Source organism: Hyperolius riggenbachi, chromosome 4 (assembly GCF_040937935.1).
Source record: "Hyperolius riggenbachi isolate aHypRig1 chromosome 4, aHypRig1.pri, whole genome shotgun sequence".
NCBI lineage: Eukaryota > Metazoa > Chordata > Amphibia > Anura > Hyperoliidae > Hyperolius > Hyperolius riggenbachi.
In genome coordinates, this window is record NC_090649.1 from 461,927,871 (window position 1) to 462,072,049 (window position 144,179).

The following is a 144,179-nucleotide window of genomic DNA, read 5'->3' on the forward strand; positions in this document are numbered from 1 at the left end:
TACCCGTCGCCGCAGCCGCCCCCCCCCCCCAGACCCCGTGCGCTGCCTGGCCAATCAGTGCTGTGGGGTGGATCGGATTCCCCTTTGACGTCACGACGTCGGTGACGTCATCCCGCCCCGTCGCCATGGCGACGGGGGAAGCCCTCCAAGAGATCCCGTTCTTTGAACGGGATCTCTTGATCTCCGAAGGCGATCGGAGGGGCTGGGGGGATGCCGCTCAGCAGCGGCTATCATGTAGCAAGACATTGTCTCGCTACATGAAAAAAAAAAAAAGGCATTTGCTGCCCCCTGGTGGATTTTAACAAACCGCCAGGGAGGTTAATGTTCTTTTTTCTTAAAAGTGGTTTGCGCCTTGGATATCTGCCATGCAGGCCGTTTTTGCCCAGTCTCTTTCTTATGGTGGAGTCGTGAACACTGACCTTAATTGAGGCAAGTGAGGCCTGCAGTTCTTTAGATGTTGTCCTGGGGTCTTTTGTGGCCTCCAGGATGAGTGTTCTCTGAACTCTTGGGGTAATTTTGGTCGGCTGGCCACTCCTGGGAAGGTTCATCACTGTTCCATGTTTTTGCCATTTGTGGATAATGGCTCTAACTGTGGTTCGCTGGAGTGCCAAAGCTTTAGAAATGGCTTTATAACCTTTACCAGACTGATAGATCTCAATTACTTTTGTTCTCATTTGTTCCTGAATTTCTTTGGATCTTGGCATGGTGTCTAGCTTTTGAGGTGCTTTTGGTCTACTTCTCTGGGTCAGATAGCTCCTATTTAAGTGATTTCTTGATTGAAACAGGTGTGGCAGTAATCAGGCCTGGGGGTGACTACAGAAATTGAACTCAGGTGTGATAAACCACAGCTAAGTTATTTTTTAACAAGGGGGGCAATCACTTTTTCACACAGGGCCATGTAGATTTGGAGTTTTTTTTTCTCACTAAATAATAAAAACCATCATTTAAAACTGCATTGTGTGTTCAATTATGTTATCTTTGACTAATAGTTAACGGTTTTTGATGAGCAGAAACATTTAAGTGTGAGAAACAAGCAAAAGAATAAGAAATCAGGAAGGGGGCAAATAGTTTTTCACATCACTGTATATGTTTTCAAGCTCGAGTATGTTACACTATTTTGTATGGTTCTGAACCATGCCTGAAGAAGAAACGTTAAGTTTGGAAAGCTTGCAGAAAAATCTTGTACAGTTAGTCTTTAACCTAAGGGGGACCGACGTAGTACGAATCTCCATCCAGCAGGTGGTGCTGCGGCTCTGACTGGATGCAGATTACGGAGCGCCCCTGCCACGATCGATCGCACCCGAGACGGGAGATTAAGCTGTCATATGACAGCTGACATTTCCCCTTAGTGATTAGGAGCCATCGTGCTTGGCTCCTGATCAAGTGATCACTACGATCACCGGGGGAAAAAAGAGGATCCACTCACCTTCCTGCCGTTCTCCCGGTGATCAGCGCTCTCCTCTGCTCTGGCCGACATCCCCGCTCACTCTGAGGTATTGTGTCCCGGCTTGATGACGTCATTGAGCCGCAACCCGGAACTGAGCGGCAGTACGAGCGGGGATGCCAGCCAGAGCGGAGGGTTCCACAGCAGCTCATCGCTAGAGCCTGGGAGGTGAGTAAAGGTTGCTGGCTACAGGGGGGACATCCGACTACAGGGAGTACACCATGCTCAGCTGACACCCCCCCCCCACCCCATGCAAAACCATCTGATCCTTAATGGGGGTTAGGTAGCCTGTCCCGAAGGGGTTAAGGGTATCATCTTAGCAACCTTTGTTATCAATTCAGGAAGAAAGAATGCGTCCACCTTCTGTCTTCAAAACAACCATCATTTATTGTTCCAGTGACATCCAAACTTACATCCATATGGATTGTGATGACAGGTTCTCCAAATGTTGCTGGCGCCCGGTACAGGTGTGGTGTGCTGAGGTGGGGGTTATGAGCAAAGAGCAGGCTAGCAACGGCCATTTTGTGTCTTGACAGACACTTGGCCACACTGCGTTCCACACAGGCAAGGCTAAGATATTTATGAATAAGACCTGGTCTTTAACCACTTCCCAACTGAGGGGTTTTACCCCCTGACCACCAGAGCAATTTTCACCTTTCAACGCTCCTTCCATTCATTCGTCTATAATTTTATCATTACTTATCGCAATGAAATGAACTATATCTTGTTTTTTGTTTTTTTCGCCACCAATTAGGCTTTCTTTAGGTGGGACATTATGCCAAGAATAATTTTATTCTAAATGTGTTTTAATGGGAAAATAGGAAAAAACGTGGGAAAAAATGTATTATTTTTCAGTTTTCGGCCTTTATAGTTTTTAAATAATGCAGGCTACTGTAATTAAAACCCATTAAATGTATATGCCTATTTATCCCGGTTATAAAACCGTTTAAATTATGTCCCTATCACAATGTTTGCCGCCATTATTTTAATTGGAAATAAAGGTGCATTTTTTCAGTTTTGCGTCCATCCATAATTACAAGCCCATAGTTTATAAAGTAACAGTGTTATACCCTCTTGACATAAATATTTAAAAAGTTCAGTCCCTAAGGTAACTATTTATGTATTTTTTTTAAATTGTAAATTTTTTATTTTTTTTTAATTACAAAAAAAAATAAAATTGGGCAGTGTGGGAGGTAAGGAGTTAATTTTTTGTGTAAAACAAGTTTATTTGTGTGTAAAAAATGGTTAGGGTGTAGTTTTACTATGTGGCCACAAGATGGCAACATTAACATTTTGTTTCATGCGACCTGCAAGCGTCCTTCCGGCCGCTTGCAGGAAGTAGAAAGAGGCTGGGACTTTGTTATTTTTTCACAATGATCGCGCTGCTCAGCCGAGTGGCAGTGGATCATTGCAGGGCTTAGATCAACGAACGGGAATAGATTTTCCCGTTCGTTGATCTCTGGGCGAGCGGGGCGGCGGCGTGTTTACTAGCGGCGGGCGGCGTGTTTACGAGCGGGAGCGCGGGCAGCGGCGGGAGCGCGGAAAGTACGGATTTCTCCGTCCCTGGGGGTTAAAGGATGGAAAAAGGGACGGAGAAATCCGTACGGGCGGGGGTAAAGTGGTTAATAATAATAATTGCAGTATTTGTATAGCGCTTTTCTCCTGTCGGACTCAAAGCGCTTGCGAGGCAGCCACTAGAGCGCACTCAGTAGGCAGTAGCAGTGTTAAGGAGACTTGCCCAAGAAACTCCTTACTGAAATAAGTGCTGGCTTATTGAACAGGCAGAGCCGAGATTTGAACCCAGGTCTCCTGTGTCAGAGGCAGAGCCCTTAACCATTACGCTACCCAGGCACTCAGTGCTTTTAATGGTGTTAGATAATTCTGTGTTCACATGCTTTTTTTACGTTTTAGCACCAGGCATTTAAAGCGGTGGGGATGCTGTACAGTGGCAGCACGCAGATTTAGGTACAGTCATTTTTCTTTGACCATTTGTTTCCTTAAGGCTACTTGCACACCAAGACGTTGCGTTAGGTGCTACGTTAAGGTCGCATAGCGTGCACCTAACGCAAGACCTGGTGCTCTTCGATGCGGACGTCAGAGTGAGCCGCGTTGTGCAGCTCACTCTGGCGTCCGTGATGCGTACTCTTGGACGCATGCGGCATCACGTGGTCCCGCCGGCCAATCGCTGCACAGAGCGGGTGCACCAGGAAGTAAACACTGCACGTCACAACGTGCAGTGAATATTAATTAGTCATGTGCCTGGCTGCTTCTCTCCGCTCCTCCCCAACATGACTGAGCATGTGCAAACAGTCTAACGTGGCTTTGTAACGCTATAGTATGCTGCACTTTCGGAAGAACGTGCAGCGTTACATGTAACGCAACGTGGGCAGTGTGAACAGCCCACTTGTGTTACATTGCTGGCGTTGGGGGAGCGTTACAGGCTGCACTAACGTGCGCCTGTAACGTCTTAGTGTGTAAGCAGCCTTAAAGAAAACCTGTACTGAAAATTAAAAGTCAAAATAAGCATACACAAGTCATACTTACCTTCCATGTAGTCTACTCCTCAGTCTTTCTCCTGTCCCGCATCCTGTTTGTTCACTGTGATCAAGGGAATTTTCCGTCCTCCATTTTGAAAATGACCATTACCCATAACAGCTTTCTGGTCAGCACACAGTTAAACTGTAACATCGCCCACTTGAGCCATAGGGAAACATGGACATTACCTGGTACATCAGTTTTCCTCTCAGCTATAACTGATAGCAACTGATATTTTACTGACAGCAATTGATATATTTCAGATCTGACAAAATATTGTCAGAACTGGAAGGGATTATTGTCAGAAGAAAATGGTGAGCTTTTGAGAGGAACTGATGGCAAGGTAACTATGTAATGTTCATTTGAAGTTACCTTATGTGTTTATTTTAAATATTTTTACTCAGTACAGGTTCTCTTTAAAGGAAACAACCTTGTGGCATAAATATGCCACAAGGTTACAAGGGACATTCCTTTACTTCTGTGGGCAACATGTGGGATTTTTTACGCGCACGCATAGAGTTGTGCGCGTTAGTATACATCACATGCACATTTAATGTTTTCTGTTCCCTCTGTGTACCCGTCAATGGCTTTCATTCATAAAAGTGTGTTCGGTAAAAAAAATCCGGGCAGGAAAATATCGCATTCAGTATTTTAAAAAAAATATTTTTTTTTTGGTATTTTAGACTTCTGTGTGCTCATTCATAAAAATGTTTACAGTTGCGCTAGCAGTGCTGTGATTTCCCAAACTAGGCTAGCGGTAGGCTGATGTAACATGAGAATCTGAGTTGATACATTTTCTCCAAGCAGAGACAGCCTTGCAATAAAAGAGGCAGCCCCAGCTTCCCTTTAGATGTGCATTTTTTTTAATTGCCTCTGTTTGCCCTGAATCTGCGCCGAATCTGTCTATTAGTCTTTCTAAACAATCTATTTAATAGCCACAGCTTAGAAGAACTTCAAGAAATGTTACACATGCAGGCTTTCTGATGTGAAATATATCTGAAAACAGGTACCCAAGAGGTTAAAAAACACAGCCTGGGTATTCTGGGATGCTTTTTTTGTTCTGCTCTCACTGCTGCTGCCTGCGAGGTCTGTCTCCAATAACTTACCCGTTATCCACATGCTTATTGCCTCTTCCAAGGGAGCTGTATTCTCTGTCCTGATACCGCCTGCTCTAATCTTTATGGAGTTGACATTTAGTGACATGTGTTAAGATAATCACCGCACAAGGCGGTAATTTATCGCTCTGCTCAGGAATGTCAGCTTTTCATGCGGCAATGGCTTTTATGAATGGACATTTTGCTAAATCGTGGTAAAGTCAGCTGTTTTCAGCATTACCGCATGCAGGAATGCTTTATGAATGATAGCCTATGTGGTTTCTGTCCATCTTCCGTGTGCTGCACTGTGTTCCAGCATCCCCATTGGCTCTATTGTGCACACTTGGTGCATCATTTCCGAGGGCGGGGCCTTACCACGATATGTCCCGGACATCTGCGCTTTGTCAGTGTGGAACGCAACGTAGCCAAGACGAGAAATGGCCGTCACTATCCCACACTTGTGCTCATAACCCCCACCTCAGCACACCACCCCTGTACCGGGCACCAGCAACATTTGGAGAGCCTGTCATCACAATCCATATGGATGTAAGTTTGGATGTCACTGGAACAATAAATGATGGTTGTTTTGAAGACGGAAGGTGCACGCATTCTTTCTTCCTTGATTTCTATTCATCTATACTTGCTGGCTTTCACACGTCTGGACATCCACATCACCAGGATTGACAGGTGTGGGTGAGAAGTATGGTATTATTTACCTCTTCAATGTTCGCAATGATTAAGTTGCAATAAGGGAGTGCCGCACATATTTTTCTGATCTTTTACAAAGTGTTGTTGTTATGTCTTTAGAAACATGTTTATATATAATGTTAAAGTTCTGCTTTAAAGGGGAACTAAAGTGAAAGTGATCTAATATGGCTGCCATATTTATTACTAGCCGACCCGCATCGCAGTATACGCCGCATCTTCGATCTATCTAATAGAGTACGTGCCTCAACCTTGAAGCAAGAAGAATAAAGGTGGGTACACACATCAGATAAAAGTCTTTGGAAAATCAAAGATCACAGACCAATTTTACCCCCTTCCATGTAGTATGAGAGCCAAACCTACACAGTCTATTCTATTGAGCTGAACTCCCCATCAGACAGAAATCTTTGCAAGATGCTGCCCACAAAGATGCTGTACACATGCAACAGATCAGTATCTGCAAAAGATCTGTTCCTGCAAAAAATCAGTACCGTCAAAATACATTCATAGTCTATATCTGCAGATCTCATACACACCTTGTTTAACGGACTTCATCTGCAGATCAGATCCACCAGGATGGATCTTTGGATCTGCAGATGATTGTCTGATCTGCAGATGAATATCCGTCAAACAAGGTGTGCATTATGCTGGGCATACATGGTATGTTTTCTACCGTGTAATCGAGCCGCTGGCTCGATTCCCACTCGTCCCCACGGGTGCTCGGATCGATTCCCGCTTGTCCCCGCGAGCGCTTTCTTATTTTCCACTCGTTTCTTCTTTTGTCCTGCCCGCCGGTATCAAGCGCAGAATCGATCCGGCAGGGTATCGGACACGGCTCGATTACATGGTAGAAAACATACCGTGTATGCCCAGCATGAGATCTGCAGATATCATAGACTATAAATGCATTTTTTTGCAGGAACAGATCTTTTGCAGATACTGATCTGTTGCATGTGTACAGCATCTGTGTGTGCAGCATCTTGCAAATTGTTTTATCTGATGGGGAGTTCAGCTCAATAGAATAAACTGTGTAGGTATGGCTCTCATACTACATGGAAGGGGATAACATTGGTCTGTGATCTTTCATTTTCCAAAGACTTTTATCTGATGTGTGTACCCACCTTTAGGCTTTCCATTAGAAAATGTATGCGTGCTCAAACACCAAGTTTAACCCTAGCAAGTCTGGCTTTCCAAATCTGGCCTAATTGGCTATTCATGAGGCAATGCTCATGCAAATATGCATTTGCTTTCGCATGCCAAACCATGCAGGGTCAAAAAACGAATACCACAAAGCGGTCCCCCTAGGGGAATTAGTTCATGCTACATTAGCACTATCCAGGAGCGCCACTGGGAGGCTTTCCAATACCCCCTTTTCATACAACCCGGAGGAACCACGGGGTCCCAGGCTCTCTCACTGCCTGACAACCACAGCGGCATCCCCCGGAGGGGGAGGCTAGGTGCCGCAGGCGCCCCTCCCCCCCAAGCATGGCCAGTGCCGGGGAGAGCCGTCCGCACCCACCTCCCAATATTAAAAACAGGCACTTACTTTAACATCCATTGCGTTCTGCTTCATGCGCACTAACTTGGGCCCCCCACATGAGAAAGGAGTGAAGCATGGGTCACCCCGAGCTTTAGAGCTCAGGGCTGGCTCATGTACAACACTCCAGGGGGGGGGGGGGGGGAACAGGCGCAGACAACTCACTGCAGGGCTCACACCACCGGAGCAAGCCATTCACAACCTGACTCCAAAGGATACAACTGCAAAAAATGCTTTCCATGCTCAAACACCAATTTTAACTCTAGCAAGTCTGGCTTTCCAAATCTGGCCTAATTTGTTATTCATGAGGCAATGCTCATGCAAATATGCATTTGCTTTTGCATGTCAAAAAACCAATACTGCAAAGCGGTCGCCCTGCGGGAATAAGTTCCTGCTACATTAGCACTATCCAGGAGCGCCATGGGGAGGATTCCCAATGCCACCCTTTTTATACAACCAGGGGGGACCGCGGGGTTCCAGGCTCTCGCACTGCCTGGGAACCACAGCAGCACCCCAGAGGGGGAGGCTGGGTGGCGCAGCCGATCCCCCTAAGCGTGGCCAGCGCCAGGGAGAGCCGTCCGCACCCACCTCCCAATATTAAAAACAGGCACTTACCTTAACATCCATTGCGTTCTGCTACATGCGCATTAATTTTCTCATGGAAAGCATTTTTTGCAGTTTGTATCCTTTGGAGGCAGGTGGTGGATGGCTTGCTCCGGTGGTGTGAGCCCTGGAGTTAGTTGTCTGCGCTTGTCCTCCCCCCCCCCCCCCCCCCGGAGTGTTGTATGAGAGCCAGCCCTGAGCGCTAAAGCTTGGGGTGACCCATGCTTCACTCCTTTCTCATGTGGTGCCCCCAAGTTAATGCGCATGTAGCAGAACGCAATGGACGTTAAGGTAAGTGCCTGTTTTTAATATTGGGAGGTGGGTGCGGACGGCTCTCCCCGGCGCTGACCACGCGTGGGGGGGGTCGCCTGCGCCACCCAGCCTCCCCCTCCAGGGTGCTGCTATGGTTCCCAGGCAGTGAGAGGTGCCCCGGTTGTATAAAAAGGGGGCATTGGGAATCCTCCCTGTGGCGCTCCTGGATAGTGCTAATGTAGCATGTAGCAGTGTTGCTTGCGAATTTTCACCTAAGTCATTTTCGCATCAAAAATCCCGTTTTCGGCGAATTTTCACGCAAATCTTCAAAAATATTTGCGTTTTCGAAAATTCATTGTATGCAGATGCTTATGCCCTTATGCAGAAAAATGTCCACAATAATCCGCATGGAAATTCAGTCTATGCAGACGTTTATACGGAAAAATGTCCACAATAATGCGCAAGAAACTTCTCTGAATGCAGATGCTAATGCCCTTATGCGGAAAATGCCCGCAATAATACGCAAGTAACGCGAAAATGACTGGCATTAGGCGAAAATTAACGTGAAAAAATTAGATGGAAAATTTGCCTGTCAAAACGAAATTAGGCGAAAATGCTGTAAAAATTTTCGCTCATCACTGGCATGCAGCAGGGCGACCGCTTTATTGGTTTTTTGACCCTGCATAGTTTGGAATGCAAAAGCAAATTTACGTGAGCATTGCCTCATGAATAGCCAATTAGGCCAGATTTGCAAAGCCAGACTTGCTAGGGTAGGCCTCTTTTCCACGAACAGTTGATAGGCAGTAAAATGCCTCTCAAACTCTTACAACTGCTCGCTGCTGCCTGGTAACTGCTTGCTGCTGCCTGGTAACTGCTTGCTGCTGCCTGGTAACTGCTTGCTGCTGCCTGGTAACTGCTTGCTGCTGCCTGGTAACTGCTTGCTGCTGCCTGGTAACTGCTTGCTGCTGCCTGGTAACTGCTTGCTGCTGCCTGGTAACTGCTTGCTGCTGCCTGGTAACTGCTTGCTGCTGCCTGGTAACTGCTTGTTGCTGCCTGGTAACTGCTTGTTGCTAATGAGGAAAAACAAAAGATGTGCAATCTTGCGCTAACGCAGGTGAGAGGTCAAAGTGGACCGCAGACTGATCACACACTGGCAGCTCCTCAAACACTCGGCTGTGAGCGGACTACTGGAAAAGGAAGCAAAAGACAGGAGGAGCGCTCCGTAGTGTGATACCGTTTAATAAAATGAAAACTGCGCAATAAAAGATACACTTACTAGATGTGTATGAACAGTAGGCATTTAAAATTGGCATATAGCCCAGAATAAAAAGGACATCCCCTCTTGGAAGCGAAACCTGAAGCTGCAGTGGCCAGCGGCAGCAAGGATCCAGATGGTAAATGGATGACAGGTGTCCCTTCGGGGTGACTGTGTGCAGGTTACGTCAAGACGCGTTTCGGCGTGTCCACGCCTTCGTCAGTTAACGTACCTGCATGCACACTATGCTCCTATTTATAACAGGAGTCAAGGGAATGGCTTCCCAGAGCAAATTGAGGTTAACGAGGGTGAGAGGGTAGGGGGCGGGGTTGCAAAGTGCAGCAAACAAAAACCCTATATTTTCCAGCCTCCTGACGGAAGCTCAACTCTAAATCACCAGGGCATAAAGCCCTGACGGCAAATAACTGATTGATTCAACTGCAACAGTATGAAGTGTTGCAAGGAAAAAAAAAAAAAAAAAAAACGTGGCCCCAGCATCCCTGTAGATGGGGGAAAAAAAAAAAAAAAAAAAACGTGGCCCCAGCATCCCTGTAGATGGGAAAAGCTGGAGCTGGAAACCGCGGCTTCCCTGGTGGCATGTTGACTCTCCAGGTGTGCTGGAGGGGAGGAAGGCGAGGGACATGACTGGTGGCCCCCAAGTGCAGGAATATTTACCTCACGGGCAGGGGCGTGGTCAGTAGCGCAAGTGGCAACAGAGGGCGTGGCCAGCGGTGCCCACATATGGTAGCCTTGGCCTTCCAATAGAGACAAGGGAGGGGTGTGTGGCCGACAACCCAAATGACAGCGGGGGGCGTGGCCAGCGGCGCCTATATATACAAGTACATGCCTCGGCATCTCTGTTGGCATGGGTATATTCTGTATGGGCTGAAAGGGGAGAGATGCAGAGCCCTGCCCGGGGGGCTGTGGCGCTGGATGTCATAAATGCAATTTTGGGCAGCACTGAGAGTGCTGCACATGAAACCCAGCAGCAAGACTGTATAGAAAACGCTGGCCACCGCAACAACAATGAGTCTTATGTACAATGCAATAAACAGTACATGAAAAACATATATACAAGATATATATATATATATATATATATATATATATATATATATATATATATATATATATATATATATATATATATATATATATATATATATATATGAGCGAAGGACCAATATAAATGAAAGTATAAACAAAAACAATAAACAAAAAAGTGTATGAGCACACAAGAAAGGCATTTGAGAACTAATAAACACAACATTACAATTAACGTTCTGTGGTTCGTTGATCTGAACCCCCCGGGCAGGGCTCTGCATCTCTCCCCTTTCAGCCCATACAGAATATACCCATGCCAACAGAGATGCCGAGGCATGTACTTGTATACATAGGCGCCGCTGGCCACGCCCCCCGCTGTCATTTGGGTTGTCGGCCACACCAGTGTTCTCCCCAGGCTCTTTTAGCCGGGTGCTCCACCCGGCTAGTTTTGGTGACCACCCGGCTGTCATTGGCTCACCTCCTCACCACCTCCTATGCTGTAAGCAGAGTTGCCCTGCATTTTCATCTCTACCCACCCGGCTGCTTTTTCATGCCACCCGGCTACTATTTCATGCCACCCGGCTGGAAAATAATTCTGGGGAGAACACTGCACACACCCCTCCCTTGTCTCTATTGGAAGGCCAAGGCTACCATATGTGGGCACCGCTGGCCACGCCCTCTGTTGCCACTTGCGCTACTGACCACGCCCCTGCCCGTGAGGTAAATATTCCTGCACTTGGGGGCCACCAGTCATGTCCCTCGCCTTCCTCCCCTCCAGCACACCTGGAGAGTCAACATGCCACCAGGGAAGCCGAGGTTTCCAGCTCCAGCTTTTCCCATCTACAGGGATGCTGGGGCCACGTTTTTTTTTTTTTCCTTGCAACACTTCATACTGTTGCAGTTGAATCAATCAGTTATTTGCCGTCAGGGCTTTATGCCCTGGTGATTTAGAGTTGAGCTTCCGTCAGGAGGCTGGAAAATATAGGGTTTTTGTTTGCTGCACTTTGCAACCCCGCCCCCTACCCTCTCACCCTCGTTAACCTCAATTTGCTCTGGGAAGCCATTCCCTTGACTCCTGTTATAAATAGGAGCATAGTGTGCATGCAGGTACGTTAACTGACGAAGGCGTGGACACGCCGAAACGCGTCTTGACGTAACCTGCACACAGTCACCCCGAAGGGACACCTGTCATCCATTTACCATCTGGATCCTTGCTGCCGCTGGCCACTGCAGCTTCAGGTTTCGCTTCCAAGAGGGGATGTCCTTTTTATTCTGGGCTATATGCCAATTTTAAATGCCTACTGTTCATACACATCTAGTAAGTGTATCTTTTATTGCGCAGTTTTCATTTTATTAAACGGTATCACACTACGGAGCGCTCCTCCTGTCTTTTGTTAACTGCTTGTTGCTGCCTGGTAACTGCTTGCTGAGCACACAGCTCAACAGTCCGTGGAAAAGAGGCCTTAAACTTGGTGTTTGAGCACGCATAAATTTTCTCATGCAAAGTACTTCTTCTTCTTGCTTGAAGGTTGAGGCACTTACTCTATTATATATATAGATTATTATTTATTTATAAAGCACCAACATATTCCGTGGTGCTGTACAATGTAAGAAAACAAACAAGGGATACATAATGATACAGACAATGATATACATCAAATATGAACACTTATACAAGATACAGCACTGCTGATTACAATTTGATTTAACATGACTAAAATGTATATATATCTCCTTTTAAACAATACCAGTTGCCTGGCTGTCCTGCTGATCTATTTGGCTAAAATAGTGTCTGAATCACACCAGAAACAAGCATGCAGCGAATCTGACAATAATGTCAGACACCCCTGATCTGCTGCATGCTTGTTCAGGGTCTGTGGCTAAAAGTATTAGAGTTAGAGTATCAGCAAGACAGCCAGGCAACTGGAAATAAATATGGCAGCCTCCACCTCTCAAATCACTTCTGTTGCCCTTTAACCAGTTGAGGACCACAGGCTTAACTGCCCCCCTTCCCCCCCCCCCCCCTATTGTGTCCATGCAGTTCTTTACAATTTGGTGCTGCGCAGTTTTAACGGTTAATTGTTCGGCCCTCCAACTTATCACACAAATTTACCACTTGCCGACCGCCCACAGCCGATGGGCGGCGGCAAAGTGGTGTGCAGAATGACCGCCTAACGCCCATCGGCGGCGGCTCGTTCTGCACTATCTGGCCGGGGCGCGCGCATCCGCCGGCAATAGGCTTCGCCCACCCGTGATGTCAACCCGCCGGCCAATTAGCAGCGCCGGCAGGTTAACCCCCGATCTGCAGCATAGAAAACGTATAATACGCTTTGTAATGTATACAAAGCGTATTATACAGGCTGCCTCCTGCCCTGGTGGTCCCAGTGATCGAGGGACCACCAGGGCAGGAGGCAGCCCCCTTAGTAAGCACACACACACACTGATCTGGCCCCCCCTGCCCTCTGATCACCCGCAGCACCCCTCAGACCCCCCTGCCCACCCCCATGTTTGCACCCAATCACCCCCCTAATCATCCATCAATCACTCCCTGTCACTATCTGTCAACGCTATTTTTTAGATTTGGTCCTAAACTGCCCTCTGTGGGCTCCTGATCACCCCCCCCCCCACACACACCTTCAGATCCTCCCCAGACCCCCCCCCCCCCTCCCCCCTGTGTACTGTATACATCTATTCTCCCCTGTAATCACCCACTGATCACTTGTCAATCACCCCGTCACTAACACCCATCAGATCAGACCCTAACCTGCCCCTTGCGGGCACCTGATTACCCGCCCGCACCCTCAGATCGCCCGCAGCCCGCTCTCCGAAGTGCTTTGTTTACATCTGTTCTTCCCTCTAATCACCCATCAATCACCCCCAGTCACTGCTACCCATCAGATCAGACCCTAATCTGCCCACACCCTCAAATAGCCCCCCAGACCCCCCTCTGATTAACTCGCCAGTGCATTGCTTGCATATATTCTCCCCTGTAATCACCTACTGATCACCTATCAATCACCCCGTCACTGCTACCCATCAGATCAGAACCTCATCTGCCCCTTGCGGGCATCCAATCACCCGCCCACACCCTCAGACCCCAGCCTTGATCAACTCGCCAGTGTATTTCTTGCATCTATTCTCTCCTCTAATCACACCCTGGTCATCTATCAATTACCCCGTCACTGCTACCCATCAGATCAGACCCTAAACTGCCCCCTGCGGGCACCCAAACACCCGCCCACACCCTCAGACACCGCCTGAACACCTCTCCAGTGCATTATTCACATCTGTTCTCCCCTCTAATCACCCATCAATCACCCCGTCACTGCTACCCATCAGATCAGACCCTCATCTGCCCCTTTGCGGGCACCCAATCACCCGCCCACACCAGATCGCCCTGAGACCCCCCCCCCCCCCTGATCACCTCCCCAGTGCATTGCTTGCATCTATTCCACCAACTAATCACACCTTGAGACGCCCATCAATCACCTCCTGTCACCCCCTAGCACACCTACCCATCAGATCAGGCCCTAATTTGCCCCATGTGGGTTCCTGATCGCTCAGCCAAACCCTCAGATCCCCCTCAGACCCCCCCTTCCGATCACCTCCCCAGTGCATTGATTGCATCTATTCTCCACTCTAATCACCCGAGACAACCATCAATCACCTCCTGTCACCCCCTAGCACTCCTATCCATCAGATCAGGCCCTAATCTGCCCCCTGCGGGCTTCTGATCACCCGGCTAAACCTTCACCCACCCCACCGCAGTGACAGAATTTTTTTGTTCTGATCACTGCTGGTCTCTATGACTTAATTGTGGCTGAGACCAACCGTTACGCCACACAATACGCAACCGCCAATCCAAGAAGCTACCATGCCCAGCCTTTTCGGTGGAGACCACTCCAAGTTTCCGAATGTAACATTTTTTGGGGCCTTCTCCTTAACATGGGTCTAGTCAAAAAGAATGTATTGCGGTCTTATTGGTCTACGCACCCAATACATTAAATGCCCATGTTCTCTGCTGCCATGTCACGATTTGAGAACATCCTGCGCTTCAGTGCCAATACAACCTGTCATCTAAGAGGCCACCCTGCTTATGACCGATTCCACAACTTTCGGCCCCTCATAGACCACCTGTCATCAAATTTGCAGATGCTTATACCCCTAAACAGGCATTTTGAGGCATTTGGTTTCCAGACTACTCCTCACGGTTTTGGGCCCCTAAAATGCCAGGGCAGTATACGAACCCCACCAAGTAACCCCATTTTAGAAAGAAGACACCCCAAGGTATTCCCTTAGGTGTATGATAAGTTCATAGAAGATTTTATTTTTTGTCACAAGTTAGTGGAAAATGACACTTTGTGAAAAAAAAAAAATCAATTTCCGCTAACTTGTGACAAAAAATAAAATCTTCTATGAACTCACCATACTCCTAACGGAGTACCTTGGGGTGTCGTCTTTCTAAAATGGGGTCACTTGTGGGGTTCCTATACTGTCCTGGCATTTTAGGGGCCCTAAAGCGTGAGGAGTAGTCTAGAAACCAAATGCCTGAAAATGACCTGTGAAATCCTAAAGGTACTCATAGGACGTTGGGCCCCTTAGCGCAGTTAGACTGCAAAAAAGTGTCACACGTGGTATCGCCGTACTCAGTAAAAGTAGTATAATGTGTTTCGGGGTGTATTTTTACACATGCCCATGCTGGGTGAGAGAAATTTCTCTGTAAATGGACAATTGTGTGTGAAAAAAATCTAATTTACAGAGATATTTCTCCCACCCAGCATGGGTATGTGTAAAAATACACCACAAAACACATTATACTACTTCTCCTGAGTACGGCAATACCACATGTGTGGCACTTTTTTACACCCTAAGTACGCTAAGGGGCCCAAAGTCCTATGAGCACTTTTAGGCTTTACAGGGGTGCTTACAATTTAGCACCCCCCCCAAAATGCCAGGACAGTAAACACACCCCACAAATGACCCCATTTTGGAAAGCAGACACCCCAAAGTATTCAGAGAGGGGCATGGTGAGTCCGTGGCAGATTTCATTTTTTTTTTGTCACAAGTTAGCAGAAATGGAAACTTTTTTTTTTTGCCAGTATCATTTTCCGCTAACTTGTGACAAAAAATAAAATCTTCTATGCCTCTTAGTGAATACTTTGGGATGTCTTCTTTCCAAAATGGGGTAATTTGGGGGGTATTTATACTATTCTGGAATTTTAGCACCTCATGAAACCTGACAAGTGCTCAGAAAAGTCAGAGATGCTTCAAAATGGGAAAATTCACTTTTTGCACCATAGTTTGTAAACGCTATAACTTCTACCCAAACCAATAAATATACACTGAATGGTTTTTTTTTTCTTTATCAAAGACATATAGCACAATAAATATGGACAAAAATGTATATAGAAATGTTACTTTATTTGAAAAATGTCAGCACAGAAAGTTAAAAAAAAAATGATTTTTTTGACAAAATTCATGTCTTTTTTGATGAATACAATAAAAACTAAAAATCGCAACAGCAATCAAATAGCACCAAAAGAAAGCTGTATTAGTGACAAGAAAAGGAGGTAACATTCATTTAAATAGTAGGTTGTATGACCGAGCAATACACAGGGCTGGAACCCACAAGAGCGTTTTTTTGAGCATTTTGGCAGCGCTGCGATACGCTAGCGTTTTGCCAAAACGCTCAGCTGATGTTAATGGATGGGGCAACTTCCACAGGAGCGTTTGCGTTTCCCAGAAACGCAAACGCAGGACATGCAGCATTTTGGGAGCGTTAGCGCTTCAATGTAAAGTATTGAAACGCTAGCAGAAACACTCAGCAAAACCTAAACTGAGCGGTTTTGCTAGCGTTTTGCGGTTCAGCACACTGTAACAAAATGAAAAATAATTCACAGGACCAATCAGGATAAAAACGCAAAACGCTACACAACCGCTGAGCAAAAAAATACAATGTTGCAAAACACGACCAAAAACGCGCATGAATCCGCTTGCAAACCGCTCAGACAAAACTCTAGCGGTTGCGTTTTGCGTTTGCTGATTTCAGTGGGTTCCAGGCCTGTAAGCTGCAGTGGTCTGAATAGAAAAAAAAGCTCTGGTCCTTAAAGGAGTTATCCGGGATGAATAAAGTAAATACTTATTACCGGGGGCTTCCTCCAGCCCCAAGCTCCCAGGACGTCCCTCACTGCAGCTCTCCCCGCAGCCGTTTGCCGGAGCTCCGACCCCGGCGATGACGTCAGAGCGACCTGGAGGTCGCTCTGTACTGCGCCTGCAGCGCTGTCAATCACCGCCACGTGGGCCAGAGCGGACTGCCCAGGCGCAGAACTACTGCACCTGCGCAGTCCGCTCCGGCCCACGTCATCGCCGGGGAACGGGTCGGAGCTCCGGCGAACGGCTGTGGCGAGGGACGTGCTGGGAGCTTGGGGCTGGAGGAAGCCCCCGGTAAGTAGTTTATTTACTTTATTTATCCCGGATAACTCCTTTAAGGGGTGAAAAGACTGCGGTCCTCGAGTGGTTAATTTTGCCTCCTTTTCTGCCCACCAACCGAGCTGTCAGTTGGTGGGACCGGATTGCTGCTGCGATTTTAAATTTTTTTAAATTTAAAATAAGCTATATTTTTTTTATATATTCTTCTCCGCCTCCCAAGATCCAATCAGCAAGATCACCTCACAAGTGAAAAGCAAGTCCATAAAACATAACATTTGTGTCCCCTCTAAATCATTAGCATTCCATTTATGATTTTTAATTACTATACAATAATATTGTGGAATTCTTTTTTTCCCCACAAGTGAAGTTAGAGGAAAAAATGTACTGTAATGCTGTCCTGAATACACTTTGCTATCCCCTTCTCTCCTCCTTAAAGAGGAGCTGTTAGGTATAGGGTCTCAGAGAAAATAAACACATATATCAGTAGCTAAAGATTGGCTGTACTTACATTACATATGCATTTCACTGTCCACGTTTGGATTTCACAGAATTTGTATATAGTATATGCAGAGATAGATGCTCCTGACAGCTCATGGCAGGCTCCATGTTTGTGAAGCCAAATGTGTCGTCATGTCCTGCCTGCTTCTGATCACAGATAAGCTCGTTCTTGAACAACACGGTGTGCAGTGAATATTAATGAGCCATGTGGCTAGGAACAATAGCTGACTCCTGCAGTGTAGTCTGCCCGGAGATTTATCAGTGCTACGCTCTGGACTGATTACACAAGCTGCTGTACCGTCTCATTAGCAGCCGAGGGGAGGGCCCCAGAATGCTTTGCAGTTTAGCTGCGGCTTGCGTCTTTATGGGTCTATAACAGACATTAAGATAAGCACACATCAAAGGTAACTGAAATGTTTATCTTCACTAATGGCTTTTGAGCTTCCTTCTAAACTGTTTAACACAGGAGAATAGAGGTTTAAATTAGCTTCTGCAGCCTGACAGTTACTCTTTAACGTGGGATTTCCAGCCATATAATCAAATTTCTATTACCCACTGCTCTGTTTATTATGTAGTCTACATCCTGACCCTGCAATGCAAGCATTCAATTATAACCATAAGTGTGTATGCTGTAATGAGTCTTATCTCAGTCAGCCTAACTCATTGCAGAGGGCAGGGAAGCTAAAACAAAAGCCTTATTATTTTCCCTTCTTTACCTCCCACATTCCTGCTCCTTGCTGATTGGCTGAGGGCAGTTCAGTGTGACACTGGGATCAGAAGGGAAATAGAAGATAAATCACCTCACCCCTCTGCAGAAGCTGCTAAAATCCACTATGTTCTGCTCATATGTTTACCAAACTAGATATCACCATTTCAGGCATAGAAGAAAATTATATTCAAAATGGCTTCAGACAGAGGCAGTAAAGATGGAAATTGCCTGGAACAGTTTTCTCTTTATTTACTATATAGAATTAATTTAAATTAAAATGTGGACAGTACAAAACATATATTACAGAAGAAGAACAAGTCTTTGGTTTATGTGTTTTTTTCCTGGGACAGTATGGTTGACCCTTGTGCTTTAACCACTTGCCGACCGCACGCTTATACCGCGCGTCGGCAAAGTGGCAGCTGCAGGACCAGCGACGCAGTACTGCGTCGCCAGCTGCAGGCTGATTAATCAGGAAGCAGCCGCTCGCGCGAGCGGCTGCTTCCTGTCAATTCACGGCGGGGGGCTCCGTGAATAGCTTGCGGGCCGCCGATGGCGGCTCGCAGGCTAAATGTAAACACAAGCGGAAACACAAGCAGCAGCACCGTAAGGCAGATCGGCGATCCCCGGCCAATCAGCGGCCGGGGATCGCCGCCATGTGACAGGGGACGTCCTGTCACTGGCTGCACAGGACGGATAGCGTCCTGTGCAGCCCGGATCACCGGGGAGGGGACAGGTAGGAGAGGGAGGGGGGAATTTCGCCGCGGAGGGGGGCTTTGAGGTGCCCCCCCGCTAAATGCCTGCAGGCAGGAGCGATCAGACCCCCCCTGCACATCATCCCCATAGGGGGGAAAAAAGGGGGGCGATCTGATCGCTCTGTGTGCCCTCTGATCTGTGCTGGGGGCTGCAGAGCCCACCCAGCACAGATCCCATCAAACAGCGCTGGTCCTTAAGGGGGGGTAAAGGGTGGGTCCTCAAGTGGTTAAAGGACAATTGAAGCAAGAGGGATATGGAAGCTGCCATATTTATTTATAAGAAATACCAGTTGCCTGGCTATCCTGCTGATCCTCTAATAATACTTTTAGCCAGAGATCCTAAACAAGCATATGCAGATCAGCTGTTTCTGACATTATTGTTAGATCTGACTGGATAAGCCGCATGCTTGTTTCTGGTGTTATCCAGACACTACAGTGTTCTCCCCAGGATCAATCAGCCGGGCGGAGCGCCCAGGTAAAATAAATTACCGCCCGGCTGATGAAACCACCGTCACTGCGAGCTGCGCTCTTCGATCACAAGTGCCCGGCTGTCAGGACACGCTTCTTCACCTCTGCGCACGAGATCTCGTCTTCCCGGCAAGCTCGTGCACTGTTTGGCTCAGCACATGGTAGCTGCCGACTGTCACAGCAGAAGCTCATGACTAAGCTGTGCGGGGACGTGCTGGGTAGAGAACGGCTGAACATGTTAATTTATATTCACGAAGTTCAGTGCATTAAGCGGGACGAGTAGTGTGGTGGGCTGTGATTCGTAGCACAGGGGAGAAAGTGCTGGAGTCATAGCAGAGCTGATTTTGGGACGGAGCAGTGTGGTGGGCTCTGTGTGATTTATAGCAGAGAGGAGGATCGCGTGCAGGTCATGGTGAGGAATGGAATGCTGTCTGTGGCGTGAAGCCGCAGTGTTAACTGCAGCCATAACGTAGTGAGAGCCATTGGAAGCAGCTCTGTTGTTCTATATGTGTGCTTGTAAGAGGAGTCCTGTGCCTCAAGACTGCAATCCTTCATACATTAATCTGCCCTGAACTCCGATGGTCTGTTCTGTTCTGCCTATGCATGCTGGGAAGGAGCTGATATATATATATATATATATATATATATATATATAAAATATCTATTTTTTTTTTCTTTCTCTCCTATCCTAGCCTTAGATTTCCCTGTCCACCAGCACCTCCCCATCAGCATCACACGGTGTGAGACCCCCTCCATATCACCCAAAGGGAGATGCTCCCTTGTCTATTAGCAGCAGCCAGTATTTACCCCCAGTCCACTAGCATCACACAGTGTGAGGCATCAGTATGAACACCTCACCCACATCAGCTGCACCCAGGGTGAGATCTCCCTACCCAGCTGATAGCTTTCAGTGGGACTACCTCCACATGCTGTAGCACTCAGCACAATCTTCTCCCATGCCTAGTTCAGGGTGGTCGAAACACCCCACCTGACACATTGTGATCCTCTACACCCCCCCCCCCCCCAAGCCTGACCCTCCTTCTCCACCCAACGTGACCTTACTTCCCCACCCGGCTACTTTTTCATGCCACCCGGCTGGAAAAATTTTCTGGGGAGAACACTGCACTACTGCAGCCAAATAGATCAGCAGGACAGCCAGGCAACTGGTTGGTATTGTTTAAAAAGCAGTAGGATCAGCCATACTATGCCAGGGGAAAAAACACATATATAAGTAGATAAATACTTGTTCTACTTACATAACACATGTATTGTACTGTCCATGTTTTGATGTCAATGTATTTTATGTAGTAAATTAAGAGAGTTATGTTCCTGAAGGGAACCATGTCTTTTTCCTACAGTGTGAGGCTAAATCCTGATGTCATTTCTTGCCTTAACTTTTTTCTTTTCTCCTCCAATCGCTGAGTCACCTCAGCCTTGCTTGTAAACACAAGTGAGCAGAGGATCATGTTTCAGATAGGCAGCTAGGTAGGGAAATAAAGGAAAGAGAAGGAATATATTACGGTATAGATAAAAAGAACCCCCAGCATGCAACTGTTTGGCACTGACTATTAAAGGGCCAGTGCTCCCAACGTATGTGATAACTCCAAACCATAACAGCAGAAAAAGTTTTGAATGCAGGATTAGCATTCCTTTATTACTTAAAGAGAACCCGAGGTGAAGTTCTAACAATACAATCCACATACAGAGGCTGGGTCTGCCTATAGAGCCCAGCCTCTGTTGTTATTTCAATCCCCCTTGTACTCTGTAATCCATCATAAATCACAGCCGCGCTGTGCGGGCTGTTTCTCTCTCTTTTCTGTCAGTCTGCCGCTCCCCCCACCTCCTGCAGAGCTCCGGTCCCCGCCCGCGTTCCTTCCCTCGCCGCTGATTGGAGGGAAGGGATGAGGGCGGGGATCTGAGCTCTGCAGGAGGCAGGGGAAGCGGCAGACTGACAGTAAAGAGAGAAACACAGCCCGCACAGCGCGGCTGTAATTTATGATGGATTACAAAGCGCAGGGGGGATTGAAATAGCAACAGAGGCTGGGCTCTATAGGCAGACCTAGCCTCTGTATGCTGCTAGCATTGTGAGAACCCCGCCTTGGGTTCTCTTTAACCTCCCTGGCGGTCTATTAGGAACCGCCAGGGGGCAGCGCTACACTATTTTTTAAATATTTTTTTTTTTATATCATGTAGCGAGCCTAGGGCTCGCTACATGATAGCCGCTGTACAGCGGCATCTCCCCGCCTGCTTCGATCGCCTCAGGCGATTTCTGTTTAGGAAATCCCGTTCAAAGAACGGGATTTCCTGAAGGGCTTCCCCGTCGCCATGGCGGGATGACGTCACTGACGTCATGACGTCTAAGGGAGTCCCGATCCACCCCTCAGCACTGTCTGGCACTGATCGGCCTGGCAGCGCATGGGGGCGGCGCGGCGAACAGCGGCGATCGAGCGTAGAGCGGCGGCGATCGGAATGCACACGCAGCTAGCAAAGTGCTAGCTGCCTGTTGCAAAAAAAAGAAAGTAAATCGGCCCAGCAGGGCCTGAGAAATCCTCCTGCGCGGCAAACCTCGAGCTCAGCTCGGGCTTACCGCCAGGGAGGTTAATACACTCAGACCAGCTGCTGTTGAAATTTGATTTATATGGCGACAATTCCGCTTTAAGGGGAAATAAATATGGCAGCTTTAAAGGGAACCAGAGAGAAAAATAGAAAAAGCTTTTATACATACCTGGGGCTTCTTCCAGCCCCATAAGCCTGGATCGCTCCCACGCCGCCATCTTCCGCTTCCTCTATCGCCGGTACCGGGTCCCGTCACTTCCGGCGGACACGGCCAATTGTCCACATCACAGGGGCTCCCTCCATACCCGTACGCATGCGGCTGCGCAGTATGCAGCCTCACACGTACGTATATGGAGGGAGCCCCCTGTGATGCGGACAATTGGCCGCGTCTGCCGACCGACTGGCGGAAAAGACGGGACCTGGTACCGGCGGGTCCAGGCAGCGGAGGACGGCGACGTGGGAGCGATCCGTGGGTATGGGGCTGGAGGAAGCCCCAGGTATGTATAAAAGCTTTCCCCCAACGTCTCTGGTTCCCTTTAAAGAGAACCCGAGGTGAGTTCTAAGAATGTTATCAGCACACAGAGGGCTGGGTCTGCATATACTGCCCAGCCTCTGTTGCCATACCGATTCCCCCTAAACCCCCCACCTGCGCTTTGCTATGCCCCTATAAACCAAACGCCACGCTGTCGACACACAGCGTGTTGCAGCCGGCTGTTTACCTCTGCATCTGTCACGCTTGCCGCTCGCCCCGCCTCCATAGCTCCGGTCCCCACCGCATCCCTTCCCTCCAATCAGTGGGGAGGGAAGGGTCGCGGACCGGAGCTATGGAGAAGGGGAGCGGCGAGACTGACAGATGCAGAGGTAAACAGCTGGCTGCGACACGCTGTGCGTCGACAGCTCGGCATTTGATTTATGAGGGCATAGCAGGGCACAGGGGGGCCTGTGGGGGGGGAACTGTATAGCAACAGAGGCTGGGCAGTATTTGCAGATCCAGCCCTCTGTGTGCTGATAGCATTCTTAGAACCCACCTCGGGTTCTCTTTAACCACCTTAGCGGTATGGACGAGCTCAGCTCGTCCATTACCGCCAGAGGGTGCCGCTCAGGCCCTGCTGGGCCGATTTTGATCAAATAAAGAGCAGCACACGCAGCCGGCACTTTGCCAGCCGCGTGTGCTGCCCGATCGCCGCCGATCTGCGGCGATCCGCCGCGAGCGGCGGCGAAAGAGGGTGCCTCCAGCCGCCTAAGCCCTGCGCAGCCGGAACAAATAGTTCCGGCCAGCGCTAAGGGCTGGATCAGAGGCGGCTGACCTCAGGACGTCGGCTGACGTCACTCCGCTCGTCGCCATGGCGACAGGAGAAGCCAAACAAGGAAGGCTGCTCATTGCGGCCTTCCGTGTTACTTTTGGCCGGCGGAGGCGATCAGAAGAACGCCTCCGGAGTGCCATCTAGTGGCCTTTCATGCAGCCAACTTTCAGTTGGCTGCATGAAATAGTTTTTTTTTTTATTTAAAAAAAACCCTCATGCAGCCGCCCTGGCGATCTTATCAGAACGCCAGGGTGGTTAAAGGACATACGAAGTGAAAAACTAATGAGAAAAACAATTGTATCCATCCTCCATCTAAAAATTACTTTTTTAGATATCCCAGTTTTATTTTATATTTAAATCTAGTTTTTACTGTTTCATTGTCTCTACTCAATGACACCTTCATTGAAGTATGCTAGAGCTCAAATCTATGAATTATTGACCCTATCTGTGTCCTGCTCTCAGAAGCCATTTACTGACAGAAAAGTATTTTATGGTTGTAATTACTGATCAGTGAGGGTTATGCTATAGTCTGACTCTGTGCGGCCCAGCCAGAAACTGTCACTTGCATACCTGATTTTTAACTCTTTCAGGTAGAGAAAGAAAAAAGGAACACAGCCTAGTTATTTGTGTGCTAGGCACTGTACATACACATGTCTAATGTCACCTCGATTGCCCTTTAATGTTCTTTTCACTACAGTTGTCCTTTAAAGCAGACCTGAATGCAGAACTTCCTCTCTGCTCTAAAAGATATGCAACGGCATAATCTTTAAAAAAAAATATTATAACTGTACAAATCCTGCAAAAAAATTGCAGTGTGTCTACTTCCTGATTTCATGGAAGCAGAAATGTTGATAACATCCAGTGTACAAATTAGCTGCTCTGCCATGGCGGAAAAGATTCCTGAGCTGACACAGCTCAGGGATCAAATTACATAGACGGGCTAAACTTTCTACAGGGTACATTTCTCAATGTTTTCCTTCTGTCCTGTGCAAGGGATCAGGTCCACTTTAAAGCTGACAAGTCCATAGGAGATTTTTTTTGTTTAACCTTTAGAGAATCGCACGTTTACCCCCCCCCCCCCCAGCGACCAGGTGATTTTTCACAATTCAGCACTGCGCAGCTTTAACAGTTTATTGCACGGCCATACCACTTAGCGCCCAAATGATACCTCCTTTTCTTCCCACTAATAGAGCTTCTTTTTGGTGAGATCCTATTGCTGCTGCAATGTTTATTTTTTCCCAATTAAACATGATCTAAAAAACAACAACCAAAAAAAAACCCCTTACTTATGTTCTCCCCTTCCCCCTTAAATTGGTCCTAGACTGCGATTCATACACTGTTTACTCCACATTACATAGGCATTAGCCTATGAGAGGGATTAGATTGTGAGCCAATCAGAGGGACAGTTAAGTGACAAGACTGCCCCCGGTACAGCTCTGCGCTAGATCACAGCACTGTACGAATTAATTTATTTTCTATTTTACAGCTTACCAGATCTGATAGCAGCTGGCAGGCTGTTGACAGATCCCAGCTGTTTACAGCAGCAGGGAACAGGCGCGCAAGCGAGAGCTCATTCCCGCCTCCAGGACTTTGACGCCAATCGGTGCTATGGCGGTCCTGGAGGTGCCACTCTCCCACTGCCCATCGGCGTGAGACAGTCGGGAGGTCGTTAACACAACAGGGGCATAAAAGTCGCTTCTGGAAGTGAAATTATATTCATTCCACATACCAGTGTTTTCAGCAGCAGAACGTCTGTATAGGCAATCAAAACATGTTATAAGCAAGTGATAAGCAGCATTCATAGACTATCTGCAATAACATACAACTGGGTGATCGTTTTCGGACAACCTGAAGTTTGCACTCTCTCTGAGCTCACTGAGGTATCCTATTTTATTCAGTGATACTGAAGCTAAAAGAAAAAAAGTCAGATACTTACCTATGGTAAGGCAAGGCTCTGGATTCTACAGCCTTCCCTGCCTCCTCTTGTTCCCCGTACTCCTGTGCTGCGCCCCCCCCCCCCCCCCCCCCCCGTTCTGCATATCTGACCCTTCGGGAACCCTCGGAAGCCCTCATGTCCCCAAGTGCTTCTGAAGATGGAGGGCTCCATATTGCATGGAGTTGCTCGTCTTCAGGAGCACTTGGGGACGTGAGTGCTACCAGAAGACTTCCAGAGTGGCAGAACCTTACAGGGGGACAGCGCTGGAATGAGGTAATGGAGAAGGCACAGGGTAGGCTCAATAAGATCCAGAAGCTTCCCTCTCCATAGATAAATATGACTTTTTTGTACTACAGATTTGCTTTTTAAGTCATAAAAGAAAAAAAAAAAACAGACACCTCGTCAGTGGGAAGCCTCTGGATAGTCCACAGCCTTCCCACATCGTTATACACTGTACTGTTCCAGCGCTGGGTCTCTGTAAACATAGTCGTCCCAACGGGTCAAATACATTTCTTCAGTGTGCGAGCGTCTCCATGCTGCGCAGGCCCGGTACAATGAAGATGCTCAAGTATGTTTTTTTTTCCTTGATGCACAAGCACCTTCGTTCTACTAGGCCTGCACCATGGCCACACTCACACTCTGAAAACAGGGACAAAGCATTTTAACAGTACTGTGTATGAAGATACGATTTATATCTTTTTATGCCTTTATAACTGCTATAAAGCAAACTCATGACAGAGTGTTTAGTCAGAAATTTAGGCAACATCAAAAGATGGCACCCAAATTACATAAAAACAGGGAAATTCGGCCACCAGTCATAGCTTGCGCAAGAATTGCATCTTACCCCGAGTCAATAGCGACCTCGATGGGTAATAGAAATTAATTCAGGATGAGATGTTTTTCTCCTTACACCCCAATTTCCCGGTGCATTAATTACACGAACACAGGGAAGGTGACCTCTGAATGGCCCTGACATTTCTCAGATCCTCTCTGAGCTCACCGTTTCAGCACAGGACTCTCTTTGGGCCGCACTCCTGGCTACGGGCACATACGGACTTGGCATGTACAAGTAAAGTCTATGCATGACCTGTGGAACAAAGCCACTTGTGCACTACTTTCTTCCTCCATGCACAAGTGCTTCCTTCTAATGGGCATATGCAGATCTTACTTCTGCACACCCAATCCAGATGTACTCATCCACTGCAGGAATGTGGCCACAAGAAACCTATTCAAAAAGCTTTTGTCGAATAGACTTAGAGGGATTCAGTGCTGGAGCGGTGAGCTACAGGAGGATCCACGGTTTCCCACTACGGAGGTGAATTTGCTTCAAGTACACTTTAATCATATATACAATGATCATATTGACCAATGTGTGTTGTACTCATGTACACTTTAAATCAATATCTTGGCGGCCACATTTGTCAAGGATAATAAAGGCTATTATTGTAAGAGCCTTGATGTAGTCGGCCCTTTCGGGGTAAGTATATATTCTAAGTGATAGATCACTGTGATCCTTGTCAATATAGCGCTCTACGTGGTCTACACAGCTGATGTGGGTGATCATTAAGGGCAAGTCCCCTTCCACATTGCACAACTGGCAGGTGTACTTGTATGATGTAGAGTCCAACTGCTCCTCCACTATGTACTCCAGGCCCAGGAGAGGATCTTTCTTCATATGGTTGTTCAGGAAGTATTGCAGCCTGCCCAGTTCCTTCAACTCTTTGGGTGAAGTTTTACTCAGTAACTCCTTGTGTTTACTCCCCACAACATGGTTCCAAAGATCCACAGGTGAGGGAAACACCATATCACAAAGCCTGCATTGGCGGCAATTATATAATCCTTCTCCGTCATGCAGGAAAGGCCCACTTGCTTCATTCACATCCTCGGGGAGTGATTTTCTGGCCTCCTCTGTGGGCCGTGGTCTGGCCTCCTCTGTGGGCGATTTTCTGGCCTCCTCCGTGGGCCGTGGTCTGGCCTCCTCCGTGGGCCGTGGTCTGATCAGCATTGCTGGGCCATTACCTCCACTCTGTTTCCTTTGCATTTCTTTGCGCCCATACACCTTCTGGATAGTGAAGGCTTTATCTCTCAGCTCTCTGAGGGAGAAGGCTTTAATGGGGCGTTTGCTGTCGATCAAAAGGAAGGCCGGGTGATGCTTCACTATGTAGCACTGCATGTGCTCCCTAGAGAAGATGTGACTGAGGCCCATGTACAGATCGCCCTTCACATCACACAACTGGCAGGTGTACCCATAGTTATCAGGCTCAAGCTGCTCCTCCACTACGTACTCCAGGCCCACGACGGGTTCCTCCTTTAGGTAGATGTCCAGGATGTACTGCATCCTGGCCTGTTTTTTCACTTCTCTGGGTGCAATTTTCCATAGCATTGTTCGGTGTCTACGTCCTAAGATGTGCTGGAAAAAAATTAAGGTTGGAGATCTAAACACATTGCAGATGTGACAGTAACCTGGCCGCTTATTCACCAGTATTGGTAAGACCTGCTTCTGCTTGGATGGGCTATTACCTTCACTCTGTTTCCTTTGCATTTCTTTGCGCCCATACTCCTTCTGGATAGCTAAGGCTGTATCTCTCAGCTCTCTGATGTAGAGGGCTTCAATGGGCTGGTTGCTGTTATTTACAAAGAGGGACGGATGATGCTTCTCTATGTAGCGCTCCATGTGCCACTTAGACATGATGTGGATGAAGGTCGTGTACGGGTCGCCCCCCTGGTGACAGAGCTGGCAGGTGTACCTGTAGTTTTCAGGCTCCAGCTGCTCCTCCATGATGTACTCCAGGCCCAGGATTGGCTCCTTCTTCATGTGGGTGTCCAGGAAGTACTGCAGCCTGGCCAACTCCTTCGCCTGCTGGGGGGCGAAATGGGACAGCATCCTTCTGTGTCTCTCTACTTTCATGACGTGGAAAGCCATCTGCACAGGAGAGCTGAAGTCCGCGCAGCACAGACCGCACCGATAAGTGGTTGGGCTGTGACTCTCCGTCATCGCTACTGCTGGGCTGGCAGTGCAGGATTGACGACAGCGCGCGCTCGCGACCCGCTCTTTTATTTTTCAGGCGTGTCGGGGGCGAGCACAGAGGGAGAGTGGGAAGCGCCGCCCAGTTTACAGACGGGAGCCTAGAAGCAGGATGTGACGTCACCCGCGCTGTACTAACGGACTGGCTGAGCAGCAGAGACTGGAGTGTAGTAGCAGTTCGTGACGTCAGCTGCGCTATAGCACTAGCGAGCGATGGACTAGTTGCGTACAGGGTGAGGGAAGGGAGCGTAGTAGTGATGGGAATTCCGGTGTGCCGTCTGAAAAAGCTATCCGTCCGAAATAGCTACATTCAGCACTGCGCATGCGCACATCCATTAGTTCCTCATAGGAGCGGGGAGGGTCGTCTGAAATAGCTACTTTTCTGCCGAAACTAGCAAGCCTAGCGCAGAACTGTTGCTAAATAAAAAGTGGCTACTAGAGATGGGAAGTTCGGATCTTTTCAATGATCCGGATGATTCGAATCGGATCATTGAAGAGATCCGGATCTTTGATCCGAATCTCGGATCATTTTACTACCGAAGCATTCGGGGGTGAAATGAACAGCAGGACAGGTCTGTGGACAGGAGACGGAGAGGGAGTGGACACACAGAGAAGGGGAGAAGATGGACAGAGGGCAGGGAGTGGACAGAGAAGGGAGGAGGGACGAGCAGAGAGCAGAAATGTTTGCACGTAATACCCACATGCTGAAGTCATATGCTTTACATATATTTCACCTATATGTTCATCTGTACACTTTGAAAGAAAAGGTCGCACAGTGAAAGAAAGCATTCCCAGAAGATAAGTGCAGCTGTTTAGTGCCGAGTGCAGGAGGATTATATTGCCTTTCAATCACAGTGTCTGCAAAGTTACTGAGCTGTGCTGAGCCAAAAGTTTCCAATGTGATCACTGTGCACAACTACGGAACAGACAGCCTATAAGGAGCAGCACATTGCAGCCAGTATGTGTGCTCTACACATATCTGGCAGTGGCACCCATGTCCCCTATCTCTCATCTACCTGTCTCCCTGCAAGGCTGGCTCCCATCCAACAGAGCGATCCCTGCTTCCAGGGCCCCGCTGCCCGCTGAGAGGGGGCGTGTCGCTCCTGGCCCCGCCCCTTTTGCGATCCGAATAGTTCATTTTGATGATTCGGATGATCGACTCATAAAATAGATTCGGATCAAAGATCCGAATCGTTCATGATCCGGACAACACTAGTGGCTACGAGCCGCTGTGCAGGCTTGCAGAGATCTCATCTCCCTTGCTTTATTACACAGCTGCGCTACTCGCAGGGCAGCTGATATTCCCTCACTCAGGATGACGTGCTTCTCCCTGCTTCCTCCTGAAGACTGCAATATCTGTCCTCCTCGTAATGGAATGCACAGCAGAGCGGTGTATAATATCTCTGGCATACACCTCGTCTAGTGCTGTGCATCCCTCTTCCCGAGTACTGCTCTCTCTGCTTTCATCAGAGCTCCTCTGGTATCCGTTACATTTGTGCAGCTCCTGACTGACTTGTCATGTGACAAACTCGGGAACCACAGTACACTGGGCAGCTCTGATGAAAGTGCAGGAGAGGAGCAATGCACAGCGCTGGACAAGGTGCAATGTAATTATAAATTGCTTTGCTGTGCATTACAATACACTAGAAAATTGAATACTTACCTTCCGTAATTTTCTTTTCTTGTATAAACAATGGCGGCATACTCATGGGGGGGTTTGGCCACGCCCCCTGACCCCTATAGGACAGACTTCTCTATAAGTATAATGAATCGCCCCCCCCCTCCGCCATTCTTTGTATAAATCAGTCCTCGAATGGACAGAAGGGTGGGATTCGTATGCCGCCATTGTTTATACAAGAAAAGAAAATTACAAAAGGTAAGTATTCAATTTTCTAGTTTCTTGCATAAACATGGCGGCATACTCATGGGATGTACCAAATTAAACACAAGGGAGGGTAATAATGATTGCAATAAACACACTAATTTATTTACAATTTGCCGACAATACAGCTTTCCCAAATGATAAAGATAATGAAGCAGGGTCAATACAGTAATGTGACATAAATGTATTCACTGAGGACCAGCTGGCCGCCTTACAAATTGTGTCCATAGAGACTTTAGAGAAACAAGCATATGAGGCTGCCATTCCTCGTGTTGAATGAGCCTTTATCTCCTGGGGTATTGGTAGACCCCTTAGTTGGTAGCTTCTTTGAATCACTTTCACCAACCAGGCAGAGAGAGTCCTTGCCGTGACTTTTTTACCTTTGTTAACCCCCTGGTAATTTATAAACAAATGATCAGAAGATCTAAATGGTGCTGTGATTGTTAAGTATGCCTTTAATGCTCTACCTACATCCAGTGGGTGACTATCTCCCTCAACCGTAAATGTAGGAAGTGTTAATTCTTGATTGATGTGGAAGCTTGAAGCCACTTTCGGAACCTATGAAAGAACTGGTCTCAGCACTACCCTGTCTGGAAAAAATTCTAGCAATCCTTCTGAACAGCCGAGAGCTTGAATATCGGACACCCTTTTAGCAGATGAAATTGCTGTTAGGAACAATGTTTTTAAAGTTGTGTCCTGTAAAGAGGCTGTTTCCACCGGGTGAAAAGGAGAAGAAGACAATGCCTCTAATACTATGCATAAGTCCCATTTGGGAAAAAACGGTGTTCTTGGTGGACGAATTTTCATCACTGCTTTTAAGAATTGTATTATTAATGGATGATATGCCCATTTTAAACCCGTTAAAGCAGACAGTGCTGAAACTTGTACTCGTAGTGCTGAGAGGCTTAACGATTTTTCCACTCCTGTTTGAAGAAAGTCCAGTATGTTCCCTACAGATGGGGATAGCTTATCAAAGTTATATTTTGTTGCATGGTCATGAAATTTCTCCCAGATTTTATAGTATGTCCGATTTGTTGAAGGTTTCCTAGCCTTGAGGAGTGTTTCTACAACTTTATTTGAACAACCTTGTTCTAAATATGCTTGCCTTTCAGTAGCCAGGCTGTCAAATGTAGTGACTCCACCTCTGGGTATAGAAGGTTTTCCTGGTACAGAAGGTCGTGTCTGAGTGGTAGAGGCATCAGACCTCAGTATCAGCGGCTACCAGTTAGAGCAGGTGCACTGATCTCAGTGAACACCACGCTGTAAATGCGGAAGTGATGTCACTTCCGCATATCAGTGCGGTGTCCGCTAGGTCCCAGCGCCCGCATAGTGGTCGCCGGCTGGTCGGAGGTCTGAAGCTGGGCTGCTCCTGCTTGACAGCGGGGACAGCCGGGGGGGTGTAAAATCCCCAATGTGTGCTCCCTTGGGAACCTAGCGCCCGGGTGCACTTGTCCTACCCCGCCCCCCCACCAAGCTACGCGTCTGGTCTAGGGGCCTGGTGGATGCTACCCCCACCAAATCTAACTAAAAAAGTCAGGTGACCATCAGCAGTGCACAAAAATGGGCGCTAGTCTACTTTAGGGGACCCAGCAGGAAACCTCATAGGGAAATCTAGCCAATGTGATTGGGTGGACGGCATGCTCTTGAATTTATAGGTTGTAATAAACTACACCCACCCTGTTCAGCCATTCACAATGCTTTGTGCGGTAAAGGATGCTGTGATTGGAGAACTGTTCCCTATGAGGTTACCTGCTGGGTCCCCTAAAGTAGACTAGCGCCCAAAAAAGTGCTATCTTGTCTAGGGCCCTATTTCATCTTAATCCTTTTCTGTGCTACTCTGCATGTGGGTGGGGGCTATAAGACGAATAAGTGTGGAAAGTTTGGTTGGTTTTGGCCCCGCCCAATTCTCTGAATTTTAATCCCAGTCCCCCAGTGAGCAACTGTACCAAGTTTGGGGACCCTGCTATTAACCGTCTAAGAGCGGCAGCAGTTTTAAATTTTCCCATTTAAATAAATGGCTGAAATTTGATTGGCTGGCTGTTGTAGACTCCGCCCAATTTTTGTAAATTTTGGGTGCAATCACCTAGTGACCCACGGTGCCAAGTTTGGGAACTCTGGCTTTAATACTGTGAGAATTTCAGCGGTTTAAAATTGCCCATTGAAGTCAATAGGGAAAATCTGATTGGTTGATTATGGCTCCACCCACTTTTGGGGGTCCCCAAAATGTGACAAAATGTTTCAGCTTCACTCCATGACCAAATGACCCAAGTTTGGTGAATGTAACTTCAAATTTTCATTGGCCGCTGGTAGCTCCGCCCACTTTAGGGGGACCCCCCAAATTACATATTTTTATTTGTGGTTACACTTACAATATGAGATCCGAGTTTGGAGAGTGTAGCTTCAAAACTATACGAGTGGCAGCGATTTAAAATGTTTCCCTGTCAAAGTCAACACGGAAAACTAGGTCTTCTGGGGTCCGCCGCAGGGGCCCGGAGGGTGGGATCGCTTATTAAAGCACAAGCAATATACTTCGCTACAGGACGAATAAGTGTAGAAAGTTTGGCGCTTGTACCCCTAAAACTGTGGGAGGCGTAGCGTATAGAAAATGGGGGGCGCTAATAATAAGAATATTAATATTAATAATGAGCTGAACTAGAAGAACAATCTATTGGCTATTTCATAGCCAACATAATAATTATCATTACATAAATAAGACCTGTAACCTATCACTCAAAATCAAACAATATATTATGCAACATATACACAGGGTTTGTTTTTTGCCATTGTAGCTAATTCAGATAATGTAGCTTTTCCTGACACACTGTGCTGTCTGATTTAGCTACATGTAGCTAAATCAGACGATGTAGCTAAATCAGACACCACACCGGCTCTTCTCGGAGAAACGGCTCTTCTGAATCGGCTCCCATTAAAGAGCCGTCTCTTACGGCTCTGAATCGGCTCTTCATTAAATATCCCTAGACACCACTCAGAATCGGAGTAAAAGCCCCGTCCCCGTCTCCATGACAACTCCAGACTGCTTCTCTGACTAGGGCAATCCCTCCTGCTACTGCTCTGCTATGCCCCATACACTCCTACAAGCTGCAAGAGGAGGACTACATCTCCCAGCATGCCTCAGCGCCCTTTATTACACAGAAAATCAGAGCTGTGTGGGGCGGCTAAGGCATCGGCTCTTTCAAAACCGAGAACCGTCTCTTGTCGTTCGCAGCAAAGAGCCGGCGAACGACCCATCACTAGAGCGTAGAAGGACGTAGATGGAGGAAGTGACGGCAGCTGCGCTGTAGCGGTTTTGCATGCAGAGTGTGCCTCTTGTTCTTTGCCTCTCCTCAGGAGCTGGCTGGCCATTACGTCATGAAGGACCACAAAGACGTGTTTTACCCACAAGGAGTTCCTGCAATTGGCAAGGGTGAAGAAGGTTCTAGCAGAGCCGGTGTTGTGTCTGATTGCGCTGCCTGTTCATTTGCACTGCCCCGCATGCGCAGTAGGAGACTGAGCGGCCACAAGAAGGTTCTAGCAGAGCCGGTGTTGTGTCTGATTGCGCTGCCTGTTCATTTGCGCTGCCCCGCATGCGCAGTAGGAGACTGAGCGGCCACAGTTCCTAATTATGCTGCTGGTGGTAAAATACTAACTATCTCCGCTTCCTTACATCCTCCACTCCCAAAATTTACAGGGTAGGGAGAGGATCCCCCGAACTATCTCTATGCCAAATTGCAGCCCCCGAGCCCCACTGGTTCCCGAGATAGGTTTCTCTAATCTATCTCCTGAACTAGCCGGGCTCAGAGGCTGCAATTTGGCATGCGGGGCGGGGCAAATTAACAGGCAACACGTCATCAGAACGAGACAATTTAAAGTGCATGCCCGTTTTCCTGCTGCTGAATTGTTTATAAACGCTGTGGCCCCCTACCGCCACTGTTATCATCATAATACCCTCCTACTGCCCTCCCTGATATCCAGTCCAGCAGCAGGCAAATTACTACCTGATCTCGCTTTTAATGCAGTAAACTATACAGTATACAGTTTTCGTAAGTGATTTCAAGCTGCAGCGTTGGAGGATGACGTAGCACACACGTTGTACAGCCGCATGCGTAGAACCAACAAAGCTGCCCAATCTGCAGGGCTGCCCATTCTGCCACTACACCGAGACAAGGTCTTTCAGCACCCAAGGCTGAGGCACCAAAGTGCGCCCCCCCATCCCTCCCACCCCGGCCATCACACACTGATTGCTATTAGACTAAGAGTGCCCCCCCAACCCCTTAATCTCTAGTTATCTGGCTTGCAGTCACTGCCATGTATCCCCTTTTCTTATTTCTCTCTGCTTCAAACAATGGGCTTGATTAACAAAGCGGCGCTAAGTGTTAGCGCCGCTGTGAAAAGCTTCTTAGTACCCCATAAGTAGCTCTGCGCGCACTAACGGCCACACAGAGCTTCTTCGCGCACAGCCCTGCTCAGTGCACACGCAGCGCGGCTTGCCGGTATTAGTGCGGGGTGCGACGATAATGTCGCACCCGCTGCCTCTTAAACACGGCGCATCGGGTGCCCACTGAAGCAGCGCATCAATGCGCCATTTGGGGGGCACCCGATGCTCCGTTTTTGTTGCACCTGGGACGTTTAAGAGGCAGCGGGTGCGACGTTATCGTCGCACTGCGCAGTAATACCGGCAAGCCGTGCTGCGCGCGCACTGAGCGGAACTGACAGTGATGTGTGGGCGCAAACTACTTAGTGCCGTGGTTTGCGCCCACTAAGTGAATAGGGCTTAGCGCCAGTTAGTGAATCAAGCCCAATAGGGGAATGATAGCTGAGTGGGTTGGGCGCCCCCTGCTACACTGCGCCCTGAGGCCTCTCACCTCTGCCTGGCCCTGGACACCTATATGGAGGAGAAGGAGGTGGTCCTGAGCCTGGAGTGCATGGTGGAGGAGAGAGTGAGCCCTGTATTATACAAGTACACCTGCCAGCTGTGCAATGTAGAGGACAACCTGTATAAAGCCATCCTCCACGTCACTGACTGTGGGCACATAGCGCACTACATTGAAAGTCACTACAGGGCCTTAATGATCCAAAATAAATTTGGGTGCAGGAAAGTCCTGCAGAAATTGGCAGGTCTAAAAGCATACCTGAAACACGGAGATAGATTACCTGGGGTTTCCTCCAGCCTGATCGCTCCCACGCTTCTTTCCTCCGCTGCTTGCAGCCTCCACTAATTGCCCTGGAAAGTCCTCCGGTCTGGGGCATACTGTGCAGGCGCAGTTGGGCTGTGCACGCGCCCCCGTCATGCTCTCGTTGCTAGGAGTATTCTGCGCCATAGAACTGCATTGGCGCAGAACGCTCCTGGCCATGAGGTTGAGACAAGGGAGCATGCACAGCCCGACTGCGCTAACTGGACAATTTACCAAGGCCAGCTTCAAAGGCTGCAGGCACCAGAGGATGGCGGTGTGGGAGTGATCAGCTCGGAAGGGGGCTGGAGGAAGCCCCAAGAATGTATAAATCTTTTTATGTCCCCTGTCTTAGGTACACTTTAATGCCTTGAACCAAAGACAACGACGACACTCGAAGGCCACAAAGCCGTGCACTGAGATACGTGACAAAAAAGCATCCTTTCTTACACGATGGACATGATGTTAGACTTATCCATTCTTGCGATCTCTGCAAAATATCGTTACTCAAGCCTGTGGACCTTTTAACCTATGTCCTAGGAAAAAAGCACAAGCAGCAAAGGCAAGTGCTGGCTGCCTCACCTGAGCTGGTGGAGGAAGAGGGCCCACTGCAGCATTTCCTAGACAACCACATGAAGGAGAGTATCCTCTTGTGGGACTGGAATACGTGGAGCAGCTGGACTCTACATCATCAAGTCCGCAAGAATTGCACACCACTGTCGAGGTGCTAGATTTGTAGTAATATGCAAAGAACATCCAGGAAATCCGCACACTCAAAATGAACCAAGTTCAATAATTTAATTCAGATAAAGTGACACATGCCATTCCATAAAACACCGACGATTCGTTTCGGGGCCCCGTGGGGTCCCCTTTGTCAAGGTAACAAACACAGAATGGTGACAATGTGATTAACAACCAAACACCTTATAAGCAGTACTTCACATCCTAACCCCTCCCCCAACTAATTCAAACTCCCCATTGCAGTAACCAATTAGCATATGTAAACAACTCCTATATAGAGCACATAAACATGACACAAGGGATCAGACATGTCCCTGTCATAGGTGGATGAAATTACCTGTCTGCCAGATCCTCATGCCCTTGCACGATCTGCCATGCCATCAGAGTCAAGCCATCGGCGTGCCAACGCGGCCGTTAGGGCGGAAGTCCCGCCTCTCCGTATGCTGGGAGATTGCCCAGCTAAGGCTCCCATTGGCCACCAGTGACGTCGCTCAAGGCCAGGAAAAACTCCTCCCCTGTTGTCATCGCCGGTGTCATGGGAGCGCCGTCTACGTGCGCTCGCTCTGCGCTGGGATAGGATGGTCCTATGTATCAGACCATCCAATCCGCTTGTGCAACCCGTTGTCAAGGCAACATGTACACACGGTGACAGCCTGCCTGAAACGGGATCCGTAAAATAGCCAAGCGGGCACATGGCACATAGCAAGTGCACACCGGGGTCTCGATAGTACCCCGGGTGCACCCCGCACGGCCATATGCACGCACTCACGCGCACCTGCCCATACGCAAAGTCGAGCAGCGTGCACGTGAAAAGGCACCCAGCCTGCTACGGTTTAGAAGCAGAGGGTTGCATACAATAATGACAGAGCAATACATTAGGCACACTGATGTTGTGTCCTAACTCAGAGGACATGGGATCCGAGCTGCATAGGGAAAAGGCAAAAAACAAATATTACCCCTTGTCTAGCCTGCATACAGGGAATGAACTAGGGTACAGTACACCTCAGTGAGGATGGGGAAGAAAAGCAGTACTACTTACATACCACCCGAGTAAATAGAGATATAACGTGACACCGTGGGAACAGATAAGACAGGATACCAGATTACCACCAGAATAGGTAGAAGAAAACCCTGCAAGTAAAAAATACATACATATTATATACAAAACAGAGCAGTTAGTACCACTTCAGCATAAATCACTATACTTTATCTATCAGACAAAAAACAGGTAAGACCATTATGACTATTTAAACCTGCAGGTACAACGGTGTTTAACCACTTGAGGACCCACCCTTTACCCCCCTTAAGGACCAGCGCTGGTTTGAGTGATCTGTGCTGGGTGGGCTCTGCAGCCCCCAGCACAGATCAGGGTGCAGGCAGGGAGATCAGATTGCCCCCCTTTTTTCCCCCCTATGGGGATGATGTGCTGGGGGGGTCTGATCTCTCCTGCCTGCTGTGGGTGGCGGGGGGGGCACCTCAAAGCCCCCCTCCGCGGCGAAATCCTCCCCCTCCCTCTCCTACCTGGCCCCCTCCTGGAGATCCGGCTGCACAGGACGCTATCCGTCCTGTGCAGCCAGTGACAGGCTGTCTCCTGTCACATGGCGGCGATCCCCGGCCGCTGATTGGCCGGGGATCGCCGATCTGCCTTACGGCGCTGCTGCGTAGCAGCGCCGTACAAATGTAAACAAAGCGGATTATTTCCGCTTGTGTTTACATCTAGCCTGCGAGCCGCCATCGGCGGCCCGCAGGCTATTCACGGAGCCCCCCGCCGTGATTTGACAGGAAGCAGCCGCTCGTACGAGCGGCTGCTTCCTGATTAATTAGGCTGCAGCTGGCGACGCAGTACTGCGTCGCTGGTCCTGCAGCTGCCACTTTGCCGACGCACGTTATGAGTGTGCGGTCGGCAAGTGGTTAATGTGTAAATCCAAAATGCCTCTCTCTGTAAGAGTAGGCGTTTTCTATTACCACCTCTCCTGGGTGGTTGAACCCACTCAATGACCATACCTCTAAGGGTATGTACCTGATGTTGTTGCTCAATGAAATGCAGCGCTACAGGCTTTGTGACATCCGGGGTCTCTCCCTTCTCGACGGCCCTGTACATTGTGCGAATATCGCTACGGTGTCTTTGAAACCGTTTTTTAAAAGGTCCTGTGGTTTTGCCAACGTACGCCATCCCGCACGGGCACTTAAGCATGTAAACAACATGATTAGTGTCACAGTTGACATAATCCCTGATAGCATACTTCTTCCCACTATGTGGGTGGGTAAACGCGCTTCCCGTAATGAGTGAGTTACATATGTTACACTTGTAACACCCAGTGCGTTCCGAGAATTTAAACGGTTTCTGCATATACTTCTGCCAGGGATCTGCCTGGACCAGAGTACTGCGAATGTTTTTACAATTTTTATACGCAAAAAGGGGTTTCTCTTTGACCACAGAAGTGAGTTTTTTGTCAGCCTGTAGAATCACATGGTTCCTCAGTACTGAACTCTTGATTTGTTTGGCTAAGGGCCCAAATGTTTGTACCAGTGGTATGCCCTCATGTTTCGTGTTCGGTCTGGAGTGTCGAATCTCTCCCATGCCTTGCTGAGAGCATCAGCAAGTATGGTTTCAGAGTACCCTCGTTCAGAGAACCTGCACCGCATAGATTCAATTTGTTTATCCCGCTCCTCATCAGTATTGCAAATCCTCAGAACCCGAAGGAACTGAGAGATTGGCAATGAGTTGATAAGGTGCGGGGGATGATAACTCTCTGCCCGCAACAAACTGTTGCGGTCCGTGGGCTTTTGGTACAAAGTGGTGGAAAAACCTCCCTCCCCCCTACAGACCCTGACATCTAGGAAAGTGATACTGTCCCTTGAAATTTCCGGATTAAACACAATACCTTCTGCGACACTAGGGATAAAATAAATTCCTGCAGTTTATCAGTATCCCCTTCCCAAATCACAAATACGTCATCTATGAATCTAAGCCACAATTTGACGCTTTCTTTATATAAGTGATTGGGATAAATCATCGTCTCTTCCAAGAAACCCATGAATAAATTTGCAAATGCGGGAGCGGCCGAACTTCCCATTGCCGTTCCCTTAACCTGTTCAAACCATTCATTCTCAAAACGGAAGAAATTATTAGTTAGTACAGTTTCTAAACATTGATTCATGAATTCAATGGGAGTTTGATCATTCTCGGACTTGGATAAAAAATAGTTGACAGCCTTTAACCCCATATCAATCGGGATGCTAGTGTATAGTGCCGAGATGTCCATCGAACACATGGTCACAGAATCAATGTCCCCCTGGAAATTGTTCAGCTTACTCAAAAAGTCATCCGTGTCTTTGAGGTATGCTGGCAATCTCTTAACTAATGGTTGCAGGTGGTAGTCTACATACCTCGCCATGGGTTGCGTGGCTGAATCAGATCCAGAAATGATGGGTCTGTATTTAAGAGGAGACATACCTTTATGTATTTTGGGCAATCCATATATCACAGGGGTTTGGGGGTATTCACACGTGAGATATCCTCTTGTTTCAGGCGTGATCCAACCTTTCTGGTAGCCCATCTCCACAAGTTTGTTGATCTTGGCAACCACTGTGTCGGTGGGATTTCCTACCACTCTCCTGTAACTTGTAGTATCACTCAACATCTCATTCATCGCTCCCCGATATTCACTGTAATCCAATACAACAATGGCACCTCCCTTGTCCGCTGGCTTGATTATGATGGTGTGATCTTTTTTCAGGTTATCCAATGCCGCTCTTTCACCTGCCGTTAGATTATATCTAGGGCGAATAGTATCAGCATCTTTCATGACTTCATATTTGATGGTCTGCGTAAAGGTTTCGATAGATGGAAATTGACCTGATGGAATAAAATTGCTCTTAAGCTTAAATGGGCATTCCAACACTTCCCTGGTGGTCCTTGGATATTTGGAAAAATGCTGTTTCAACTTCATGTTGCGCTCAAACCTAAACATGTTAATTTCAAAGTCAAATTTATTGAAATTAGTGTAAGGACAAAACGAGAGACCTCTGGATAATACGTTTATTTCCTCTGCAGACAGTGCTTTCTGTGACAAGTTCACTACCGGTGTTTCTGTTGCCTGGTCTGTACTGGAGAGAGTGCGCCTGGCCTTGCTTTTCCTGCCCCTCCTGGGTCTCCTCCTGCGGCTCCCTCCTGAAAAGGGTGCTGGGACTTTTGCACTGGACCCTGGGCGCTATCGCTGTCCGACGTGGGGTTCTCACTCCCAATGTCGCTCTCCTTGCCTTTAGGCTTCTGTGGCCTAGGCTTCCTCGGGTGACCTGGTTTCCTTGGAAATCTTGGTGGAAAGCGTGGATAACCACCTTCTCTAATACCGCTAAGCCAAGGATATACACGTCCTTCCTGATAGTCCTGATTAACTAATTTGAACTTGTCTCTTTTATACTGCCGTTGTTGTTCTATATATTTTTCAATATCTATATCAAGCTGGGCGAGGTCTTTCTGCAGTTTGGTTTCCTTACCGGTCTTTAATTTATGTTGTATATGTACGGTAATTTTCCCAATGTCCTTATTGGTTCCCGCCAGTAGGACCTTGACTTCCTCTATGACCATAAGCATATAGTTTAAAGAATGCTGAGTGGATAATGCACACCACCGTTCGCAAAACTCGCGTTTGTGGCGACTGATGGTAGGTTGTATTTGCAACCTGAATCCTTTTGGGATCTTTTTCAATTTGTAATATTGAGACAATGTTTGGCCATGCAGCTCAAGATCTGCTTTACGTTTTCTTAACCGTCTTAGTTCTTTCAAAAGATCTGCTGTAGTATCACCCCCAAAGGCAGTGTCAGTATCTGCAAAGAGAATGGAGTCAATCTCTGCTTGTGAGTAGGTGAATGGTTCAAACGATCCTGTTCCCTGATCCATCTGAAGGCCGGACAGTATGTGCACTTCAAAATATGCCTTGTGTTACCCTGTTTATACGTTACCACGGTCCAATCGCAACCCGGTATTTTCTCTCAGTCTCTGTTAAATCCAACAGGTTAGTGAGATCATCGTCACAAGGATGTGCTGCTTATGGTGACCGTCCTTCCCAATGTCCTTCCAGGGATGTATGCTGAAGAAACCAACGTCCCTCATTCACAGAGACGTCGGACTGAAGACATGTCCATGTCCTGTGGTGTTGCCAAGTTGGTGTCACTGTTAGCTCTCAATGTGGGTGCTAATTCATATAAAAGTAAATCCACAAGTCCGCAAGAATTGCACACCACTGTCGAGGTGCTGGATTTGTAGTAATATGCAAAGAACATCCAGGAAATCCGCACACTCAAAATGAACCAAGTTCAATAATTTAATTCAGATAAAGTGACACATGCCATTCCATAAAACACCGACGATTCGTTTCGGGGCCCCGTGGGGTCCCCTTTGTCAAGGTAACAAACACAGAAAGAGATTCGACGGGGACTCCAGACCGAACACGAAACATGAGGGCATACCACTGGTACAAACATTTGGGCCCTTAGCCAAACAAATCAAGAGTTCAGTACTGAGGAACCATGTGATTCTACAGGCTGACAAAAAACTCACTTCTGTGGTCAAAGAGAAACCCCTTTTTGCGTATAAAAATTGTAAAAACATTCGCAGTACTCTGGTCCAGGCAGATCCCTGGCAGAAGTATATGCAGAAACCGTTTAAATTCTCGGAACGCACTGGGTGTTACAAGTGTAACATATGTAACTCACTCATTACGGGAAGCGCGTTTACCCACCCACATAGTGGGAAGAAGTATGCTATCAGGGATTATGTCAACTGTGACACTAATCATGTTGTTTACATGCTTAAGTGCCCGTGCGGGATGGCGTACGTTGGCAAAACCACAGGACCTTTTAAAAAACGGTTTCAAAGACACCGTAGCGATATTCGCACAATGTACAGGGCCGTCGAGAAGGGAGAGACCCCGGATGTCACAAAGCCTGTAGCGCTGCATTTCATTGAGCAACAACATCAGGTACATACCCTTAGAGGTATGGTCATTGAGTGGGTTCAACCACCCAGGAGAGGTGGTAATAGAAAACGCCTACTCTTACAGAGAGAGGCATTTTGGATTTACACATTAAACACCGTTGTACCTGCAGGTTTAAATAGTCATAATGGTCTTACCTGTTTTTTGTCTGATAGATAAAGTATAGTGATTTATGCTGAAGTGGTACTAACTGCTCTGTTTTGTATATAATATGTATGTATTTTTTACTTGCAGGGTTTTCTTCTACCTATTCTGGTGGTAATCTGGTATCCTGTCTTATCTGTTCCCACGGTGTCACGTTATATCTCTATTTACTCGGGTGGTATGTAAGTAGTACTGCTTTTCTTCCCCATCCTCACTGAGGTGTACTGTACCCTAGTTCATTCCCTGTATGCAGGCTAGACAAGGGGTAATATTTGTTTTTTGCCTTTTCCCTATGCAGCTCGGATCCCATGTCCTCTGAGTTAGGACACAACATCAGTGTGCCTAATGTATTGCTCTGTCATTATTGTATGCAACCCTCTGCTTCTAAACCGTAGCAGGCTGGGTGCCTTTTCACGTGCACGCTGCTCGACTTTGCGTATGGGCAGGTGCGCGTGAGTGCGTGCATATGGCCGTGCGGGGTGCACCCGGGGTACTATCGAGACCCCGGTGTGCACTTGCTATGTGCCATGTGCCCGCTTGGCTATTTTACGGATCCCGTTTCAGGCAGGCTGTCACCGTGTGTACATGTTGCCTTGACAACGGGTTGCACAAGCGGATTGGATGGTCTGATACATAGGACCATCCTATCCCAGCGCAGAGCGAGCGCACGTAGACGGCGCTCCCATGACACCGGCGATGACGACAGGGGAGGAGTTTTTCCTGGCCTTGAGCGACGTCGCTGGTGGCCAATGGGAGCCTTAGCTGGGCAATCTCCCAGCATACGGAGAGGCGGGACTTCCGCCCTAACGGCCGCGTTGGCACGCCGATGGCTTGACTCTGATGGCATGGCAGATCGTGCAAGGGCATGAGGAACTGGCAGACAGGTAATTTCATCCACCTATGACAGGGACATGTCTGATCCCTTGTGTCATGTTTATGTGCTCTATATAGGAGTTGTTTACATATGCTAATTGGTTACTGCAATGGGGAGTTTGAATTAGTTGGGGGAGGGGTTAGGATGTGAAGTACTGCTTATAAGGTGTTTGGTTGTTAATCACATTGTCACCATTCTGTGTTTGTTACCTTGACAAAGGGGACCCCACGGGGCCCCGAAACGAATCGTCGGTGTTTTATGGAATGGCATGTGTCACTTTATCTGAATTAAATTATTGGACTCTACATCATATCTGCCAACTGTGCAATGTGAAAGGTCTCCATACATTTATGGTGGACCATGTAGAGCGCTATATTGAGAAGCATAAGGATTTGTCGCTCAAAGTGTACTTCTATCCCCAAAGCGTTGAATACATTGAAGCACTGACAGACATGGCTTTTACAATCAATACAGAATATGGCTGTTTAAATATATTCAGGTTAAAAGTAGAGATGTCACAGATCCAGCCAAAATGACCACTCTGTCCCCTGAGGAGAGAGGTTGTGTGAGAGAGAGGTTGTGTGAAATCCTACATTTGATGAAACCATAAATGTAACTGCCGGGTATATAAAGGAAATATCAGGCAAATAAAAAAAAACGAAAAACAGATTTAGTTACCCAGGTCTTCCTCCAGCCCCTGGAAGCTTATGTGTGCCTCGCCGCAGCTCCGCTCTCAGCGAGTCGCTCGGGGTCCCCTCTGTAGCAGCCACCAACTCCATTGTCGTCAACGGGAGTATGACCGTGAGCGGCGCGCTTGCACAGTAGCTGCGGACCTCGCTGGGTCAGAGGCTGCTAAGGAAGAGACCATCCTGATATTTATTTTAAATAAACTTAGTGGGACTTTATGGGGGGCAACCAATATTGCACTCTTGTACCAAGGCTTACACTAGCCTTTAAGAAACCAGAGACGTACAGCAAGGAAGATTTAATACTTACTCGAGGCTTCTTCCAGCCCCATAAGCACGTCTGAGTCGCTCGCCGTCCTCCCGCAGCCTGCCGTTCAGCCGCAATCAGCCCCTGTAACTGGTTCAATTGCATCAGTCAGGTTTTCTGCACATGTGTAGAAGACCCCTACACAACGGAGAAGAATGCAAATTGCCTGGCTGCCCCCCTGATTCTCTGCCTCGAATGGTGCCTTTACATCTAGCGATGATGGGCAGATTGACCAAGAGACCAATCTCTCTCTGATGGAATCTGATCAGTGAGAGATCTGTTGCCTGCCCATACACCACAGCATAAAATCTTTTGGAAATAAGCTTCATGAGGCTACCTCCCCAAAATGTTATATGTGCCCTCCCCCTTGTCCACCCACTCAGCTGCATTAAGAGGATGAAATCCGAATGAAAGTCATTTGGATTTCATCTGTTGCTCATCGCTGCCTCTGCATTGTCCAGAGGCTTCTCGGACTGTCCAGGGTGTCTACCGGCACTGGGTCCCACTAAGCATGTCTGACAAGCTTGTTAAATATGCTCTCATGGTTGCACTACCATATCAAGCATGAGCTGCTCCATACTACTCTCCTGCCTAGCTTTGTCCTCCATGCATGAGCAGTCTTCCTTCTGCTGGGTGGGCACAGACCATACTCGTTCATGCCCAGTGCAAATAAGCTTGTACTGGGATGGCAGCGTGGGGGAAAGAAAAGGGTCCCAGGCAGCAGTGATGGGCTTGAGGAGGGTCTGGGAAGCCTTAGAGATCAGCGCTGCACTGGTGAGTCTGATAGAGTGTAAGATAGTGGACCAGTGCCTGGTGCTGTATATGAAATTCACGTCCACCACCCCAAACTTTCACTCACCATGCTTCAAATCATAAGTTTACGTCACATGTTGAAAAACACAGTAAAAGCATGAAAATAAATCATCTTATTGTAATTTGAAAGAGTCTTTTCAATTCCCACATGTAAAATGTGTCAGTGATCTACAGGGGTTGAAAAAAAAGGGGAAACAGCTTGAAAATCAACAAAATATATTTTAATATGGTGTAGGTCCACCTTTTGCAGCAATTGCAGCCTCAATTCTCCAAGGTATTGATTCATACAAATTGTGAATTGCTTCCAAAGGAATTTTAGCGCATTCTTCAGTTAAAACACCCTCTAGTTCTTTTAGAGACGATGGCGGCGGAAATCGACTTCTTACTTGAATCTCTAATAACGACCATAAATGCTCAATAATGTTGAGGTCTGGGGATTGTGGTGGCCAGATGTGATGCTCAACTTCATTAGAATGTTCCTCGTGCCATTCTTTAACAATTCTAGCTGTATGGATTGGGGCATTATCATCTTGAAAGATGGCATTCCCCTCCGGAAACAGTTCTTGAACCATAGGATGAACTTTGTTGCCGAAAATTCCTAAATAGTCTCGGCTGTTAATTCTTCCATGAAGGGAAATCATCGGCCCAGCTGATTTCCAAGAAGTAGCAGCCCAGATCATCATAGAACCCGAGCCATGTTTTACGGTTGGGAGAAGGCAGTCTGGATGAAATGCTTCTTTCGGCTGTCTCCAAAAGTACTCTCTGCCAGAGGTTGGAAATAAGCTAAACAATAATTCGTCAGAGAAAATCACATTTTTCCACTGCTCGAGGGACCAATTCTGGTGGTTTCTACACCACTCTAAACGCTTTGAAACATTTGTCTTTGAGAGCAGAGGTTTTCTAATTGCGGTTCTTCCGTGGAATCCAGATTTGTGCAGCTCCCGATGAACAGTTTTTGTGGAAACTGGGTTCTGTAGGTGTTCATTCAGCTCTGCAGTGATTTTAGGAGCTGTGGTCTTGCGAGCTTTTCTAACAATTCGATTTAGAGTCCAACGGTCTCTCTCAGACAACTTCGACTTTCAGACACAACTGTGCTTTGCGGAGGACGTTTTTCCGTCTCTTTCAAAGGCAGTGATTACTTTTGAGACAGTACCTCTTGAAATGTCAAGCATTCGGGCAGTTTATGTTACAGTAGCGCCTGCCATACGAGCACCAACAATTTGGCCTCTTTGAAAGTCTGAGAGATCTGCCATTTTTATAAATTATAACCAACTTTTGATTAAATATCTGTAAAAAACAATTTTAAATAAACATATCAAATAACAAAAATAATAAACACAAAAATTAACATGTCACGTTTTGATTGCTTAAAACATGTTCAAAGATTATGATGCCAAAATGTTAGGTGTTTCCATTATTTTGTCCAACCCCTGTACTGTTCTTCCTCCCAATCCAGACTGCTCAAATTGACGATAGGCAAACTTTCATTGTGCATTATTCTCAAACTCTAAACAATGACACTTTGGCCTCGATTCATAAAAGTGCTGTCGGGAAGGTAACGTCGAGCGGGGAAACACCGCTGTCGGCATTTCCGCCTTCAGGGTGGTAATTCATAAAAATGTTGCTAGTTGTGATAGGCGTGCGGAGATATTCCGCTGTAGGCAGGCGTTAGGCTGTCAGGAGACGTGCGGAAACAGGGGAAGCAGGCGGAATCCCTCCGTGCGGTGTTTTCTCTGCAGCTGCTTGGGAGGTCTGTCCCATTCACTGCACTGTATTCCGCATGCTTCTCGCCACATCAGAGGTAGCGGTAATACCCGTCCGCATACCGCTACCTCTAATCTTTATGAATTGACATTTGTTACTTTTGCTATGATAATCACTGCGCAAGGCGGTGATTTATCACTCTGCTCGCGAATGTCGGCTTCATGCGGAAAAAGCCTTTATGAATACAGATTTTGCTGTGTGGTCGGTAAAGTGAGCAGTTTTCAGCATTTCCGAATGCGGGAATGCTTTATGAATTGAGGCCTTTGTTAAAAGCCCTCACAATGCATCCATTGGTGGTGCCTAACCTTAAAGGGTACCTAAATCGGGGAAAGATTTTTTACCCTGGGGCATCTACCAGCCCCCTGCAGCCGTCCTGCGCTATCACTGAGGGATGCTCCAGTCCCCTATAGTACCCCTCTTTCTGCTAGGCGGGTTGATGGCCACTGCACATGCCTGGCCACACACGTCCATGATCACATTCCCATTGACGGGAGCAGTCTGTACAAATTTCCCTACACTGCATGCGCAGAGCGCTCTCATTCACGGGTGTGCAATCAGGAGGCGCAGGCCGGGACTGTGCATCCAGAAGAAAAAGGGGTGCTGCGGTGGACTGGAGGGTCGCTAAGTGACGGAGCAGGCGCAGTGAGGCTGGTATAAGCCTCACGTAAATTCTTTTTTTTCCAAACTAGGTTTCACTTTAATCTCTTCCCCCCCCCCCCCCCAGTGCCTGGCCTTAATCCCTAAGGCCCCTCCACTCCAACTGAATGCTAAAGACCCTGCCGCAAAGATGCGATTAGCAGCAACTTATGGATATTCAGGCACTTAATAAAATAGTGGCTGCCGGGTTTACCCATGGTTCACATTGTGCCCGGTATTTATAGCTGCAATTTACATAGCAGATAGCCCAAGTGCCCTCTTTTATTGGGGCCTCTGCGCACCTAAATTTTTCGATCAGTGCTGCTAATTGCTGCTTTAAATATTGACGCCCTGTAGCAGCATCCTTTTTTCTTTACCACTGCTAGGTTAAAGGATACCGGAGCTGAAACAAATAGGAGAAACAAGGGGAGGAAGAATGTAGCTGCCCTGTTTGGCACTGCTCCCCTGTTTTCCTCTGTTATTTCTTACTTACTTGGCCCCCTGCAGCCTCTTCTGGGTCTCCGGATTCAGGCATCCCTGCGCTGGCCTGGCTGTGTGCATCCTACAGCATGCGGCCAGGAGCACTCTGTGCATGCTGACCACCCACTCTGCTGTCTCTATGATGGCAGAGCTCTGTGAGCTGGTCAGGAGCTGAATTCATTGCCTCCTGACCCCTCTGATCAAGGTGAGCCAATGAGAGTGGCAGGGTCAGGAGCCAATGAGATCAGCTCCTGATCGGCTCACAGAGCTCTGCTGTCATACCAGAGTGAGTGAACTGTGCTGGGGAGAGAGCGGCGCGATCGGCAGAAGCGACAAGAGAGGTGAGAGCGCGCAGCAGCAGCAGTGAGTGAAATCTACGCCCTGACAGGAATAACAGCCTCCAAACTGGGCGTAGATTTCAATCACTGTCCTCCAAAAGTGGTTAAGCATATAGGGCTTGATTGACTAAAACGTGTTAGGTAAAAATTTCATGTGAGGTAAATTACCTCATGCAGCAAAACAACATTTTTTGAGTATTCACTAAGATTTTTACACAGGTGGTAATAGTTTGGTAAATTAGCAAACGACTTCCTGACAATTCACATAGATTTTTACTTCATGCAGCATTTCATTCGGCATCTTAAAGGAACACTATTGCGAAAATCATTAAATTTAAAATCAGGGTTGTGGAGTCGGGGCAATTTTAAGCACCCGGAGTCGTTGATTTCATAAACTGAGGAGTCGGATGATTTTTGTAAAAAATCCACAGCCGTGTTAAGTATTAGACTAAGGAGTCGGAGCCATTTTGGGTATCCGGAGTCGTGGTTTCATAAACTGAGGAATCAGAGTTGGAAGATTTTTGTACCGACTCCACAACCCTGTTCAAAATACATGTAAACACCTACAAATAAGAAGTACATTCCTTCCTAAGTAAAATGAGCCTTTTCTCCTATGTTGCTGTCATTTGCCTTAAGTAGTAAAAATCTGACATTACCAACAGGTTTTCGACTAGCCCATCTCCTCATGGGTAATTCTCAGGGTATAGATTGATTCAAATGCACTTAGTGAATGGCAGTTGCTATGGCCAACGGCCAAAAAGGTGTGCAGTGAGGCTGGCCAGCATCATTTTAAAACTCCTTTTCAGGGAATGTCTTCATAAAGAATAAAAGCCTTGCTGAAAATCCCCCATGAGGAGATAGGCTAGTTAAAGGGAAGGTCCAGGAAGATTTAAAAACAAAAATCTACTTACCTGGAGCTTCCTCCAGCCCCCGGCAGCAGTCTTGTGCCCTCGGCGCAGCTACGGTCCCCGCCAGTTGCCGGGGTCCCCTCCAGTACAAATGTCTCCTGCGCTTCAGCATGAGGACCATGCAGTCGCTCTAAGCTGAAGCGCAAGTAGATGTCATCCTATCGAGGTCGGCATCTGTACTGGAGGGGACCGGGTGCCACCGGAGCTGTGGCAAGGGCACAGGTCGGCTGGAGAAATTTGAGGGGGTGATAGCGCGGCGGTGGGGAGGGGACACAGAGGCATGTCCTGCAGCAGGGAACATACCTATGTGTCACATCTGCCCACCCCCTCACCTCAGGTACACTTTAAAGTATCTTGTGGTATATAATCCAAAATCTAAAAGAATCAGGAGGTATTTGATGGATTAAATTGCAATGCATGGAAAATAGAAGCCAGATTTGATACAGAAAGCATTCTTTATTATACAGACAAGTAAAAAGCAAGTCTAGACTGCATAAAATTAACATAACATTTGTATCAGCTCTAAATCATTAGCATACTATTAACCACTCCCTTCCGCCGTCAATCTAGAGCTTTCGGTTCCCTCAGGGCTTTGCCCGAACCCACCGAACGGGTCGCATCCATTCCACCACTAAGATGGCCGCCGCCTTGATCTGCGGCTGCGCAGTAGGCTTTGCCGCGAGTGCGACTGCACAGCCTTTAGAACGCCTCCAGCCGCGCCCGACGTACGCTTCAGGAGGATGCCGGGAAGCACTACGCGGCTGGAGGCGGGCTAAAGGCTGCGCAGTCGCACTCACGGCAAAGCGTACTGCGCAGCCGCGGATCAAGGCGGCGGCCATCTTAGTGGTGGAATGGATGCGACCCGTTCGGTGGGGGCAAAGCCCTGAAGGAACCGAAAGCTCTAGATTGACGGCGGAAGGGAGCGGAGGACGAGCAGGGCGTCCTCCGTGGATTCTGATAATAAAAAGGTAAAGTGTCATTTTAGTCATTTTGGCCTCGGAAGTCCTTTAAGGGGAAAAAAAAAAATAACTATATTACTGTCCTGAATAGTTTCAACTTTTCTCTTCCATTTGTATCCCCTTCTGTCTTCTTCTTTAAGCGTGATTGTCAGCCATAAAATCAAATTCCTACTACCCAGTTCCCTGTGTTTATTATGTAGTCTACAACCTGAACCTGCATTGCAAGCATTCAAAAATAAACATAAATGTGTCTGCTGTAATTAATCTCAGTCAGCCTGGCTCTTTTCTGGTACATTACCAGGGAGAGAGAAGCTAAAGGGGAAGAAAAAAAAAAAGGGTCTTGATATTTTCCCTTCTTCCCCTCCCACATTCCTGCTCCTTGCTGATTGACTGAGGGCAGTTCAGTGTGACACAAGGCTCAAAAGGGAAACAGAAGATAAACCACCTCATCCTTCTGCAAAAGCCACTGAAATTCGATCTATGTTCTGTATGTTCTATGTACGCAACATCATAATAAACTTTAAAGTTCAACATTTTTGTTACAGCTGATACAAATCCTGCAATATATCTGTAGTGTGTCTACTTCCTGCTTTCATGAAAGCAGAAATATTGTTAACATCCTGTGTTTACAAATTAGCTGCTCTGCCATGGCAAAGGAGATTTCTGAGCTGACACAGCTGAGAGATCAAATTACAATGGTGATTAGACGCAGGGGGAATTAGACAGTAATCTCTCTAAGTACATACAGGGTACATTTCTCTATGTTTTCATTCTGCCCTGTGCAAGGTCCACTTTAAAGCTGACACAAGCCCGCAGGAAATTTTTTCTTGTTTAGCACAGCAGGGGCGTAAAAAAGGATTCTGGAAGTGTAAACTCATTCCACAAACCAGTGTTTTCAGCAGCAGAACATTGTGTTTTGAGCAATCAAAACATGTTATAAGCAAGTGAAAAACAGCATTCATAGACTACTTGCAATAACATACAACTGGGTGATCGTTTTTGAACCACCTGAAGTTTGCACTCTCTCTCTGAGCTCACTAACGTATCCCCTTTTATTCAGTGATCCTGAAGCTAAAAGAAAAAGGTCAGATACTTACTGTACCTATGGAAAGGGAAGGCTCTGGATTCTCTAGCCTCCCTTGCTCCCCATATTCCTGCGCAGTCCCCCCATTTTGTGTATTCGACCCTTTGGAGACCCCCGTAAGCCCTTAGCAGTACTTGTGTCCCTGGGTGCTCCCGAAGACTGGCGGCTCCATATTGCACGAGCGTGCACTAGGGCTGAATGATCTAACGTCTGTAGACCGAAATCGCGATTTAGGACAAGACGATCATGTGATCGTCAAAGCTGCATTTTTTAATTTTTTTTTTTTAAGGAAAATGATCCTGGCGCTCCCATCAGGAATCTCGTGTGTTTTTTTAAAAATGCATGAGATGCATGTCCATCTGCCCAGTGATTGTTCTCAGCTGCCCCCCCCCCACTTTGCATGGCCGGGGGGGGGGGGGGGGGTACGATCACCGGGCAACTGGCCATGGACAATGCAGGTTTGTAAATGCTACTGTACATTGTGAATTTAGTGCTACAGCTTGATTTGAAGAAGATAGTGCCACCTGTCTTCAGGAGCACTTGGGGACGTGAATGCTACCCAAAGTGTTTTGAAGGCTCCCAGAGTGGCCGAACTTTACTGAGTGACAGTGCTAAAAGAATCATGAGGTATTTGATAGATTAAATTGCAGTGCATGGAAAATAGAAGGCAGATTTGATACAGAAAGCATTCTTTATTATACAGACAAGTAAAAAGCAAGTCCAGACTGCATAAAATTAACATAACATTTGTATCAGCTCTAAATCATTAGCATACTATTAACCATTTTTAATTACTACACAATAATATTGTGGATTTCTGTTTTTCAACACGTGAAGTTAAAGGACTTCCGAGGCCAAAATTACTAAAATGACACTTTACCTTTTTATCAGAATCCACGGAGGACGCCCTGCTCATCCTCCGCTCCCTTCCGCCGTCAATCTAGAGCTTTCGGTTCCCCCAGGGCTTTGCCCGATCCCACCGAACGGGTCGCATCCATTCCACCACTAAGATGGCCGCCGCCTTGATCCGCGGCTGCGCAGTACGCTTTGCCGCGAGTGCGACTGCACAGCCTTTAGAACGCCTCCAGCCGTGCCCGACGTACGCTTCAGGAGGATGCCGGGAAGCACTACGCGGCTGGAGGCGGGCTAAAGGCTGTGCAGTCGCACTCGCGGCAAAGCGTACTGCGCAGCCGCGGATCAAGGCGGCGGCCATCTTAGTGGTGGAATGGATGTGACCCATTCGGTGGGGTCGGGCAAAGCCCTGAAGGAACCGAAAGCTCTAGATTGACGGCAGAAGGGAGCGGAGGACGAGCAGAGCGTCCTCCGTGGATTCTGATAATAAAAAGGTAAAGTGTCATTTTAGTCATTTGGGCCTCGGAAGTCCTTTAAGGGGAAAAAAATTAACTATATTACTGTCCTGAATAGTTTCAACTTTTCTCTACCATGTGTATCCCCTTCTGTCTTTTTCTTTAAGCGTGATTGTCAGCCATAAAAGCAAATTCCTACTACCCAGCTCTCTGTGTTTATTATGTAGTCTACAACCTGAACCTGCATTGCAAGCATTCAAAAATAAACATAAATGTGTCTGCTGTAATGAGTCTTATCTCAGTCAGCCTGGCTCTTTTCTGGTACATTGCCAGGGAGAGAGAAACTAAAGGGGGGGGGGGGGGGGGGGGGGGAAGTCTCGATATTTTCCCTTCTTCCCCTCCCACATTCCTGCTCCTTGCTGATTGACTGAGGGCAGTTCAGTGTGACACAAGGCTCAAAAGGGAAACAGAAGATAAACCACCTCATCCTTCTGCAGAAGCCACTGAAATCCGATCTATGTTCTGCTCACATGTTTACAAAGTAAACTAGATATCTGCATTTCAGGCAGAGGAGGGGGGGGGGGGGGGGGAGTAAAAGGAGGAAATGACATCAGGAATGGCTTCAGTCAGAGGCAGTAAATATGATGACTGCCTAAACAGTGTTGTCTTTATTTACTGTATAAAATTAAATGAAATCAAAATGTGGACAGTACATGTTATGCAAGAACAAGAAGTAATTTTCTACATATACAGTATGTGTGTTTTTTTACTGGGACAGTATGGCTGACCCTCGTGTTTTAAAGGACAGCTGAAGCAAGAGGGATATGGTGGCTGCCATATTTATTCAAAAGCAATGCCAGTTGCCCGGCCATCCTGCTGATCCTCTGCCTCTAAAGCCCCATCTACACCATACAATTTTTTTGTGCGATTCCATGCAATTCAATTCAATCCGACATGCCTGATTGGGATTTGATTCATTTTGCCATTGTTCTGCAATGGCAAAATAAATTGAATCGAATCCTGATTGGACATGTTGGATTGAATTGAATCAATGAATCGAATCGCACAAAAAAAAATTGTATGGTGTAGATGGGGCTTAATATATTTAGCCATAGACCCTGAACAAGCATATGCAAATCAGGTGTTTGACATTATTGGCAGATCTGACTGGATTAGCTGCATGCTTGTTTCTGGTGTTATTCAGGCACAACTGCAGCCAAATAGATCAGCAGGATTGCCAGGCAACTGGTATTGTTCAATAGGAAATACATATGGTAGCCTCCAGGTTCTAATAACTACAGTTGTCCTTTAAAGCGGACCAGAACTCAGAACTTCCTCTCTGCTCTAAACGATACGCAACATCATAATGAACTTTAAAGTTCAACATTTTTGTTACAGCTGATACAAAACAAATCCTGCAATAAATCTGTAGTGTGTCTACTTCCTGCTTTCATGAAAGCAGAAATATTGTTAACATCCTGTGTTTACAAATTAGCTGCTCTGCCATGGCAAAGGAGATTTCTGAGCTGACACAGCTGAGAGATCAAATTACAATGGTGATTAGACGCAGGGGGAATTAGACAGTAATCTCTCTAAGTACATACAGGGTACATTTCTCTATGTTTTCATTCTGCCCTGTGCAAGGTCCACTTTAAAGCTGACACAAGCCCGCAGGAAATTTTTTCTTGTTTAGCACAGCAGGGGCGTAAAAAAGGATTCTGGAAGTGTAAACTCATTCCACAAACCAGTGTTTTCAGCAGCAGAACATTGTGTTTTGAGCAATCAAAACATGTTATAAGCAAGTGAAAAACAGCATTCATAGACTATTTGCAATAACATACAACTGGGTGATCGTTTTTGAACCACCTGAAGTTTGCACTCTCTCTCTGAGCTCACTAACGTATCCCCTTTTATTCAGTGATCCTGAAGCTAAAAGAAAAAGGTCAGATACTTACTGTACCTATGGAAAGGGAAGGCTCTGGATTCTCTAGCCTCCCTTGCTCCCCATATTCCTGCGTAGTCCCCCCATTTTGTGTATTCGACCCTTTGGAGACCCCCGTAAGCCCTTAGCAGTACTTGTGTCCCTGGGTGCTCCCGAAGACTGGCGGCTCCATATTGCACGAGCGTGCACTAGGGCTGAATGATCTAACGTTTGTAGACCGAAATCGCGATTTAGGACAAGACGATCATGTGATCGTCAAAGCTGCATTTTTTAATTTTTTTTTTTAAGGAAAATGATCCTGGCGCTCCCATCAGGAATCTTGTGTGTTTTTTTAAAAATGCATGAGATGCATGTCCATCTGCCCAGTGATTGTTCTCAGCTGCCCCCCCCCCACTTTGCATGGCCGGGGGGGGGGGGGGGGGGGGGTACGATCACCGGGCAACTGGCCATGGACAATGCAGGTTTGTAAATGCTACTGTACATTGTGAATTTAGTGCTACAGCTTGATTTGAAGAAGATAGTGCCACCTGTCTTCAGGAGCACTTGGGGACGTGAATGCTACCCAAAGTGTTTTGAAGGCTCCCAGAGTGGCCGAACTTTACTGAGTGACAGTGCTAGAATGAGGTTAACGGGGAAGGTTTAATAAGATCCATTGATAAGCAGGACTTTTGTACTACCGGTTTGCTTTTTAAGTCAGAAAAGAACACAGATACTTACCTTATCAGTAGGAAGCCTTTGGATAATCCACAGCCTTCCCATTTCTTTATACACTGTACTGTTCCAGCGCTGGGTCTCTGTAAACGTATTCATCCCAGCAGGTCAAATACATGTCTTCATAAGCGAGCGTGTCCATATTGCACAGGCAAGAGTACAGTTCACGCAGGCCCGATACAACGAACATGCTCAAGTACTGATTTTTTCTTTCACTCACAAGCGTCTTCGTTCTACTAGGCCTGCACCATGGCCACACTCACACTCTGAAGGACCAAGCTTTGAACATTGCTGTGTATGAAGATACACGTTATATCTATTGGTACATGGAAACAAGCACCACTACAAATTTGGATAAATAATGAGGCCTAGGTGTGCTATGAGCTATATGAATGGCATAAAACTCAAAGGGAAAAGAATAGCCTTACAAGCACCACACTATACCAAAATACAAAAATCAGTAAACAAGTCATCTTTATTGTAACATCATAAAATTAAAAACATGTATAAAAACAAGACCATGGGTCTGGGGTCCCAAAGGATAAGACCCATGGTCTTGTTTTTATACATGTTTTTAATTTTATGATGTTACAATAAAGATGACTTGTTTACTGATTTTTGTATTTTGGTATAGTGTGGTGCTTGTAAGGCTATTCTTTTCCCTTTGAGTTTGATACACGTTATATCTATCTATTTTTATGACTTCAGAATTGCTATTAAGCAAACCCATGATTGGCAGTGGGGAAAGGTGCCACCATAATTTGAATTACGGTTATAGCAGCGCCCAGTTAGTAATTAAGGCACCATCAAAATTACGATAAAACAGCCAGCCATAGCTAGCAGCTGAATTACATCATACCACTGGGTCAATGAGGGTCTGGAGAGGCAATAGTAATTAATGTACCTGGGACTTTTGCAGGAGCAGGGTGAGCCAATTTTAGGCTTTACTCTGCGGCCAAATTTTCCCGGCCCCTTAATTACATTAACACAGGGAAGAGGGCCTTTTCAATGGCTCAAACGTTTCTCAGATCCTTTCTGAACTCAGTTTCAGCACAGAACCCTCTTCAGGCTGCGCTCCTGGCTATGTACATGCACAGATGGATTTGGCATGTACAAGTAAAGTCTATGCATGACCAGTAGAACAAAGCCACTTGTGCACTACTTTCTACCTCCATGCACAAGCATATCCTTCGACAATTATATGCAGATCTTACTTGTGCACGACCAATCTAGATATACTCATTCCCGTGGGAATGCGGCCACAGGAAACCCATTCAACAAGCTTGTGTCGAATAGGTTTAGAAAGGGCCAGCACTGGAGCAGTGCACTACAGGAGGATCCGGGAAGGCTCTGGACTATTCTGAGGTTACCCACTACTGAGGTAAGTATTCAATTTTGTGTATTTTTTAACCTCATTTACACTGTAATACAATGTCTTGACGGCCACATTTGTCAAGGATAATAAAGGCTATTTTTGTAAGAGCCTTGATGTAGTCAGCCCTTTCAGGGTAAGTATATATTCTAAGTGAGAGATCACTGTGATCCTTGTCAATGTATCGCTCTACGTGATCTACATAACTGATGTGGGTGATCATTTGGGGCAAGTCCCCTTCCACATTGCACAACTGGCAAGTGTACTTGTATGATGTAGAGTCCAACTGCTCCTCCACTATGTACTCCAGGCCCAGGAGAGGGTCTTTCTTCATGTGGTTGTTCAGGAAATATTGCAGTCTGTCCAGTTCCTTCAAGTCTTTGGGTGAAGCTTTACTCAGTATCTCCTTGTGTTTACTCCCCACAACATGTTTCCAAAGATCCACAGGTGAGAGAAACACTGCATTGCAAAGTCTGCATGGGCGGCAATTATCTAATCCTTCACCATCGTGCAAGAAAGGCCCACTTTCTTCATTCACATCCTCAGGGGGCAATGGTCTGGCCTCCTCTGTAGCGGATGGTCTGGCTACCACTGTAGGCAATGATCTGGCCTCCTCTGTCATTAATGAGCCTCTGACAAAAGTACCTTCGGTCTGAATGCGTTTACAGCCGTATGTCCTATGGATGGTTAAGGCAATCTCCATGACCATTCTGGCATATACTTCATCATTAAGACATGGTAGTCTTAATGGCAGCATCCCGCCGTGATGCTTACCAATATAGCGCACCACGTGGTCCTTTCCAATGACATGATAAAGCGACTGATACAAGTCAGCCTCCACATTGCACAGACTGCAGGTGTACCTGTACGATCCAGAGTCTTGCCTCTCCACTACGTACTCCAGGCCCACGAAGGGACACTCCTTTAGGTAGTTGTCCAGGATGTACTGCATCCTGGCCAGTTTGTTCACGTCTCCAGGTGCAACCTTCCTTAGCAATGTTCGGTGTTTATTTCCAAAGATGTGAGCGAAAAAATTTGAGAATGAACCACAAAACACATTGCAGGTAGTACAAATACAGTTCAAATGATTCTTTAACAGTATTGGTGAGGCCTGCTGCTGCTCAGATGAGGCCTGCTGCTGCTGCTTAGGTGAGGCCTGCTGCTGCTGCTGCTTAGGTGAGGCCTGCTGCTTAGGTGCGGCCTGCTGCTGCTTGGCTGGGCGATTACCTGCACTCTGTTTCCTTTGCATTTCTTTGCGCCCATACTCCTTCTGGATATTTAGGGCTCTGGCTCTCAGCTCTCTAAGGGAGGGGGCTGCAATGGGGTGGCTGCCGTTATTCACAAGGAGGAGCGGATGATGCTTCTCTATGTAGCTCTCCATGTGCTCCTTAGACATGATGTGGACGAAGGCCTTGTACGGGTCGCACTCCCGGTGACAGAGCTGGCAGGTGTAGCTGTATTTTTCAGGCTCCAGCTGCTCCTCCACGATGTACTCCAGGCCCAGGATTGGCTCCTCCTTCATGTGGGTGTCCAGGAAGTACTGCAGCCTGGCCAACTCCTTCACCTGCTCGGGGGCGACATGGGACAGCCTCCTTCTGTGCTTCTCTACTCTCAGGACGTGGAAAGCCATCAACAGAGGAGAGCTGAAGTCCACGCGGCACATATCGCACCGAAACGTGTTTGCACCGTAGCAATCCGCCATCGCTATTACTGGCAGTGCAGGAATGACGTCACCGCGCGCTCGCGACCCGCTCTTTTGTCAGGCGGGTCTTAGAGCGAGCAAAGAATGTGTGTAGGAAGCACCGCCCAGTTCCCAGGCGGGAGCGTAGACGCAGGAGGTGACGTCGGCTGCGCTTTAGCAGCGGGATTGGCTATGCAATGACTGGAGGCGTGACGTCAGCTGCGCAATGGACTGTTTGCGAAGTGTGAGGAAAGGGAACGTAGAAAGAGGAAGTGACATCAGCTGCGCTGTAGCAATGGACTGTAGTTATAGGAATTCCGGTGTAATGTCTGATTGTGCTGCCCGGAAGCTCCCTTCCACACTGAGTAGCGCGCACGCCCAGTGTGAAGTTAATGATGCTGCTGGAGGTATAATACTAAATATCTCCGTTCCCACACCTCTTACACTCCTCAAATTTTCAGGGTAGGGAGGGGACTCCCAGAACGACCTCTATGCCAAATTGCAGCCCCCGAGACCTGCTGGTTCAGGAGATAGATTACAGAAACCTATCTCAGGAACCAGCGGGTCTCGGGGGCTGCAATTTGGCATAGAGGAAGTTCGGGGGGTCCCCTCCCTACCCTGAAAATTTGGGGAGTGTAAGAGGTGTGGGAGCGGAGATATTTAGTATTTTACCTCCAGCAGCATCATTCAATAGGAACTGTGGCCGCACTGTCTCCTACTGCGCATGCGGGGCAGCGCAAATCCACAGGCAGCGTAATCAGACACAACACCGATGTAATGTCAGAATGGGCAGCCCGGAAGCAGCCTTCCTCACTGAGTATCACGCATGCTCAGTGGGAAGTTAGACAATTATTTACCTGAAATATCTCCGCTTCTGCACCACGTACACACCCGAAATTTTCAGGGTAGAGAGGGGACCCCCAGATCTAGCTGTGTCGAATTGCAGCCCCCGAGCCTAGTTCCAGAGATAGGTTTGCTGCAATCAGTCTCGGGAACCAGCGGGGCTCGGGGGCTGCAATTTCGGCACAGAGCTAGATCTGGGGGTCCCCTCCCTACCCTGAAAATTTCAGGAGTGTACGTGGTGTGAAAGCGGAGATATTTAGGACGTTTTACGTGGCTGCGTAATTTAATGGGACACAGGCTCCTACTGCGCATGCGGGGCTGCCCAATCTGCTTGGCTGCCCATTCTGACACTACACCGGCTCTTTTAAGAGCATCGGCTCTTCTGGCGCGGCTCCCATTAAAGAGCCGGCTCGTATGGTTCTAAAACGGCTCTTAAAGGTCTCCCAAGGCCAAAATGACAAAAATCACTCTTTACCTTTATCATTGCAGAATCTATGGAGGACGCCATCCGCACCCTCTGCTCCGTTCCACCGTCAATCCATTCTTTTTAGTGCCCCCAGGTCTGGTCCCGACCCCACCGAATGGGTCGCATCGTCATTCCATTCAAAAGTTGGCCGCTGAGTTGAGCCGCGGCTGCGCAGTACGCTTGGCCGCGAGTGTGACTATGCAGCCTTTAGCCCTCCTCCAGCCGCGTACTGGGTCCCGGCATCCTCCTGAGCGTACGTCGGGCGCACTCACATCACTGTGCCCGACGTACACGCAGGAGGACCCAGTACAAGGCTGGAGGAGGGTTAAGGGCTGCGCAGTCGCACTCACAGCCAAGCGTACTGCGCAGCCGCGGCTCGAATCGGCGGCCATCTTTTGAATGGAATGACGATGCGACCCATTCGATGGGGTCGGGACCAGACCTGGGGGCACTAAAAAGAATGGATTGATGGCAGAACGGAGCGGATGGCGTCCTCCATAGATTCTGTAATGCTAAAGGTAAAGAGTGATTTTTGTCATTTTGGCCTCGGAAGTCCTTTAACCTCCTTGGCGTTGAATTTCCCCAGGATTTCCGTGCAAAAAGTTATAAAATTAATTTTTATAACTTTTTTTTCCTGTAACTTGCCAAAATGTGTCAAGCAAGGGTCTAGTATACAGTGCAGGGGAGTATTGATGTGTATGCGTGTTTATACTGTTCACAACAGGGCCACTCTTGCGTGGGGCAAGAGGGGGCATCACCCCCTTAAATAATTACTCTGCCCCCTCAAATGGGGTGGCAGGGGAGAGAGAAGCGGAGAGAGAAGAGGGAGCGATGGGGAAGGGGGGTTGTCTCCCTCCCCCCTTCCCTCACCTTGGGGCTCCTCCTCTCTCTCACTTTCCCCTCTAGATATCAATGGCTGGCAGCAGCGGTAGAACACTTCCTCGCTTCCCAGCGAGTCTAGACCAGAGTAGCGGCACACAGATCTCTCGCTCTCCCGCGCTGGGAAGCGAGGAAGTGTTCTACCGCTGCTGCCAGCCACTGATTTCTAGAGGGGAAAGTGAGAAAGAGAGGGGGAGCCCCAAAGTGAGGGAAGGGGGGGGGGAGACTGCCCCCCTTCCCCATCGCTGTGACCACCGCTCCTTCTTCTCTCTCATACTCCGCTGCCACCCCACCTAGGGTTGGGGACATCATACACCTGGCTATACTGTGGACATCACATGGTAAGTCCTGACCACATCTACTGGGGACACCTATAAACCTGGCGACATATACACCTGGCTACATATACTGGGGACATATACACCTGGCTACATATACTGGGCACATATACACCTGGCTACATATACTGGGCACATATACACCCGTCTGTCCTTATGTGCATTTACTGGTGAAAGGCTGTCTGTCATTACATGCATTTACTGGTGAAAGGCTGTCTCTTATGTGCATTTAGTGGTGAAACGCTGTCTGTCATTACATGCATTTACTGGTGAAAGGCTGTCTGTCATTACGTGCATTTACTGGTGAAAGGCTGTCTGTCATTACATGCATTTACTGGTGAAAGGCTGTCTGTCATTACGTGCATTTACTGGTGAAACACTGTCTCTCATTACATGCATTTACTGGTGAAACACGGTCTCTCATTACATGCATTTACTGGGGGAACGCTGCCTGTCATTACATGCATTTACTGGGGAAAAAGCTGTCTGTCATTATGTGCATTTACTTCATTTTTTTTTTATGTAACTTCATTAGCTGGTATAACTTGATTACAGTTAGCCCCGCCCACATGCCATTATGACCACGCCCATTTTCACCACATTCCCCGTTCATGATGCCCCCTACCCATTTTTTGACTGCCCCCTCATATGTGCCTGTCTAGAATCGGCCCTGGTTCACAGCATGTTTTGTATGGACGGATATATTTGTCAATACTGCTAGGAAAGTTAAGTTAATATCATTAGATGCCACTTAGATACGGAAGAAAAGCCCCGCCCCATCTTTATGACAACTCCAGGCTGCTTCTCTGAGTGGGGCAATCCCTCCTGCTGCTGCTCTGCCCCATACACCCCTACAAGCTATAGGAGGAGGACTACATCTCCCGGCATGCCTCAGCGCCCTTTACAGAGCAGAGCTGTGTGGGGTGGCTGAGGCATCGTCTCCTCTGATTCGCGTCAAAGAATCGGCTTTTAGAGCCGGCTCGTTTGCGAATGACCCATCACTAATGGACTGGTTGCGTAGAGTGAGAAGGATGAGAATGTAGAAGCATGAAATGAAGCTGCGCTGTAGCAATGGACTGGTTGCGTAGAGTGAGAAGGATGGGAGTGTAGAAGCATTAACCTTCCTGGCGGTAACCCCAAACTTAGTTCGGGGTAAGCCGCGCAGGAGGTTTTCTCCGGCCCTGCTGGGCCGATTTTCTTAATTTTTTCTTTGCTGGACGCAGCTAGCACTTTGCTAGCTGCGCCAGCACACTGATCGCCGCCACCCCGCGCCCGATCGCCGCTATACGTTGCAGCGCGGGCCCCCCCCCAGACCCCGTGCGCTGCCTGGCCAATCAGTGCCAGGCAGCGCCGAGGGGTGGATCGGGACTCCCAATGACGTCACGACGTCGCTGACGTCGGTGACGTCATCCCGCCCCGTCGCCATGGCGACGGGGGAAGCCCTCCAGGAAATCCCGTTCTTTGAACGGGATTTCCTGATCGGAGATCGCCGAAGGCGATCGAAGAGGGCGGGGGGATGCCGCTGAGCAGCGGCTATCATGTAGCGAGCCCTGGGCTCGCTACATGATATAAGAAAAAAAAAAAAACTGCCGCGCTGCCTCCTGGTGGAATTTTTCATACCGCCAGGAGGGTTAAATGATGACGTAAGCTGCGCTGTAGCAATGGACTGGTTTGCGGTGTGCCTTGTGCGCTTTCCCTCTCCTCACGAGCTGGCTGGCCATTTCTTCATGAAGGGCCACAGAGGGCAGTTTTACCCTCAAGGAGTTCCTGGAATTGGTCAGGTTGCAGAATTTCCTGGACACCTACATGAAGGAGGAGCCAGTCCTGGGCCTGCAGTGCGTAGTGGAGGAGATACTGAGCCCTGTATCATACAAGTACACCTGCCAACTGTGCAATGTGGATGGAAACCTGTTTAAATCCGTCCTCGACGTCACTGACTGTGAGCACATACCATGCTAAGGGCAGTTCAGTTTCTAGACTACATTGCACCCAGACGAGGGTGTAAAAATCACTAAGTATAGGTGCCTGCAGTATCGGTTAGCCAGATATAGGTCCCTCCCAGTATAGGTTGCCAGGCATAGTTGCCCCCAGTATAGGTAGCTAGGCATAGGTGCTCTCAGCATAGGTAGCCAGAAATAGGTGCACCCAGTATAGGTGGATAGGCATAGGTGCTTCCAGAAAAGGTAGCTAGGCATAGGTGAACCCTGGATAGGTTGCGAAAAATACATGCTCCCAGGATAGGTAGCCAGGAATAGGTGCACTCAGTATAAGTAGCCAGGATTAGGTTCTCCCAGTATTGGTAGCCAGGAATAGGTGCTCTCAGTTCAGGTAGCTAGGAATTGGTGCTCCCAGTATAGGTAGCTAGGCATAGGTGTTCCCAGTATAGGTAGCTAGGCATAGGTGTTCTCAGTATAGGTAGCAAGAAATAGGTGCTCCCAGTATAAGTGGCCAGAGTGTAGGTAGCTGGGCATAGGTGCACGCAGTATAGCCAGGCATAGGTGCTCCCAGTATAAGTAACTACGCGAAAAGGAAAAGGCCGGCACCATCTATTTCTTCTGCTCTTTTATTGCTTAAAGCATGAATACATTCCAGCAAATAATTGCAACGTTTCAAGGCTGCACGCCTCTTTGTCAAGCTTAGCTGGGAATTACAATAATTGTGTGCACATGCTAGGTATTTATACTAGTCATGGTTGGCAGCAGCCAATAGATTCAAAATGTCTACACACCAATCATAATGGTCCTATACTCACGGACCTGATGGGGAACTGCTAGCCTGATAGGACGCAGAGTCCTAGAACATCCCATCTAGTTTGCCCCTCCTCGCCATACGACCCAGATCCTCCTTTGTCCGCCTCTCATTGCAGTGACGCCATCTCCTCCGCGCACGGCGGACCTGATGGGAGCCCTGCATATCGTCACGCCGTGGGCGGCGCCAAGCAGCGCCGCATCAGCGTGTGGAGGCGGATACTGTGGGGACGTCAGCGGCTCAAGCGCCGCCCGACGTCTCCAGATGGAAGCAAGGAGGACCCGAGTCGCCGGCCAATCAGGGCAACCCCATACGTATGCGGCATAACCGCCGCTTAGGATGTATACTAATGCTACTCAACCGCAGCATAGTCGCAACACATGGCTAATCTGCATAAATCAACATTATAGATGCGGCCATCCACAAAGCAGTAGATACACATAAAGATAGATGATCATGATAGAGGAAAGAGAGGGGAGGAAAACAAAAGGGAAAAAGGGGGGGGGAAAAAGAAAAATCAAGGAGAAGAAAAGAAAAAGAGGGGGGGGTGGGGGAAGGAACAGGAAAAAAGGCAACATAGATAACATGGTGGAACACCACCCATTCAGGGTACTACCCCAAGACACCAGACATGTATATATATTAACACAGATCCATATGTTTCCTTAGAACCAATCCATATCTTATATATTTCAAAGGCTGGGCACAATGGGGCTATCTATAGGAAGGGCAACAGATCTAATTCTCTGTTGAGTCCCCTCGGCTCCATTGTGTCCAGCCTTTTAATCCAATATGCCTCTCTCCAGAGCAACTTTCTTATACGGTCACCCCCTCTCCTCAACGGCGTCACTTGCTCTAAAACCATAAATCTGAGCTGACTAACATGATGACCTGCTTGTACAAAATGATATGCCACTGCCTGATCTAATAGTCGTTCTCTGATAGCATGTTTATGGGATGACAGTCGTTTCTTTAATTTCTGGGTGGTCTGACCAATATATAATAAGCCACATGGGCATTTCAAAGCATAGACTACATAGTCTGAGTCACATGTATGCCATCCCTTAATAGTAATTTTTGTGCCCTGGTGGGGATGCAGTAAATAGGGGCCCTTAATAACTGAACTGCAGTGGACACAATTGAGGCAGGGGAAAGTCCCCTTCCTGTTGGTGCGTGCCGATCCAACATCTCTGCTGAGATCGGCGCGCACCAACCGGTCTCTGAGCGTAGGTGGTCTTTTGTACGATATTAATGGGGGGTTCTTGAACTGCTCTATGTCAGGGAAGCTATCAGTCAATAGATGCCAATGTCATCTTATGATCCTAGATATACCCTGGCTATGTGTATTAAACTTAGTGACAAAAGGAATGCGATTATGTATCTGTTGTCTATTTCTCTGTCCCTCACGTGATCCTAAGGCTCTAGTACGTGCTTTACAAAGAACATCTGTCGGGTAACCACGATCCTCAAATTTATGCTGCATCTCATCAAGTCTCCTCACCCACACCTCCTCATCCTCAACAATGTGCTGTATCCTTGGAACTGGCTAATCGGTACCGAACCTCTAGTAGCCCTCGGATGAAAACTCCCAAAATAAAGAAGGGAGTTGACATCCGTGGGCTTCACATAGAGGTCGGTACACAACTTGTCTCCACACCGGAAAATCATTGTGTCTAAAAAGCTCACCTCTACCTCAGAGGAATGAATGGTAAGTCGAATATGTGGACACTTGCTCATTAACTCATCAACAAAGGTCACCAGGGTCGAATGTGGCCCCGCCCACACGCAAAAAACATCATCTATATATCTATGCCATTGTTTGGCGTATTTCTTAAATAATTCGCTGGTGTACACGAACATTTCTTCGTATACCCCCATAAAGATGTTTGCGTAGGACGGGGCCACATTCGACCCCATAGCTGTGCCTCTGACCTGTAAATAAAAAATTTCATCAAAACGGAAGTAGTTAAACTGCAAAACAATTTTCAACAGATCACAAACAAATTTGATCTGTGGGCCTGTGAAGTCTGATACGGTTTCAAGTATATATTGTACAGTCTCTACACCCCCATCGTGTGGGATAGAGGTGTAGAGGCTCTCCACATCCAAGGTGACCAACAGACAGGGTCCCCCTAGGGGTTCCATATTACGAACAATATTTAAGAACATCCGAGTGTCTCTTAGGTAGGACTTGAGCCCTACTACATAGGGCCTCAAGATTTGGTCTAGATATTTAGCCACTGGGGAAAACACTGACTCTACCCCTGCCACTATCGGGCGGCCAGGGAGCCCCATTGTGCCCAGCCTTTGAAATATATAAGATATGGATTGGTTCTAAGGAAACATATGGATCTGTGTTAATATATATACATGTCTGGTGTCTTGGGGTAGTACCCTGAATGGGTGGTGTTCCACCATGTTATCTATGTTGCCTTTTTTCCTGTTCCTTCCCCCCCCCCCCTCTTTTTCTTTTCTTCTCCTTGATTTTTCTTTTTTTCCTCCCCTTTTTCCCTTTTGTTTTCCTCCCCTCTCTTTCCTCTATCATGATCATCTATCTTTATGTGTATCTACTGCTTTGTGGATGGCCGCATCTATAATGTTGATTTATGCAGATTAGCCATGTGTTGCGACTATGCTGCGGTTGAGTAGCATTAGTATACATCCTAAGCGGCGGTTATGCCGCATACGTATGGGGTTGCCCTGATTGGCCGGCGACTCGGGTCCTCCTTGCTTCCATCTGGAGACGTCGGGCGGCGCTTGCGCCGCTGACATCCCCACAGTATCCGCCTCCACACGCTGATGCGGCGCTGCTTGGCGCCGCCCACGGCGTGACGATATGCAGGGCTCCCATCAGGTCCGCCGTGCGCGGAGGAGATGGCGTCACTGCAATGAGAGGCGGACAAAGGAGGATCTGGGTCGTATGTCGAGGAGGGGCAAACTAGATGGGATGTTCTAGGACTCTGCGTCCTATCAGGCTAGCAGTTCCCCATCAGGTCCGTGAGTATAGGACCATTATGATTGGTGTGTAGACATTTTGAATCTATTGGCTGCTGCCAACCATGACTAGTATAAATACCTAGCATGTGCACACAATTATTGTAATTCCCAGCTAAGCTTGACAAAGAGGCGTGCAGCCTTGAAACGTTGCAATTATTTGCTGGAATGTATTCATGCTTTAAGCAATAAAAGAGCAGAAGAAATAGATGGTGCCGGCCTTTTCCTTTTCGCATTGCTGATTGATCCGGAGTGCTGTTGGATCGTTGGCCGGGCACGTCGATTTGAAGTTACATACAGTGGGTGCAGTCACATTACTACCAACCCAGTATAAGTAACTAGGCAGCAGCGGGTGAGACTAGGTATAACAATTAACAACAACTTGCCTTCCACAAACCCACACTTCCTCAACCTTCTTCCCTCCCAGGCGTCTTTCACAACGTTGGTAACTGCACCTCCTGTGAAGACGTGGTTACGTCATCACAGGCATGGTTACCAACGCGACAGACACCTGGGAGGAAAAAGATTGAGGAAGCATGGATGGCGGAAGGCTAGTTGTTAAGCACTATGCCCACTGACGCTGTGCCCCCCTCCCTGCCACGGCGCCCAGGGCGGTCACCTGGTCTGCCTGGCTGTGGAAACGGACCTGAGTGTGCTACATTTACAGCCACCAGAGATTGCTAGCATTTTCAGCTGATCAGTATCTGGAGGAAAGCTGCTATGTCAAAGACCTGAGAGCACAGGTTTTCATTAACCCGTGCAATAAGGCCATGCAGAAACCGAAGGGTCTTAAAGGGAACCCGAGATGGGCATTCAAATGAAAGAAAAAAATGCTTCCTGATTCGGTGGGCTGGGCAGATCAGGTAGCTGCAATCCCCGCTTCAGTGTCCTACAATACACTACTATTTTTGTGACCCCCTGGGATCACGACGCTGGAAGAGCTGCACTGTGTCTCACATTGCGTGCAAGGAGATGAGGAAGCGGCCAGGGAGAAACAGAGCTGCCCAATGGCAGCTGCCTGCAGGAATGCCCACAGTGGGCATTTGAGCAGGGAATACCTCTCCTCCCTTACCCTTTGAGAATTAATGCCAATTTTTTTTTTTTGGGTGGGGGGTAGTGTGGAGGTGGGGGGGCAGAGAGCAGGGGAGACAGAGGCATGTCATGCAGCAGGGGCACGCCTCTGTGTCCCATCTGCCGCACCAACTCAAGTACACTTTAAAGAGAACTAGAGATGAAGCACCCTCTTGTATTTTATCTTATAAATCAGTGGGAACATGACAATAAACACCTAATCTGCTCTTTGTTTCATTGTTCTCTGTTTAATCTGACTGTTATCACCTCTGATAAGAATCCCCGACTGAGCACTCAGTCTGGCTTTGCTACGGAAAGATTATAGCTGAGTCTGTCTTCTTTGGTGTCTTTTCAAGCCCAAGCCTGCCCCCTTGTGGCTCTGCTATAATGACTCAGCTATAATTATTCCCTGCAAAGCCAGACTGAATGCTCAGTCTGGGATTCTTATCACAGCTGATAACAGACACTTTTAGCAGTGAGGATGAAACAGAGAGCATGGTAAGTGTTTTCTCTAATGTTCTTACTGGTAAAATACACAAGGGTGTATTTTTTACCAAAAAAAATTGCCTAGGGGTAACTCTGGACTCTGAGCTCTCCTTTAAACCACATATTAACACTTTAACTACCTCCTGCTACTTCAATCTCAAAAACATTTCCAGAATCCGTCCCTTCCTTTCACAAGAAGCAACTAAAATGCTTGTGCATGCCCTAATCATCTCCCGTCTTGACCACTGCAACACACTACTCTGTGGTCTACCATAAAGTAGACTGGCACCTCTCTAATCACTACTAAAGTCTGCGGCCTGTCTCATCCACCTCTCTTCTAGATCCTCTGAGGCAGCCCCTTTCTGCCAATCCCTCCATTGGCTACCAGTTGCCCAAAGGATCCAGTTTAAACTTCTCACACTTGCATACAAAGCTCTATACAAGCTATCGCCTCCATACATTTCCTCTTTAATCTTCAGATACCTCCCCGCCCGGACCCTCCGTTCCTCACAGGAGACCCTTTTGTCCTCCAGCCTAGTCACCTCCTCTCACTCTCGCATCCAAGACTTCTCACGGGCAGTACCTCTCCTTTGGAACTCTCTCCCTCAGCCGGTTCGTCATGCCACAAGTCTGGAAACCTTCAAATGTACTCTGAAAACACACCTGTTCAGACAAGCCTATAATTTTCTATAGGCAGCACTGAAGGCACACTGGCTCACCCACTAATCCTTGTGTTTCCTTCCCTTTTGTTTCCTCCCCACTACCCTCTAGATTGTAAGCCCGCAAGGGCGGGGACCTCCTCCTAGTGTTTCTCAAACTGCTGTTATTTTAACATATGTACATGTACCAACTACATATCAACTATGTATGTATCTGTATTTATTCTATTCAATGTCATGACTGTACAGTGTCTTGTATTTCTTATGTTATTTTTTGTACTATGCACAGCGCTACGGAAGATGTTGGCGCTATATAAATAAAAAATAATAATAATAATAAAAAATAATAAAGGGTGCTTCGTCTCTAGTTCCCTTTATTGCCTTGAGCTGAGGGCCACCTCGCCACTCGTAGGCCACAGCGACACTCGCTAAGAAATGTGGCAAAAAAGGCAGACCACTTGCTGAGATTAGAGATGGCCCAAACTTCCGATTTTCGGTTCGCGAACTTCCGCAAAAGGTTCGGTTCGCGCAAACTTCCGTGAACCGCAATAGACTTCAATGGGGATGCGAAATTTGAAAACTAGAAAAAATTATGCTGCCCAGAAAATTGATGGAAAAAATGTTTCAAGGGGTCCTACACCTGGAGGGGGGCATGGCGGAGTGGGATACATGGCCAAAAGTCCCGGGGAAAAATCCGGATTGGACGCAAAGCAGCGTTTTAAGGGCAGAAATCACATTGAATGCTAAATTGCAGGCCTAAAGTGCTTTAAAACATCTTGCATGTGTATACATCAATCAGGGAGTGTAATTAGAGTACTGCTTCACACTGACACACCAAACTCACTGTGTAACGCACCACAAACAGCTGTTTGTGTAGTGACGGCCATGCTGGACTGGTGAGCTCCATGGCGAGAGTGCAGGTCGTGGCGGTTTTCAAGCCCATATGGTAGTTAAGCATAGGTAGGTGTCCCAGTTGTTAGCTTGGCATAGGTAGGAGTCCCAGTATAGGTAGGTAGGCATAGGTAGGTGCTTTAGTATAGGTAGGTAGGCATAGGTAGGTGCCACAACAGTTAGCTAGGCATAGGTAGGAGTCCCAGTATAGGTAGGTAGGCCTAGGTAGGTGTCCCAGTATAGGTAGGTAGGCATAGGTAGGTGCCCCAATAGTTAGCTAGGCATAGGTAGGAGTCCCAGTATAGGTAGGTAGGCCTAGGTAGGTGCCCCAGTATAGGTAGGTAGGTGCCCCAGGATAGGTAGATGGATAGGCATAGGTAGGTGCCCCAACAGTTAGCTAGGCATAGGTAGGAGTCCTATTATAGGTAGGTAGGCCTAGGTAGGTGCCCCAGTATAGGTAGGTAGGCATAGGTGGGTGTCCCTGTATAGGTAGGTAGGTGCCCCAGTAGTTAGGTAGGTGTCCCAGTATAGGCCTGGCTGGCACGGTAATAGCAATTACCAAGGTCCAGCTGCAACAGATAGGGCTGAATAATGCAGTGTCAGTGGGCAACACACACAAAAAAAAACACATCAGAAGAACATTAGCTGTCAAAAGAGCTGTTGAGGGGTGCTTTTTTAGCAATAACAATCAGCCAGGAGCAAGCTAACAAGCCTACAAGAGCCTAACTAAGCTTTCCCTACAAGAGTCTGCCAGCAGCTGTCCCTTCACTAATTACTGCAGGCACAGGAGTGAGTGTAATGGCCGGCTGTGCCTGCTTTTTATAAGGGGGGAGTGGCTCCAGGAGTGAGTGTAGCCTAATTGGCTACAATGTGCCTGCTGACTGTGATGTAGAAGGTCAAAGTTGACACTAATGGTGCATTATGGGGGCGAACCGAACTTCCACAAAAGTTCACGGATGTCCGCGAACGCGAACCACCGGAAGTTCGCCGGCAAACCGTCCGGGCCATCTCTAGTTAAAGGGACTCCGAGCAGTGCAGAAACTATGGAAAGATGCATATCATTTTAAAGCTCTCTTTCTCCTCTTTCCAATGATATATAAACCGTCGCCCTACGCCTTTTAGTTTTCGCTATTTTCGCGATTGAAATTGCAGCGGCCAGTGTCAGCAGCTCCATTCAGCAGAATGGAGCTGCTGACTTTAGGAAAAAGTCGCCCTGTGTAATACAATGTAACTATGGAAAGATGGGTATCATTTTAAAGCTCTCTTTCTCCTCTTTCTGGCGACACCTAAATCATCGCCCTATGCCTTTTAGTTTTCTCTATCTTCGCGATTGAAATCGCGGCCGCGGCAATTTCAATCGCAAAAATAGCGAAAACTAAAAGGTGTAGGGCGACGGTTTATATATCATTGGAAAGAGGAGAAAGAGAGCTTTAAAATGATATGCATCTTTCCATAGTTTCTGCACTGCTCGGAGTCCCTTTAAGATATGTGACAAAACAGGCAGCCTTTTTTACACATTTTATTTTTGCGATCTCTACAAAATATTTTACTCAATCCTGTGGACCTTTTAATTCACGTCCTAAGAACCAGAGACAACGACGACACTCAAAGGCCACAAAGCCATGCACTGAGATACGTGACAAAAAAAATGCCTTTTTTTTTACACAATGGACATAATGTTAGACTTAGCTATGCTTGCGATCTCTGAAAAATATTGTTACTCAAGCCTGTGAACCTTTTAACCCATGTCTTAGAAAAAAAGCACCAGCAATAAAGGCAAGTGCTGGCTGCCTCACCTGAGCTAGTGGAAGAAGAGAGCCCACTGCAGTATTTCCTAGACAACCACATAAAGGAGTATTCTCCTGTGGGAGAGTAATACGTGGAGCAGCTGAGCTGTATACCTGCCAGCTGTGCAATGTGAATGGTCCCTATACATTTATGGTGGACCATATCACCTTTGTGGAACATGTAGTGCACTATATAGAGCAGGGGTCTCAAACTCAATTTACCTGGGGGCCGCAGGAGGCAAAGTCAGGATGAGGCTGGGCCTTCACAGAGAGGGGCGGGGAGAGGCGGCGATCCGTGCGGCGAGTGACATCAGGAGGGGCAGAGCTGAAGCTGAAAAGCTCTGCCCCTTCCAGGAAATGTCGGCGGATTGCCCCCCGGGCTATTTGGGGGCTCTGCAGCCCTCGTTTAGAGGCGGATTACTTGGGAGCACTGAAGCGAACTATAAGGAAGCTTTTGCCGGCGAGGGCCACAAAATATTGTATCGAGGGCCGCAAATGGCCCGCGGGCCGCGAGTTTGAGACCCCTGTATAGAGTATAGTAGAGTGAAAGATAGTGTGGACCAGTGCCCAGTGCTGTGTATGAAATTTACATGCACTACCCTATGGCCACCTCAAACTTTCACTCGCCAGGCTTCAAGTCATAAAAGTTTACATCAGATGTTGAAAAACAGTAAAAGCATGAAAATGAATCCTCTTATTGGCTATCATTCATAAAGCATTCCCGCATGCGGAAATGCTAAAAACAGCCGACTTTACCGAGCACTGAGCAAAATGTGTATTCATAAAGGCTGTTTCCGCATGCGAAGCTGACTTTTCCGAGCAGAGCGATAAATCACCGCATTCTGCAGTGATTCTATGCGGAAATGTAACAAAATGTTAATTCATAAAAACGAACGCAGGCGGTATGCGGACGGGGATTACCGCTTCCCTGGATGTAGCGATAGGCATGCGTAGTACATGTAAGGGCCCGTTTCCACTATCGCGGTTTCCGCCGCGATTCCGCAGAGTTTCCCCGCACATGAATTGCACGGGGAAACTCTGCCATAGGGGAAAACGGCGGCGCGGCCGAATCGCTTGCGGGAGCGATTCGGCCGGAACCCCCCGCAGAATTTGCGGCGGAGGCTGCGCATCCCATAGCCGTGCATGGCACGGCTCATGAAATTCACCTGCGATCCCGCCCACCCGCTCAGTGCTGGCGTGCGTCTGCGAGACTAGTGGAAACGAGCCCTAAGTGAATGGGACAGACCTCCCAAGCAGCATCAGAGAGAACACCGCATGGAGGGACTCGGCCAGCTTCTCCTGTTTCCGAAAGCCTACCGCCAGCCTACAGCGGGATATCTCCGCACTGCTATCGCAACAGGCAACATTTTTATGAATGACCACCCAGAAGGCTGAAATACCGACAGCCGTATTTTCCCGCACGGATTTTAGTTACCGACAACACTTTTATGAATGATAGCCATTGTAATTTGAAATTTCCACATGTAAAATGTGCCAGTGACCTACTGTTCTTCTTCATAATCCAGACTCCTCAAAGTGACGATAGGCAAACTTTCTTTGTGCATTATTCTCAAACTTTTAACAAATGACACTGTGTTAAAAGCCCTCACAATGCGTCCATGTAACAATGGCACCTGTAAAAAAATGCGCCCTCCTGGTGATGCTTAACATTAATCCCCCTCCCCCCCTCCCCCCAGGGACAGTTTTGGCGCCTAAAGGTCAGGTTTTGGCGCCTAAACTGCCATTCATTTTGCCGCCTTTTTAAGAATTCAACAAACTGCTCCTGGGGCAAGATACCCGCTTGCCCCGCCCCCTAGATCCATCCCTGCCCCCCCCCCCTTCCCCTGGATCCCTGCCACAAAGATGCTATTAGCTACAATGTATGGATATTCAGGCGCCCAATAAAATACTGGGTGCTGGTTCTACCCATAGTGCACATTGTGTCTGCTATTTATAGTTGCAATTTGCATAGCAGTTAGCCCCAGTGCCCACTATTTTATCGGGTCTTTGGAGCACCTACATTTCCAGTCATTGCTGCTGATCGCTACTTTTAACCACTTAAAAGACAACTGAAGTGAGAGGGATATGGAAGCTGCCATATTTATTTCCATCTAAGCAATGCCAGTTGCCAGGCCCTCCTGCTGATCCTCTGCCTCTAATACTATTAGCCATAGCCCCTGAACAAGCATGCAGCAGATCAGGTGTTTCTGACATTAATGTCAGATCTGACTAGACTAGCTGCATGCTTGTTTCTGGTGTTATTCAGATACTACTGCAGAGAAATAGACCAGCAGGATAGCCAGGCAACTGGTATTGATTAAAAGGAAATAAATATGGCAGCCCCCTTTAAAGAGGAACTCCGGTGTAATAAAAAAGTGCTTCATGTTTACAATAATTATGTATAAATGATTTAGTCAGTGTTTGCCCATTGTAAAATCTTTTAAATCCCTGATTCACATTCTGACATTTATTACATGGTGACATTTTTACTGCTGGCAGGTGATGTCGCTGCTGCATGCTTTTTTGGCAGTTGGAAACAGCAGTAAACAGCTATTTCCCACAATGCAACAGGGTTCACAGAAAGGAAACTGCCAGAAGTACCAAGGTCCTCAGAGTTTCTTGTGGGAGGGGTTTCACCACAATATCAGTCATACAGCGCCCCCTGATGGTCTTTGTGAAAAGGAATAGATTTCTCATGTAAAAGGGGGTATCAATTACTGATTGGGATAAAGTTCAATTCTTGGTCAGAGTTTCTCTTTAAGGACCGCGGTGTTAAACCCCGCTAGTGACCAGGCCATTTTTTACAATTCAAACCACTGCAGCCATAACTGTTTATTGCTCAGTCATACAACTTACTACCCAAACGAATTTGACCTCCTTTTCTTACCACTAATACAGCTTTCTTTTGGTGCTATTTGATTGCTGCTGCGATTTTTAGTTTTTATTAGATTCATCAAAAAAAGACAGGAATTTTGTCATAAAAAATTAAATTTTTAACTTTCTGTGGTAACATCATTCAAATAAAGTAAAATTTCTACATACATTTTTGTCCAAATTTATTGTGCTACGTCTTTGATACAAAAAAAATAAATCCCAATAAGTGTATATTTATTGGTTTGGGTAAAAGTTATAGTGTTTACAAACTATGGTACAAAAAAGTGAATTTGCCATGTTTGAAGCAGTGTTGGCTTATCTAAGCACCTGCCATGTTTCTTGAGGTGCTAGAATTCCAGGATAGTATAAATACCCCCCAAATTGCACTATTTTGGAGAGAAGACACCCAAAGTATTCACTGAGGGGCAATGGTGAGTTCATAGAAGATTTTTTTTTTGTCACAAGTTAGCAGAATATGACACTTTGTGACAAAAAAAATAAAAAGTGTTTCCATTTCTGCTAACTTGTGACAAAAAAAAAAAAAGAAAGAATCTGCCACGGACTCACCATGCCCCTCAGTGAATATCATGGGGCGTCTTCTTTCCAATATTGGGTCACTTGTGGGGTCCGCGTAGTGCCCTGGCATTTGGGGGGGGGGCTAAATTGTGAGCACCCCTGTAAAGCCTAAAGGTGCTCATTGGACTTTGGGCCCCTTTGCGCAGCTAGGCAGCAAAAAAAGTGTCACACGTGGTATCACCGTACTCCGGAGAAGTAGTATAATGTGTTTTGGGGTGTATTTTTACACATACCCATCCTGTGTGTGAGTTATTTTTCCCACCCAGAATGGGTATGTGTGGAAAGACACCACAAAACACATTTCACTACTTCTCCTCAGTACGCCGATACCACATGTGATGCGTTTTGCAAAGGGGCCCAAAGTCCAAAGAGCTCCTTTAGGCTTTACAGGGGTGCTCACAATTTAGCCCCCCCCCCCTAAAAAAAATGCAAGGACGGTAAACACACCCCACAAATGACCCCATTTTGGAAAGAAGGTATTCCATGAGGTGCATAGTGAGTTCATAGAAAATTTTATTTTTTGTCACAAGTTAGCAGAAAATGACTTTTTGTGAGAAAAAACTAAATTCATTTCTGCTAACTTGTGACAAAAAATAAAAATCGATGAACTCACCATGCCCCTCAGCGAATACCTTGGGGTGTCTTCTTTCCAAAATGGGGTCATTTGTGTGGCCTGTCCTGGCATTTTAGGGTTTCTGCAGTCATTACATGTATGGCCAGTATTAGGAGTTTTGCTATACTCCTTATATTGGGCATACGAGTAATGCCCAATAAAGTTTTTCTATACAGTAAAAAGTGATTTTAATGTTTCAATAAAGAGCTTTTTCTACGTTCGGAAGTGCCAGCCTTCAACACTTTTTACTGTATGGATTGGATCTAAAGGTGTGAGGATCCTTTGAAACTTTGGCACCCATATCCCTGTTTTTTGAGTGCCACTCTTTTTACCAGTGTCTTTTTTTTCTATAAAACGAAAAATGAACGGCAAAGATTTGCTCATTCGCATTGATCAATGTCGATGAACAAATAACTGCCGAAAAATTTGAAAAAAAAGGAGGGGCAAGGAGTCTGCCAGGACATAGGAGCCCCGCCCAAACTGTTCCAAACCCACTCTGCTCGTATGCCCTGGCAAACCCGATTTCTCTATTCACATTGATCGATGTGGATGAAAACTAAACATTAGCTTACCTGGTAATTTAATTTTAAGTAACCCTCCAGGACAGGTATACATCGAGATTTGGCCCCTCCCAGGAAACAGGAAACATCCACAAGCCTCTCTATAAATACAAAACTTTTGTCAGGTATCCGGCAGTATTACAATAAAGAAACATTCCAACAGGTCTCAACTACCTGACACCTAAACATACATATCCGTGTACACATATATATTTATTAATACATATACACATATCATACATTATTATACGGAAGATGGGGTGGGTTACCCCACCTGTCCTGGAGGGTTACTTAAAATTAAATTACCAGGTAAGCTAATGTTTAGTTTTTTCCATTAACCCTCCAGGACAGGTATACATCGAGATGATACTCAAGTAATCACTAACCTTAGGGTAGGCTGACCGCCCCTAAGACTTTTCTTCCAAAGTCTTGGTCTGACGAAGATATCTTATCCAATCTGTAATGCCGCATAAACGTTCCCAAATTCCTCCACGTTGCTGCCTTACAGATCTCCAGAGGGGAAGCACCAGCTCTGAAGGCCCAACTTGTTGCTGTCCCTCTAGTAGAATGAGCTTTAAGATCCTTTGGAGGAGTAGTTTCCATAACTTTATAAGCTTCTATAATACACAGCTTAATCCAATTAGCTATTGTTCTCTTCGAGGCTTTTTGACCTACTAATTTTCCCGTGAAATTTACAAACAGGGTTTCAGTCTTTCTCAAGCTCTCCACTCTCTCCAAATAATCTATAAGAACTTGTCTTACATCCAGTAAATGTCTCTGTCTTTCCATATCATTTGTTGGATTGGGAAAAAAAGATGGTAGTATAATCTCTTGAGATCGGTAGAAAATATCTCCAACTTTTGGAATAAATTCTGAACTAGTTCTGAGAACCACTCTATCATTATAGAAAATGCAATAGGGTTCCCTACATGATAAGGCTTCGAGTTCACTCACTCTCCTTGCCGAGGTAACTGCTACTAAAAAAATAGTTTTAAAAGTCAATAAACGTAAATTCAAACTAGCAGCACAGTCGAAAGGGGGCCTTGTCAAGGCCTTCAAAACTAAAGATAAATCCCACTTAGGGAATGGTTTAACAGCAATTGGTCTATTCCTTTCTATTGATTTTACAAACCGAGCAATCAAAGGATGAATAGCCAACTGTCTGTCCAAAAAGACGGAAAGTGCTGCAATCTGTACCTTAATAGTGCTTAAGGCCAGTTTCTTGTCTACTCCACTCTGGAGAAATTCCAACACTGTAGCTACTTCATTTGATTTGAACCCTGATTGTTCTTTCCATAAATTGTAAGTTTTCCAGTATTTCAGGTATATCGCTCTAGTGTTCTTTTTTCGACTTTTAATTAAAGTATCTACCACTTTATCTGATAGGCCATAACTTTTTAGTATTCGTTCTTCAGTAACCAGGCTGTTAGTTTCCACCTGTTGATGTCTGGCACAACCTGGTTCTGAATGCATATTAAGTTGTCTAGGACAGGAAGTAATATCGGCTCTGCCACTTTCAATTTCAGTAGCAGAGGATACCACGACCTTCGTGGCCAATTTGGAGCAATAAGTATTACAGTCGTTTTGGATGCTGCAATTTTTCTCAATACCAATGGTAACAGATTCAGAGGAGGGAACGCAAAAGCAAGACTGAAGTCCCATATCTGTGAAAGAGCATCCACTGCTGTTGGATTGTCTCTGGCGTTCAGGGAAAAAATTGTCTGCACTTTGTATTTTCCCTGTTCGCAAATAGATCTATTACAGGAGTACCCCATACTGATGTTATCCATTGATATACTTCCGGGTTCAACTGCCACTCCGCATTCGATAGTTGTTTTCGGCTCAATAGATCTGCTAGCACATTCATCGATCCTTTTAAATGAATCGCTGTAATTGATAATAGAGTCTTTTCTGCTATGTCCAGTATCTCCAGTGCCAGAGTCAACAACTTGTGGGACCTTGTTCCTCCCTGGCGGTTTATATATGCCACTACAGTGGAGTTGTCTGTCCTTATTTGTAGATGTTTGTACGCTATCACATGTTGAGATGCTATTATAGCTAACTTTACCGCCATCAATTCTCTGTAATTTGAGGACTGACTTTCCATATGCTGTTGCCAAAGTCCCTGTGTTTTGAAACCCTGCACGAGCTTCCCATCCCAAAAGACTTGCATCTGTCGTCAGGATTACTTGTGTTGGGAAATGCCAAGGCCTGCCCTGAGATAATGTGTGTGGAACCGTCCACCAGTGTAGACTGTCTTTCACTGCCACTGGAATCTGTACTAATTGATCTAAAGATTCGATCGTCTTGCACCAATTTTTTAGTACCCAACTCTGTAGTATTCGTGCGTGTTTCATTGCCCACTGTCAGCCCCGTTTCTTGCCCCGTGCGGAGCGTGCCGCCGCCCAGGGCGCTGTTGGGAGGGGGGCGCTATAATGGAGGGGGGAGCCGGAGCCGCGGGGAGGGCAGCCCGACCTCTCCCTCCCTCTCCTCTCCCGGGCGCCCTCCGTGCTCCCCCCTCAGATGCAGAGTTCGTGAGCAGCAGGGAAGCGCTGTTTACAACTCACCGGCTGCCTGGCTCCAAGCGCTGCTCTCTCACCGCTGGTCTCCTCTCTCTCTCTGTATACGTACTGATACACGCTGCTTCCTGTAGCCGGAAGCAGCGTGTATCAGTATGTATACAGAGAGAGGAGACCAGCGGCGAGAGAGCAGCGCTTGGAGCCAGGCAGCCAGTGAGTTGTAAACAGCGCTTCCCTGCTGCTCACGAACTCTGCATCTGAGGGGGGAGCACGGAGGGCGCCCGGGAGAGGAGAGGGAGGGAGAGGTCGGGCTGCCCTCCCTGCGGCTCCCCCCTCCATTATTGGGGGCATCTACCTATCTAACCTATTCTGGGGGCACCTACCTAATCTAACCTACGCTGGGGGGCAGCTGCTAATCTAACCTACGCTGGGGGGCACCTACCTATCTAACCTACACTGGGGGGCACCTACCTAATCTAACCTACACTGGGGGGCAGCTACCTATCTAACCTATACTGGGGGCAGCTACCTAATCTAACCTACGCTGGGGGGCAGCTACCTATCTAACCTATACTGGGGGCAGCTACCTAATCTAACCTACGCTGGGAGGCAGCTACCTATCTAACCTACACTGGGGGGCACCTACCTAATCTAACCTACGCTGGGGGGCAGCTACCTATCTAACCTACACTGGGGGGCAGCTACCTATCTAACCTACACTGGGGGGCAGCTACCTAATATAACCAACACTGGGGGGCAGCTACCTATCTAACCTACACTGGGGGGCAGCTACCTAATCTAACCTATACTGGGGGGCAGCTACCTATCTAACCTATACTGGGGGGCACCTACCTAACCTATACTGGGGGGCACCTACCTAACCTATACTGGGGGGGCAGCTACCTTATCTAACCTATACTGGGGGGCAGCTACCTAATCTAACCTATTCTGGGGGGCACCTGTCTAATCTAGCCTATACTAGGGGGCACCTACCTAATCTAACCTATACTGAGAGGCACCTACCTATCTAACCTAGGGGGGGGGGGGGCGCAAATTTTACACCCTCGCCCTGGGTGCATTTTAGCCTAGAAACTGCACTGCCCACTGTACTGCTGGCGCTACTGAGTTCAGAAGCCCTAGAAGCCTCATTGCATCCCGTATAGAGATGACTTTTAATGCTCTGAAGCTCTCTACTTGCTGAACTACTTTCGCCACTTTTTGCTCCGGTAGGAACATCTTCTGTTCTATTGAGTTTATCAAGAACCCTAGAAAGAGAATGCTTTGAGTGGGTTCTAATTGTGATTTCTCCAGGCTCAAAATCCACCCCGCTTGCTGTAATTCTTTCACTACTACTTCCCTGTGGAGTAATAACGTCTGTCTATAATCAACAGATCGTCCAGATAAGGCACTATCATAATTCCTTTTTTGTGGAAATGTGAGATTAATTCGGCTATCACTTTGGTGAAAATTCTTGGAGCGGACTTGATGCCAAAGGGGAGGCAACGGAACTGGTAATGGGTCACGAAGGAACCTTCCTTCACCGCAAATCTTAGAAACTTTTGGGATTTTAATTCGATCGGAACATGCCAATAGGCGTCCTTGAGATCGATACTGAGCATGAAACAGTTGGCTGTCAGAAGATTCCTCAGGGAGTAAATTGACTCCATTCTGAATTTCTGATGCTTTATGAAGGGATTCAACGGTTTGAGATTTAGGATTAGCCGAAAATTGCCCGACGGTTTCCTCACTAGGAAGATCTTTGAGTAAAATCCCCTTCCCTGCTCCATGATTGGCACCAGAGTGACTACCTTCCTTGTTAACATATCTTGTAGAATGGAAGATATGGCCTTCTGCTCTTCGCTTGATCTTAGCTGTTTTGTCATAATAAACTTTGTTGGAGGTTTTTGTTGGAATACAATATGGTATCCCAACTCGATCAAATTGAGAATGAATGGACTGGTTGCAAATTTTTGCCACTGTGGGAAAAAGGAACTCAACCTTCCTCCCACAGCTTTCTCGTTGTCACTGCTGTCTTTTTGCAGAGGAGTCGGAACTACCAAACAGGGCGTTTGGCCTGTTCTGCTCCCCAGAGAAAGACCAGGGTTTGCGTCTATTTTGGGGTTTCTTCTTATTTTCTTGCCGATTTTTGCGAAAAACCTTTTCCCCTGCCTAAATTGTCTCTTCTTAGGAAATCCTTTCTTTTTATCTGAAGTTCTTTCCAAAACTTCATCTAACTCTGGCCCGAACAATAAATCACCTGAGAAAGGGATGGTACATAATTTGTTCTTAGAGATATTACTACCCTCCCAGGTTTTAATCCAAATATTCCTCCTGGCAACATTAGCCAAGGCGGCAGCCCTTGCAGTCAAACGAATAGATTCCGTTGCTGCATCAATAATGAAATTTATCGCTTTGAACATTACAGTAAAGGAATTTAAAATTGTATCCTTACTCGACCCCATTTTAATGTGACGCATTACTTGATGCATCCATAAATCCAGGGTGCGCCCTACACAAGTAGTAGCAGCGGCAGGGCGGAAATTTGCACAAATGGCCGACCAGGTTTTCTTCAAGGCAAATTCAGCTTTCTTGTCTGATTGGTCCTTAAGAAAACCTAGATCTTCAAAAGATAATTCATTTTCTTTCTGGACTTGAGAAAAAGCTGCATCCAATTTAGGACATTTATCCCATTGTTTGCAGTCTTCCTCGGCAAAAGGGAACCTTCTTTTAAAACCTCTAGATAGAAAAACTTTTCTATCCGGGTTCTTCCACTGGCTATTAATCAATTGTTTAGTTGATGCATGCACTGGAAAAACCATTGGCTTCTCTCCTTCCATGCCTGCATATAATGCATCATGCGTAGACACTGAAGAAGGAGCGTCATCTTTCAGACCTAGAGAATCATAAATTGCCTTTAACAATTCCTCTGTCTCATTGGCAGAAAATCTGAATTTAGACGGTTTATCCTGATCTTTTTCTGATAATTCCTCCTCAGAATCACATTCGGAGATATCATCCGAATATTCCTCTGGCTCAGAATCCGGCAACACAGGACGATCTGTCTTAGTGGTTGCCTTCTTATGTGTTGTCGTAAGAGGAGATAATGTTTCTGTAGGTTTATCCGGCACTACAGGTAATGTCGTTTGATCTATAGGATAGCTAGCAGTAACAGTAGGTGGTTGAACAATGACCACAGGAGGTTGTATGACTGACTGCGGCACAGTAGCAGCTGAAGGTACTGTCCCAGACCCAGCGGGCACTTGTGCAGTTATAACAGGCGGAGGATTAGCAACCGATTGAGCTGCCATAGACTCCCTGAAAACTTTCATCGACTCAGACATTTCTTTGCGGACCATTTTGAGAAAATCTTTATAAGCCACAGCAGACTCTTCATTCAAAACCCTAGTCGCACATTGCTGACATAACAACTTATTCCATGAGCCTGGCAGCTTCACGTTACAAGAGGGACAGCGTTTTTTTGGCCTAGCAGTATCTGATGCTTCTGTAGCAGTCGCTGTAGCAGATGGCACAGAAGATGAGGCTGCAGTGGTCTGTAATATAACAACACAAAACAGACATACTATTAACTGCCATGCAGTTATGACCACATACCAATCCACCACCATGTGATATACTTCTTACCAGAAGCTATCCACAAATCCCCCAAATCACAGCCAGTATAGTGAGCCAATCCCTACAGCCTTCACACAAACAACAGTTTTCCATGTGAAATCAAGGTGATACCTTAGTCTCAGGCTTAGGATCATGCGTCCTGGCGTCCTCCTGGGGAATCTGCCCCATGCTTGCACCAGACGCCGGCTGTGACTCCATCTTGCGTCCTGCACGAGTGCAGAGACGCGGGGAATGCTGCGCACTCTTCACTCCGGCGGGCGGAAGTGACGTCAACACGGAAACGGAAGTACGCATTCCGCCATTTTGGATTCTGGCACGCTGCGCTTTCTCAGCCTCCGCTTCTTCGCAGCGTGCCAACGCCATTCCAGCCGGCGGCGCCTGCCATCTAGAAGCTGACACAGTCCTCTCTCTCCCCAGACCATCCACGGAGGCTATAGAGTGAGGTAAGCGGACAACCTTAGATAACACCTGCCTAGTGATCCTTCCATGTCTCCGCAGCACCAACAGTCCCTAGCCACCCAGGCTCTCCAGGACAGCAGCGCTAGGTATAGAGAGACCTGTCCCTGGAACAGGAAACATCCATACTGCCGGATACCTGACAAAAGTTTTGTATTTATAGAGAGGCTTGTGGATGTTTCCTGTTTCCTGGGAGGGGCCAAATCTCGATGTATACCTGTCCTGGAGGGTTAATGGAAAAAAAAAGTTGCCAATTTTGATACAAAGTGCTTGCCAAAGCATAGGCACTCCAACACCGCCCCTCAGCTCATATGCCTCGGCAGACGTATCTTACTGCGGAGGAGAAATCTCGTCCTGCATTGTGTGTAATCTGACAGATGCGTAATGCCTATCTAGCAAATGGGAGTATACTTGTTAAGTCAAAAAGCTGTGATTGCTCAGTTTTGATTGAAAAATAACAAAACTGATCTTTAGAGCGCCGCAGCTATTGTGTTGTGTTTTTGCAGTGATTAGTAAAAAAAAATTCGGTCACTGCAATGGGGTGGGCTGAACGCAAGTGCAGGAGAACGATCAGGCCTGATCGTGAAAACGCAGCAGTGGATCCTACACTAAGGTGACTCTAATGTACTGATATACAGTAGATCTGACTGCGATCAGTACTGATCACTTACAGATACTATATAGTACCAATGCTGATTAGTGACAGCGATGACACTAATCAGCGACTAATTAGTGACTGCGGTGTAGTAGGCTGGGCGCTAACTGACGCTAACTACCTAACAAAGGGGCCTAGCTAACTCACTGGCCTGTTAACGCTAGTGATACTAAAACAGTGACATTTTTCACTGATGCCTGTTTTTAGATCACTAGGATAGTGACAGGGGAGTGATCAGAAGGCAATCAGATACATTCGGAGGCAATAAGATCGAAATCAGATAGCATTGATTACAATCAAATGCAATCAGAGGCAATCAAATGCAATCATAAGCAATCGAACGCAATCAAAAACAGACAGAGGTCAATCAAAGTGAAAACAGGCAATCAGATGGCAATCAACAGTGCACAGACAATCAGACACCAATCAGAGCTGATTACAGGTGATCAGATGTCAATCACTGCAACTGTCAGATGCCAAACAATGTAAAACAGCAGTCAATCAGTGGTGATCAGCAGGCAATCAGATGCCAATCAGAGTGAAATAACAGGCGTTCAGCTGTCAATCACTGCAGCTGTCAGATGCCAAACAATGTAAACAGCAGGCAATCACTGGGCAATCAGAGACGATCAGATGCCAGAGTGAAAACAGGTGGTCAGATGTCAATCAACAGTGCACAGATGATCAGATGTCACTCAGACCTCAATTAGAGCTGATTAAAGGCGACCAGATATCAATCAGACCTCAGTCAGACGCCACAACAATGTGACAGGGGCCAGTGAGGGGTTATTAGCGGGCAATCGGGCAATGTGCGGTGATCTGGGTGTCAAACTTACAAAAGGGCTGCCGTCCTCTCTGGTGGTCGATCTGGGGACACTGTGATCAAAACAACGTGTATTATACATTTCAATTGGTGCATTTGAAAGATTGGCGCCCACCGGCGCTGCTAATTGGCCAGCAGGCAGAAATAACAGGGGGGTGGAGTAAAGTGCTGGTGATGCGCGCGCAATCCCAACCTACAGTCACTCTGGCAATTCATGCCAATCGGCATGGAGTGGTCCTGTGCCTGCCGCGGTGCTCACGCCAATCATTGTGGAGCAGTCATTAGCAGGTTAACATTGGTGCCAGGCATGCGCAGAAGAGCCCACTGAGGCAGATTACCAGGGTTGAATGCAGCGGAACAGAGGCACTCAGGAGAACGGCGAGGCATACATTGGTGCTCATGGGGCTGGATGAAGCCTCAGGTAAGTATACAATCTTTTCATTTTGCTGTCACAGGATTACTTTAAGGCTGCCATACCTTTCTGCATAGTCCGTGCCTCCTACTGCCACTGCTGGTCCACGTATGCCGCTGTTAAATGTTCCAACTTCAATGTCGAAGCTATCCAGGCAGGAAGAGCTGAGCTCTTCACTATGTCCTGCCATGTTGCCACCCCTTTCCTATGTAAGGACGCATGTGCACGCTCCTGGCATGTCCTGTCTCACAGTGCAGAGCGAGCCGGTGCAGTGCAATAATTTCCATGATTTATTTCCATTTAGAAATTGGCTCTTTTTATCAATATGGTCGTGACCCCAGAAGTAGTTTCAGGGTAGCGGCTATACTGGGAAGAAAGAGCAGATTTATAAATGAAAAAAAAAAACCCACATGAAAACGGCGGCGGGGAGCGGCGAAACGAACACCAATAAGGTCAGGGGGGTCACACTGAGTAGATAGGTATGCCCAGTTGTGGGTGGTCCGGTATAAGTCATGGAGAGAATCCAAAGACGTAACAACAAAAGTTGCTTAGATGATACCTTTCATGACTAACTGTACAAGATTTTTATGCAAACTTTTGAAACTTGACGTTTCTTCTTCAGGCATGTTTCAGAAGTGGATCAGAATCATACAAAGAAGTGTCACATATTCAAGCTTATACAGTGATGTGAAAAACTATTTGCCCCCTTCCTGATTTCTTATTCTTTTGCATGTTTGTCACAATTAAATGTTTCTGCTCATCAAAAACCGTTAACTATTAGTCAAAGATAACATAATTGAACACAAAATGCAGTTTTAAATGAAGTTTTTTATTATTTAGTAAGAAAAAAAACTCAAAACCTACATGGCCCTGTGTGAAAAAGAAATTGCCCCCTGAACCTAATAACTGGTTGGGCCACCCTTAGCAGCAATGACTGCAATCAAGCATTTGCGATAACTTGCAACGAGTCTTTTACAGTACTCTGGAGGAATTTTGGCACTCTCATCTTTGCAGAATTGTAAATCAGCTTTATTTGAGGGTTTTCTAGCATGAACTGCCTTTTTAAGGTCATGCCACAACATCTCAATAGGATTCAGGTCAGGACTTTGACTAGGCCACTCCAAAGTCTTCATTTTGTTTTTCTTCAGCCATTCAGAGGTGGATTTGCTGGTGTGTTTTGGGTCATTGTCCTGCTGCAGCACCCAAGATCGCTTCAGCTTGAGTTGACGAACAGATGGCCGGACATTCTCCTTCAGGATTTTTTGGTAGACAGTAGAATTCATGGTTCCATTTATCACAGAAAGCCTTCCAGGTTCTGAAGCAGCAAAACAACCCCAGACCATCACACTACCACCACCATATTTTACTGTTGGTATGATGTTCTTTTGCTAAAATGCTGTGTTATTTCTACGCCAGATGTAACGGGACACGCACCTTCCAAAAAGTTCAACTTTTGTCTAGTCGGTCCACAAGGTATTTTCCCAAAAGTCTTGGCAATCATTGAGATGTTTTTTTAGCAAAATTGAGACGAGCCTTAACCTCCCTGGCGGTAAGCCCGAGCTGAGCTCGGGCTATGCCGCCGGGAGGCACCGCTCAGGCCCCGCTGGGCCGATTTGCATAATTTTTTTTTGTTACACGCAGCTAGCACTTTGCTAGCTGCGTGTAACCTCCGATCGCCGCCGCTACCCGCCGATCCGCCGCTATACCCGTCGCCGCAGCCGCCCCCCCCCCAGACCCCGTGCGCTGCCTGGCCAATCAGTGCTGTGGGGTGGATCGGATTCCCCTTTGACGTCACGACGTCGGTGACGTCATCCCGCCCCGTCGCCATGGCGACGGGGGAAGCCATCCAAGAGATCCCGTTCTTTGAACGGGATCTCTTGATCTCCGAAGGCGATCGGAGGGGCTGGGGGGATGCCGCTCAGCAGCGGCTATCATGTAGCAAGACATTGTCTCGCTACATGAAAAAAAAAATTTTTTTTTAAAAAAAGGCATTTGCTGCCCCCTGGCGGATTTTAACAAACCGCCAGGGAGGTTAATGTTCTTTTTTTTTAAAAGTGGTTTGCGCCTTGGATATCTGCCATGCAGGCCGTTTTTGCCCAGTCTCTTTCTTATGGTGGAGTCGTGAACACTGACCTTAATTGAGGCAAGTGAGGCCTGCAGTTCTTTAGATGTTGTCCTGGGGTCTTTTGTGGCCTCCAGGATGAGTGTTCTCTGAACTCTTGGGGTAATTTTGGTCGGCTGGCCACTCCTGGGAAGGTTCATCACTGTTCCATGTTTTTGCCATTTGTGGATAATGGCTCTAACTGTGGTTCGCTGGAGTGCCAAAGCTTTAGAAATGGCTTTATAACCTTTACCAGACTGATAGATCTCAATTACTTTTGTTCTCATTTGTTCCTGAATTTCTTTGGATCTTGGCATGATGTCTAGCTTTTGAGGTGCTTTTGGTCTACTTCTCTGGGTCAGATAGCTCCTATTTAAGTGATTTCTTGATTGAAACAGGTGTGGCAGTAATCAGGCCTGGGGGTGACTACAGAAATTGAACTCAGGTGTGATAAACCACAGCTAAGTTATTTTTTAACAAGGGGGGCAATCACTTTTTCACACAGGGCCATGTAGATTTGGAGTTTTTTTTTCTCACTAAATAATAAAAACCATCATTTAAAACTGCATTGTGTGTTCAATTATGTTATCTTTGACTAATAGTTAACGGTTTTTGATGAGCAGAAACATTTAAGTGTGAGAAACAAGCAAAAGAATAAGAAATCAGGAAGGGGGCAAATAGTTTTTCACATCACTGTATATGTTTTCAAGCTCGAGTATGTTACACTATTTTGTATGGTTCTGAACCATGCCTGAAGAAGAAACGTTAAGTTTGGAAAGCTTGCAGAAAAATCTTGTACAGTTAGTCTTTAACCTAAGGGGGACCGACGTAGTACGAATCTCCATCCAGCAGGTGGTGCTGCGGCTCTGACTGGATGCAGATTACGGAGCGCCCCTGCCACGATCGATCGCACCCGAGACGGGAGATTAAGCTGTCATATGACAGCTGACATTTCCCCTTAGTGATTAGGAGCCATCGTGCTTGGCTCCTGATCAAGTGATCACTACGATCACCGGGGGAAAAAAGAGGATCCACTCACCTTCCTGCCGTTCTCCCGGTGATCAGCGCTCTCCTCTGCTCTGGCCGACATCCCCGCTCACTCTGAGGTATTGTGTCCCGGCTTGATGACGTCATTGAGCCGCAACCCGGAACTGAGCGGCAGTACGAGCGGGGATGCCAGCCAGAGCGGAGGGTTCCACAGCAGCTCATCGCTAGAGCCTGGGAGGTGAGTAAAGGTTGCTGGCTACAGGGGGGACATCCGACTACAGGGAGTACACCATGCTCAGCTGACACCCCCCCCCCCACCCCATGCAAAACCATCTGATCCTTAATGGGGGTTAGGTAGCCTGTCCCGAAGGGGTTAAGGGTATCATCTTAGCAACCTTTGTTATCAATTCAGGAAGAAAGAATGCGTCCACCTTCTGTCTTCAAAACAACCATCATTTATTGTTCCAGTGACATCCAAACTTACATCCATATGGATTGTGATGACAGGTTCTCCAAATGTTGCTGGCGCCCGGTACAGGTGTGGTGTGCTGAGGTGGGGGTTATGAGCAAAGAGCAGGCTAGCAACGGCCATTTTATGTCTTGACAGACACTTGGCCACACTGCGTTCCACACAGGCAAGGCTAAGATATTTATGAATAAGACCTGGTCTTTAACCACTTCCCAACTGAGGGGTTTTACCCCCTGACCACCAGAGCAATTTTCACCTTTCAACGCTCCTTCCATTCATTCGTCTATAATTTTATCATTACTTATCGCAATGAAATGAACTATATCTTGTTTTTTGTTTTTTTCGCCACCAATTAGGCTTTCTTTAGGTGGGACATTATGCCAAGAATAATTTTATTCTAAATGTGTTTTAATGGGAAAATAGGAAAAAACGTGGGAAAAAATGTATTATTTTTCAGTTTTCGGCCTTTATAGTTTTTAAATAATGCAGGCTACTGTAATTAAAACCCATTAAATGTATATGCCTATTTATCCCGGTTATAAAACCGTTTAAATTATGTCCCTATCACAATGTTTGCCGCCATTATTTTAATTGGAAATAAAGGTGCATTTTTTTCAGTTTTGCGTCCATCCATAATTACAAGCCCATAGTTTATAAAGTAACAGTGTTATACCCTCTTGACATAAATATTTAAAAAGTTCAGTCCCTAAGGTAACTATTTATGTATTTTTTTTAAATTGTAAATTTTTTATTTTTTTTTAATTACAAAAAAAAAAAAAATTGGGCAGTGTGGGAGGTAAGGAGTTAATTTTTTGTGTAAAACAAGTTTATTTGTGTGTAAAAAATGGTTAGGGTGTAGTTTTACTATGTGGCCACAAGATGGCAACATTAACATTTTGTTTCATGCGACCTGCAAGCGTCCTTCCGGCCGCTTGCAGGAAGTAGAAAGAGGCTGGGACTTTGTTATTTTTTCACAATAATCGCGCTGCTCAGCCGAGTGGCAGCGGATCATTGCGGGGCTTAGATCAACGAACGGGAATGGATTTTCCCGTTCGTTGATCTTTGGGCGAGCGGGCGGCGGCGTGTTTACTAGCGGCGGGCGGCGTGTTTACGAGCGGGAGCGCGGGCAGCGGCGGGAGCGCGGAAAGTACGGATTTCTCCGTCCCTGGGGGTTAAAGGATGGAAAAAGGGACGGAGAAATCCGTACGGGCGGGGGTAAAGTGGTTAATAATAATAATTGTTGTATTTGTATAGCGCTTTTCTCCTGTCGGACTCAAAGCGCTTGCGAGGCAGCCACTAGAGCGCACTCAGTAGGCAGTAGCAGTGTTAAGGAGACTTGCCTAAGAAACTCCTTACTGAAATAAGTGCTGGCTTATTGAACAGGCAGAGCCGAGATTTGAACCCAGGTCTCCTGTGTCAGAGGCAGAGCCCTTAACCATTACGCTACCCAGGCACTCAGTGCTTTTAATGGTGTTAGATAATTCTGTGTTCACATGCTTTTTTTACGTTTTAGCACCAGGCATTTAAAGCGGTGGGGATGCTGTACAGTGGCAGCACGCAGATTTAGGTACAGTCATTTTTCTTTGACCATTTGTTTCCTTAAGGCTACTTGCACACCAAGACGTTGCGTTAGGTGCTACGTTAAGGTCGCATAGCTTGCACCTAACGCAAGACCTGGTGCTCTTCGATGCGGACGTCAGAGTGAGCCGCGTTGTGCAGCTCACTCTGGCGTCCGTGATGCGTACTCTTGGACGCATGCGGCATCACGCGGTCCCGCCGGCCAATCGCTGCACAGAGCGGGTGCACCAGGAAGTAAACACTGCACGTCACAACGTGCAGTGAATATTAATTAGTTATGTGCCTGGCTGCTCTCCGCTCCTCCCCAACATGACTGAGCATGTGCAAACAGTCTAACGTGGCTTTGTAACGCTATAGTATGCTGCACTTTCGGAAGAACGTGCAGCGTTACATGTAACGCAACGTGGGCAGTGTGAACAGCCCACTTGTGTTACATTGCTGGCGTTGGGGGAGCGTTACAGGCTGCACTAACGTGCGCCTGTAACGTCTTAGTGTGTAAGCAGCCTTAAAGAAAACCTGTACTGAAAATTAAAAGTCAAAATAAGCATACACAAGTCATACTTACTTTCCATGTAGTCTACTCCTCAGTCTTTCTCCTGTCCCGCATCCTGTTTGTTCACTGTGATCAAGGGAATTTTCCGTCCTCCATTTTGAAAATGACCATTGCCCATAACAGCTTTCTGGTCAGCACACAGTTAAACTGTAACATCGCCCACTTGAGCCATAGGGAAACATGGACATTACCTGGTACATCAGTTTTCCTCTCAGCTATAACTGATAGCAACTGATATTTTACTGACAGCAATTGATATATTTCAGATCTGACAAAATATTGTCAGAACTGGAAGGGATTATTGTCAGAAGAAAATGGTGAGCTTTTGAGAGGAACTGATGGCAAGGTAACTATGTAATGTTCATTTGAAGTTACCTTATGTGTTTATTTTAAATATTTTTACTCAGTACAGGTTCTCTTTAAAGGAAACAACCTTGTGGCATAAATATGCCACAAGGTTACACGGGACATTCCTTTAGTTCTGTGGGCAACATGTGGGATTTTTTAAGCGCACGCATAGAGTTGTGCGCGTTAGTATACATCACATGCACATTTAATGTTTTCTGTTCCCTCTGTGTACCCGTCAATGGCTTTCATTCATAAAAGTGTGTTCGGTAAAAAAAATCCGGGCAGGAAAATATCGCATTCAGTATTTTAAAAAAATTTTTTTTTTTTTGGTATTTTAGACTTCTGTGTGCTCATTCATAAAAATGTTTACAGTTGCGCTAGCAGTGCTGTGATTTCCCAAACTAGGCTAGCGGTAGGCTGATGTAACATGAGAATCTGAGTTGATACATTTTCTCCGTGCAGAGACAGCCTTGCAATAAAAGAGGCAGCCCCAGCTTCCCTTTAGATGTGCATTTTTTTTAATTGCCTCTGTTTGCCCTGAATCTGCGCCGAATCTGTCTATTAGTCTTTCTAAACAATCTATTTAATAGCCACAGTTTAGAAGAACTTCAAGAAATGTTACACATGCAGGCTTTCGGATGTGAAATATATCTGAAAACAGGTACCCAAGAGGTTAAAAAACACAGCTTGGGTATTCTGGGATGCTTTTTTGTTCTGCTCTCACTGCTGCTGCCTGGGAGGTGCATCTCCATTAACTTACCTGTTATCCACATGCTTATTGCCTCTTCCAAGGGAGCTGTATTCTCTGTCCTGATACCGCCTGCTCTAATCTTTATGGAGTTGACATTTAGTGACATGTGTTAAGATAATCACCGCACAAGGCGGTAATTTATCGCTCTGCTCGGGAATGTCAGCTTTTCATGCGGCAATGGCTTTTATGAATGGACATTTTGCTAAATCGTGGTAAAGTCAGCTGTTTTCAGCATTACCGCATGCAGGAATGCTTTATGAATGATAGCCTATGTGGTTTCTGTCCATCTTCCGTGTGTTGCGCTGTGTTCCAGCATCCCCATTGGCTCTATTGTGCACACTTGGTGCATCATTTCCGAGGGTGGGGCCTTACCCCGATATGTCCCAGATATCTGCGCTTTGTCAGTGTGGAACGCAACGTAGCCAAGACGAGAAATGGCCGTCGCTATCCCACACTTGTGCTCATAACCCCCACCTCAGCACACCACCCCTGTACTGGGCACCAGCAACATTTGGAGAGCCTGTCATCACGATCCGTATGGATGTAAGTTTGGATGTCACTGGAACAATAAATGATGGTTGTTTTGAAGACGGAAGGTGCACGCATTCTTTCTTCCTCGATTCCTATTCATCTATACTTGCTGGCTTTCACACGTCTGGACATCCACATCACCAGGATTGACAGGTGTGGGTGAGAAGTATGGTATTATTTACCTCTTCAATGTTCGCAATGATTAAGTTGCAATAAGGGAGTGCCGCACATATTTTTCTGATCTTTTACAAAGTGTTGTTGTTATGTCTTTAGAAACATGTTTATATATAATGTTAAAGTTCTGCTTTAAAGGGGAACTAAAGTGAAAGTGATCTAATATGGCTGCCATATTTATTATTATTATTTATTTATAAAGCGCCAACATATTCCGTGGCGCTGTACAATATAAGAAAACAAACAAGGGATACATAATGAGACAGACAATGATATACATCAAATATGAACACTTATACAAGATACAGCACTGCTGATTACAATTTGATTTAACATGACTAAAATGTATATATATATCTCCTTTTAAACAATACCAGTTGCCTGGCTGTCCTGCTGATCTATTTGGCTAAAATAGTGTTTGAATCACACCAGAAACAAGCATGCAGCTAATCTTGTCAGATCTGACAATAATGTCAGACATCCCTGATCTGCTGCATGCTTGTTCAGGGTCTGTGGCTAAACGTATTAGAGTTAGAGGATCAGCAAGACAGCCAGGCAACTGGAAATAAATATGGCAGCCTCCACCTCTCAAATCACTTCCGTTGCCCTTTAACCAGTTGAGGACTACAGGCTTAACCGCCCCCCTTCCTTCCCCCCCCCCCCCTATTGTGGCCATGCAGTTGTTTACAATTTGGTGCTGCGCAGCTTTAACGGTTAATTGTTCGGCCTTCCAACTTATCACACAAATTAACCACTTGCCGACCGCCCACAGCCGATGGGCGGCGGCAAAGTGGTGTGCAGAACGACCGCCTAACGCCCATCGGCTCGTTCTGCACTATCTGGCCGGGGGGCGCGCATCCGCCGGCAATAGGCTCCGCCCTCCCGTGACGTCAACCCGCCGGCGGGTTAGCCCCCGATCTGCAGCATAGAAAACGTATAATAGAAAACGTATAATACGCTTTGTAATGTATACAAAGCGTATTATACAGGCTGCCTCCTGCCCTGGTGGTCCCAGTGATCGAGGGACCACCAGGGCAGGAGGCAGCCCCCTTAGTGAGCACACACAAACACTGATCTGGCCCCCCCCCTGCCCTCTGATCGCCCGCAGCACTCCTCAGACCCCCCCCCCTGCCCACCCCCGTTTGCACCCAATCACCCCCCTAATCATCCATCAATCACTCCCTGTCAACGCTATTTTTTAGATTTGGTCCTAAACTGCCCCCTGTGGGCTCCTGATCAACACACACACGCACACGCGCGCGCGCGCGCACACACACACACACCTTCAGATCCTCCCCAGACCTCCCCCCTGTGTACTGTAAACATCTATTCTCCCCTGTAATCACCCACTGATCACTTGTCAATCACCCATCAATTACCCCGTCACTAACACCCATCAGATCAGACCCTAAGCCCCTTGCGGGCACCCGATTACCCGCCCGCACCCTCAGATCCCACCCTTTGTCACCCTGAGGGTGACAAAAAAAAAAAAATCTTCTATGAACTCACCATACTCCTAACGGAGTACCTTGGGGTGTCTTCTTTCTAAAATGGGGTCACTTGTGGGGTTCCTATACTGCCCTGGCATTTTAGGGGCCCTAAAGCGTGAGTAGTCTAGAAACCAAATGCCTGAAAATGACCTGTGAAATCCTAAAGGTACTCATAGGACGTTGGGCCCCTTAGCGCAGTTAGGCTGCAAAAAAGTGCCACACATGTGGTATCGCCATACTCCGTAGAAGTAGTATAATGTGTTTCGGGGTGTATTTTTACACATACCCATGCTGGGTGAGAGAAATCGCTCTGTAAATGGACAATTGTGTGTGAAAAAAAATCTAATTTACAGAGATATTTCTCCCACCCAGCATGGGTATGTGGAAAAATACACCCCAAAACACATTATACTACTTCTCCTGAATACGGCGATACCACATGTGACCCAATTTTGCAGCCTAGGTGCGCTAAGGGGCCCAAAGTCCTATGAGCACCTTTAGGCTTTAAAGGGGTGCTTACAATTTAGCACCCCCCCAAAATGCCAGGACAGTAAACACACCCCACAAATGACCCCATTTTGGAAAGCAGACACCCCAAAGTATTCAGAGAGGGGCATGGTGAGTCCGTGGCAGATTTCATTTTTTTTTGTCACAAGTTAGCAGAAATTGAAACTTTTTTTTTTTGCCACAAAGTGTCATTTTCCGCTAACTTGTGACAAAAAATAAAATTTTCTATGCCTCTTAGTGAATACTTTGGGATGTCTTCTTTCCAAAATGGGGTAATTTGGGGGGTATTTATACTATCCTGGAATTTTAGCACCTCATGAAACATGACAAGTGCTCAGAAAAGTCAGAGATGCTTCAAAATGGGAAAATTCACTTTTTGCACCATAGTTTGTAAACGCTATAACTTCTACCCAAACCAATAAATATACACTGAATGTTTTTTTTTCTTTATCAAAGACATATAGCACAATAAATATGGACAAAAATGTATATAGAAATTTAACTTTATTTGAAAAATATCAGCACAGAAAGTTAAAAAAAAAATGATTTTTTTTTTGACAAAATTCATGTTTTTTTTGATGAATATAATAAAAACTAAAAATCGCAGCAGCAATCAAATAGCACCAAAAGAAAGCTGCATTAGTGACAAGAAAAGGAGGTAACATTCATTTAAACAGTAGGTTGTATGACCGAGCAATAAACCGTTAAAGCTGCAGTGGTCTGAATAGAAAAAAAAAAAGCTCTGGTCCTTAAAGGATACCACAACTGACATGTGACATGATGAGATAGACATGTGTATGTACAGTGCCTAGCACACAAATACCTATGCTGTGTTCCTTTTTTCTTTCTGTGCCTGAAAGAGTTAAATATCAGGTATGTAAGTGGCTGACTCAGACAGGAAGTGACTACAGTGTGACCCTCCCTGATAAGAAATTCCACCTATAAAAATACTTTCCTAGCAGAAAATGGCTTCTGAGAGCAAGAAAGAGATAAAAAGAGGAATTTCTTATCAGTGAGGGTCACACTGTAGTCACTTCCTGTCTGAGTCAGGACTGAGTCAGCCACTTACATACCTGATATTTAACTCTTTCAGAGAGAGAAAGAAAAAACAGGAACACAGCATAGTTATTTGTGTGCTAGGCACTGTACATACACATGTCTATCTCATTATGTCACATTTCAGTTGTGGTATCCTTTAAAGGAGTTATCCAGGATAAATAAATGCTACTTACCGGGGGCTTCCTCCAGCCCCAAGCTCCCAGGACGTCCCTCACCGCAGCTCTCCCCGCAGCAGTTTGCCGGAGCTCCGACCTTGGCGATGACGTCAGAGTGACCTGGAGGTCGCTCTGTACTGCGCCTGTGCGAGCGGCGCTGTCAATCACCGCCACGTGGGCCAGAGCGGACTGCCCAGGCGCAGAACTACTGCGCCTGTGCAGTCCGCTCCGGCCCACGTCATTGCCGGGGACCGGGTCGGAGCTCCGCCGAACGGCTGCGGGGAGAGCTGCGGCGAGGGACGTGCTGGGAGCTTGGGGCTGGAGGAAGCCCCCGGTAAGTAGAGTTTATTTACTTTATTTATCCCGGATAACTCCTTTAAGGGGTGAAAAGACTGCGGTCCTCAAGTGGTTAATTTTGCCGCCTTTTCTGCCCACCAACCGAGCTTTCAGTTGGTGGGACCTGATTGCTGCTGCGATTTTTTTTTCTTTTATTCATTTAAAATAAGCTATTTTTTTTTTATATTTTCTTCTCCCCCTCCCAAGATCCAATCAGCAAGATCACCTCACAAGTGAAAAGCATGTCCATAAAACATAACATTTGTGTCCCCTCTAAATCATTAGCATTCCATTTATGATTTTTAATTACTACACAATAATATTGTGGAATTCTTTTTTTTCCCACAAGTGACGTTAGAGGAAAAAATGTACTGTAATGCTGTCCTGAATACACTTTGCTATCCCCTTTTCTATATTCCTTAACATGGGATTTCCAGCCATAAAATCAAATTCCTATTACCCACTGCTCTGTTTATTATGTAGTCTACATCCTGACCCTGCAATGCAAGCATTCAATTATAACCATGGGCCTTAAGTGTGTCTGCTGTAATGAATCTTATCTCAGTCAGCCTGGCTCATTGCAGAGGGCAGGGAAGCTAAAACAAAAGCCTTATTATTTTCCCTTCTTCCCCTCCCACATTCCTGCTCCTTGCTGATTGGCTGAGGGCAGTTCAGTGCGACACGGGGATCAGAAGGGAAATAGAAGATAAATCATCTCACCCCTCTGCAGAAGCTGCTAAAATCCACTCTATGTTCTGCTCACGTTTACCAAACTATCACCATTTCAGGCGCAGGAGAAAATTATATTTGGAATGGCTTCAGAGAGAGGCAGTAAAGATGGAAATTGCCTGGAACAGTTTTCTCTTTATTTACTATATAGAATTAATTTAAATTAAAATGTGGACAGTACAATACATATATTACACAAGAAGAACAAGTCTTTGGTTTGTGTTTTTTTCCTGGGACAGTATGGCTGACCCTTGTGCTTTAAAGGACTTACGAGGCGAAAATGCTAAAAAAAAGTAAATTACCTGCCTCATCTTTTATGGCACGGAGGACCCGGGTCCCCCCGCTCATTAGCCCCCCCGGGCCGGTTGCCGACCCTACGGCCCGGGTCGGGCTCTCCTGCCTCCCGCAATATGGCCGCTTCCTTTGGCCGCGGCTGCGCAGTCCGCCTGGCCGCGAGTGCGGCTGCGCAGCTCTAGGGCCAACCCCCCTGATCCACGCTACGTAGCGTGGAAAACACATATATAAATAGATAAATACTTGATCTACTTACATAACACATGTATTGTACTGTCCATGTTTTGATATCAATGTATTTTATGTAGTAAATGAAGAGAATTATGTTCCTGGTGGGAACCATGTCTTTTTCCCACAGTGTGAGGATAAATCCTGATGTCATTTCTTGCCTTAACTTTTTTCTTTTCTCCTCCAATCGCTGAGTCACCTCAGCCTTGCTTGTAAACACAAGTGAGCAGAGGATCATGTTTCAGATAGGCAGCTAGGCAGAGAAATAAAGGGAAGAGAAGGAATATATTACGGTATAGATAAAAAGAACCCCCAGCATGCAACTGTTTGACACTGACTATTAAAGGGCCAGTGCTCCTAACGTATGTGATAACTCCAAACCATAACAGCAGAAAAAGTTTTGAATGCAGGATTAGCATGCCTTTATTACTTAAAGAGAACCCGAGGTGAAGTTCTAACAATACAATCCACATACAGAGGCTGGGTCTGCCTATAGAGCCCAGCCTCTGTTGCTATTTCAATCCCCCCTGTGCATCATAAATCACAGCCGCGCTGTGTTTCTCTCTTTACTTTCAGTCTGCCGCTCCCCCCGCCTCCTGCAGAGCTCCAGTCCCCGCCCGTGTCCCTTACCTCGCCGCTGATTGGAGGGAAGGTATGCGGGCGGGGACCGGAGCTCTGCAGGAGGCAGGGGAAGCGGCAGACTTCATTTATGATGGATTACAGAGCACAGGGGGGATTGAAATAGCAACAGAGGCTGGGCTCTATAGGCAGACCCAGCCTCTGTATGCTGCTAGCATTGTGAGGACCCCGCCTCGGGTTCTTTTTAACCTCCTTAGCGGTAACCCCGTGTGTGACACGGGGTAAGCCGCCGGAGGGTGCCGCTCAGGCCCTGCTGGGCCGATTTACATAATTTTTTTTTTGCTGGACGCAGCTAGCACTTTGCTAGCTGCGCCAGCACACTGATCGCCGCCGCCCCGCGCCCGATCGCCGCTATCCGTTGCGGCGCGCGGGCCCCCCCCAGACCCCGGGCTCGCTACATGATTTAAAAAAAAAAAAAACTGCTGCGCTGCCCCCTGGCGGAATTTTTCATACCGCCAGGGGGGTTAATACACTCAGATCAGCTGCTGTTGAAATTTGATTTTTATGGCGACAATAAGCAGCAGACAGGGAAATAAAGCAGCAGACAGGGAAATAAAGGAAAGAGGAGGAATACATTATAGATAAAAAGAACCCCCAGCATGCAATTCTTTGGCACCGACTACTAAAGAGCCAGTGCTCCTTAAGTATGTGATAACTCCAAATCATAACAGCAGAAAAAGTTTTGAAAGCAGGATTATCATCTTTATCACTTAATACACTCAGATCAGTTGCTGTTGAAATTTGATTTTTATGGTGACGATACCGCCTTAAAGGACATACGAAGTGAAAAACTGATGAGAAAAACAATTGTATCCATCCTCCATCTAAAAATGACTTTTTTAGATATCCCACAGTTTTATTTTATATTTAAATCTAGTTTTTACTGTTTCATTGTCTCTGCTCAATGACACCTTCATTGCTGTATGCTAGAGCTCAAATCTATGAATTATTGACCCTTTTTATCTGTGTCCTGCTCTCAGAAGCCATTTACTGACAGAAAAGTATTTTATGGTTGTAATTAGTAATCAGTGAACGTTATTCTATGGTCTGACTCTGTGCGGCCCAGCCAGAAACTGTCACTTGCATACCTGATTTTTAACTCAGGTAGAGAAAGAAAAAAAGGAACACAGCCTAGTTATTTGTGTGCCGGGCACTGTACATACACATGTCTAATGTCACCTCGATTGTCCTTTAATGTTCTTCTCACTACAGTTGTCCTTTAAAGCAGACCTGAATGCAGAACTTCCTCTCTGCTCTAAAAGATATGCAACGGCATAATCTTTAAACAAAAATTATTACAACTGTACAAATCCTGCAAAAAATTTGCAGTGTGTCTACTTCCTGATTTCATGGAAGCAGACATGTTGATAACATCCAGTGTTTACAAATTAGCTGCACTGCCATGGCGGAAAAGATTCCTGAGCTGACAGCTCAGGGATCAAATTACATAGACGGGCTAAACTTTCTAAATACAAACTGGGTACATTTCTCTATGTCCTGTGCAAAGGTAACAGGTCCACTTTAAATCTGACAAGTCCGTAGGAGATTTTTTTTGTTTAACCTCTAGAGAATCGCACGTTTACACCCCCCCTTGTGACCAGGTGATTTTTCACAATTCAGCACCGTGCAGCTTTAACAGTTTATTGCTTGGCCATACCACTTAGCGCCCAAATGATACCTCCTTTTCTTCCCACTAATAGAGCTTCTTTTTGGTGAGATCTGATTGCTGCTGCAATGTTTATTTTTCTCCCAATTAACCACTTAACAACCTCTGCCACGCTTATCTACGCCCCTTTAAAATTCACCTGAGTCACAGGGGCGTAGATAGGCAACGCCTGTTTATTTTCCTGCTGTGCGCGATCGCGTCCGCGTTCGCGTGCACGCGGACGTGCATACGCGTCGGGCACCCGCTGGTCTGTGATTGGCTGATGTGAACATGTGTTCACAAAGCCAATGACAGTGCTCATTCATGCAGAATGTGTGTAAACATTGCATCAGTCTCTATGCTGTTACAGTTACTGAGATCACTCGTGAGAGGATCTCAGATAACTAACACAGCATTAGTGACTGATCAGCATCAGTGAGGTTTTTTTTAAAATAAATTATACCCCCATTAAGCCCATTAACCGTTGCCTCCTTTAAATGTGAAAATTGCTGTGGTTTTTAGGTGAAAAACCCCGTGGTAGAGAAGTGGTTAAACATCTTTTTAAAAAACAAAACAAAACAACCCAAAAAAAAACCCCTCAACCAGTTCACCCCCAAGGGTTTTTACTCTAACGGACCAGAGCAATTTTCACTTGTCAGTGCTCCTCCCTTTTATTCCCTAATAACTTTATTACTACTTATCACAAGAAAATGATCTATACTTCGTTTTTTTCGCCACCAATTAGGCTTTCTGTGGGTAGTACATTTTGCTAAAATTTTTTTATTCTAAATGAGTTTTAATGAGAAAAAAAATCCTTATTTCTCAGTTTTTAGCCATTATAGTTTTAAAATTAAACATTCTCCTGTGGATAAAACAAACACATTGTATTTGCCCAGTTGTCCCGATTATTAAACCATTTAAATGATGTCCCTATCACAATGTATGGCGACAATATATTAATTTGAAATATAGGTGTTATTTTTCTGTTTTTTTTTTTTTTTTTGTTCTGGCCATAATTAGCAGCCCCAATGTAATAAATTAAAATTAATTTTCCCCCATAAAATGTAGATTAAAAAAATCCATCCATAAGTCCATAAGGCAACTATTTATTTATTTTAAGCTGAATTTTTTTTTACAAGTGTTTTTTTTTGGGGGGGGGGGTTGGAAGTGTAATTTTTTTTTAATGATGTCTATGTACTTGTGTATGTATGTGTAATATACTTTTTGGCCACAAGATGGCGCTAGTGAACACTTCATTGTAGGAAGTGATCACTTTTTTTTTTCTTACACTTTATTGAAATGTAACAATTTCCTGTTTTTGTGAATGGACGTAGCCGCTGTTCGCGGTCACGTCCATTCACTCCAGGCACTGTGATTGGGTAGAGGACCGTTTTGGGTTTTCTTCCCCAATCACTCAGCACGGGATCCCGACGGAAACGGCGGCAGTAGCGGCGCACACACGGCGGTAGTGGCGGCGGGAATGCGCGACGTATTAAAACGTCATGTTGCTGTTAATAGGGTAAAGCATGACGTTTTAATACGTTAGTATGTCATTAAATGGTTATGGTAGCCATACACTGGTCGATTTGCCATTAGATTCGACCAACAGATAGATCCCTCTCTGATCGAATCTGATCAGAGAGGGATCGTATGGCTGCCTTTACTGCAAACAGATTGTAAATTGATTTCAGCCTGAAACCGATCACAATCTGCTGAGCTGCCGCTGTCGCCCCCCGCATACATTACCTGAAGCCTGGTCCCGGGCATCTTCTCCGCATCGGCTCCCGGCGGGCATCTTCTCCGCATCAGCTTCCGCATCCCGGCATAACTTTCTGTCACTCCAGTGACAGCAGAAGTTCAAATAGAGCGCCCTCTATTTGTACTTCCGCTGTCACTGCAGTGACAGGAAGTTATGCCGGATGCCGGGATGGGGAAGCGGATGCGGAGAAGATGCCAGCCAGGAGCCGGGAGGTGATGCGGAGAAGATGCCGGGAGCCAGCTTCAGGTAATGTATACCTGCGTCGGTCGTACGCCGCTAGCGATGCGCTCCTTATCTGCGGCGATCGACGGTAATTTTCCGCACGGCGCGATCGACGGGACCGATCTATTTCGGGCCGAAATGGATCGAAAATTAGCGTGTTGCGTGAACGATTTGACAGCAGATTCGATCCCAGTGATCGAATCTGCTGTCGATCGGCGGGTAATCGGCCTAGTGTATGGACAGCATTTCTTTTGTTCTCCCCTTCCCCCTTAAATTGGTCCTAGACTGCGATTCATACACTGTTTACTCCACACTCATAGGCATCAGCCTATGAGAGGGATTAGATTGTGAGCCAATCAGAGGGACAGTTAAGTGACAAGACTGCCCCCGGTACAGCTCTGCACTAGATCGCAGCGCTGTACGAATTAATTTCTTTTCTATTTTACAGCTTACCAGATTGATAGCAGCTGGCAGGCTGTTGACAGATCCCAGCTGTTTACAGCCGCAGGGAACAGGCGCGCAAGCGAGAGCTCATTCCCTGCTAGTCCCGCATCCAGGACTGACGCCAATTGGCGCTTTGGCGGTCCTGAAGGTGCCACTCTTCCACTGCCCATCGGCGTGAGACAGTCGAGAGGTCGTTAACACAACAGGGGCATAAAAATCGTTTCTGGAAGTGAAATTATATTCATTCCACATACCAGTGTTTTCAGCAGCAGAACGTCTGTATAGAGCAATCAAAACATGTTATAAGCAAGTGATAAACAGCATTCATAGACTATTTGCAATAACATACAACTGGGTGATCGTTTTCGGACAACCTGAAGTTTGCACTCTCTCTGAGCTCACTGAGGTATCCTATATTATTCAGTGATACTGAAGCTAAAAGAAAAAAAAGTCAGATACTTGCCTATGGTAAGGCAAAGCTCTGGATTCTACAGCCTTCCCTGCCTCCTCTTGTTCACCGTATTCCTGTGCTGTTCCCCCCCCCCCCCCCCCCCCCTCGTTCTGCATATCTGACCCTGTGGGAACCCTTATGTCCCCAAGTGCTCCTGAAGATGGAGGGCTCCATATTGCATGGAGTTGCTCGTCTTCAGGAGCACTTGGGGACGTAAGTGCTACCAGAAGACTTCCAGAGTGGCAGAACTTTACAGGGGACAATGCTGGAATGAGGTAATGGAGAAGGCACAGGGAAGGCTCAATAAGATCCAGAAGCTTCCCTCTCCATAGATAAGTATGACTTTTTTGTAGTACAGATTTGCTTTTTAAGTCATAAAAGAAAAAAAGAACATAGATACCTCGTCAGTGGGAAGCCTCTGGATAGTCCACAGCCTTCCCACATCGTTATACACTGTACAGTTCCGGCGCTGGGTCTCTAAACATAGTCGTCCCAACGGGTCAAATACATTTCTTCAGTGTGCGAGCGTCTCCATGCTACACAGGCACAAGTACAGTTCAAGCAGGCCTGGTACAATGAAGATGCTCAAGTATGTTTTTTTTTTTTCTTGATGCACAAGCGCCTTCGTTCTACTAGGCCTGCACCATGGCCACACTCACACTCTGAAAACAGGGACAAAGCATTTTAACAGTACTGTGTATGAAGATACGAGTTACTGTATATCTTTTTATGACTTTATAACTGCTATAAAGCAAACCCATGACAGAGTGTTTAGTCAGAAATTTAGGCAACATCAAAAGTTGGCACCCAAATTACATAAAAACGGAAATTCGGCCACCAGTCATAGCTTGCGCAAGAACTGCATCTTACCCCGAGTCAATAGCGACCTTGATGGGTAATAGTAATTAATTCAGGGTGAGATGTTTTTCTCCTTACACCCCAATTTCCCGGTGCATTAATTACATGAACACAGGGAAGGTGACCTCTGAATGGCCCTGACATTTCTCAGATCCTCTCGGAGCTCACCATTTCAGCACAGAACCCCGATCAGGCTGCGCTCCTGTCTACGGGCACATACAGACTTGGCATGAACAAGTAAAGTCTATGCATGACCTGTAGAACAAAGCCACTTGTGCACTACTTTCTTCCTCCATGCACAAGTGCTTCCTTCTAATGGGCATATGCAGATCTTACTTCTGCACACCCAATCCAAAAGTACTCATCCACTGCAGGAATGTGGCCACAAGAAACCTATTCAAAAAGCTTTTGTCGAATAGACTTAGAGGGATTCAGTGCTAGAACGGTGAGCTACAGGAGGGTCCAAGGTTTCCCACAACGGAGGTGAATATACAATTTTGCTTCAAGTACACTTTAATCATATATACAATTGATCATATTGACCAATGTGTGTTGTACTCAAGTACACTTTGAATCAATATCTTGGCGGCCACATTTGTCAAGGATAATAAAGGCTATTATTGTAAGAGCCTTGATGTAGTCAGCTCTTTCGGGGTAAGTATATATTCTAAGTGAGAGATCACTGTGATCTTTGTCAATATAGCGCTCTACGTGGTCTACACAGCTGATGTGGGTGATCATTAAGGGCAAGTCCCCTTCCACATTGCACAACTGGCATGTGTACTTGTATGATGTAGAGTCCAACTGCTCCTCCACTATGTACTCCAGGCCCAGGAGAGGATCTTTCTTCATATGGTTGTTCAGGAAATATTGCAGTTTGTCCAGTTCCTTCAACTCTTTGGGTGAAGTTTTACTCAGTAACTCCTTGTGTTTACTCCCCACAACATGGTTCCAAAGATCCACAGGTGAGGGAAACAGGATATCACAAAGCCTGCATTGGCGACAATTATATAATCCTGCTCCGTCATGCAGGAAAGGCCCACTTTCTTCATTCACATCCTCGGGGAGCGATTTTCTGGCCTCCTCTGTGGGGGATGGTCTGAACTCCTCTATGGGCGATTTTCTGGCCTCCTCTGTGGGCGATGGTCTGGCCTCCTCTGTGGGTCGTGGTCTGGCCTCCTCTGTGGGCCGTGGTCTGGCCTCCTCTGTGGGCCATGGTCTGAACTCCTCTATGGGCGATTTTCTGGCCTCCTCTGTGGGCCGTGGTCTGGCCTCCTCTGTGGGCCGTGGTCTGGCCTCCTCTGTGGGCCGTGGTCTGGCCTCCCCTGTCAGGATTGAGACACTGACAAAACTACCTTCGTTCTGAATGGGTTTACGGCCGTGTGTCCTTTGGATAGTTAAGGCATTGTCTCTGAGCTCTCTGGCATATTTTACTGTAGTATGCAGGACTTTTGGCAACATCCAGTGGTAGTGCTTTTCGATATAGCGCCTCATGTGGAACTCTCCAGCAACATGAACGAGCGAGTTATACAAGTCGAACTCCACATCGCACAGACTGCAAGTGTAACTGTACGTTTTAGAGTCTTGCCACTCCACTATGTACTCCAGGCCCAGGACGGGATCCTCCTTTAGGTAATTGTCCAGGATATACTGCATCCTGGCCAGTTTTTTCACATCTTCAGGTGCAACCTTCCTTAGCCTTTTTTGGTGTGCATTTCCCACGATGTGCTTACAAACGGTTGAGAATGAATCACAAAACATATTGCAGGTAGTACAGATATATCCATCCTCAGCCTTGATCAGCATTGCTGGGCCATTACCTCCACTCTGTTTCCTTTGCATTTCTTGGCGCCCATACACCTTCTGGATAGTGAAGGCTTTATCTCTCAGCTCTGTGAGGGAGAGGGCTGCAATGGGGCGTTTGCTGTCGATCAAAAGGAAGGCTGGGCGATGCTTCTCTATGTAGCGCTGCATGTGCTCCCTAGAGAAGATGTGACTGAGGCCCATGTACAGATCGCCCTTCACATCACACAACTGGCAGGTGTACCCATAGTTATCAGGCTCAAGCTGCTCCTCCACTACGTACCCCAGGCCCACGACGGGTTCCTCCTTTAGGTAGGTGTCCAGGATGTACTGCATCCTGGCCTGTTTTTTCAGTTCTCCGGGTGCAATCTTCCATAGCTTTATGCGGTGTCTATTTCCTAAGATGTGCTGGCAAAAACTTAAGGTTGGAGAACTAGACACATTGCAGATGTGACAGTAACCTGGACGCTTATTCACCAGTATTGGTAAGAGCTGCTTCTGCTTGGCTGGGCTATTACCTTCACTCTGTTTCCTTTGCATTTGTTTGCGCCCATACTCCTTCTGGATAGCTAAGGCTTTATCTCTCAGCTCTCTGATGTAGAGGGCTTCAATGGGCTGGTTGCTGTTGATCACAAGGAGTGATGGGTGATGCTTCTTTATGTAGCGCTCCATGTGCCACTTAGACATGATGTGGATGAAGGTCGTGTACTGGTCGCCCCCCTGGTGACAGAGCTGGCAGGTGTACCTGTAGTTTTCAGGCTCCAGCTGCTCCTCCATGATGTACTCCAGACCCAGGATTGGCTCCTCCCTCATGTGGTTGTCCAGGAAGTACTGCAGCCTGGCCAACTCCTTCACCTGCTGGGGGGCGAAATAGGACAGCCTCCTTCTGTGCTTCTCTATTTTCATGACGTGGAAAGCCATCTGCACAGGAGAGCTGAAGTCCTTGCGGCACACATCGCACCGAAGCGTGGTTAGGCCGTGACTCTCCGCCATCGCTACTGCTGGGAGTGCAGGGATGACGTCAGCACGCGCTCGCGACCCGCTCTTTTATTTTTCAGGCGTGTCGGGAGCGAGCACAGAGGGAGAGTGGGAAGCGCCGCCCAGTTTACAGACGGGAGCCTAGAAGCAGGAGGTGACGTCACCCGCGCTGTACCAGCGGACTGGCTGAGCAGCAGAGACTGGAGTGTCGTAGCAGTTCGTGACGTCAGCTGCGCTATAGCACTAGCGATGGACTGGTTGCGTAGAGGGTGAGGGAAGGGAGCGTAGAAGGACGTAGACGGAGGAAGTGATGGGAATTCCGTTGTAGTGTCAGAATGGGCAGCCCCGCACGTTGGGCAGCCCCGCATGCGCAGTAGGAGCCTGCGTCCCATTAAATTACGCAGCCATGTAAAACGTCCTAAATATCTCCGCTTCCGCACCACGTACACCCCCGAAATTTTCAGGGGAGGGAGGGGACCCCAAGATCTAGCTCTATGCCGAACTGCAGCTCCCGAGCCCCGCTGGTTCCCAAGACTGATTGCAGCAAACCTATCTCTGGAACCAGCGGGGCTCGGGGGCTGCAATTCGACACAGAGCTAGATCTGGGGGTCCCCTCCCTCCCCTGAAAATTTCGGGAGTGTACGTAGTGCGGAAGCGGAGATATTTCACGTAAATAATGTCTAACTTCCCACTGAGCATGCGTGAAACTCAGTGAGGAAGGCTGCTTCCGGGCTGCGCTATCTGACATTACACCGGCTCCTCTCGGAGAATCGGCTCCTCTCTGAGAATCGGAGTAAAAACCCCGCCCCTGTCTCCATAACAACTCCAGACTGCTTCTCTGACTGGGGCAATCCCTCCTGCTACTGCTCTGCTCATACTCTCCTACAAAGCTGCAAGAGGAGGACTACATCTCCCAGCATGCCTCAGCGCCCTTTATTACACAGCAAAGCAGAGCTTTGTGGGGCAGCTGAGGCATCGGCTCTTTCAAAACTGAGAACCGGCTCTTGTCGTTCGCAGAAAAGAGCCGGCTCGTTCGCGAACGACCCATCACTAGTGACGGTGTAATGTCAGAATGGACAGCCCGGAAGCTCCCTTACGCACTGAGTATCACGCATGCTTTGTGGGCAGTTAGACATTATTTTCCTGAATTATCTCCGCTTCCTCAGCACATACAGTAGACTCCCGCCGCAATAGCAGCATAGGGGGCGACATACAGGCTGGGAACGCGAACAATCACTCGCGTTCCCATGCCTGTCGGCCGGTGATGGCGAAACCGGAAGTGTTCGCCGGCGGGTCCTGGGCCATCGGAGCGGAGCTGCGAGGGCACCGATCGTCTGCAGGGGGCTGAGGGAAGCCCCAGGTGAGTTAATCTCATTTTTTTTTGTTGCCTTTAGGTTCACTTTAATCAAGGTTTCTTGACCATATTGTCATGTGAATTTTTTTTCTTTTAAGAAACCAGACCTGAGAAATAATGAAGATTTGATACTCGCCTGTGGCTTCCTCCAGCAGCATACTCTCGTCTGAGCATACGCTCCTCCCTGGTAACAGGGTCAGTCGCATCAGTCGTGATCTTCTGCGCAGAAGACCACAACTGAGCCTGTTACCGGGGCTGAACGGCAGGGGACTCAGAAGAGCATATGCTGCTGGAGAAAGCCACGGGCGAGTATCAAATCTTCATTATTTGTCAGCTCTGGTAGACTTAAAAACAGGGGTAGACAACCTATGGCTTGGGAGCCAGATGTGGCTCTTTTGATAGCTACATCTGGCTCAAAAACAAATCAGTAGGGGTTGATTCACTAAGCTACACTGCTCAAGCAGCGCAGCTCAGTGCAGCAGAGCAAGTAACATTTTAAAAGTAGGCACGCTACTGCTGTAGCATCCACTACTTAGTCGCGCTAACCCAAAACTAACGGCCACACCAATTTTCCCCCCCCACACACACACAGTGTACGTACACACACACACACATACAGTGTACATACACACACACACACACACACACACAGAGTGTACGTACACACACACACACACACACACACACAGTGTACGTACACACACACACACAGTGTACGTACACACACACACACAGTGTACGTACACACACACACACACACAGTGTACGTACACACACACAGTGTACGTACACACACACACACACACACACAGTGTACGTACACACACACACAGTGTATGTACACACACACACAGTGTATGTACACACACACACAGCGTACGTACACACACACACAGTGTACGTACACACACACACGCAGTGTACGTACACACACACGCAGTGTACGTACACACACACGCAGTGTACGTACACACACACGCAGTGTACGTACACACACACAGTGTACGTGTACACACACACACAGTGTACGTACACACACACACACACACACACACACTGTACGTACACACACACACACACACAGTGTACATACACACACACACAGTGTGTACGTACACACACACACAGTGTACGTACACACAGTGTACATACACACACACAGTGTACATACACACACACACAGTGTACGTACACACACACACACACACACACACACACACACACTGTACGTACACACACACACAGTGTATACACACACACACAGTGTACGTACACACACACACAGTGTACGTACACACACACACACACACAGTGTACGTACACACACACAGTGTACGTATACACACACACACACAGTGTACGTACACACACACACACATCCATAGATCCCCCCCCCCCCATCATTTAGGTGCACACTTTACTGAGAGGAGCGGCAGATCTCCTACCTATACCCCACCAACATTCAGGTACACCCAGCCACATGTACACTACTGAGATAAACAGCAAAAAGCTTCGTAGTCCGCAGATCCAGATCTCCTCACACCACCCTGCGCGCGACACATTCAGGCGCGCTAATCTCCCACACCCCACCAAACAGCTAGCATGGTTACCTCGCTGTTATCACACATCTTTTTAAAGTTAGCCATCCTAATCAACCTCTCCGCATAAATGTAGGGAGAAACGACAAGGGAGATGCAGGGCTTTCAATGCGCATGCGCAGAGTAGACGTGGTTAGTAATGCGCACGCGCAGTAGAAGATGTAGGGAGAATTGACGCGTAGGTCGTTTAGTTGGAGCACCGGTGCAATGTCAGATATTGCAGCCCGGCAGCAACCTTCCTCACTGAGTATCACGCATGCTCAGTGGGAAGTTAGACATTACCTGAAATATCTCCGCTTCCGCACCACGTACACTCCCGAAATTTTCAGGGGAGGGAGGGGACCCCCCATGTAGCTCTGTGTCGAATTGCAGCCCCCGAGCCCCGCTAGTTCCTGAGATAGGTTTTCTGCAATCAGTCTCGGAAACCAGCGGGGCTCAGGGGCCGCAATTCGGCACATAGCTAGATCTGGGGGTCCCCTCCCTCCCCTGACAATTTCGGGAGTGTACGTGGTGCGGAAGCGGAGATATTTAGGACGTTTTACGTGGCTGCACAATTTAATGGGACGCAGGCTCCTACTGCGCATGCGGGGCTGCACAATGTGCGGGGCTGCACTAGCTGACATTACACCGGTGTTGTGTCTGATTGCGCTGCCCCGCATGCACAGTAGGAGACTGAGCAGCCACAGTTCCTATTTAATTATGCTGCTGGTGGTAAAATACTAAATATCTCTGCTTCCTTACATCCTACACTCCCAAAATTTACAGGGTAGGAAGAGGATCCCCCAAACTATCTCTATGCCAAATTGCAGCCCCTGAGCCCCACTGGCTACCGAGGTTTCTCTAATCTATCTCCTGAACCAGCCGGGCTCGGAGGCTGCAATTTGGCATTCGGGGCAGCGCAAATTAGGCTACACGTCATCAGAATGTGACAATTTAAAGTGCATGCCCGTTTTCCTGCTGCTGAATTGTTTATAAACGCTGTGGCCCCCTCCCGCCACTGTTATCATCATAATACCCTCCTACTGCCCTCCCTGATATCCAGTCCAGCAGCATGCAAATTACTACCTGATCTCGCTTTTAATGCAGTAAACTGTACAGTATACAGTTTTCGTAAGTGAATTCAAGCTGCAGCGTTGGAGGATGACGTAGCACACACGTTGTACAGCCGCATGCGCAGAACCAACAGCTGCCCAAGGTCCTCCAGCACCCAAGGCTGAGGCACCAAAGTGCGCCCCCCCCCCCCATCCCTCCCACCCGGCCATCACACACTGATTGATATTAGATAAAAAGAGTGCCCTTAACCCCTTAATCACTAGTTATCTGGCTTGCAGTCACTGCCATGTATCCCCTTTTCTTATTTCTCTCTGCTTCAAACAATGGGCTTGATTAACAAAGCGGCGCTAAGTGTTAGAAAAAAGCCTCTTAGTACCCCATAAGTAGCTCTGCGCGCACTAACGGCCACGCAGAGCTACTTCGCGCACAGCCCTGCTCAGTGCGCACGCAGCGCGGCTTGCCGGTATTAGTGCAGGGTGCGATGATAATGGCGCACCCGCTGCCTCTTAAATACGGTGCATCGGGTGCCCGCTGAAGCAGCACATCAACGCGCCATTTGGGGGGCACCCGATGCGCCGTTTTTGTCGCACCCCGGACGTCTAAGGGGCAGCGGTTGAGATGTTATCGTCGCACTGCGCAGTAATACCGGCAAGCCGTGCTGTGCGCGCACTGAGCGGAACTGACAGTGATGTGTGGGCACAAACTACTTAGTGCCGTGGTTTGTGCCCACTAAGTGAATAGGGCTTAGCGCCGGTTAGTGAATCAAGCCCAATAGGGAAATGATAGCTGAGTGGGTTGGGCGCCCCCTGCTACACTGCGCCCTGAGGCTGGAGCCTCTCGCCTCTGCCTGGCCCTGGACACCTATATGGAGGAGAAGGAGGCGGTCCTAAGACTGCAGTGCATGGTGGAGGAGAGAGTGAGCCCTGTATCATACAAGTACACCTGCCAGCTGTGCAACGTAGAGGACAACCTGTATAAAGCCATCCTCCACGTCACTGACTGTGGGCACATAGCGCACTACATTGAAAGTCGCTACAGGGCCTTAATGATCCAAAATTTATTTGGGTGCAGGAAAGTCCTGCAGAAATTGGCGGGTCTAATAGCATACCTGAGACAGGGAGATAGAAAAAAATGTATACTTACCTGGGGTTACCTCCAGCCTGATCGCTCCCACGCTGCTTTCCTCCGCTGCTTGCAGCCTCCACTAATTGCCCTGGAAAGTCCTCCGGTCTGGGGCATACTGTGCAGGCGCAGTTGGGCTGTGCACGCTCCCCCGTCATGCTCTCGTTGCTGGGAGTATTCTGTGCCATAGAACTGCATTGGCGCAGAATGCTCCTGGCCTTGAGGGCGAGACAAGGGAGCATGCACAGCCCGACTGCGCTAACTGGACAACTTACCAAGGCCAGTTTCAAAGGCTGCAGGCACCAGAGGATGGTGGTGTGGGAGTGATCAGCTCGGAAGGGGGCTGGAGGAAGCCCCAAGAATGTATAAATATTTTTATGTCCCCCGTCTCAGATACACTTTAAAGCCTTGACCCAAAGACAATGACGACACTCGAAGGCCACAAAGCCATGCACTGAGATACGTGACAAAAAGCAGCCTTTTTTTACACAATGGACATGATGTTAGACTTATCCATTCTTGCGATCTCTGCAAAATATCGTTACTCAAGCCGGTGGACCTTTTAACCCATGTCCTAGGAAAAAAGCACAAGCAGCAAAGGCAAGAGCTGGCTGCCTCACCTGAGCTAGTGGAAGAAGAGGGCCCACTGCAGTATTTCCTAGACAACCACATGAAGGAGAGTATCCTCTTGTGGGACTGGAATACGTGGAGCAGCTGGACTCTACATCATATCTGCCAACTGTGCAACGTGAAAGGTCTCCATACATTTATGATGGACCATGTAGAGCGCTATATTGAGAAGCATCAGGATTTGTCGCTCAAAGTGTACTTCTATTCCCAAGACGTTGAATACATTGAAGCACTGACAGACATGGCTTTTACAATCAATACAAAATATGCCTGTTTAAATATACTGTATTCAGGTTAAAGGTAGGGATGTCACAGATCCAGCCAAAATGACCACTCTGTCCCCTGAGGAGAGAGGTTGTGTGAAATCCTACATTTGATGAAACCATAAATGTAACTGCCGGGTATATAAAGGAAATATCAGGCAAATAAAAAAAAAACGAAAAACAGATTTAGTTACCTGGGTCTTCCTCCAGCCCCTGGAAGCTTATGTGTCCCTCGCCGCAGCTCCGCTCTCAATCGAGTCGCTTGGGGTCCCCTCTGTAGCAGCCGCCAACTCCATTGCCGTCACCGGGAGTATGACCGTGAGCGGTGCGCTTGCACAGTAGCTGCGGAACCTCGCTGGGTCAGAGGCCGCTAAGGAAGAGACCCTCCTGATATTTCTTTTAAATAAACTTAGTGGGACTTTATGGGGGGCAACCAATATTGCAATCTTGTACCAAGGAAACCAGAGACATACAGCAAGGAAGATTTAATACTTACTCGAGGCTTCTTCCAGCCTCATAAGCATGTCTGAGTCGCTCGCCGTCCTCCCGCAGCCTGCCGTTCAGCCGCAATCAGCCCCTGTAACTGGTTCAATTGCGTCAGTTGGGTCTTCTGCACATGTGTAGAATACCCCTACACAACGGAGAAGAATGCAAATTGCCTGGCTGCCCTCCTGATTCTCTGCCTCAAATGGTGCCTTTACATCTAGCGATGAAGGGCAGATTGACCAAGAGACCAATCTCTCTCTGATGGAATCTGATCAGAGAGAGATCTGTTGGCTGCCCATACACCACAGCAGAAAATCTTTTGGAAATAAGCTTCATGAGGCTGCCTCCCCAAAATGTTAAATGTCCCTTGTCCACCCGCTCACCTGCATTAAGAGGATGAAATCCTGGGGAAGTAGGGAAACTATCAGGCTTCGTTATAAATCCTCAAAAAAGTGAGCTTATGCCGTTATCATCCAGAGCAGATACCACTGGCTGGGCCTCACTGGGGGTCAAAGTAACTACCACAACTATAAAATATTTAGGTGTGACCTTTTCAAGAGATCCCACGCAACTCTATAACCTTAACTATACCCCGCTATTAAAAAATATCAAAGCACAATTATTGGATAAATGGCTTAACCTCCCAATAGGCTACACAGGAAGAATAGCTTTAATTAAAATTATATCAATGGGTAAACTTTTGTACCCCTTGCAGACAATCCCACTCCTCCTCAAGCATAAAGACGTAGCTTCACTTCAGTCGGCCTGGTCTAAATTTATTTGGCAGTCTAGGAAACCTAGGATCTCAAGAATTAAACTTGCTCTTCCTAAACACCTAGGAGGACTCAATCTCCCTTCGATCAGAGATTATAATCTTACAGCATTACTCAGACACTCCCATGATTGGATTACCAATACTAGCCACTACTCTAACACAAACTTAGAACAAGAACAAGCACTCCCCTGGTCATTGGTAGTGTTGGGCGAACATCTAGATGTTCGGGTTCGGGCCGAACAGGCCGAACATGGCCGCGATGTTCGGGTGTTCGACCCGAACTCCGAACATAATGGAAGACAATGGGGACCCGAACTTTTGTGGTTTGTAAAGCCTCCTTACATGCTACATACCCCAAATTTACAGGGTATGTGAACCTTGGGAGTGGGTACAAGAGGAAAAAAAAAATTAGCAAAAAGAGCTTATAGTTTTTGAGAAAATCGATTTTAAAGTTTCAAAGGGAAAACTGTCTTTTAAATGCGGGAAATGTCTGTTTTCTTTGCACAGGTAACATGTTTTTTGTCGGCATGCAGTCATAAATGTAATACATATAAGAGGTTCCAGGAAAAGGGACCGGTAACGCTAACCCAGCAGCAGCACACGTGATGGAACAGGAGGAGGCGCAGGAGGAGAAGGCCACGCTTTGTGAGACACAACAACCCCGGCCTTGCATGAGGGCAAGAAGCGTGCGGATAGCATGCTTTGTACCGCCATGCAGTCATAAATGTAATAAAGATAAGAGGTTCCATAAACAGGGACCGGCAACGCTAACCCAGCAGCAGCAGCAGCAGCACACGTGATGGAACAGGAGGAGGCGCAGGAGGAGAAGGCCACGCTTTGTGAGACACAACAACCCAGGCCTTGCATGAGGACAAAAAGCGTGCGGATAGCATGCTTTTTACCGCCATGCAGTCATAAATGTAATAAAGATAAGTGGTTCAATAAACAGGGACCACGCGGCAACGCTAACCCAGCAGCAGCAGACGTGATGGAACAGGAGGAGGCGCAGGAGGAGAAGGCCACGCTTTGTGAGACACAACAACCCAGGCCTTGCATGAGGGCAAGAAGCGTGCGGATAGCATGCTTTGTACCGCCATGCAGTCATAAATGTAATAAAGATAAGTGGTTCAATAAACAGGGACCACGCGGCAACGCTAACCCAGCAGCAGCAGACGTGATGGAACAGGAGGAGGCGCAGGAGGAGAAGGCCACGCTTTGTGAGACACAACAACCCAGGCCTTGCATGAGGGCAAGAAGCGTGCGGATAGCATGCTTTGTACCGCCATGCAGTCATAAATGTAATAAAGATAAGTGGTTCAATAAACAGGGACCACGCGGCAACGCTAACCCAGCAGCAGCAGACGTGATGGAACAGGAGCAGGCGCAGGAGGAGAAGGCCACGGTTTTTGAGACACAACAACCCAGGCCTTGCATGAGGACAAAAAGCGTGTGGATATAGCAGCAATGCTTTTTGCCGCCATGCAGTCATAAATGTAATACAGAAGAGAGGTTCAATAAACAGGGACCGGAAACGCTACACCATCCCAGATGTTCATTGGTCATGTTACTTGGTTGGGGTCCTGGAGTGTTGCGTAGTCATTTCCAATCCAGGATTGATTCATTTTAATTTGAGTCAGACGGTCTGCATTTTCTGTAGAGAGGCGGATACGCCGATCTGTGACGATGCCTCCGGCAGCACTGAAACAGCGTTCCGACATAACGCTGGCTGCCGGGCAAGCCAGCACCTCTATTGCGTACATTGCCAGTTCGTGCCAGGTGTCTAGCTTCGATACCCAATAGTTGAAGGGTGCAGATGGATTGTTCGACACAGCTACGTCATCTGACATGTAGTCCTTGACCATCTTCTCCAGGCGATCGGTGTTGGAGGTGGATCTGCACGCTTGCTGTTCAGTGGGCTGCTGCTGCATGGGTGTCAGAAAATTTTCCCACTCCAAGGACTCTGCCGATACCATTCCCTTTTGGGTACTAGCTGCGGCTTGCGTTGTTTGCTGCCCTCCTGGTCGTCCTGGGTTTGCGGAAGTCAGTCTGTCTGCGTACAACTGGCTAGAGGAGGGGGAGGATGTCAATCTCCTCTCTAAAGTCTCCACAAGGGCCTGCTGGTATTCTTCCATTTTGACCTGTCTGACTCTTTCTTCAAGCAGTTTTGGAACATTGTGTTTGTACCGTGGATCCAGAAGGGTATAAACCCAGTAATTGGTGTTGTCCAGAATGCGCACAATGCGTGGGTCACGTTCAATGCAGTCTAGCATGAATTGAGCCATGTGTGCCAGAGTCCTACCAGAATCCTCATCATCCTCTTGTGAGCGTTGTGATAGTTGTTGTGATGCATCATAGTCGTCACCTTCCTCCTGGTCTGCTTCTGCTGACCATTCGCGTTGAATTGTGGAAGTCCAACGTGCACCGCTCTGGCCCTCGTCAGTGGTGGCATGAAATTCCTGCTCCAACTCCAGCTGTTCCTCCTCCTCTTCTTCGTCATAGCTGCTGGGGCCAGCGTTCCCTGAGGCGGATGGCCTGATGTTGGTACAATCACGCTGATCGTTTTCTCCTTCAGATTCATTCATTAGATAATAAGGCTCTTCATAACCAAAGTTGGCCTCATGGGACAAACCAAATTATTTGCATAGCTCCGCCTCCTTCTGACTTTTTTCAGCTTGGCAGCTTTTTCCACCTCACAGGCCACGCCCCCTCTGCCCTCAGACAGACCATCCCAGGCCTCAAGCCGGGTATGGACTATGGACAAGGTCGGGAGCCACGATATACAGGAGGCGGGGCAGACACGGAGAGAGTGGCGGCATCCATGTAAACAGCCAGCTAGCGACAATCTGTGTGTCGCTAGCAACAATCTGTGTGTCGCTAGCGTGGCGGTTTTTATAAAGGGGACAGCAGAGCATGGGGGAGGCTGGTGATAGTATGCAGAATATGAATCTTTGTCCTATAGGCATTGCAGAAACCCACCTTTGGCCCTCTTTGGGGCCCGTTTCCACTATCGCGAATCTGCATGCGTTTTTCTGCACGCCAATTCGCATAACCAATACAAGATAATTAGCCTTTCTGCACTTGTCAGGACAACAGAGCGTTTTTCTGTATGGGAAAAATCTGCACAGCAGAGCCATCAGAATTCGCACACCGCCTTGCGCATACAATGTAATTAATAGCACATTCGCATGCGTTTTCGCCACGCAAATTTTCCATGCGAATTCGTGTACGTTTTCGCGTACAATCAATGTAAGGGCATGTTTCTGTTTCCACTAGTGCGGTGCAATTTCGATGCGCATTTCCTATTAAGGCTCTGTGCAGGAAAAATCTGCACAGCAGAGCCATCAGAATTCGCACGCCGCCTTGCGCATACAATGTAATTAATAGGAAATTCGCATGCGTTTTCGCTATGCGAATTTCCCATGCAAATTCGCGTACGTGTTTGCACAAAATCAATGTAAGGGCCAGTTTTCACTAGTGCGGTGCGATTTCTATTCGGAAAAGGCATAAACGGATTGGCATACGGATGCAAATTTTCATGCGGAGTCGCGTGCGTTTTCGCGCACAGTCAATGTAAGGGCCTGTTTCCACTAGTGCGGTGCAACTTCTACGCGCATTTCCTATTAAGGCTCTGTACAGGAAAAATCTGCACAGCAGAGCCATCAGCATGTGCACGCCGCCTTGCGCATATAATAAAATTAATAGGAAATGCGCATGCGTTTTCGCCATGCGAATTTCCCATGCGAATTTGCGTACGTTTTCGCATAAAATCAATGTAAGGGCCAGTTTTCACTAGTGCGGTGCGATTTCTATTCGGAAAAGGCATAAACGGATCGGCATACGGATGCAAATTTTCATGCGAAGTCGCGTGCGTTTTCGCGCACAATCAATGTAAGGGCCTGTTTCCACTAGTGCGGTGCAACTTCTACGCGCATTTCCTATTAAGGCTCTGTACAGGAAAAATCTGCACAGCAGAGCCATCAGCATGCGCACGCCGCCTTGCGCATATAATAAAATTAATAGGAAATGCGCATGCGTTTTCGCCATGCGAATTTCCCATGCGAATTTGCGTACGTTTTCGCATAAAATCAATGTAAGAGCCAGTTTCCACTAGTGCGGTGCGATTCCTATGCACACATGCAGATTCCCTGTAGTGGAAACGAGCCCTAAAAGCACACAGGTTAAATTCGCATGAGGTGCGAAAATGTGCGCAATTTTCCATCTGCAAGCGTTCTTGCGTTTTTCCTAACAAAACGCGCACTGCACAAGTTGAAGCTGGCCTCCCTCTACCACTGCTGTGGCATACTCCAACAATTCTATTCTTTGACAGTATAAAAAAAATGGTGGATGTGGTCCCCGATTTACCTCAGCCCTCATTACTAAAGAGTAACGAGTAGTGCAAGCCTGGCTGGTTCTGAGTGAAAGATGGGGAGATGTGAGTCAGAGACGTGGCACCTGCTACCAGGAGGGGAGTTGCCAGTCAGAGAGATCACACCTGCGACCAGGAACGGCTGAAGCCCCTTTCACACATCCTTTTTTTTTTTTTTTTTTTTTTTGCTTGTCTTGGCTCCTGTTGCAAGCAACAGGAGTCCCGGTTAGCAAGGCTATTAGCCCCGTGCACGGAAAAAGCGTGAGTGCCCTAAAGCACCCCCACAAAACGTGCACGAGTAGCCACGGGCCCCACAATACAGCAGGGCCCTTCCGGTTGTTCCCCGAAGGGAACCTTCCCCCTTTGCCATCGGCTCAGGGGGTGGCATCCTCCAACACCCGAGGGGTTGAAGGATCCTGGAGTCCTCCGAGGAGGACCCCTACTGTGCCCAGTGGTTACCCAAAGGGCCTGGCCATGTGGCATCCCACATGGTCCGGGTGGCTCCCCCGAGGGAGAGCCGGGTGGGAACCGAAGTCCCCTGGGAACCGAAGTCCCCGGTGCCAGCAAGCTGGCCCCGACCTTGCGGCCGGAGTGATAAAAATTCCGCACTCTCCCTAGCCAAAAGGCCGGGGAGCTGCGTTAGTCAGCTCTGCATATGGGCAGTACAGACCAAAGCACCCTACTTCCGCCTGAGATCTGCCACATCTCAGGTTTTTTCAGGTGCACCTGGAGCGCCACTTCCAGGGGCAGTACGCCTAAGCAAAGCCCTCAGCTATTCAGCCTCGACCATTGTATAGATCCATTCAATCAACTCCTGAGAATTATGAACCAGGACGGATGCCTTTACTAGAGGACCAGAGGTTCCCATCCCCCCTGCTCAACTCGTTCAAGGTTCCTTCCCCCGGGTGACCAGGCCGGGGTTCCTAGTAACATGTCTCCCAAAAATTTCAAGAACAGATTTTTTTTTTTTTTTTTTTTTTTTTTGCTTGTCTTGGCTCCTGTTGCAAGCAACAGGAGTCCCGGTTAGCAAGGCTATTAGCCCCGTGCACGGAAAAAGCGTGAGTGCCCTAAAGCACCCCCACAAAACGTGCACGAGTAGCCACGGGCCCCACAATACAGCAGGGCCCTTCCGGTTGTTCCCCGAAGGGAACCTTCCCCCTTTGCCATCGGCGCAGGGGGTGGCATCCTCCAACACCCGAGGGGTTGGAGGATCCTGGGGTCCTCCGAGGAGGACCCCGACTGTGCCCAGTGGTTACCCAAAGGGCCTGGCCATGTGGCATCCCACATGGTCCGGGTGGCTCCCCCGAGGGGGAGCCGGGTGGGAACCGAAGTCCCCTGGGAACCGGAGTCCCCGGTGCCAGCAAGCTGGCCCCGACCTTGCGGCCGGAGTGATAAAAATTCCGCACTCTCCCTAGCCAAAAGGCCGGGGAGCTGCGTTAGTCAGCTCTGCATATGGGCAGTACAGACCAAAGCACCCTACTTCCGCCTGAGATCTGCCACATCTCAGGTTTTTTCAGGTGCACCTGGAGCGCCACTTCCAGGGGCAGTACGCCTAAGCAAAGCCCTCAGCTATTCAGCCTCGACCATTGTATAGATCCATTCAATCAATTCCTGAGAATTATGAACCAGGACGGACACCTTTACTAGAGGACCAGAGGTTCCCATCCCCCCTGCTCAACTCGTTCAAGGTTCCTTCCCCCGGGTGACCAGGCCGGGGTTCCTAGTAACATGTCTCCCAAAAATTTCAAGAACAGATTTTTTTTTTTTTTTGCTTGTCTTGGCTCCTGTTGCAAGCAACAGGAGTCCCGGTTAGCAAGGCTATTAGCCCCGTGCACGGAAAAAGCGTGAGTGCCCTAAAGCACCCCCACAAAACGTGCACGAGTAGCCACGGGCCCCACAATACAGCAGGGCCCTTCCGGTTGTTCCCCGAAGGGAACCTTCCCCCTTTGCCATCGGCGCAGGGGGTGGCATCCTCCAACACCCGAGGGGTTGGAGGATCCTGGGGTCCTCCGAGGAGGACCCCGACTGTGCCCAGTGGTTACCCAAAGGGCCTGGCCATGTGGCATCCCACATGGTCCGGGTGGCTCCCCCGAGGGGGAGCCGGGTGGGAACCGAAGTCCCCTGGGAACCGAAGTCCCCGGTGCCAGCAAGCTGGCCCCGACCTTGCGGCCGGAGTGATAAAAATTCCGCACTCTCCCTAGCCAAAAGGCCGGGGAGCTGCGTTAGTCAGCTCTGCATATGGGCAGTACAGACCAAAGCACCCTACTTCCGCCTGAGATCTGCCACATCTCAGGTTTTTTCAGGTGCACCTGGAGCGCCACTTCCAGGGGCAGTACGCCTAAGCAAAGCCCTCAGCTATTCAACCTCGACCATTGTATAGATCCATTCAATCAATTCCTGAGAATTATGAACCAGGACGGACACCTTTACTAGAGGATCAGAGGTTCCCATCCCCCCTGCTCAACTCGTTCAAGGTTCCTTCCCCCGGGTGACCAGGCCGGGGTTCCTAGTAACATGTCTCCCAAAAATTTCAAGAACAGATTTTTTTTTTTTTTTTTTTTTTTTTTGCTTTCCTGACCCCTGCTGTAAGACAGCAGGGGCCCTGAATTCTGGGCTTAAGGCCGCAAACCCGGGAAAAATGGCGATGCATTGTACACCGCCACAAAACCGGGCATGCGGCGCCCTCTGGGTCCTTCGCAAAGGGAAGGACCCCTTAGGCTTCTCCCCCCTCTGAGCGAGAGCTCAGAGGGTTGGAGAGCCCTTCTCCCCTTGCCAGAGGCTCGGGGGGGCTTGGGCCCTCTCCTGCTCAAAGGCACGAGAGGACCCCCTGCCCCAGTTGTTGCCAACTGGGTTCATGTAACTAAGTCTTCCGGGAGGGAGATGCCCAAAGTGCAGCCTAAGGTAAGAACCTCTGGCCTCACAATGTGCGTGTCCCTGCCGGCTTTTAACTGTGGGTCTTTTGGCTCTGGCCCCGAGGAGAACCTCTGGGCCCAAGTCTCAAAGAGCTCCACTTCAATCTCTCTGTGGCTCTTTGTCTGACGTGCGGTGCACAGCCAATGCCATGATCCGCACATCCTCCAAAGTACCACAGTTTAAACCATACTTACCATTCAACAAAGCAACAGGGGGGGGGGGGGGGGAGGAGGGTTGGGGTAGGGGAAGACAGACCTGAGGCTTTATTGAAGGACAACAAACAGTTAGGGAGGGGAGGAGGGAGGACTAGACAGACCTGAACTGATCAGTCGTCGTCATCTTCTGACTCCTCCAGGGAGTCCATGGTGTTGTAGTCCCGAAGCAGGCTATGGATAAGTCTGCGGCAGTCCTCCATGGACATCTTTTCCCTCCGGTGTATCATTCTTTCCCTGGCACACCACACAGCGTCCTTAAAGCAACACATAAGGCGCCAAGCGTCCAGGATTTTCTCTTCTGAATGGCTGCCGTGGAAGAAACCATACATCACCGCACAGTGGGTAATCGCTCTCCTCGGCATCAGTCCTGAAAGTTCCGGCCTCAGTTCGTCCAGCAGCTCCTGTGCGTACTGGCAGTCCCAGAAAAGGTGCCAAGATGTTTCCTTGCCGCGGTTGCACAAGGGGCAGTGGCTGTGTTTGCACAGGTTCCTGGCATGCATGAAGGACCTCAGGGGCAGCCCCCCTCGGATGGCCATCCAGGACAGGTCTTTATGCTTGTTGGTAAGCTTCCTGGATGCCACATTCTTCCATACATACCTGGCGGCGCTGTCTGGCAGGCCTGGGGCGGACTCAACATCATCTCTGTCTCTGATGATCTTGTAGATCACCTTCGGCTTCCACAGGTCCGGGTTAACTCTCTCAAGCTGCAGCTCCTTGATGAACTTGAAAGCTTCCAAGTAGAACCAAGGAGTGTCCCAGTTGTAGGGGATGGAGCTGTCCCATTTGTCCCACCCTAAGGTTCTCCAGAGGGGAAGAAGGAAGAAACGGGACATGGAGTTTCCTGCCGAGCCCTGTGCGTAGTCTGTAATCGTTCTGCGGGTGCAGTTGCATGCGAAGAAGACCCGGAGCATGGTGGAGATGTCGGGCACGCCCTTACCTCCCTTGCCGGGCTCCTTGTACATGACTGCCTGCTTGACTCTGTCCATCTTGGATCCCCAGATGAAGTAGAAAACTGCCCTTGTGATGGTCTTGCACGTGTCCGCCCTTGGCGGCCATGCTTGGGCTAGGTACTGCAGTACCGGAAGGATTCCGTTCCGCAGGACCAGGGTTTTCCCTTCGATGGTAAGCTTCCTGAGGCTCCAGAGTCCAAACTTCTGCCTCATCTTTGCGAGTCTCTCTTCCCATGACTTCTGGGCAGCGCCTTCTGCTCCGAACCAGACTCCAAGAATCTTGATGAAATCCGGCTTGATGCTAAAGGGGACAGGTGCAGATGTAGACAGATGCCACTCTCCGAAGAGGAGGGCCTCCGACTTACCGCAGTTGACCTTTGCTCCCGAAGCCCGGCCAAAATCCTCACACGTCTGGACTAGCGATGCGATGGACTGCTGATCTGCGCAGAACACCGTCACATCATCCATGTAGAGTGAGCACTTGACCACTCGTCTCTCAATTTCAAGAACAGATTTTTTTTTTTTTTTTTTTGCTTGTCTTGGCTCCTGTTGCAAGCAACAGGAGTCCCGGTTAGCAAGGCTATTAGCCCCGTGCACGGAAAAAGCGTGAGTGCCCTAAAGCACCCCCACAAAACGTGCACGAGTAGCCACGGGCCCCACAATACAGCAGGGCCCTTCCGGTTGTTCCCCGAAGGGAACCTTCCCCCTTTGCCATCGGCGCAGGGGGTGGCATCCTCCAACACCCGAGGGGTTGGAGGATCCTGGGGTCCTCCGAGGAGGACCCCGACTGTGCCCAGTGGTTACCCAAAGGGCCTGGCCATGTGGCATCCCACATGGTCCGGGTGGCTCCCCCGAGGGGGAGCCGGGTGGGAACCGAAGTCCCCTGGGAACCGAAGTCCCCGGTGCCAGCAAGCTGGCCCCGACCTTGCGGCCGGAGTGATAAAAATTCCGCACTCTCCCTAGCCAAAAGGCCGGGGAGCTGCGTTAGTCAGCTCTGCATATGGGCAGTACAGACCAAAGCACCCTACTTCCGCCTGAGATCTGCCCCATCTCAGGTTTTTTCAGGTGCACCTGGAGCGCCACTTCCAGGGGCAGTACGCCTAAGCAAAGCCCTCAGCTATTCAGCCTCGACCATGGTATAGATCCATTCAATCAATTCCTGAGAATTATGAACCAGGACGGACACCTTTACTAGAGGACCAGAGGTTCCCATCCCCCCTGCTCAACTCGTTCAAGGTTCCTTCCCCCGGGTGACCAGGCCGGGGTTCCTAGTAACATGTCTCCCAAAAATTTCAAGAACAGATTTTTTTTTTTTTTTGCTTGTCTTGGCTCCTGTTGCAAGCAACAGGAGTCCCGGTTAGCAAGGCTATTAGCCCCGTGCACGGAAAAAGCGTGAGTGCCCTAAAGCACCCCCACAAAACGTGCACGAGTAGCCACGGGCCCCACAATACAGCAGGGCCCTTCCGGTTGTTCCCCGAAGGGAACCTTCCCCCTTTGCCATCGGCGCAGGGGGTGGCATCCTCCAACACCCGAGGGGTTGGAGGATCCTGGGGTCCTCCGAGGAGGACCCCGACTGTGCCCAGTGGTTACCCAAAGGGCCTGGCCATGTGGCATCCCACATGGTCCGGGTGGCTCCCCCGAGGGGGAGCCGGGTGGGAACCGAAGTCCCCTGGGAACCGGAGTCCCCGGTGCCAGCAAGCTGGCCCCGACCTTGCGGCCGGAGTGATAAAAATTCCGCACTCTCCCTAGCCAAAAGGCCGGGGAGCTGCGTTAGTCAGCTCTGCATATGGGCAGTACAGACCAAAGCACCCTACTTCCGCCTGAGATCTGCCACATCTCAGGTTTTTTCAGGTGCACCTGGAGCGCCACTTCCAGGGGCAGTACGCCTAAGCAAAGCCCTCAGCTATTCAGCCTCGACCATTGTATAGATCCATTCAATCAATTCCTGAGAATTATGAACCAGGACGGACACCTTTACTAGAGGACCAGAGGTTCCCATCCCCCCTGCTCAACTCGTTCAAGGTTCCTTCCCCCGGGTGACCAGGCCGGGGTTCCTAGTAACATGTCTCCCAAAAATTTCAAGAACAGATTTTTTTTTTTTTTTTTGCTTGTCTTGGCTCCTGTTGCAAGCAACAGGAGTCCCGGTTAGCAAGGCTATTAGCCCCGTGCACGGAAAAAGCGTGAGTGCCCTAAAGCACCCCCACAAAACGTGCACGAGTAGCCACGGGCCCCACAATACAGCAGGGCCCTTCCGGTTGTTCCCCGAAGGGAACCTTCCCCCTTTGCCATCGGCGCAGGGGGTGGCATCCTCCAACACCCGAGGGGTTGGAGGATCCTGGGGTCCTCCGAGGAGGACCCCGACTGTGCCCAGTGGTTACCCAAAGGGCCTGGCCATGTGGCATCCCACATGGTCCGGGTGGCTCCCCCGAGGGGGAGCCGGGTGGGAACCGAAGTCCCCTGGGAACCGAAGTCCCCGGTGCCAGCAAGCTGGCCCCGACCTTGCGGCCGGAGTGATAAAAATTCCGCACTCTCCCTAGCCAAAAGGCCGGGGAGCTGCGTTAGTCAGCTCTGCATATGGGCAGTACAGACCAAAGCACCCTACTTCCGCCTGAGATCTGCCACATCTCAGGTTTTTTCAGGTGCACCTGGAGCGCCACTTCCAGGGGCAGTACGCCTAAGCAAAGCCCTCAGCTATTCAGCCTCGACCATTGTATAGATCCATTCAATCAATTCCTGAGAATTATGAACCAGGACGGACACCTTTACTAGAGGACCAGAGGTTCCCATCCCCCCTGCTCAACTCGTTCAAGGTTCCTTCCCCCGGGTGACCAGGCCGGGGTTCCTAGTAACATGTCTCCCAAAAATTTCAAGAACAGATTTTTTTTTTTTTTTTTTTTTTTGCTTGTCTTGGCTCCTGTTGCAAGCAACAGGAGTCCCGGTTAGCAAGGCTATTAGCCCCGTGCACGGAAAAAGCGTGAGTGCCCTAAAGCACCCCCACAAAACGTGCACGAGTAGCCACGGGCCCCACAATACAGCAGGGCCCTTCCGGTTGTTCCCCGAAGGGAACCTTCCCCCTTTGCCATCGGCGCAGGGGGTGGCATCCTCCAACACCCGAGGGGTTGGAGGATCCTGGGGTCCTCCGAGGAGGACCCCGACTGTGCCCAGTGGTTACCCAAAGGGCCTGGCCATGTGGCATCCCACATGGTCCGGGTGGCTCCCCCGAGGGGGAGCCGGGTGGGAACCGAAGTCCCCTGGGAACCGGAGTCCCCGGTGCCAGCAAGCTGGCCCCGACCTTGCGGCCGGAGTGATAAAAATTCCGCACTCTCCCTAGCCAAAAGGCCGGGGAGCTGCGTTAGTCAGCTCTGCATATGGGCAGTACAGACCAAAGCACCCTACTTCCGCCTGAGATCTGCCACATCTCAGGTTTTTTCAGGTGCACCTGGAGCGCCACTTCCAGGGGCAGTACGCCTAAGCAAAGCCCTCAGCTATTCAGCCTCGACCATTGTATAGATCCATTCAATCAATTCCTGAGAATTATGAACCAGGACGGACACCTTTACTAGAGGATCAGAGGTTCCCATCCCCCCTGCTCAACTCGTTCAAGGTTCCTTCCCCCGGGTGACCAGGCCGGGGTTCCTAGTAACATGTCTCCCAAAAATTTCAAGAACAGATTTTTTTTTTTTTTTTGTGCTTCCTTGGCTCCCGCCTTTCGGCAGGGGCCCTGAATGCTAGGGCTTAAAGCCGCATACCCGGGAAAAATGACAGTGCCATTATAACACTGCCACAAAACCGGGTTCCCTTCCCCCCGAACCGAGGTTCGGAGAGGAGTGGAACCCTTATCCCCTCGCCAGAGGCTCGGGGACCACTTGGGGCCTCTCATTTCCCGAAGGCATGAGAGGGCCCCCCTGCCCCAGTTGTTGCCAACTGGGTTCATGGACTAAGTATCTACCGGGAGGGAGATGCACAAGGACGACCGTGGGCAAGGTGCCTTTAGCCGTCCTTCTCGCATGCCCCTGCCGGCTCATGCTTACTGTCTCTGTGGCCCCTTGTCTGACGTGCGGTGCACAGCCAGTGCCATGATCCGCACGTCCTCCGAGGTGCCACAGCTTAACCAATACTTACCATCAACAAGCGACAGGTGGGGTAGGGGAAAGGGGGAAGGGAGGGTAGGGTAAGGGTGTAACTGAGGCTTTATTGAGAGTTAACACACATGAAGGAGAGAGGAGGGGGGACAGGACAAACCTGTGAAGATCAGTCATCGTCCAGTTCCTCCAGATAGTCCATGAGACTATAGTCCATTTGTAGGAGCCAAAAGGCCCATTGTTACACTGTTGAGCTGAAAAGCCTGGCTTTGCTTGTACCCTACGTGCAGCACTCATCACGCGACTTTCGGTGACATCGTTCCGCACACAAAGACTATATTTCTGCAATAGTCCGGCTACATAGATTAGTTAGCAAAGTCTTAATATGTAGCCTTATTCTAATAATCATTAGATAATAAGGCTCTTCATAACCAAAGTTGGCCTCATGGGACAAACCAAATTATTTGCATAGCTCCGCCTCCTTCTGACTTTTTTCAGCTTGGCAGCTTTTTCCACCTCACAGGCCACGCCCCCTCTGCCCTCAGACAGACCATCCCAGGCCTCAAGCCGGGTATGGACTATGGACAAGGTCGGGAGCCAAGATGTACAGGAGGCGGGGCAGACACAGAGAGAGTGGCGGCATCCATGTAAACAGCCAGCTGGCGACAATCTGTGTGTCGCTAGCAACAATCTGTGTGTCGCTAGCGTGGCGGTTTTTATAAAGGGGACAGCAGAGCATGGGGGAGGCTGGTGATAGTATGCAGAATATGAATCTTTGTCCTATAGGCATTGCAGAAACCCACCTTTGGCCCTCTTTGGGGCCCGTTTCCACTATCGCGAATCTGCATGCGTTTTTCTGCACGCCAATTCGCATAACCAATACAAGATAATTAGCCTTTCTGCACTTGTCAGGACAACAGAGCGTTTTTCTGTATGGGAAAAATCTGCACAGCAGAGCCATCAGAATTCGCACACCGCCTTGCGCATACAATGTAATTAATAGCACATTCGCATGCGTTTTCGCCACGCAAATTTTCCATGCGAATTCGTGTACGTTTTCGCGTACAATCAATGTAAGGGCATGTTTCTGTTTCCACTAGTGCGGTGCAATTTCGATGCGCATTTCCTATTAAGGCTCTGTGCAGGAAAAATCTGCACAGCAGAGCCATCAGAATTCGCACGCCGCCTTGCGCATACAATGTAATTAATAGGAAATTCGCATGCGTTTTCGCTATGCGAATTTCCCATGCAAATTCGCGTACGTGTTTGCACAAAATCAATGTAAGGGCCAGTTTTCACTAGTGCGGTGCGATTTCTATTCGGAAAAGGCATAAACGGATTGGCATACGGATGCAAATTTTCATGCGAAGTCGCGTGAGTTTTCGCGCACAATCAATGTAAAGGCCTGTTTCCACTAGTGCGGTGCAACTTCTACGCGCATTTCCTATTAAGGCTCTGTACAGGAAAAATCTGCACAGCAGAGCCATCAGCATGCGCACGCCGCCTTGCGCATATAATGAAATTAATAGGAAATGCGCATGCGTTTTCGCCATGCGAATTTCCCATGCGAATGTGCGTACGTTTTCGCATAAAATCAATGTAAGGGCCAGTTTCCACTAGTGCGGTGCGATTCCTATGCACACATGCAGATTCCCTGTAGTGGAAACGAGCCCTAAAAGCACGCAGGTTAAATTCGCATGAGGTGCGAAAATGTGCGCAATTTTCCATCTGCAAGCGTTCTTGCGTTTTTCCTAACAAAACGCGCACTGCACAAGTTGAAGCTGGACTCTACCACTGCTGCGGCATACTCCAACAATTCTATTCTTTGACAGTATAAAAAAAATGGCAAAAAAATGGTAAAAAAATGGCAAATTTTCATGTGAATTCGTGTGCGTTTTCGCGCACAATCAATGTAAGGGCCTGTTTCCACTAGTGCGGTGCAACTTCTACACGCATTTCCTATTAAGGCTCTGTACAGGAAAAATCTGCACAGCAGAGCCATCAGCATGCGCACGCCGCCTTGCGCATATAATAAAATTAATAGGAAATGCGCATGCGTTTTCGCCATGCGAATTTCCCATGCGAATGTGCGTACGTTTTCGCATAAAATCAATGTAAGGGCCAGTTTCCACTAGTGCGGTGCGATTCCTATGCACACATGCAGATTCCCTGTAGTGGAAACGAGCCCTAAAAGCACGCAGGTTAAATTCGCATGAGGTGCGAAAATGTGCGCAATTTTCCATCTGCAAGCGTTCTTGCGTTTTTCCTAACAAAACGCGCACTGCACAAGTTGAAGCTGGACTCTACCACTGCTGCGGCATACTCCAACAATTCTATTCTTTGACAGTATAAAAAAAATGGCAAATTTTCATGCGAATTCGTGTGCGTTTTCGCGCACAATCAATGTAAGGGCCTGTTTCCACTAGTGCGGTGCAACTTCTCCACGCATTTCCTATTAAGGCTCTGTACAGGAAAAATCTGCACAGCAGAGCCATCAGCATGCGCATGCCGCCTTGCGCATATAATAAAATTAATAGGAAATGCGCATGCGTTTTCGCCATGCGAATTTCCCATGTGAATTTGCGTACGTTTTAGCATAAAATCAATGTAAGAGCCAGTTTCCACTAGTGCGGTGCGATTCCTATGCACACATGCAGATTCCCTGTAGTGGAAACGAGCCCTAAAAGCACACAGGTTAAATTCGCATGAGGTGCGAAAATGTGCGCAATTTTCCACCTGCAAGCGTCCTTGCGTTTTTCCTAACAAAACACGCACTGCACAAGTTGAAGCTGGCCTCCCTCTACCACTGCTGTGGCATACTCCAACAATTCTATTCTTTGACAGTATAAAAAAAATGGTGGATGTGGTCCCCGATTTACCTCAGCCCTCATTACTAAAGAGTAACGAGTAGTGCAAGCCTGGCTGGAAATGAGTGAGGATGGGGAGATGTGAGTCAGAGACATGGCACCTGCTACCAGGAGGGGATTTGCCAGTCAGAGAGATCACACCTGCGACCAGGAACGGCTGAGGCGCCTTTCACACATCCATTTGTAGGAGCCAAAAGGTGATTGTTATCACACATCCATTTGTTAGACTGTTGAGCTGAAAAGCCTGGCTTTGCTTGTACCCTACGTGCAGTACTCATCACGCGACTTTCGGTGACATCGTTCCGCACACAAAGACTATATTTCTGCAATAGTCCGGCTACATAGATTAGTTAGCAAAGTCTTAATATGTAGCCTTATTCTAATAATCATTAGATAATAAGGCTCTTCATAACCAAAGTTGGCCTCATGGGACAAACCAAATTATTTGCATAGCTCCGCCTCCTTCTGACTTTTTTCAGCTTGGCAGCTTTTTCCACCTCACAGGCCACGCCCCCTCTGCCCTCAGACAGACCATCCCAGGCCTCAAGCCGGGTATGGACTATGGACAAGGTCGGGAGCCACGATGTACAGGAGGCGGGGCAGACACGGAGAGAGTGGCGGCATCCATGTAAACAGCCAGCTAGCGACAATCTGTGTGTCGCTAGCAACAATCTGTGTGTCACTAGCGTGGCGGTTTTTATAAAGGGGACAGCAGAGCATGGGGGAGGCTGGTGATAGTATGCAGAATATGAATCTTTGTCCTATAGGCATTGCAGAAACCCACCTTTGGCCCTCTTTGGGGCCCGTTTCCACTATCGCGAATCTGCATGCGTTTTTCTGCACGCCAATTCGCATAACCAATACAAGATAATTAGCCTTTCTGCACTTGTCAGGACAACAGAGCGTTTTTCTGTATGGGAAAAATCTGCACAGCAGAGCCATCAGAATTCGCACACCGCCTTGCGCATACAATGTAATTAATAGCACATTCGCATGCGTTTTCGCCACGCAAATTTTCCATGCGAATTCGTGTACGTTTTCGCGTACAATCAATGTAAGGGCATGTTTCTGTTTCCACTAGTGCGGTGCAATTTCGATGCGCATTTCCTATTAAGGCTCTGTGCAGGAAAAATCTGCACAGCAGAGCCATCAGAATTCGCACGCCGCCTTGCGCATACAATGTAATTAATAGGAAATTCGCATGCGTTTTCGCTATGCGAATTTCCCATGCAAATTCGCGTACGTGTTTGCACAAAATCAATGTAAGGGCCAGTTTTCACTAGTGCGGTGCGATTTCTATTCGGAAAAGGCATAAACGGATTGGCATACGGATGCAAATTTTCATGCGAAGTCGCGTGCGTTTTCGCGCACAATCAATGTAAAGGCCTGTTTCCACTAGTGCGGTGCAACTTCTATGCGCATTTCCATTAAGGCTCTGTACAGGAAAAATCTGCACAGCAGAGCCATCAGCATGCGCACGCCGCCTTGCGCATATAATGAAATTAATAGGAAATGCGCATGCGTTTTCGCCATGCGAATTTCCCATGCGAATGTGCGTACGTTTTCGCATAAAATCAATGTAAGAGCCAGTTTCCACTAGTGCGGTGCGATTCCTATGCACACATGCAGATTCCCTGTAGTGGAAACGAGCCCTAAAAGCACACAGGTTAAATTCGCATGAGGTGCGAAAATGTGCGCAATTTTCCATCTGCAAGCGTTCTTGCGTTTTTCCTAACAAAACGCGCACTGCACAAGTTGAAGCTGGCCTCCCTCTACCACTGCTGTGGCATACTCCAACAATTCTATTCTTTGACAGTATAAAAAAAATGGTGGATGTGGTCCCCGATCAGTGGTGCTCAGCAGAGCTCGAATATTCGAGTAGCTCGAATATTCGAGCTCTTTTTCAGCTATCCGAGCTCGGTATTCGAGCTCCGAATAGCTGTAGCTATTCGAATGGGCTATCCGAGTACACTCGAATAGCCCATTCACTATTCGAGCTATTCGAGCAAACGGCGCTATTCGAGCTCGGTACCGAGCTCGAATAGCGTCATAGCCCAGATTGATGTCCTTAGAGCCAATCAGAGGGCTCCCAGGCCCTCTGACGGCAGCCAATCACAGAGGGGGACCCTGGCCAGCCCCTACCCTATAAATAGCGGCCGCCATGTTCCGTTTCTCCATGCTTGCCTGAGACTTGTACAGAGAGAGAGTTGCTCCTTTGTGCTTTGGCTTAGCAAGTGCTCTATTGTGATCATTTACCTAGCGTTTTTGCTCACCTACACCTGCCATATACACCTATATTGTTGTTAGTTAGATAGACATTGTATTTTAGTTAGTAGCTTGTGTGTTACATTAGAGACAGGCAGCTGCTGCAAGCTTACAGGTTTAGGCCTCAGGGGGGCCTTGCCTCTGTGGGCAGCTGTCCTCTGTTTATTTCTCTCATCTATACCAGTATTTCTGCTGTCCTTTACTAATAGTATTGTAGTTATACTGTACTAGGAGTAGGACACTCACTGACTGTCACTGTTTATAGGCTACTAGCTAGCTCCTGCGTGTGTGCACTCACTCACTGTCTGTGTGTACACACACTCTATTTCCTTCTGATTACTGATAGATTATTGTTAGTTAGTTGTACTTACTTACTCTTACTGTACCCGTAGGGACACTCACTGTCACTGTTCATATAGGCTACTAGCTCCTGCGTGTGCGCACTGCACTCACTGTCTGAGTGTACACACACAACACACACTCTATTTCCTTCTGATCGCTGATTGATTATCGTAATTAGTTAGTTCTACTTACTGTTACTACTTACTCTTACTGTACTAGGAGTCTAGGACACTCAGTCAGACAGTCACTGTGTTCATAGGCTACTAGCTCCTGCGTGCGTGCACTCACTGTCTGAGTGTACACACACCCACACTCCATTTCCTTCTGATCGCTGATTGATTATTGTAATTAGTTAGTTCTACTTACTGTTACTACTTACTCTTACTGTACTAGGAGTCTAGGACACTCAGTCACTGTGTTCATAGGCTACTAGCTCCTGCGTGCGGGCACTCACTGTCTGAGTGTACACACCACCCACACTCCATTTCCTTCTGATCGCTGATTGATTATTGTAATTAGTTAGTTCTACTTACTGTTACTACTTACTCTTACTGTACTAGGAGTCTAGGACACTCAGTCACTGTGTTCATAGGCTACTAGCTCCTGCGTGCGGTCACTCACTGTCTGAGTGTACACACAACACCCACACTTCATTTCCTTCTGATCGCTGATTGATTATTGTAATTAGTTAGTTCTACTTACTGTTACTACTTACTCTTACTGTACTAGGAGTCTAGGACACTCAGTCACTGTGTTCATAGGCTACTAGCTCCTGCGTGCGGTCACTCACTGTCTGAGTGTACACACACCACCCACACTCCATTTCCTTCTGATCGCTGATTGATTATTAGTTAGTTCTACTTACTGTTACTACTTACTCTTACTGTACTAGGAGTCTAGGACACTCAGTCACTGTGTTCATAGGCTACTAGCTCCTGCGTGCGGTCACTCACTGTCTGAGTGTACACACACCACCCACACTCCATTTCCTTCTGATCGCTGATTGATTATTGTAATTAGTTAGTTCTACTTACTGTTACTACTTACTCTTACTGTACTAGGAGTCTAGGACACTCAGTCACTGTGTTCATAGGCTACTAGCTCCTGCGTGCGGTCACTCACTGTCTGAGTGTACACACACCACCCACACTCCATTTCCTTCTGATCGCTGATTGATTATTGTAATTAGTTAGTTCTACTTACTGTTACTACTTACTCTTACTGTACTAGGAGTCTAGGACACTCAGTCACTGTGTTCATAGGCTTCTAGCTCCTGCGTGCGGTCACTCACTGTCTGAGTGTACACACACCACCCACACTCCATTTCCTTCTGATCGCTGATTGATTATTGTAATTAGTTAGTTCTACTTACTGTTACTACTTACTCTTACTGTACTAGGAGTCTAGGACACTCAGTCACTGTGTTCATAGGCTACTAGCTCCTGCGTGCGGTCACTCACTGTCTGAGTGTACACACACCACCCACACTCCATTTCCTTCTGATCGCTGATTGATTATTAGTTAGTTCTACTTACTGTTACTACTTACTCTTACTGTACTAGGAGTCTAGGACACTCAGTCACTGTGTTCATAGGCTACTAGCTCCTGCGTGCGGTCACTCACTGTCTGAGTGTACACACACCACCCACACTCCATTTCCTTCTGATCGCTGATTGATTATTAGTTAGTTCTACTTACTGTTACTACTTACTCTTACTGTACTAGGAGTCTAGGACACTCAGTCACTGTGTTCATAGGCTACTAGCTCCTGCGTGCGGTCACTCACTGTCTGAGTGTACACACACCACCCACACTCCATTTCCTTCTGATCGCTGATTGATTATTGTAATTAGTTAGTTCTACTTACTGTTACTACTTACTCTTACTGTACTAGGAGTCTGGGACACTCAGTCACTGTGTTCATAGGCTACTAGCTCCTGCGTGCGGTCACTCACTGTCTGAGTGTACACACACCACCCACACTCCATTTCCTTCTGATCGCTGATTGATTATTGTAATTAGTTAGTTCTACTTACTGTTACTACTTACTCTTACTGTACTAGGAGTCTAGGACACTCAGTCACTGTGTTCATAGGCTACTAGCTCCTGCGTGCGGTCACTCACTGTCTGAGTGTACACACACCACCCACACTCCATTTCCTTCTGATCGCTGATTGATTATTGTAATTAGTTAGTTCTACTTACTGTTACTACTTACTCTTACTGTACTAGGAGTCTAGGACACTCAGTCACTGTGTTCATAGGCTACTAGCTCCTGCGTGCGGTCACTCACTGTCTGAGTGTACACACACCACCCACACTCCATTTCCTTCTGATCGCTGATTGATTATTGTAATTAGTTAGTTCTACTTACTGTTACTACTTACTCTTACTGTACTAGGAGTCTAGGACACTCAGTCACTGTGTTCATAGGCTTCTAGCTCCTGCGTGCGGTCACTCACTGTCTGAGTGTACACACACCACCCACACTCCATTTCCTTCTGATCGCTGATTGATTATTGTAATTAGTTAGTTCTACTTACTGTTACTACTTACTCTTACTGTACTAGGAGTCTAGGACACTCAGTCACTGTGTTCATAGGCTACTAGCTCCTGCGTGCGGTCACTCACTGTCTGAGTGTACACACACCACCCACACTCCATTTCCTTCTGATCGCTGATTGATTATTAGTTAGTTCTACTTACTGTTACTACTTACTCTTACTGTACTAGGAGTCTAGGACACTCAGTCACTGTGTTCATAGGCTACTAGCTCCTGCGTGCGGTCACTCACTGTCTGAGTGTACACACACTAAATTTACTTGTGATTACTACTGATTATTGTAACTGCTAGTTGTACTTCCTGACTGTTACTACTTACTTACTGTACTAGGGGACACTCACTCAGTCACCTCACCAACCAACCCACTCCATTAAAGTACCCCACTTTTCACCCGCCCTTTTAAAAAACTTTTGTCTATACGCCCAAAACATTGAAGATGTCTGGAAGTGGCAGCCAGCGCGGTTTGGGCAAGGGGAAGGGCAGCAAGGGAATCAGGAGGAGAGGGAGCAGCATTGTGGCAAGCCGCGGCCGCGGGCGCGCCACCATGCACAGTTCCGCAGCAGCAGCAGCAGCGTCAGTGGCTAACATTCCTCCCATAGCCACTGGCCGTGGACGCCTTGGGCGCCGCCCAGCAGGAGCATCTGCAACTCACGCTGCAGAGACACAGCAGCAGCAGCGTGTAGCACCTGCTCCCATTTTCCTCCAGCCGGGTCGGAAACGTCCCATTGAGGAAAAGGATGCAGACACTGTGGTGCAACTCATGACGGAGGATGAGCAGCCCGCCATCAGCTCTGCATCCGAGGCCTCCACCCTCACCACCACCACCACCCCTGTTCGCAGCAGCCGCCCAGCAGGGTCTGGGGAGGAGGCCAGTTCACCGTCACTCGCCGACCTGTCATTCAGCAGTCTTTTGACCCCAGGCATCATGAGTAAATTGTCTGCTGTTGTTGGCGATCTTGAGGAGGAGATGCTGATGGGCACTTTGGGGGATGAGGGATTGGACAGCAAGACTGTGGCGACAGTCAAGCAGCCCATCCATGCATCAGGAGAGGAGTTTGGGGGGTCCTCATCCCAGCAGGACATGTTTCAGGAGGGGGAGGATGATGATGACCCGGTGACAGACAGAGACTGGGTGCCACCACCTCCAGGGGATGTCGTCCTCAGCAGCTCTGAGGAGGAGGAGGAGGATGCGCTTGTGGGCCTTGCAAGGAGGCGCATCATTGCAAGCATTGGCAGCGTCCCACACCCTGCTGGTGTCTCAGGCTCAGCAGCAGCAGCAGCAGCATCAGCCAGTACCACCACCAGCCGCACCCAAGCCCCCCCCCCAACCACCACAGGGAGACAGGCAGCAGCGCTTCCATGCCGTAGGGGGATGTTTCTGTCACCAATCTGGCGCTTTTTCACCATGCCCACTGTGTACAGCAAGTACGCCACTTGCAACCACTGTCAGCGGAAGTTGAGCAGAGGTGCAGACCCCTTAAAGTTCAGCACCAGCTCGCTCATCAACCACCTTGCGGCTAAACATTTCCACCAGCATGAGGAGTTCCAGAGGCTGAAGGCATCTGGTGCTGGCAGTGGCACCACACCCATCACTGCACAGCCTTCAGCAGCAGCAGCAGCAACAGCAGCCACCCGCCCTCCTGCTCCTCCAGCAGCACCAGCAGGAGTGCGGAAACGCACTGCTCCTCCCCCCTCTGCAACTCCTGCCGCCGAAACTGAGGCCTGTTCTGGCAGCCAGTCCTCAGTGGCCTCCTCTGCTGTGTCTGCTGATTCCCGTGTCAGCAAAAGGCCACGCCAGAGCCTTTTGAGCGAGTCCTTCCAGGGGGTGGTTAGGGCTCTGCCTCCCAGCAGCCGTCGCGTGCGGCAGCTGAACGGCTTGCTGGCACGGGCCATGTGCTCCCAACTCCTGCCGTACACGCTCGTGCAGGAGGGGAGCGACATTCGTGCGCTGCTTGCTTGCGCAGCCCCAGACTGGCAGCTCCCCAGCAGACACTTTTTCTCCCGCAAGGCCATTCCTGCACTGCACCGCTTTGTGATGGCCAATGTGGAGCGAGGGCTGGAGCACGCGGTTGGTGAAAGGGTCCACGTCACCATGGACTCCTGGAGCAGCCGCTTCGGGACAGGCCGCTACCTGTCCTTCACTGTCCACTGGGTCAGCTTGGTGGAAGGGGGTGAGGATGGGAGAGCAGCAGCGGGCACAGCAGCAGCAGCAACACAGTGGGTGGTGCCACCCCGCAGGGTCAGGGGAACTGCAGCAGGTTCCTCCGATCCTCTGCCATCCTCCGGCACACCTGGCCAAACCCCCCGCCTCAGCAGCAGCGTGAAGGCCCGCCACTGCCAAGCGCTGCTGCACTTGGTCAGCCTTGGGAAGACCAAGCTGACGGCAACCCATGTGTTGGCCAAACTCCAGGAGCAGGAGAGGATTTGGCTGACCCCCAGAGGCCTCAGAGTCGGAGAGGTGGTGGCCGACAATGGGGCCAATCTGGTTGCCGCAATACACAGGGGAAACCTGACCCACATCCCCTGTCTTGCCCACGTGCTGAACCTGGTGGTGCAGAAGTTCCTGCGCACCTACCAGGGGATGGGCGAACTGCTGGAAACGGCAAGGAATGTTGTGCGTCACTTCCGGCGCTCGGCTGCAGCCTGTGCGAGCCTGGAAGACGTGCAAAAGGAGCTGGATCTGCCACGCCATCGGCTGATCCTTGACGTTCCGACTCGCTGGAACTCCACCCTGGCGATGTTGGAGCGTCTGGTTGAACAGAGGCGCGCTGTCAACCAGTACCTTGCCCTGGCCAATGTTTCCGCAGCTCAGAGAAGGGACAAGACCAGCAACATCCCGTCCATCGTCCCCGATGATGACTGGAGGCACATGCAGCAGGTGTGCTTAGTGCTGGCTCCCTTCCTGCAGGCCACAAACATGGTGAGCAGGGACCATGCTATGGTCTGCGAGTGGGTGCCCCTGGTTTCTCTGCTGAACAGGGCCCTCGATGCTTTGCTGGAACAGGGAGCGGCAGCCTTGGACCAGCAGGAGCGGCAACCAGCTGCGCAGTCCACCTCTGAGGGGGAGGAGGAGGAGGACTTGGTGGAGGTCCCTGACCTGGCAGCTGATGAGGGGGATCAGCACAGCGCAGCTGAGTTGGTGCGGGGGTGGAGAGAGGATGAGGCGGCAGAGGAGGAGGATGAGGACAGCACTGACGTCGATGTGCCAGCAGACGTGGCCCGCCTCTTCCCAATGGCAGCGCACATGCTGACGTGCCTGCGCAGGGACCCCAGGGTGATCCAGATGAAGCAGAGGGAGGACATCTGGATCAGCATGATGTTGGACCCACGCCTCAAGGGGAAGTTGAGCCAGTTCCTGCCGCCTGCAGGAGGAGACCCAGCGCAACAAATAAGGAGCTTGCAGCAGGCCCTTGTTGAGCGCTTGGAGGAAGCCTTCCCCCAGCCTTCCACCCCCACTGTCCAGCAGCCAGCACAGAGGCAGCAGCAGGTGCCTGCATCCAGCAGCAGCAAGCGCCCCACAGACCTGCTGTCTCTCAGCCACGAGCTCTACAGGACTGTAGAGGCTCCGGCAGCAGTGACTAGAGAGGAGATGCATGCAGCAGCATCCTCCTCCGGTCACAGCCAGCGCCTGACCCGCATGGTGGCTGACTACATGGGGTCGTACAGCGGGCTTGACAGCGATGCCCCTGTTGATCCCATGGAGTATTGGGTCAAGCGCATGGAGATCTGGAGCGAGCTGGCGCAGTACGCCCTGGAAGTGCTGTCCTGCCCCCCTTCCAGCGTGCTGTCCGAGCGCTGCTTCAGTGCAGCTGGTGGCGTGGTCACCGAGAAACGCTCACGTCTGTCTCACAAGTCTGTGGACAGACTGACGTTTCTCAAGATGAACCAGGCGTGGGTGGAAGGCGAGTTCCTGGCCCCTGTTGTCGGCGAGAGGGGGACATGAACTGGCTGCCGGAACCATCGTTAATGTGCCTTACCACCCTTTACCACCTCCTGGCTCCTGCTCACTAAGCCAGCCTGGTTCACTTTGACTATTACGTCACCTGCAGCCACACATTTTACACCTACAGTGGGCTGCTGTGTACTGCCCTTCTGCTGTCTGTCTGTGTTTCCCACTGCCAGGGTACACAGATGATTAACCTTCTGCTGCCACTCTGCCACCAGCTATTACGTCAAACAATAGCTATATTGGTTGCAAAACCAAAACCAAACAAACCATTAAAAAAAAAAAAAAGTTTAATTTTTCTGAGGTGCCCGGGTTGAAAACTGTGTTGTCCCAGTTGTGTATTGGACACAATGTGGGCTGCACGACCGCTGTCTGGGACCTCCTGTTGTGTTTATTTACAGCCCTGGTATCACCGCTAGGTACCAGGGCTATTATGTCACGCTGCCTACCTGCTGCCACACTCACACTGCTCCTCCATACCTCCTCCTGCTGCTGCTGCTGCTGTCTGTCTGTGTTTCCCACTGCCAGGGTACACAGATGATTTACCTTCTGCTGCCACTCTGCCACCAGCTATTACGTCAAACAATAGCTATATTGGTTGCAAAACCAAAACCAAACAAACCATTAAAAAAAAAAAAAAAGGTTTAATTTTTCTGAGGTGCCCGGGTTGAAAACTGTGTTGTCCCAGTTGTGTATTGGACACAATGTGGGCTGCACGACCGCTGTCTGGGACCTCCTGTTGTGTTTATTTACAGCCCTGGTATCACCGCTAGGTACCAGGGCTATTATGTCACGCTGCCTACCTGCTGCCACACTCACACTGCTCCTCCATACCTCCTCCTGCTGCTGCTGCTGTCTGTCTGTGTTTCCCACTGCCAGGGTACACAGATGATTTACCTTCTGCTGCCACTCTGCCACCAGCTATTACGTCAAACAATAGCTATATTGGTTGCAAAACCAAAACCAAACAAACCATTAAAAAAAAAAAAAGGTTTAATTTTTCTGAGGTGCCCGGGTTGAAAACTGTGTTGTCCCAGTTGTGTATTGGACACAATGTGGGCTGCACGACCGCTGTCTGGGACCTCCTGTTGTGTTTATTTACAGCCCTGGTATCACCGCTAGGTACCAGGGCTATTATGTCACGCTGCCTACCTGCTGCCACACTCACACTGCTCCTCCATACCTCCTCCTGCTGCTGCTGCTGCTGTCTGTCTGTGTTTCCCACTGCCAGGGTACACAGATGATTTACCTTCTGCTGCCACTCTGCCACCAGCTATTACGTCAAACAATAGCTGCTCGCCTACTCCTCCATTCCTCCTCCTGCTGCTGCTGTCTGTCTGTGTTTCCCACTGCCAGGGTACACAGATGATTTACCTTCTGCTGCCACTCTGCCACCAGCTATTACGTCAAACAATAGCTATATTGGTTGCAAAACCAAAACCAAACAAACCATTAAAAAAAAAAAAAGGTTTAATTTTTCTGAGGTGCCCGGGTTGAAAACTGTGTTGTCCCAGTTGTGTATTGGACACAATGTGGGCTGCACGACCGCTGTCTGGGACCTCCTGTTGTGTTTATTTACAGCCCTGGTATCACCGCTAGGTACCAGGGCTATTATGTCACGGCGAGCTGCCTGCCTCATTGACTGCCTGCTGCCACACACTCATCCTCCTCCTCCTGCTGATGAATTTACCTCCTGCTGTCTTTGTGTTTCCACTGCCAGGGAGCACATACAATGGCGCTTCCAACATGCGTGCGCCCACCAGCTATTTGTTACGCTCAAAAATAGCTGCATTTCTTTAAAAAAAAATTGAAAAGAGAAATACGTGAAGAAGAAGAAGACGATATTGAAAAGGAAGGAGAAGAAGAAGAAGAAGAAGAAGAAGAAGAAGAAGAAGAAGAAGTATATACAGTAACACTACTGAACAAAATTAAGGACACAACTTCTCTTTCCACATTTTTTTTTAAAGGAACATCCCCACATAATCACTTGCTGTTGTTACTTGGAAAAAAAGAGGTTTCTTGCATCATTCACCCTCAAAACAAGTGTTGGAAGCTATTTAAGGCCAATTCGAATAGTCAGCTCGAATAGTTAGCTCGAATACCGACTCGAATAGTGAGCTCGAAGTCCGAGGTCGAATCGAATAGTAAAAATTATTCGACTCGAATATTCGAATGACCTCGAATAATTTACTATTCGAATTCGACCAAACTCGAATTTTAAAAAGGGGTATTTGAGCACCACTATCCCCGATTTACCTCAGCCCTCATTACTAAAGAGTAACGAGTAGTGCAAGCCTGGCTGGAAATGAGTGAGGATGGGGAGATGTGAGTCAGAGACGTGGCACCTGCTACCAGGAGGGGAGTTGCCAGTCAGAGAGATCACACCTGCGACCAGGAACAGCTGAGGCCCCTTTCACACATCCATTTGTAGGAGCCAAAAGGCCCATTGTTAGACTGTTGAGCTGAAAAGCCTGGCTTTGCTTGTACCCTACGTGCAGTACTCATCACGCGACTTTCGGTGACATCGTTCCGCACACAAAGACTATATTTCTGCAATAGTCCGGCTACATAGATTAGTTAGCAAAGTCTTAATATGTAGCCTTATTCTAATAATCATTAGATAATAAGGCTCTTCATAACCAAAGTTGGCCTCATGGGACAAACCAAATTATTTGCATAGCTCCGCCTCCTTCTGACTTTTTTCAGCTTGGCAGCTTTTTCCACCTCACAGGCCACGCCCCCTCTGCCCTCAGACAGACCATCCCAGGCCTCAAGCCGGGTATGGACTATGGACAAGGTCGGGAGCCACGATGTACAGGAGGCGGGGCAGACACGGAGAGAGTGGCGGCATCCATGTAAACAGCCAGCTGGCGACAATCTGTGTGTCGCTAGCAACAATCTGTGTGTCGCTAGCGTGGCGGTTTTTATAAAGGGGACAGCAGAGCATGGGGGAGGCTGGTGATAGTATGCAGAATATGAATCTTTGTCCTATAGGCATTGCAGAAACCCACCTTTGGCCCTCTTTGGGGCCCGTTTCCACTTTTGCGAATCTGCATGCGTTTTTCTGCACGCCAATTCGCATAACCAATACAAGATAATTAGCCTTTCTGCACTTGTCAGGACAACAGAGCGTTTTTCTGTATGGGAAAAATCTGCACAGCAGAGCCATCAGAATTCGCACACCGCCTTGCGCATACAATGTAATTAATAGCACATTCGCATGCGTTTTCGCCACGCAAATTTTCCATGCGAATTCGTGTACGTTTTCGCGTACAATCAATGTAAGGGCATGTTTCTGTTTCCACTAGTGCGGTGCAATTTCGATGCGCATTTCCTATTAAGGCTCTGTGCAGGAAAAATCTGCACAGCAGAGCCATCAGAATTCGCACGCCGCCTTGCGCATACAATGTAATTAATAGGAAATTCGCATGCGTTTTCGCTATGCGAATTTCCCATGCAAATTCGCGTACGTGTTTGCACAAAATCAATGTAAGGGCCAGTTTTCACTAGTGCGGTGCGATTTCTATTCGGAAAAGGCATAAACGGATTGGCATACGGATGCAAATTTTCATGCGAAGTCGTGTGCGTTTTCGCGCACAATCAATGTAAGGGCCTGTTTCCACTAGTGCGGTGCAACTTCTACGCGCATTTCCATTAAGGCTCTGTACAGGAAAAATCTGCACAGCAGAGCCATCAGCATGCGCATGCCGCCTTGCGCATATAATGAAATTAATAGGAAATGCGCATGCGTTTTCGCCATGCGAATTTCCCATGCGAATGTGCGTACGTTTTCGCATAAAATCAATGTAAGAGCCAGTTTCCACTAGTGCGGTGCGATTCCTATGCACACATGCAGATTCCCTGTAGTGGAAACGAGCCCTAAAAGCACACAGGTTAAATTCGCATGAGGTGCGAAAATGTGCGCAATTTTCCATCTGCAAGCGTTCTTGCGTTTTTCCTAACAAAACGCGCACTGCACAAGTTGAAGCTGGACTCTACCACTGCTGCGGCATACTCCAACAATTCTATTCTTTGACAGTATAAAAAAAATGGCAAAAAAATGGTAAAAAAATGGCAAATTTTCATGTGAATTCGTGTGCGTTTTCGCGCACAATCAATGTAAGGGCCTGTTTCCACTAGTGCGGTGCAACTTCTACACGCATTTCCTATTAAGGCTCTGTACAGGAAAAATCTGCACAGCAGAGCCATCAGCATGCGCACGCCGCCTTGCGCATATAATAAAATTAATAGGAAATGCGCATGCGTTTTCGCCATGCGAATTTCCCATGCGAATGTGCGTACGTTTTCGCATAAAATCAATGTAAGGGCCAGTTTCCACTAGTGCGGTGCGATTCCTATGCACACATGCAGATTCCCTGTAGTGGAAACGAGCCCTAAAAGCACGCAGGTTAAATTCGCATGAGGTGCGAAAATGTGCGCAATTTTCCATCTGCAAGCGTTCTTGCGTTTTTCCTAACAAAACGCGCACTGCACAAGTTGAAGCTGGACTCTACCACTGCTGCGGCATACTCCAACAATTCTATTCTTTGACAGTATAAAAAAAATGGCAAATTTTCATGCGAATTCGTGTGCGTTTTCGCGCACAATCAATGTAAGGGCCTGTTTCCACTAGTGCGGTGCAACTTCTACACGCATTTCCTATTAAGGCTCTGTACAGGAAAAATCTGCACAGCAGAGCCATCAGCATGCGCACGCCGCCTTGCGCATATAATAAAATTAATAGGAAATGCGCATGCGTTTTCGCCATGCGAATTTCCCATGTGAATTTGCGTACGTTTTCGCATAAAATCAATGTAAGAGCCAGTTTCCACTAGTGCGGTGCGATTCCTATGCACACATGCAGATTCCCTGTAGTGGAAACGAGCCCTAAAAGCACACAGGTTAAATCCGCATGAGGTGCGAAAATGTGCGCAATTTTCCACCTGCAAGCGTCCTTGCGTTTTTCCTAACAAAACGCGCACTGCACAAGTTGAAGCTGGCCTCCCTCTACCACTGCTGTGGCATACTCCAACAATTCTATTCTTTGACAGTATAAAAAAAATGGTGGATGTGGTCCCCGATTTACCTCAGCCCTCATTACTAAAGAGTAACGAGTAGTGCAAGCCTGGCTGGAAATGAGTGAGGATGGGGAGATGTGAGTCAGAGACGTGGCACCTGCTACCAGGAGGGGAGTTGCCAGTCAGAGAGATCACACCTGCGACCAGGAACGGCTGAGGCCCCTTTCACACATCCATTTGTAGGAGCCAAAAGGCCCATTGTTAGACTGTTGAGCTGAAAAGCCTGGCTTTGCTTGTACCCTACGTGCAGCACTCATCACGCGACTTTCGGTGACATCGTTCCGCACACAAAGACTATATTTCTGCAATAGTCCGGCTACATAGATTAGTTAGCAAAGTCTTAATATGTAGCCTTATTCTAATAATCATTAGATAATAAGGCTCTTCATAACCAAAGTTGGCCTCATGGGATAAACCAAATTATTTGCATAGCTCCGCCTCCTTCTGACTTTTTTCAGCTTGGCAGCTTTTTCCACCTCACAGGCCACGCCCCCTCTGCCCTCAGACAGACCATCCCAGGCCTCAAGCCGGGTATGGACTATGGACAAGGTCGGGAGCCACGATGTACAGGAGGCGGGGCAGACACGGAGAGAGTGGCGGCATCCATGTAAACAGCCAGCTGGCGACAATCTGTGTGTCGCTAGCAACAATCTGTGTGTCGCTAGCGTGGCGGTTTTTATAAAGGGGACAGCAGAGCATGGGGGAGGCTGGTGATAGTATGCAGAATATGAATCTTTGTCCTATAGGCATTGCAGAAACCCACCTTTGGCCCTCTTTGGGGCCCGTTTCCACTATCGCGAATCTGCATGCGTTTTTCTGCACGCCAATTCGCATAACCAATACAAGATAATTAGCCTTTCTGCACTTGTCAGGACAACAGAGCGTTTTTCTGTATGGGAAAAATCTGCACAGCAGAGCCATCAGAATTCGCACACCGCCTTGCGCATACAATGTAATTAATAGCACATTCGCATGCGTTTTCGCCACGCAAATTTTCCATGCGAATTCGTGTACGTTTTCGCGTACAATCAATGTAAGGGCATGTTTCTGTTTCCACTAGTGCGGTGCAATTTCGATGCGCATTTCCTATTAAGGCTCTGTGCAGGAAAAATCTGCACAGCAGAGCCATCAGAATTCGCACGCCGCCTTGCGCATACAATGTAATTAATAGGAAATTCGCATGCGTTTTCGCTATGCGAATTTCCCATGCAAATTCGCGTACGTGTTTGCACAAAATCAATGTAAGGGCCAGTTTTCACTAGTGCGGTGCGATTTCTATTCGGAAAAGGCATAAACGGATTGGCATACGGATGCAAATTTTCATGCGAAGTCGCGTGCGTTTTCGCGCACAATCAATGTAAAGGCCTGTTTCCACTAGTGCGGTGCAACTTCTACGCGCATTTCCTATTAAGGCTCTGTACAGGAAAAATCTGCACAGCAGAGCCATCAGCATGCGCACGCCGCCTTGCGCATATAATGAAATTAATAGGAAATGCGCATGCGTTTTCGCCATGCGAATTTCCCATGCGAATGTGCGTACGTTTTCGCATAAAATCAATGTAAGGGCCAGTTTCCACTAGTGCGGTGCGATTCCTATGCACACATGCAGATTCCCTGTAGTGGAAACGAGCCCTAAAAGCACGCAGGTTAAATTCGCATGAGGTGCGAAAATGTGCGCAATTTTCCATCTGCAAGCGTTCTTGCGTTTTTCCTAACAAAACGCGCACTGCACAAGTTGAAGCTGGACTCTACCACTGCTGCGGCATACTCCAACAATTCTATTCTTTGACAGTATAAAAAAAATGGCAAAAAAATGGTAAAAAAATGGCAAATTTTCATGTGAATTCGTGTGCGTTTTCGCGCACAATCAATGTAAGGGCCTGTTTCCACTAGTGCGGTGCAACTTCTACACGCATTTCCTATTAAGGCTCTGTACAGGAAAAATCTGCACAGCAGAGCCATCAGCATGCGCACGCCGCCTTGCGCATATAATAAAA